We start from the raw sequence: 132,106 nt of genomic DNA on the forward strand, positions 1-132,106 counted from the left end.
CACTACAGTGCTAATTCAAACTAACTTAGTTTGAATTAGTTAATTCGAACTAAGCTAATTCGAACTAACGCATCTAGAACTAAAAACTAGTTCGAATTAGCGTCTTGCTAATTCGAACTAGCGCGTCCACACTGACTGGACGCAGGGGCGTATTTAAGGGTGGCTGAAAGCGGTTCTGGCAGGGCATCAGGTCAGTAGTTGCTTTGTGTGGCTGCTGTCTGAGGCTATCTGAGGCTCATGCTTAAAGGGACCCCCCCTGGACAGCCGGTTCTCAGCTTTTCCTGCTTGCTTGCCAACCTCGCCGAGGGACAGCAAAGCGTTGATCTCTGTGCCCGTCTGTGTCGGTGCTTCCCTTCAGGGCCGCCGCCGCAGGTGGCAACATGGAGCCAGAGCTTGCCCTGCACCTTCTGGTGCACTTTCTGGACTTGCTGCTGCACGCCTGCCAGCAATGGCTCGAGGCTGCCTGGCACCTCCTGGTGCACGTCAGCCCCCTGCCTCTCCACCTGGCAGCCCTGGGGGCCGTAGAAGAGCCGCGGCGGCGCCCCGGCACTGGCGTGTCCCGCCGCATCTGGCGTCTGGACACCAGCAGCGACTGGTGGGACTGCATCGTCCTGGAGCGCTGGGAAGACCGACAGTGGACCCAGAACTTCAGGATGAGGAGGGACACCTTCCTGGAGCTCTGCGAGTGGCTCGCCCCTGCTCTGCGCAGAAGGGACACTCGCATGAGGCCCGCCATCCCCCTCCAGAAGCGGGTGGCCATCGCCCTATGGAAGATCTCCACACCGGACAGCTACCGATCCGTCGGGAACCAGTTCGGCGTGGGGAGATCCACCGTCGGAGCGGTGCTCATGCTGGTATGGCACTCGTCGGCCACTGTGCCGGAGGGGAGGGGGGCTGCAAGGAGGGGATGGGCCACCCCAGGGACAAAGGGGGGGAGGGAGGAGGCGAAAGCGCCCCGCACCGGAGGGGTCGGTCTGTCCCGACCGTACTACACACCGCCAGGGGGGTTGCTTCCAGGAGTGGGGCGCGGGGCACTGCCAGGGCACGAATGCTCCCAGCCACCCGGGCACCCCACTGATTGGCGCTTTGCTGTGTCTCTCTCCGCAGGTGGTCAAGGCCATCAACCGGGTGCTGCTCCGCAGGGTGGTCCACCTCGCCGACCCAGGGATCCATCATCCAGGGATTCGGCGCCCTCGGCTTTCCCAACTGCAGGGGAACCATCGACGGGACGCACATCCCTATCCGTGCCCCGGAACACCAGGCCTCCCGGTACGTCAACCGCAAGGAGTACTTCTCCGTGATCCTGCAGGCCGTGTGTGACCACCGGGGACAGTTCACGGACATTAATGTGGGCTGGTCCAGCAAAGCACACGAAGCCCGGGTGTACCGCAACTCCTCCGTGTGCCAGCTGCTGCAGGACGGGACCTTCTTCCCCGACCGCCACATCAGGGTCGGGGACGTGGACATGCCCGTGTGCCTGGTGGGGGATGCCGCCTACCCACTGCAGCCGTGGCTGATGAAGCCCTACACGGGGCACCTCAATCCCTCCTGCCAGGCCTTCAATGCCAGGCTGACCAGGGCCCGCATCGTGGTGGAGGGGGCCTTTGGGCGACTGAAAGCCCGCTTTTGATGCCTCCGCACCCGTCTCGACCTGGCAGAACACAACATCCCTCCTGTGGTGGCAGCATGTTGTGTGCTCCACAATTTATGTGAGAGAAAGGGGGAGGCTTTCCTGCCAGCCTGGATGGCTGAGGCTGACTGCATGGCTGGCCACTACGGTCAGCCCCGCACCGCCGCCGTCCGGGAAGCCCAGCGGAGGGCCGTCCGGATCCAGGAAGCCTTGCGGGAGAGCTTCCTGGTGGAGGAGGAGGACTGACCTCTCCCTGCATGCCCCACTGGGGCCTTCTTCCACCCTACCCCCTTCCACTTTCCCTTCCCTACCTACTGTCAAATAAAGACACCTGTTTTTCAAACAAAAACATCTTTTTATTTAACATAACTGGGGTGGGGGGAGGGAGGAAGGAGGATGGGAGAGGGGAGGGGGCAACCTGGGACGAGGGAGCTGGAAGGGGAGGGAAGGGAGGAAGGGAAAGGAAAGCTCAGGGGTGGTGGTCCGGCTGCCTCTCCTGTCTCGCAACACTGCGGGTCTGGGGGCATTGGTGGGGAATGGTTGTGGAGGGACGGGGGGTGTGGGACGGGGCTTCTGTTAGTTCGAACTAACTTTGTAGTGTAGACATAGCCTAAGTGAAAAAATGCTGCTTCAAAAATAGATTCCAAAGTCTGGAAGCTGTGTCAGAACACAGAACTTGGTCTTTACTCAGGGACAACTCCCATTCATTCAAGGGAATGAAATTAGACATGGAATTGACTTAGACCTCAATCCTGCTCTCTGTTCAGTGTAGGCATAGGAGCCCAGCCATAAGGAACAGCGTCCAGAACCAAGGCCCTGTTCAGTAGTTTTGCTAACCACCTTACAAGGGCACTCCCATTCGTTCTCTATGCAGTGGCTCCCAACCATTTCTGTACTGCAGACTGGCAAACCCATTCACAAACTTCTGGCGGACTGGCAACATTTTATTTGCATATTCATTATTTGTATTATAAATGTGCAAATAGTCTGTGTTTGTATATTCATTGTTGCATATTGTTTTCATATTCATTTTGCAAATAATGAATACGCAAATAAAATGTTTCATGTACACAAAAAGCCCCTGCCCCAGTGCCGGCCGTCACCCCTAGAGTGCCCCAACCCTCCACTACCCACCAGTGCCAGCCACTGACCCCAGAATCCCATGCACCCAACTCTCCCAGTGCCAGCCTCCCGCCCTCAGTGTCCCCAGTGCCATCCCCTGTACCATAGATCCCACCACCACCAGAGATCGGAAGATCTCTTCCGAAAAAAGGTTCTTCTGAAAGAAGCCTGCAGTCTAGACATAGCCTTTAGTATCTGCCAGTTCATGCCTAGGTAATGAGCAAAATCCTAACAAGCACAAAGCTATCGACAACTAACATTGATTTCAGGGCAGGATTTTATAAATATACTAAAAGACTTACCATGTGCTACCAGAGTCATTCAGGGCAGAGGGCTGATGATGGGGAGGGGACAGGCATCAGTGAAGGGCTTTGGGGATGTGGAGAGCTTAGGGTAGGAGACCAGGGGCAGGGAAGGGTGCAAGATTGAGGGTGGGGTAATGAAGAGGGGCTCTGCACAAGGAGTTGGGGGTGCAGGAGTTCAGGGAAGGGGGTGGAGGTAGCCACTGGCTATTCCCTGCAGACAACCCAGGGCAGCGGGGACTGCACACCCCACTCACTGGCTTGTCCCCAGAAGCCAGCAGGGGCTATCGCCATCCTCAGCCTGGCCCAAGAGGGCCTCCTTCCCATTCAGCCCCTCCTGGGGTGGAGGGGCCTCTCTCCCTTCTCCATGTCCATTCCCTGACTCCTCCCAGGGCGGGGGGGTCTCTCTGTCTCCTCCATCTGTTGCCTCCTGGGGTGTGGTGGGGTGGGGCTCTTTCCTGCCCCTATGGCCATTCCCTGACTATGGGGGCAACAGGGACTGTCTCCGGGGCAGGGGGGCCCCACTTACCTTTTCTGGTAGCAGGCAAAATGGCGGCGCCCCAACCCTGCTGGTCACTCCCTTGGCAATATGGCTTCCCCCAGTGGATACGCTGCAGAATAGCTCTCCCTCCAGTCTCACTGTACCCACGGCCACTTTCATATTGCATCCCTTATAGCAGCATCCCCTCCCTCTTGCATGTTATAGAAAACTGTCCTTTTCCTGGGGCTTTCAGTTCTCCTGGCACAATCAAACCATGACCTTGCTTTAAGATAGAAGAATAGGAAAGTGCATATTAAATGTGGTGGTCCTAGCTCTAATGGCTTAGGAAGAGTTCTTGAATAAATGGACTTGCAGACAGATGCATTGTAAAATATATAGAGCGATTTATAGCATTGGGTTATGTTTCCTGTTTTGGAAAGTAGGCCTTTTATTTTGAGTCGATATCTTTGTTGCTAAATAAATCTCATTTCTCCTGTTGTTTGGAACATGAGACTTTGCCTCTGCACAACAATATGCATGGACCACTTCCAAGATGGACTTTCTTATAACCACAAGACAAATCAACATCTCTGACTCACTAGAATATACAAGTTTCCATTTCTTTACAAAACAAAAACCAAACAAAGAAAAAACAACCCTTTGTCACACATTTCTAAAATAGCATAAAGATTAGTAAGTGCATAGGCAGTTTGAATGACTGTCTGAAATGGAAAATGTTACCTTATGAGCAAAATCCTATTCCCAAACAGGAAACAGCAAGGAGAAAGTGAAGTACAGAGAAACAATGGAAGCAACATGGGAGGGACATAAAGCATCCTACTTGGATAGGTCAGGATGGCTCAAGTGAGGAGGACACTCTCTGATCCCTCTTGCTCAGTTAGTGCTGTCATCATGCAGCACAAAGCAGAATTAGCTTTTTCTACTATTAAAGTTCTGCTACACCTCCCCCTCCCCCTGTCCCATGCCAGGCTATGTTAAAAAATAAGGGGGAAAGTCAACCTCTATTGAAATCTGACAAAATACAGCAATGGAGAGATCCAGTGTTTACTGTCATCATCTCTCTGTTAATACTGGCTGTGTAAATGTAAGGGCCTATATTTACATCTTCTGAGAGATAACAAAATTCAGGGTATTGAAAAGCTGACAAGATAGTTGAGCTTGCAAATGGAAGCCCAAATCTCATCTGTGTCACATCAACGCTGCCAAACCTTTGTCCTAAACTTGATTCTCTGTAGAACTGAACTCCAAAGCCTACCTTGGGTCTAATAAAAGCTTGCCTACTGCAACCATTGCCTCCACAGTTCTTTATGTTAACATCAACTCAATAGATACTCAGGTGGTATTCAGTCCAGTAAATTTACTGATTAACAAAACACTGATGGGATACTAGGAATTCTGAACTGATACTATAGGGTGCCTCATGCTACCTAAGTAAATGCAGGCAGAAAACACTTCTGCACATTTATATATGCAGAATTTGTCAGATATATTCTGCCTAGATCAGAAGCCAAAAAAAATTTTTTTGAAAGCATATTGGCATATGAGAAGTGTTTAAACAATGCAGGTGACTATGCAGAGAATTCTAAGTAAGTAGAACATTCCTTTCTTCTTTTACTATAAAGTTACATGTGCGGCAATATAAGTTAAATGTACTAAAGAATTTTTAAAGGCTAATTAGTATCTGGATATCAGTAAGAAGCTGGTAGTTTGACAATTAATGGTATGGCAAAGCTGTTGATAGAATAATGACTAAAGCTTAATGTCAGTCACTGAGTCTGCCAGCGTGCATGCTCATCTTTCCTGAAATACACCCATTTACACTGACATTCAAAATAGACTGCACAATGGCTTTATGGCAAAGAAATTAAAGGAAATCCAAAAGTGGTTAAAAGAAGCTACCGTTCTCAGGAAATATGTTTTAGATGGCAGTTAAATATGTGGTGGGTAACAATGGCATTTGGAAGTAACAAGACAAAATTTCACAAAATGAAGACAAAGTATAAACAGCATCAGAAGCAGCCCATTATGGGGAGGCTCCTAATTAAATAATGTTTATTTATCATGATCATTTTCATAACAAATAAATGTAGGCCCTTACATTTACACAGCCAGTATTAACAGAGAATTGCATTCATGCCCCAAAGATTTTACAATCTAAATCAGACAAATTAAACAAAAGTGCCACACCACAGGGGAGGCAGAGAGATTTCCTAGAGAGGGGAATTCACGGATGAATTTTAAGGAAGGGAGAGAAAGCTGGAGACTGGCACAGACATAGAGGCAGCATGACAGAATGTATGAATCTGAGAGTAGGAATATGGGATAAAAGGGTGAAATTAGGAGGGAGGATTGGGAAGAGTGGAATGGGAGAGAATAAGCATACAGAGAAATGAGAGCAAGGATGTAAGAGAGGGCTGGATTGGTAGGACCTGGAAGAAGTGGAGAATTAGCTTGAATCTGACATATGAAGAGCCAGGATACCAGTGGAAAAAGGTGAAGTAGTGACATATCTTAGCAAGACCCTTATATGAGCAAAAAGGAAAAAGTCCAATATTACACAGAAAATATGGGCCTAGGATGGAAGGAAATTATTAAGAGTATAAGAGTTGTGAATGGAGAAAAAGAAAAGAGGCAAAGGAAATTGGTGTAATTGCCTCAGTAATTTGTGGACAGGTTATCAGTGACTCTCTACCAAATTTCTCTTTGACCAACTCCCATCTAGTTTTTGCTCCAGTGACACCATGGAAAGTGCCCTAACCAAAGTCACCACAACTTCCTAGTGAAGCCTCAAGCTCTCTCATTTATAGGTTACGTCTACACTAGCTCATTAGTTTGAGCTAGGTAGGGTAATTTGGGCAAGCAGAGTTGCAAAGGAAGCCTGGGATTTAAATATCCCAGGCTTCATTTGCATGTTCCCGGGCGCCGCCATTTTTAAACCCCCCTTAGTCTGAACTCCGTGCCCGTGGCTACACGCGGCATGGAGTAGGTAGTTCGAATTAAATATCCTGAGGAGTAACGGTAGTTTGAATTAGGATCTTTAATTCGAACTACCTACTCCGTGCCACGGGTAGTCACAGCCACGGAGTTCGGACTAAGGGGGATTTAAAAATGGCGGCGCCCGGGAACATGCAAATGAAGCCCGGGATATTTAAATCCCGGGCTTCATTTGCAACTCTGCTTGCCCTAATTACCCTACCTAGCTCGAGCTAATGAGCTAGTGTAGATGTACCCATATTCTTCTTGATTTATTTGTCACATCTTTGACACATCAGTCATTCCTGTCACCCAGACCTCTGAGACTCTGCCCAAGACTTCAAAAGCTTTGGGCTACAGTGGTTCTTTTCCTCCCTTTCTGGCCATTCCTTACCTGACGTCCCCGCCTACTCTCCATTGCAGGTGTTGTTCTCTCTTTGCAACTGTCCCGGGAGACCACAGCTTCAACTATGACCTGTATATTAACAACTCACAGATCTTCCACCACTTCTCCATTTTCCTTGTCATGTGTCTCTGATTGTCCATTCATTGGCACACTCCATTTTGAGCTGCAAAAGCTAGACTTTTCCAGTGATTAGGATGTTAGTGTGGGATGCAGAAGATCCAGGTTCAATCGCATGCTCTACCAGAGACTTCCTGTCTGATTTTGGACAAATTACTTGGTTTCCCATGTGTAAAATAGGGATGCTAGTACTCTCCTTCCTCACAGAGGTGCCATAAAGACAAAAGTAGGCAATGACTTCTGCTCTAGCTGGGATAGGAGTGCTTGATTCCACCCCAGTCCCCACCTTGTGCACCTCCCCCCAAGTGTGCTGTATCCTCACTCCTCCCCCTCCTTTCTGCAGCCTCTGATTGCCATGAAATAGCTGTTTTGCAGTGGCAGGAAGTTCTGGAATAGAGAGGGAGGAGTAGATCAGCGGGGCTGCCAGGAGGTGGGAAGCAAAATGCAGGACAATGTAGCACTTTAAAGACTAACAAGATGGTTTATTAGATGATGAGCTTTCGTGGACCAGTCCCACTTCCTCAGATCAAATAGTGGAAGAAAATAGTCACAACCATATATACCAAAGGATACAATTAAAAAAAATGAACACATATGAAAAGGACAAATCACATTTCAGAACAGGAGGGAGATGCGGGGGGGAGGAAGGAAGGTAAGTGTCTGTGAATTGATGATATTAGAGGTGGGGAGTGTGGGATGTCTGTGAGCTAATGGTATTAGAGGTGATAATTGGGGAAGCTATCTTGGTAATGGGTAAGATAGTTTGAGTGTTTGTTCATTCCTTCTCAGAGAGTGTCAAATTTTAACATGAATGACAGTTAGGAGGATTCCCTTACAAGTGCAGATGTAAAAGGTCTTTGAATCAGGATGCAGGTAATCAAGTCGTTGAGACATTTCTGGTTAAAATGGCAAGAAACTGTTTTTTCTTTGTGGTCTTGTCTGATATCTGTTTTGTGGGCATTAATCCTTTGGCGAAGTGTCTGAGATGTTTGTCCAATGTACATAGCAGACGGACACTTTCGGCACATGATAGCATAAATTATATTTCTGGATGCGCAGGAATATGTGTTCTTGATCTTATAACTCACTTGGTTAGGTCCAATAATGGTATCAACAGAATGAATACGTGGACAAAGCTGGCAACGGGGTTTGTTGCAAGGGAAGGTACCAGGGTTGGTATTAGTGTGGTATGTCCTGTGGTTGTTGGTAAGAATCATCTTGAGGTTAGGTGGTTGTCTATAGGAGACTATGGGTCTGTCTCTCAGAGCCTCTTGGAGTATGGTATCCTGTTCCAGTATAGGCTGTAGTTTATTGATAACGTGTTGGACAGGTTTAAGTTGGGGGTTGTAGGTGATGACAAGTGGTGTTCTATTGTTGGTTTTCTTGGGTCTGTCTTGAAGTAGATGGTTTCTAGGTATTCGTCTGGCTCTTTCAATTTGCTTTTTTATTTCTCCGGGTGGGTAGTTGAGGTTTATAAATGCTTGGTAGAGATCCTGAAGCTTCTGGTCTCTGTCAGTGGGATTAGAGCAGATGCGGTTGTATCGAAGGGCTTGGCTATAGACGATGGATCGTGTGGTGTGTTCTGGATGGGAGCTGGAAGCATGTAGGTAACTGTATGAGTCGGTGGGTTTTCTGTAGAGAGTGGTGTCTAATTTTCCATTGTTGATTTGTACTGTGGGGTCCAGGAAGTGGATCTCTCGTGTAGAATGGTCCAGGCTGAGGCTGATGGTGGGGTGTAGGTTGTTGAAATCTCTGTGGAATATCTCCAGTGTTTCTTGGCCATGCGTCCAGATCATAAAGATGTCATCGATGTACCGTAGGTAGAGAAGGAGTGAAAGGGGACGGGAGTTGAGGAACCGTTGTTCTAGGTCAGCCATAAAGATGTTAGCATACTGTGGGGCCATGCGTGTACCCATGGCTGTGCCGCTGATCTGGAGGTATAAGTTGTTCTCAAACTGGAAATAACTGTGGGTGAGAACAAAGTTACATAGGTCTGCTATCAGGTTGGCAGTAGTGTCCTCTGGGATAGTGTTTCTAATTGCTTGTAATCCGTCTTCATGTGGGATGTTGGTATATAGAGCTTCTACATCCATGGTGGCAAGGATGGTGTTATTGGGGAGGTTATCGATGTTTTGTAGTTTCCTTAGGAAGTCAGTAGTGTCTCAGAGATAGCTGGGGATGTTGGTTGCGAAGGGTTTGAGAAGAGAGTCTACATAACTGGATAGACCAGTAGTGAGCGTGCCAATACCAGAGATGATGGGACATCCGGGGTGCCCAGGTTTATGGATCTTGGGAAGCAGATAGAACAATCCTGGTCGGGGGTCAGAAGGTGTTTCTGTGTGGATTTGTTCCCGAGTAGCTGTGGGGAGGTGGGAAGTACTACTTGAGAGGGCAGAGGGGGAGCTTGGTTGCTTGTAGGTGCTGAGCACTGGTTAATTTTCCCCCATGGGTGCTCTAGCTCCGGAGCACCCATGGACTCAGCACCTATGAATACAAACACATTAAAGATTATGATACACTCACATACAAATAAGTACTTAAGATAGCAATTGTTGCACTGTAACTGGCCTTATTTACTCTTACCCAGAGATCGGCACTGTGGGGATTGATTTAGCAGGTCTAGTAAACACCTGCTAAATTGACCGCTGATCACATTTCCATCAATTCTGGTACTCCACTGGATTAAGAAGCTTAAGGAGTGGACAGGAGAAATTCTCCCATTGACCTCCTGCAGTGGAGACGTCGCAGTAACTGAATCTAAGGTATGTCGACTTCAGCAACTCTATTCAACTAGCTCGAGTTGCGTACCTTAGTTCGACATTGCCCCCTGGTGTAGACCTGGCCCAAGTGTGCTCACGCATGAGTGTAACTTGCATAGTGGCTGAACACTGATTATGTGATAATGAAATGTAGATCTCCAGAGCTCTCCCACAAACAGATCTCCAGCACTCAGGTACAATAAGTAGACAGTAAAGGATTCCAACTGAGAATCACATGAATAGGAGAGTCATATGAAGATGTGGAAATCTATCTGTGGATTTGGGCCTTTAAAAGTATTGTGCCAGTATCTGGTACAGCCATTATGCAACCTCAGAACCATGCATGTATTGTAATATAGGAAATGCATGTTATGGTACTGAGATCAAAACAGTGAACTATGTAGCTGAATAGAGAACAATGTATAGTACATGTAATAAATCAAAAGAAAATCAAACAGAAGCTGTTTTCGCTATGTTGAGTATTATTTAAGTTACATAGATATGGCACAGATTGTTATTAATTGGCTTTGGTTTGTCTATGCACACTGTTATAATGAGTGGAAACTATGAAGTTCTGAGCTCTAAGCATATGGAATTTTCCAGGTCACATGTTAAGACAAGTGCTGGACTCTGTTGGCTAACAAACATTTAAAGGAAAAAATGAATTTTAACCATATGTTTTGAAATGAAACAATATGCTCATTCTATTTCAGCTGAAAACTTAAGTGACTGCTGTATAGTTAGCAGCAATAAAGTAGGAAAATGATCCTGGAAGAGAATTTACTGTGGAATGGAAAATAATTACACTACAGCAATGAGACTACACAGTGTATATTTCTCACCTCTGACACAACAGAATATTGATTAAGTTATTTCATTTCCACTGAATTATCTATTGGTCTGGTCATTCAAGGATAAAAAGGCAGACAAGAATTAAAATGAGTCGGGTTCAGTTTTTAGTTTTACTATCCCAAGCCAAGTCTTCTTCCTCTTTAAAGGATCGTGAAAAAGAATGTTGTCTATTGGCAACTGAACATCTAATATAAAAGACTTCTGAATTTGTAGCATTTATGGGTACTGGCTGAACACTGACTATGTGATAATGGAATGTGGATCTCCAAAGCTCTCCCACAAGCAGATGTGAATATAGTATAGCTCCTTCCTAAAGAAAAACCCAACCTGAAAAAACAAAAGCATTTATTTTTTTTCTGGAAGGGGAATATGCTGCACCTAAGATGTTGGTGGTTGGAATATGATTGCAATGGGCTGAATATTAAACTTTTGGTACACCCTGCCTAGTACAGTGGTTGCCATTGAAAAGTCAAGATTTGTCTACAGTGTAATAACATTTGTATACTAGGGATTAAACCCTTTTCAAAAGTTGATACATGTGACGTAAAGACTGAGAATATAGATTAAACTCAAATCCACATCTAGTGGACAGCCACACTCCTTTGGCCTCTGGAATTAGATTGCTCTTTTAGTGGAACAATCATTTTTATACTCATTGGGATTGTACTGGTTAAAAAAGATAGGGAGTTGGGACCTTGGAGCTCTCAGATTTGTTTTGAATGTGATGTCTGCCATTACCTGCAGCAATTCTCTGATTCTATTCTGGGGACTTTTTATTGCCAGGAGGCTTTTTCCATAACACCGTGTGCACTGCCTCTCCCACCTGTGCTCTCTACTCTGTGTAATATGTCTGAATTGTCCCTTTACAATAGACTATCAATACTATAGTGAGAGACAGCAGATTCCTACTTTAAATTTAGGGGGTTTCTTAGATATAGATACATATTATTCAAATCTCAGAGTTTTCACAGTATTGTTTGTAGTAATCATTACAGACTTAAAAGCAAACAATTGCATGTTAAAGTCTGGCTTTGTTGTCATTATCATGGAATTGACAGGGCAATCTGTGAAATCTCACAAAGGTCTTCTTAAGGTAAGGCTGTAGGTCCAAACTTTATCCACTAAAGATCATTTGGACAACTTCTCAACTTAAATTGTTCCTGATACACAAAATATAAATGGCACCACTTACAGTCACCCTCATCTTTCATACAGAGGTGTGTCCTGTCCAGAAACTAGGCTCCCATCTGCTTGGGCCAGGCTCCCACAATTTGAAGTCTGTGTCAGGGTTGTACTCTGGCCACACCTGATATGAAGCAAGAGGGGCCAGTGGGCCTTTCTATGGATAATGGGGCAAATTCTAACTCCACTTTGAGCTGCTGTGGTTCTGCTGCACAGGGCAGATTGTCAGAAGCTGGGAATGGGTAACAGGAGAAGGATCACTTGATTACCTGTTCTATTCATTCCCTCTGGGGTATCTGGCATTGGCCACTGTCAGAAGACAGGATACTAGGCTAGATGGACCTTTGGTCTGGCCCACTATGGAAGTTCTTATGTTCATGCCACTTCGGACAACTTTGCATGCTGTGTTCTTCACAGCACTACTCTGGGGTCTCTCTCTGCAAACGCATGAAGGGGGATGGCACAAGGGGAGTGAATTCTCCTCTTCCCTTATTGCTCTCTTTCTCATGTCAGCTCAGATGCCCAATGATACATATGCCAGCATTAACTCTTTTAACTCTTTCATTGCGAAGTTTGTGAGTAGCTAGTACAGGCAGAGCTTGTGAACTGGCCACTGACACAGGGTAGGGAATTCAAAGGGGAGACACAAATACCCGTCAAGGGGGAGAAAGGGTGCTGGGAAAGGGAGAGAAACCAAAAGGCGAAAATCAGCGTCACATTTCCCCCATTGACAGGGTCCTGACCAGACGATACAGAATGGCCCGAGAGCAGCTCTAGGGGGCACCTGCAGTGGTTTGCTTTGTGTTTGTACAGCGCCGAGCACGACACTGTCCGGGGGGGTGAACGGGGCTCCAGGCACTAGGAAGAGCCATCGCTGAAGGGGCAGCTCGTGGAGCCAGGCTCTGAGCGCCCCTTGGGCAGAGCCCCCTGAGCCCTGCACCGCCGCCCAGCAAAAGGCACCGAGCCGGGGCGCCGCGGCGGGTGATTAGATCAACCCCTGTAACAAGTTTAGGGCGAGCGCGGAGCCTCCCCCGCCCGCCCCGCGCCTGCCTGGCAGCCAATGGCGCGGAGCGAGGCGGCTGCCTGTGGCGGCGCTGATCCAGCGCCCGGGCGGGGAGGAGACAGGAGCGGAGCCGCCCGCGCGCCTGGCTCACTGCGCTCTGCCCAGCTGCCGGCTGCACTTCTCCGCGCGGCGGCGGCGGCACCATGGACTCGGACTCGGGCGAGCTGAGCGAAGGGGAGCTGCTGGCGCCGGCAGGTAGGGCGGGCGGGACCCGCTGCGCTGCTGGGACCGGCCTCGGCCCCAGCCCCAGGCTCGGGCGGGCGGGGGCGGATCCTGTCACTTCACACGGTTGTTTTACAGCGACTTCCAGAGCGGCGGGGGCCGTGGAGCAGGGAGAGCTGGCGCGGGGGTTAGAGGGCTCTGTGTGCTCTGGGAGCTGGGGAGGGTCCTGGAGCAATCGCCTTCCCTGGGCAACAAGCCGGCCCCTGCCCCTTGCTGCAGGCGGGGACATTCCACATGCAGCAAGAAGTTGCTGGCTCCCCACATGGATTTGATGAGCCAGGGGATGATGGAATCCTAGACAGGTCCGGCTGGAGGAGCCCAAAGATCATCAAGCCCCTCACCCTACCCTCGCAGGAAAACTAAACTCAGACCCTCCCTGACAGGTGTTTGTCCAACCTGCTCTTAAAAACCACCCAGGCTGGGGATGCCTCTGCCTCCGCCTCCCCTGGAAACCTGTTCCAGGGTGTGTCTACCCTGAGCGTTAGAAAGTTTCCCCCAACATCTCACCTAAATCGTCTCTGCTGCAGATTAAGATTCTCCTGTCCTCAGCAGAGAACAACTGGTTACTTTTCTCTTCATAAGTCTTCAAACATGTTAAGGATCCTCATTGGGTTCCTCCTCAGACTTTTTCTCTCTCTCAAGACTAAACATGCCCAGGTTTTTGTTGTGTTTGTTTGTTTGTTTGTTTGTTTGTTTGTTTGTTTGTTTGTTTTCTAACCTTTCCTCTTAGTTTTCTAAAACTCCTGTCAGTGCTGAGGCTGGCTTCTGGACTCCATCCAGTTTACCCACTTCTTTCCTAAATGGAATTGGACACAGTATTCTAACAGAGGCTTGAGTGCTTCACGTGTACGACCGATAAAGTTCCTGTTAATACAGTCCTTTTTCACAGGTGCCTCCCATTGACAATTCATATTCACTTTGTGATCTGTCACCCACCAGGTCCTTTTCAACCATACTAGTCACCATCTTTTCAACCATCTGTCACCCACCAGGTCCTTTTCAACCATTCCTAGCCATTCTCCAGTTTGTAGTTGCACATTTCCCTAAGTGAAATACTTTGCATTTGTCTTTGTCCCTAAAGCCCCAACCAGGGCAGCAGCAGCGGGTTAGCAGGCTCCAACAGGTGATGTACTAGGTCAGACAGAGAAGTCACCAGAGATGCCCTTTACAGCTTTCTGTCCACTACCACTTCAGAGACAGCAAAAGCAAATACTCACCTTTAGTTGCCTGAAGAGCTAAGACACTAACTAGAACAGAAGGCAGTCAGCCAAATTCTGTTCCCTGTTACACTTATTCAGTTGAAGTCAAGCTGGTTTTGATATAATAGTGTAATTTGGCCTAGTGGGTAAAATTCAGCCATGGTGAGACACCATTGAATTTAGCAGAACTTGCCTGGGGACAAATCTGGTCCATTGTGCTTTTCATCCAGGGGCCACATTTTTTTTCTTTTCAAGTATTTGACCAAGTATTTGGTGGGGATGTTAGCGTGTCGTCATTTACATGATTAAACAGTAAGCCTGGACTCATGAGTTAATCCTAATGACTACATGTGCACATCCCCTTGCTGCCTCTGTATCAGAGGCAGCAAGATGGGGGAGCCAGCTCCCCACACATGTTTCTCCCCCCCTTCCCTTCCCCCCGCTGCCTCCCATAGAGAGAGAAACAGCCGCACAGGGCTGAGGGGGGCAGGCAGAAGCCAGTACATGTGGGAAGCCAGCTTTCAAGCCAGCTCCCAATGCATACCGGTTCTCACAGAGCCACCAACACTCCCTCCCCCCGTGTGGCTGCCTCTGTATGAAAGGTAGCAGGGTGGGCAGGCAGGAGCCAGTGCTCTGGGGGAGCTGACTTTGGACAGTGTGTGTGGCTGAGGGGTGCAGGCAGGGGACTGTACATACAGGAAGCCGGCTTTCAAGCCAGCTCCCTGCACATACCAGATCCCATAGAGCTGCCTGCCCCCTCTGCTGTGCTGCTGCTTCTGTATCAGAGGCAGCCGGGGCAGGAGATGGGGGAAGCCAGTGCTCCCGCCTGCCCTCCTGCATGTAAATCTATAACCGCTGAAAAATTCACATTTATAAAAATAAGCGTTTGCTAACATCCCAAGTATCTGGAAAGGAAGACTTCCCCCCTCAAGCCCAGACATGCAAAATCCTTAGACTTTTATTTTTAGAGTGTCTTTACTTGTAACTGTCACAAAAACATAAAACAGCTGCTTTCTGGTGGCTGATCTTACATAGTTGTTAGGTAAGACTGAAAACCACTGATGGAAAAACATTTTCTTCTGTCATCCCCAACCGACCCACATCCCTAAGCAGCGGGAAAAATAAATGAGTAATTGTTAACATGTCCAGTAACTGAAGGATGTCCAGCACAGGAAGTGAATAAAGACTGTAGTGCTGGATTTTACATTATTTTGCAGTGGAATCTACCTACTAACATATTGTCTTCCAATTTCACTCTAAAGGGAAGAATAGTAGAATAGAAAGGTCCCTCGCCCCCAGACATATATTCAGGTTTTAACTTCATACAGTTTCTAGTTGGCAATCCTAACATCAATAAAGCTATCTGCTGCAGCATCTCACAATGAAAGCCTCTCTCACATATAAAAGCAGATATATGCTTTCTGATTCTAGTCATTGGAAGGGCCCGATTCGTCTGACTTACACTGGTTTAAATCAGGAGTGGCTCCGTTCAGTCAGTGTAGTTACACTAGCAAAACTATGTAAGTGAGATCAAATTCATGCCTATAATGTTTGTTGCTGTCTGGCTTATTTTGTGATTAGAGTAATCAGAGATGAAAAAGATCTATTAGGAAACATTGCAAAGCCTTCTCCTTTGGGAATGTCTTTCTACAGTAATTGACACTTCACAGCCCTAACACCCTGTTTATTACCAAGCCCTTTCCAATAACCATCTCTCCTCCAAAAATAACCTAGCCCATGCTGAGTTACAATTCCTGTAACAGGAAAAGTGCCAGAGACTCCATGAAGTCCCTTAGCCCTGGTATACACTAGGGAGTTATTTTGAACAAAACTCCCCTTATTTCAAAATAACAAGTGGAGCGTCCACACTACCAAGCACGTTATTTTGAAATAAGGGGTTGGTTATTTCAAAATAATAAAACCCTGCTTTCCATGAGGAATAACGCTTATTTCAAAATAGCGGTTATGTGGATGCTCCACTACTGCTATTTCAAAATAACTATTTCCCAGAGTCAAAGTAATTACTTCCTGGGACTTTAAGTCGAGGTAGCACGTCCACATTAATGGAGCCTGACTCGGACTAATCTCAAGGCTTCCCTGTAGTGTGAACATGCTATTTCAAAATAGTTATTTCAGCAGTTATTATTTTGAAATAAGTTCTTTTTAAATAATTTCCTAGTGTAGGCATGTGCTTAGAGACTTTGCTATTGATTTTACATGGAAGGCATTCCAATACTATAGTGATGTGTGACAGTATGGAACTCTACTATAAAGAGGTCCCAGCTGATGAAGTTCCTAAGGGTATGTCTACACTACCCCGCTAATTCGAACTAGCGGGGTAATGTATGCATACCGAACGTGCAAATGAAGCCCGGGATTTGAATTTCCTGGGCTTTATTTGCATAAGCCGGCCGGCGCCATTTTTAAATGCCGGCTTGTTCGAACCCCGTGCCGCACGGCTACACGCGGCACGGGCTAGCTAGTTCGAATTAGCTAGCCCGTGCCGCGTGTAGCCGCGCGGCACGAGGTTCGAACAAGCCGGCATTTAAAAATGGCGCCGGCCGGCTTATGCAAATAAAGCCCGGGAAATTCAAATCCCGGGCTTCATTTGCACATTCGGTATGCATACATTACCCCGCTAGTTAGAACTAGCGGGGTAGTGTAGACATACCCTAACAGTATAGGCTTGTTTCTTATAGATTATTTTTTACTTTTGTCCAGTGTAGTTTTATGACAAGTTAGGTCTGCAAGTGATGTCTTGTTGCATATTTTATCATTTATTTAGTATCTTCACAAGTTAATAGACAAAAATCAGGCTTTACAGCTGCCCAAGCCTCATGCATTATGGTAGTGCCCTCCCATGTGTTTTAAGTGCAAGATCATGTGCTACTAAAATATATAATTTCTTCTAAATGATCATATCTTATTCATTGTTTTGCGTTACAAAGGCAAGTCAGCACTACAGACAAGCTGCTTTAAGAAAGCTCCTACCAACAATTTGTGGATATTAAGAGTTTACTTTTAAAAAAAAGAGGTTATAGATTGCCCTAAACCCTCTTCCTCTTACAGCCTCATTTTCAGCAGTTGATACTAAGTACTGTAGTCAACCTTCGTTTCACCAGTGCTGTCTTTCCTGCTTGTACAAAATTAAAAAAAAATCTAGTATCCCTGGTCATGCAGGGCTGCAGAATTAAACAGGTAGGCTACGTCTACACTGGCCCCTTCTTCGGAAGGGGCATGTTAATTTCAGAGATCGCAATAGGGAAATCCGCGGGGGATTTAAATATCCCCCGCGGCATTTAAATAAAAATGTCCGCCGCTTTTTTCCGGCTTTTAGAAAAGCCGGAAAAGAGCGTCTACACTGGCCCCGATCCTCCGGAAAAAGCGCCCTTTTCCGGAGGATCTTATTCGAAGTAGGAATAAGATCCTCCAGAAAAGGGCGCTTTTTCCGGAGGATCGGGACCAGTGTAGACGCTCTTTTCCGGCTTTTCTAAAAGCCGGAAAAAAGCGGCGGACATTTTTATTTAAATGCCGCGGGGGATATTTAAATCCCCCGCGGATTTCCCTATTGCGATCTCTGAAATTAACATGCCCCTTCCGGAAAAGGAGCCAGTGTAGACGTAGCCGTAGTGTGTAATTCTTCAAAAGAAAAGCACTATAATGCTCCCCCCAAACCTTCTGTCTAAAGGAATTCTTTTACTAGTTGTTCCTTATTTGTTTGGATCCACATATGCTTCTCTGAGAAAGCACTGTGTTGTTGGATTTTTTGGTCTTTTTCGCCTACTATTCCATATGTACACTTCAGTATATATGTGTATGTGGGTGTTTGATAGTTATATTGTCAGTCACTACGGCAGGCACAGAAATCTAGAGTTTGCTTATTTCACCACCCGAGAAAAGGGGGACGTGGGAGGAATTTGTCAGCACAGCACTCCATGGCACTGACCAATGGCATTCTGCGTGCCCTACAGAGTGTGGTGGCAGAATGCCTCCAGGATAGCCAGGAGATGCACATTCAGGATGACATCCTAGCTCTATTGAAGCCAATGGGAGTTTTGTCATTGACTTCAGTGGAACTAGAATTTTACTCTCAGAAGTTGCATGTACACTGCTTAGATGTTCAGCATGCACTCCCTTCAGCATCAGTCTTAGCTGGTGTATAGGGCAGCAGCACCCAGGCTTCTGTCAGACACTTAGATTGTAATCATTTTGGGCAAGGACTGTTTTTTTATTGGTAGAAATGTAGCCATGTTAGTCTGGTGCAGCTGAAACAAAAAACAGGACTGTGTAGCACTTTAAAGACTAACAAGATGGTTTAATAGGTGATGAGCTTTTGTGGGCCAGACCCACTTCCTCAGATCAAATATTGTATTTGATCTGAGGAAGTGGGTCTGGACCACGAAAGCTCATCACCTATTAAACCATCTTGTTAGTCTTTAAAGTGCTACACAGTCCTGTCTTTTTGTTGTATTTGTACAGTGCCTAGCACAGGAGGGTCCTGGTCTGTTACTAGAATTCCCAGCGCCTTCTGCAATGTAAATACAAACCAGCACCCATGTAAATTGAAATAACTCCAGCAGAGCTAGTTTGCCCCTCACCTTACATTCAGAGAGTGCAACCTCTGTATTATAACAGCCCCTTGCCCAGATGCTTAAGAGACAGAAAAGTCTCTTGGTGCACCTGGCCAACTGGAGTCTAATCTCTACATTCCAAGAGTCTCGTTTCCTTCAATAGCCAATTAAAGCTGAGTGTACAGGAGGAGCAGAAGTTCTTTTTCCATGTTTATAAACATACTGTGTCATGATGGTAACTTCCTATTTGGATGTCATCTGCCAAAAGCTCCTTGTGTGCTATAATGTAGGATAAATGACCGTTGTACTTGAAAAGTCATCATCTCCATGCTAGACTATCCAGCCATCCGAGACTTGGCGTCAACCACATTCTCTGTCTCATCCATCCCTGCTTTGTACTCAGCCTAACTATTTAAAGATAAATATATTTAACTTTAGTGTCTGGAGAGACTTGTCTCCACGTTAGAAGTACTAGGCATGTCTTTATTCTTTTCAACAGGCACACTGTATAACCCAGTTTATTAAGGGGGAGAAGTTATACATCTTGATTACATCCCAAATTTTAAAGCAATACAAACCCTGTCCAGCTTCATGATTTTGACTATAGCCTAATCATTTTTACTCCATAAAATATGATCATCCTATGGAACCTTCCTTCCCCCCCCCCCCCCAAAATTTTAGCAAATAATTCTTAGAATACAACACAGCCACAGTATGAAAGAGACAGTCATCATGGGTGCATCTATACAGCAGGGCTTAATTCGAAATAAGCTACGCAAATTGAGCTATATCAATTGCACAGCTTATTTCAAAATTGGGAGCATCTATCACAGCTTCGCGTCTCCCTGGTCTGCTGGGGGGAAGCAGCTAGTGCGGGGTTGCCTCACCCCGTTTGTAGGTAGGGATCCGATGCAAGTCGGAGCCATGTAACCCGGGGACTGCCTGTATATATGGAGAACAAAATGCTTGGACCAGTTGAAGTAAGTGCGAGTTCTGTAATTGACTTCAATTAATTAGGATTTTCCCCTATCACTTCGGGCACAAAGAGCTTAACATGTATTAAAAATTGATAAATGTATCTAAACTCTACTCTAGGAAAGAAATATGTACTTAGTAAACAGTATCAGCTTTTACAAGGATTCATTATTATAAATAGGACTCTAATGGCATGCATAATTTATTTGGAGCTGTCCAGTTGTATTATTTAATTTGGATTGCTTATCAAATCATTGTCTGCAAATAATTTATCACATTATATGATCTGCATATACATTTGTGTGTGAGCATTATATCTATTTTGTATTTTTATCTTCATGAAAATTTGAGTTAAAAGCCATTCTAGAACCAAGTTACTTTTGTAAACTGATTTATTTAGAAACAGAAAAGTAGCGCTACAAATAATAATGTTAAAATATCTAAGGGAAAAGTTCTTCAAGACAAGAATTATGGAGCTTATGCAGCATTGAAACTGTAGATGCAATGTTAACAACTGCTTTTTGAAATGACACAGTGATCATTTGTGGAATTGATGTGGACATAAAACCTGCACTTTATCTGGGTGAATACCTGGATGGTGGGCTGGTTTGTTTGTTTTGTTTTGTTTTTTTAATTATCAAGCTTTTTTGCCTCTCTGTAAGAAATCTAAATCAGCAAACTGGGACTGGTTATAGTGCCTGGTCAGGAAGAGTCTGGCAAGATATTTACAAAAAACAAACAAACAGTTTTCATAAACACTGAGAAAAGCAGTTGACCTATTGCATAAAGCTACTCCTCATTGCTTCAGTGCTGCACTCACTAAACAGTGTTTCCCACTACTTGGATTATGGTAAAAGGCTTTGTTCACCCCTCTGCTGGAAAGCACAGAAGGGTTTAGCAAAGTGTAACGAAAAGTTACAGAGATAGGGAGTAAAGTGTAGTCAATGCAACATAGTTCTGCTTTTCCCTGGAAGCCTGTGGAAGCTGCTCTGTGACCTAGAGTTGAAGGCACAGTGTAAGCAGGGGGAAAACCAGGGGGCAGGTGTTTCTCCTGAGGTGCATCTATTGGATCACAGGTGAAAAATGCCAGGAAACTACAATGTTGAATAGTAATAGAGAGAAAGCCATGTTAGTTTTTCCTTTTGTTTCAGCAAGATCAGACTATGTAGCACTTTAAAGACTAACAAGATAGTTTAATAAGTGATGAGCTTTCATGGGCCAGACCCACTTCCTCAGTCTGACCCACGAAAGTTCATCACCTGTTAAACCATCTTGTTAGTCTTTAAAGTGCTACATAATTTTTCCTTTTGTTTTAGGAAACTACAAAGGTTTCATTTTAAGGAAGTGAGCAATCTCCATGAAGTCAGTGGGCCTAGTTTAATCTTTATAGATTTTTAAAGTCACAGTGATTATCTAGTTCATTCTTCTGCATAACACAAGCCATAGAATTTCAGCTAGTGTAACCGCCAGGCAGATTTGAACCTGGGATGTAACCCACATACCTAGTGTGGCTCACTCTAGTACAGAGGTGACGGCCCTTCCTGGACATAAATTGGGATCTACAAGATGATGTTCTACTTACCCCTTTAATCTTTCCTGCTTGTACAAAATAAAAAAAAATTAAGTATCCCTGGTCATGCAGGGCTGCAGAATTAAACAGGTAGGCTACGTCTACACTGGCCCCTTCTTCGGAAGTGGCATGTTAATTTCAGCGATTGCAATAGGGAAATCCGCGGGGGATTTAAATATCCCCCGCGGCATTTAAATAAAAATGTCCGCCGCTTTTTTCCGGCTTTTTTTAATCCTGGGAATTTACAGTGTTTGCAGCCACAACTTTTTCCCCATCCAAGTGCTCACTGCTCTCTATCCAGTGGGAACTTCACATTCTAAGTTATGGAGTTTGGTTGGTTTCCCTGAGTTAGTTAGACCTCAAATATGCTTCTCACACAATCTAGCTTCAGCCTCATTCTGCCTTGGTCTCCCATGTTATTCATGCACAGTTACTATGCAACATAGATAATGTGTGATCAGCAATACTGCCTCTCATAACTGATAAAGTCCTTCCACACAGTACAGTCATTCTTCCTTCCTTTGCATCAAGAAGATATGGGGAGCTGATTTCAATCACTTGGTGTCTGCTGCACTTAGTTTCAATGATGTTTCATATAACAACATAAAATACGCTATAGTTCCGAGCTGATGCAGTTTTCTCCACCTCTTTCATGTGTTGCATTGCAGCAAGCTGTCAAGTACCCAGAGCTGGATTAAGACATGCTGAGGCCCTAAGCTATGCCAAGTTTAAGGGGTCCAAAGCATTACCAAAAATGTGTATTAGTCTAACAGAAAGGACAATGAAAATAGAAATAATAATATTTTATTGTTGTATTTCTACCAGTACATAGGCAGGATGCAACTAAAAATTCTAGTTTTTAGTGTATATAGAAGCACCTCAAATTCTGAGGCCCTAAACTGTAGCTTACATAGCTTGTGCACTGTACCTACCATTGTGTTACACTTCAGAGGTGAATGTTTATTCCACACAGGGTTGTGTGAAACTTAGTTATTGTGTGTAGAACACTGAGCTTCTCTGTTGGAAGTTCCAGTAGAAATGAAATTCAAAGGGCTTCTGTTTTCCAGGGTTTATTAACTTCATTTCTCAGGATTTAGTTTTAGCCATTTGAATTTTATGTAGATGTCCAAAAACTCATAGTTTTTTCTTTGTATATAGTATGATTTATATGTATTCATTACTCATTTCAGCAGTATATCCTGTAATGAGTAATTTCTTTGTAATGTTCCCTAGTGTGCTTTAATGTAATACTGTTTAACAGCACTATATTTAAATGCACAAGGCAACCTTTATTGCACACCAGCAGGTCTACACAGACCAATTAATGCACAATACTGTAGTGTGCTTTAGAAGTCACACCCCTGTTGTCCAAATTGCTACTCTGTGTAGACAAGCTGTTAGATACAAGTAACTATTTCTGGGGTTTTCCAGAGCTTGTTGGATAAACACAAATGTAATTTGGTTTGAATTGGGGGTATTTTATAGGTTAAATCTAAAGTAATTTCTCTCTCATTTCTCCTCCTCCCAATCCCAGAGAACAGCAGAAGGTACATTGATCTGAAGGATAATAAACACCAGCAGATCAACAACTGACTGCTGGAGCTACTCTCAACCCTCAGACACCTAACTTACTCCAAAATGTAATGGTAAAATCCTGGAACTTTGGTGGATATTGCTAACCACCAAGTCCTTCTTAAAAGGATGATACCTGAAATTAATGACTGACATATCAATATATTATTAAATAACAAGGGGAGAAAATCACATGTAGGTGAGTTGCAGCTGTTGCCTTGTCCTCATCCAAGCGTTCTTTCCCCCTCCTTCAGATGCCATCTCAAACCTACTTCTTCAGGAAATCCCTCTTCCTTCCTTCTTCTCCCCCCTTTACAATGCTGTCATGTCATTCGGCGTGACCTAAATGAGATAAATTTGGATTCACAGAACATATAGAATTCACGTTCCCTGAAGTTCCGTGTAAATTTATATCACTTTATATAGTAAATATTTCATGACTGTTGCTCTTACATGGAGTTCAGTTCATTTGCTCACCTAGGCACAAATTCCCTTAGCACAGTCTTAGAGGGCTACACGTGATTTGTAGCAGGTGGACTTCTGTTGATTCCATAATTTCATTTCCTTATTTTAACCAGAAATAAATGGAATTAGATTTTCTTGCAGTTACCAGAAATCAGCAGTGAGGAGGTAGAAAGGCGCAAACACACATACCTCAGCCATCTGCACATTGAAATACAGAAGCAACACTTGACCTGCAGAATAACCTCATGAGGCAGCCACAACCGGACAAGGTTTATTGACTATACCACAGCATATGCTGGGGTCTGAGACAGAATTTCTATAAATATGGTTTCATTTTTCTGTAGCCACATTTGAAGAAAACCCATATAAGGTATGTGCCATCATAGTAAATGTAATTGAGAAAGTTTATTTTTCATATTTGAGAGAGAGAGGGAAGAGGTGACTGTGCTTCTTACTGGTGAATATAATGTAGGACAACCTATTGCTAGGCTTATTTGTATCATCCTGGCAATAATGCAAGCAAATTCTCTGTTGTACTGACCATGTGGTTATGAAAAAAAGATTAAAAAGTTGTTTGAGAATTAAATTCTTAACCACAAAACTAGCTTTTCTAGCAATATTTTGTGAAGTTAATCAGGTGTTGAATGTTACAGGCTTGCAGGCTAAAGCATAGTGAATATTTTTAAAATGTTAAAGTTTATAAGCATAGACCTTCCCAGAACAGAGTTTATTTTAAAAGAGTACATTTAACCACATAACTGTTCACATAAAGTGACAACAGTTTACAGAATATGAGCAGTTACCTTTTCAGTGCAGGTATGCAATTCCATTAACAGCTGGTTCTCATTACCTTTAATGGTAGGCACATCTACACACCAACAGAACAAATCTTTAAAATCATTTTACACATTTCAAACATCTGGGACAAAGAGGAAAGGGGCCAAACCATCTTTGTGCCATTTGGATTCTGGGCTGCTGTCAGGGCCAGAACAGCTCCTGACATAAGTTTGAGCAATTCCCCATCCTGCCTCTCCCCAACTGCCTGTGGTCAGCATCACAGCCCAGAAACTCTGCAGTCCAAGGGCAGAATAGGTTACATATATCGGCTGTATGCTGATGCTATGGGAATTTCCCCTAATTCTTTGCAGCTCCTTTCCAGGATTTGAAGCAGCATATATTGACTGGGGTGGGAATCAAAATGGCCTGCCTTTATTAACATGTTTTCAATATTTATAAGTTAATGTGATAGTCACTTAGAGTACATCTACTCTGCACAGCTATTTAGAAATAAGCAATTCTGGAATAGTTCTTCCAAAATAGCTTATTTCAAAATAGTATGTCTACACTGCAGGGAAGCCTCAAAATTAGTCCAAGGCAGTCTTCCCTAATGTAGATGTGCTATCTCGATTTAGAGCCCCAGGAGGTACTGGGGAGGAATAACTTAGAATGGTCCTACAGAGAGGCTATTTCGAAATAGCAGCAGTGGAGTGTCTACACACACCTTATTTCGAAATAGCAATTTCGGAATAGGCATTATTCGTCATAGAATGCGGTTTACAGATTTCGGAATGAGCCATCTGTTATTTCGAAATAATTTCAAAATAATGGAATGTCTGTGTAGACGCTCACATTGTTATTTCGAAATAATGCTGGTTATCTCAAAATAATGGTTCAATGTAGACGTACCCTTAGACACATACAGGTGCACACACATCTGTTCCATGCGAAAAAACAGCCAGTATTGGTGCAGCTTTCACTTTGAAATCCAAATCTCAAAAGGTACAAAGCAAGATTTTTTTTGCAATGTTAAAACTGAGAAGTCATGCACCAAAAAATCAAGCATTCTACACCTGAGTCTGAAAGTTTCTTCCACATACCTCCTTCTGCTTATGTCGTAATGTATGGAACTAAAAGGAATCACATGATGGGAGGAGATTCTCCTACACACAAAAGTGAGTTAAACACCATGCGCTACATTGGCTATAAGACTCATCTAAGCGGTTCAGGGAGGACCACTCCAAGAAATGATGATCTGACTCTGTAGTGCTCCAGATCGTACACTACTGAACCCATCCTCCTGCCACTGTAGCAGGGGAAAAGATGAGCGCTACAGAAAAGGGGCATAGCTATATGTTTCTATGATATGCTGGGACAACATAAGAGAGAGCAGCCTCAGTCTCCTCTAGTGGAGCAGAAAGCCAACACCAACACCCATGCACAGTGCAGGACCAAGATCAAAGCAGAGAAAGGTCCATCTGAAAACTTCCCAGTTACTTCAGCACACTAAGAAACAGAGGGCAATGATAACTTTTTCGATCAATATTTGTATTGGAATTTTATTCCCATTCTGTATTTTTTTAACACACACAGTGAACCTCTGTCACCTTCTCTTGTAATAGACCCAAATCTCTGGCTGAGTTACTGAAATCTTCAATTTATAATTTAAAGACTTCAAGTTACAGAGAATTCACCATTTACACAAGTTTAAACTTGCAAGTGAATTGTGTCCCATGCAGCAGAGGAAGGTGAAAAACCCCAGAATCTCTGCCAATCTGACCCAAGGGAAAATTCCTTCCTAACCCAAATAGGATAATCAGTCAGAACCTGAGCATATGGGCAAGACCCACTAGCCAGACATCTGGGAAAATAGGAACTCAGAGTCTTCCCTGTCTAATGACCTATCATCAGCCATTGGAGATATTTGCTACTAGCAGTTGCAAATTGGTAACCTACCATTGTAGGCAGTCTCATCAGTCCACTGCTTTGTCCACTAGATAATGCCTTTCCTATGAGCCCTTATAAAAATAAATGAAAGCTCTGCACACTATGCTGTATTCCAGGTTAATGGTCAGGCTCAGAGTTTAAAGGTATAGGAGATAACAATCCATTTTAGCCTTATACGGGATGTCTCTACTGCAGCTGGGAGCAAGCTGCCTGGTCCACACAGTCAGGCTTACTTCAGTCATTTGCAGGTAGGACATGGTGGTCACTCTGCACCAGGAATATTAAATAGCAGCCTTCAGGTGAGGAGATTAAGAGTAACTCCTCTAATGAAACTAGAGGGAGTTTTTAGGAGTTAGCACATAGTCATCTGTGGGACATCATCCCTAAATTAACATCCCTGATTTGGTAAAAAAGCATCATGCAATCTTTTAATGACTAAGTGTTTAGTGCCTCCTTTTGAAATAGAAGACCTCTAGGAAACAGTGATTCTGTCTCCATGCTGGGTCACTGGCATTCACAGAGAAGAGGGCCACCGTTTCAATCCCCACCGACTTCTGAAGGCTGCCTTGGCAGTTTGCCATTCACAAAAGGAAATAAAGTCTTTGTTAATATACCTCAGATGCAAACATGAAAACCACTTTTTGCATCTAAAAGAGTTTTCATAAGCGCTATAGTCCTCCTGAAGGTTCAACGTGAGCATGTGGGAAGGTGGGGTTTAACCCCTTTAAAAATATACCACTAAACAGAAACTTCTGATTTCTCCAGTAATTTGCAGCTTCTAGGGAGAACAAAAAGAGGAATTAAAGGATCAGCATGCAGATTTACTGGGCAACAGATTTAGCAAACCTGAAAATGCCGTTTTCTACTTTGAACATGTTTCACTGATTTTCTTCAACAATGAAAATAATGCCATATGTGGTAGGAATAAAATCTTACAAAAAAGTAGGACTGTTCCTAACATGACTCGAACTAGACTAAACATTCTCTCTCAAGAATCTGGACTGGCTTTCACTGACTTGTAACACGAAAGCGAACATTGGAACCTATAAACTTCACAGAATATTACTGACCTTTCATAAGGTTATGGCTTTCCCCGGATTACTTTTCTAAGCAGATTGAAATTCCTTGGCGAATAGGAAAGGGAAGACTCCTGGGGGAAGAATGAGTAAGAGAAGTTCTTTGATGGTGCTTCAGTGACCTAAGGGAAGGGGAAATTGAGCTTGTAACCAGACAGGCCCACTACCGGGATTGAGGGTAAGCAAAGGGGGCAACTGCCTCAGCGCTCGGCTATTCAAAAGAGCCTGGGACTACTTCGGCAGTGGCAGCAGCCAGAGCCCTGGGTCCTTTAAATTGCCACTAGAGCCCTGTGCAGTGTGCTCTGAGTGGCTCTGAGGGCTGGCTAAGGAGAAGGGGGGGCACAATCCAGGTGGCACTGAAGGCTGGCTGTGCCCAGCCCCATTCCTTTTGCCCAAGACCCCACCGCTTCTAAGACCATAGAGCCGGGTCTCCCCACACATACACTTTGCCCAAGGACCCAGCAAGTTGGTCGGCCCCCTCTATAACCAGGCATACCAAAGGACTGTCCAAGGAGCTTCAGCAGGTCAAAGATCCAATTACTTATGTCAGATTTTAGCATTCAGAGATCATAGGTAATTAGAGGAGAGAGAATTTGCAGGCACGGAGAGGGAATGATTGCTATTGTACCTATCAGGCAACCTTGTATAGGTTCAAAAGAGAACAGGTTCATTTAACATGTGCATGGTTGGCTAGGCTGGGGAGCACACAATATTTATATTGAGTTCTTTGAGTTAGAGACATCAGAAGGGATGGGGGCTGCCTGTTGAGAAAGATTAGGCCAGAACCAAGGGTATGTACCTTTCATTTACCTGCAAATCAGCCACTGAAGGTGGTGAGTTGAGCAGTTCCAACACCAAGGTACAGTTTATCAGGTTAATGAGTGTGTTTCATAGCTGTCATGTGAACATCAATGAGAATTCATCCTGCTCGAGGAAGTAAGGACAAGGCCACAGGTTAGACCAAGATCACTAGGAAAAACAATGTGAGTTAAACCCTTGTATCATGAAGAAAAACTAGTGCACAAAATGATTGGCAGTGATGTTTACATATCCCATTGCTAGGTATGGGCCATCCAGGCCCTGATGAAATTCAGTTGTAGGTGTTAAAGGAGATAAAGTGTTCATAAAAGCTCTGCAAACAAACAAATGAAAAGGGGCTTGAACGTCTCAGCAGAAAGCAATATGAATTCATCATACATCTCCCAGAAGAATTCAAGCATCATTGCTAATGAAAACTCATTCCTATTAACTCCACTTCTCTATTCCATGTAAGTTTGCTTATCCTGGTCAGCTCTATTAGCTTCCTCTGTTGATTTCCTTCATGTTACTGAACTATGTTCTTTGCTAGAAACAAAAGAACCTCCCTGTGATTTCAGCAATAAGGTCAGTGGGAGTTTTGGGTGCTCAAAAACACCCGCTGGATGGTTCCAAGTTTCCAACCCAAGATTCCCAGAGCTCTGCATTCAGTTACAAGGAACAAGAGCTACATGTGTAGAAGTTGCTACATTCATACATTTTGCTTTGTGATTCCGCAGTCTATGCTTGTAAATGAAGAGCAGGCTGGAATTGTTGTCTTAACTAATTCCATTTATTTTTAACCTTTGCTATGCCAGTATGTAATGGAGAGGAGAGGAAAGGAAAGGAACAGTCCCTTGCCACGCCTGTCCTCCACCCACCACTTTTACGACCACTTTGACAGGATTCAGAAATTCAATAGCTAAGTAAAATTCTCTTGTTATTAAGTAGATTTGGGTTAGTTTTCTGAAACTGTTAGTGAATTTGTGACCATATAAAAGGTGAGATTTAAAGGAATATTTCAGATTGCTAATAGCAGTTTCTGCTCTGTAAGAAGCCTGGAGCAAAACAAAAATCTAATCACATTTAATATTCCATTCAGATGTTTTAATCAGTTTCACAGATTTTATATATTTATACTGACTCTCTTTCCTGTCTCACTGGATATTATAAAATTCTCTTGGGAGTTGTTGAACTATAGATGGGCAGGTCTTTGAATTGGTCAAAGAATGGAGGAATTTGCCCCGCCCCTCCCCCCCCCAATACTGATGGGCAAGGGCCTTTGACTTTGATATATCAGAGTTTGAGTTTTTCTTCAGATTTAAAAGTTCCCAGCATAGCTAAGAAGGCTCCCACCCTAGGCTTCCCCCTTTCAAAAAACAATTTAAAGAAAATGTGGTAGAGACCTTTCCCTCTTTGCTCCAAATAAAAACAAAATCCAGAATTCTAGGTACATGATATTACATGTGAATAGCAATTGCATAGTGAGGTGCAAAATGATTTTGTGAGCTTTGCAGGATTTTGTTGAAATTTTGGTTGTATGGGATTGTCAATTTCCTTGAAAATTGACTGTTTTGGGACTCCAGTGACAGAGACCTGGCCTATACTAGGGAGTTATTTCAAAATAACTGCCCTTAGTTTGAAAAAACAAGCAGAACATCAACACTACCAAACCTGGTATTTTGAAATAAGGGGCTGGTTATTTCGAAATAACTCCTGCTTTCCTTGGGGAATAAGTTTATTTCGAAATAGTTATTTCGGGAGTTATTATTTCAAAATAAGCTGTCACCTCTAATACCATATTAAAATATTGTAATTAACTATAAGCATCTTCAAATGACAAAGAACTTCAAGAGCTCAAAAAGCAATAAGAGAGAGTCCACTAAATTAGCCAAAGGAGTTTTTTAAAAATTATGCTTAAACTTTACACTTTAGATTTAAAGACGTGTCAGTAGCTCTTTGCAGCCTTCACACTGAAACAACTGCAGCTTTTATTCAGGCAAGCTTCTTGGTAAAAATCCTGGCCCTGGGAGATTGGGAGCTGGAGCCAGGACTGAGTCCTTCCAACATTTAGAGGGAGATTTTCAAATCAACAATTGGCACTTGGGTGCCTAATCAATTCTGCGGGAATTAAGTGCCTAACTGCCATTTGTGGCTTTGAAAAATTTCTTAAATCTTTCAGTTGTAAAGATGTACCCTTGAAATGGGCAAGTAGAAAAAACCTGAAAATAATGAACTAGCTAAACCTAAGGGTATGATTCCCTTCAGTATCTGGAAATACTGTTATTCGGGTTTCTCTTTCATAGTCTCCAATTTACCTCTCATGGTTGCTAGGAAACCACAGCATTATAGTTCTGTAATCATTTTCAGTCCATTCTGAGATGTAGTTAATTAGCTCATGTGTGAAGTTTGGTTCATAAGAGAACAAATAGAATAAAGTTCATGTTTAACTGTCTTGTGTGTCATGTTTTTAGAACCCGGGAATTTATGCAAGGTCAGTCTGGTGACTAGGGAGCTTTCTGAAAAAATCATTTGTGTTTGCATGTACTGTGTAATACCAGGGTAGGCACCACAGGAGAATCAGGGATTGCTGAGTAGTTCTGCCCCTAATTGTGACATTTCATCCTGCTGCAAAACACTAACCAAGTGCTCAGCTTGAGTCTGACTGCCACAATGAGAGAAATCAATGCAATCAAGGGAAAATAATTAGTACTATTTTAGGGGGAACAGTCCTGCTTTCCGACTCCATTTCCTCACAATCTCCTTTGGCACATTGGATTACCACTCTGCCAAAAAAAGGTTCTGTCTTTGAGTGGATGGACTACAAATCAGTGAATCGGTTTTGTGAAGAGGGGATGACAGCAGGGTTACAGATCGGAGACAGCAGAAGGAAAGAAGAGAAGATGAAAAAGAAAGTATGCTGCTGCTTTGTGTGTGTGTGTGTGTGAATTATCCCTTCCCCCGCAAAAAAAAGAAAAAAAACAAGAATCCACTAAAACAGATTTGTGAATAAAAAAGATATAGGGTATATAAATATGCAGTAGAACCTCAAAATTATGAACTGACTGGTCAACATCATGCCCCATTTGGAACCGGAAGTACACAATCAGGCAGGAGCAGAGACAAAAAAGTAAAGACAGCACAGTACTGTGTTAAATGCAAACTACTAAATAATAAAGAGAACGATTTAAAAAGAATTGACATGTTAAAGAAAGGGTGTTTGATTCATTTAAATTAAGATGCAGCATTTTTCTTTTACATAGTACACGTTCGAAGCTGAATTAATTGATTGTTCATAGTTATGAACAACCTCCATTCCCAAGATGTTTGTATTTCTGAGATTCTACTGTAATGATATATTAACAGTCACTTGCTCTCCCTCCTTGTATGCACCCCTTATTTACCTTTCCTTTCATGGAAATAAACCCTGGGCTTATTTTTTGGGATGATCTCTAATTAGGGCATCTTTGATGTGGCTTAGAGGAAAAAGTTCTGTATTGAATTCCAAATATGCTTGACAATCTAGTACAGGTTGCACCTCTATAATCCAGAACTTTCTGGTCTAGCAACATCTGTGTTCCAGGATCAGAGAGTCCTGGCATGTTGTTGGGGGTGGGGGAGCCTGGAAGCTCAACATGATCCGGGGTAGGGGAACGCTATGTGGCCCAGCTGGGCTGGGGGCAGTGAGAGTCAGGAAATCCAGCATGTGGCTTAGGTGGGCTGCAAGGAGGGCCAGGAAACCTGGGGGAGGGGGACCAGGTTGGGGAGGAGGGGCTGGCATCAGTGGGGTCAGAAATTACTTTCCCTGGTCCGGCAAAATCCCTCATCTGGACCAGTCAGATCCCAAGGGTGCCAGACCAGGAAGGTCCAACCTGGAAGGAAATTTTGAGTCAGCTCCAAATACAACTGTATGGTATATGAAACTCATAACAGGTCTGTCAATACCTTTCTAGTGTTGTAGGAGTATTGGTCTCTGGGTAGGAGAGAGAAAGGTGGATGAGGTAGTCTCTTGTGTTGGATCTATTTCTTTCAGTGAAAGAGACTAGCTTTTGGTTTTAAATACTATGTAGACATTCCCTCAGAGTGCACACAAGTTACAGTTTGAGTATTCTGTAAGCAAGATTTTTTATTCTGATTTTCAGTATAATATTCGTCAAAGTTTAGAAACTTCCTACACCACCTGGGTGAGATCCTGTGAGATAAGGAATAGCTGCAACTCCTGTTGAAATATTACAGTAGCAATGGGGGGGGAGGGGTAACTGAGATCAGGAACCACACTGTGCTAGGCATTATGCAAACAGCAAGGCACTCCTTGCTCCCACAGTGCTTACACAGCTAATTAGACAAGAAAAAGCAGAAAAGAAAGGAAATATTATCCTTATTTTACAGATGGAAAATTTAGGCACAAAGGAAGTAAGGGATTTATCCAGGATCATGCAGGAAGGTTATCGCATAGGCAGTAGCTGAATCCAGGGCCCCCTTTTTTAAACAAGGTACAAGCTGGAAATGTTTTATTTGCTGATAAACCAGACATCAGTTTATGTGGGACTGAGTCTATTCCAATAAAGATAAATGGTAAACTTAATGGGATCCATCATGAGGTTTTTGTCACCACCAATGTCTTTAAAACTTCTGTTTCACTTTAATTTTATCATAATTTTGGAACATCTGTAAGCAGCATTAGCATGCTTTCATTTGCACTGCGACGGAATTTGCATGTTTTGCTATAGTGGAAGGAGCGCCATATGTCATACTAAACAAGGTAAGTAGAAACTGGTATGTGAACAGAGGGGGAACTTGCAACAGAAATAAGTCAGAAAGCCTGCGTCAGTATGTTAGTTTAGCGTTATTAGTTGCACAGCAGCCAGTAGTTCTTATTTTGCTTCCAAATACTGGTCTGTATGTTTTTCTCCACACACACACACACACACACACACACACACACACACACACACACACACACACACACACACACACACACACACTTACTTATCTTACATAATTTCACACATTTACTCATGAACAAATCACATTTCATTTAGGGTACATCTACACAGCAGGACTAAAGTTGAATTAAGCTACACAACTTCAGCTATGTCAGTTGCATAGCTTAAGTCAAAAATAGCTTAATTTGGCTTTTGGAGCGGTCTACACAGCAGGAAGTCGAAGGAAGAACACTCTTCCTTTGACTTTCCTTACTCCTCATGAAATGAGGGTTATCATGAGTGGGAGTAAGAAGTCCTCCAGCTCGACATTATTTCAAAATAATGGCTTGTAGCATAGACGCGCACTATGTTATTTTGGAATAATGTCAGCTCATCCAAAATAACACTGCTGTGTAGATGTACCTTTAGTAATGCTCTTCCTCTCCCATCCCCGTAGTCTGTAAATTTGCATGAGGAGCTTTGTATCTTCCTATTCTTGTTTTTTTTGCCTCATAACAATCTACTACATTGAGGTTCTTTGTAATTCCTCCTTTCCCAAAAGATGTTGGTTTCTCTTATTTTCAGACTAAAGTCCTCATATCCATCCTGCTTGCCATTTGCTGTAACTCCATTTTGGTGATAAACTGCACAGTCTTGGCGACATCCTCGCAGTGTTTCCTTAGTGTATTAAAGTTGATTTCCTTGTAGCTTTGCATTCAAGACTTCTGAACACAGCAAGGGAGCTATTTAGACAGCAGGGGTAGTTAGACAAAGCTGGTGGTGTTGCAATGAGGGCTTTGGATGTATTTTGGTGGAAATCTGAAGAGAACTCTTGACTTTTCCCATGAGTGCTCTGCTCCAAGCAGCACCATTTAGACCCCCATGGGGATCAAAGTGAAGGGTAGGAGTTGCAGCATGCAGAAGGACATGACCACCACCTGCTGTTCACAAAAAAGTATCAGAAGGTGGGTTAGAGTGAAAAACAATAAGCACCCTTTGCACAAGAATCAGTATATGAATTAGGGATGTTAAATATCGGTTAATTGAATAGTTGAGTAACCTCATGAGTTCTTATCGGTTACTCGACTATTCTATAGTCTCCAGGGGTGGGGCCAGCAGCGAGTGTGCTCCAGCCCTACTCCTGAGGAGCCCCCTGCCACTCCATTCTGCTGTATCAGAGGCGGCTGCGCAGGGTGTCAGGTGGGAGCTGTTCTGCAAGGGGAGCCAATTTAAAATCCTGCTCCCCTCGTGGACCATCTGCCTGTCTCTCTGATACAGCAACAGCAGCAGCCGCCACTGTCCAGAGGTCGGGGGAGGGGGGAGGTGAGTGCTGGGACCCAGCCTACCCACCTGGCTCCTCATACACTGCAGCAGGAATAGGTACCGGACTCAGCGCAAGCCAGGATTGAGCCAGGCTGCTAACCAGTCTGCTGAAAAATTTACTGGCCAGTGGGGGAGGGGGGGTGAAGGGGGCAGGAAAGGAGAATGCATGTAGCCTATAGAATTATCCTGTAAGTTTTTGCTTATTGGTTAATCAACTACACTATTGCATCTCTAATATGAATGAACCTGTCACATTTTTAAAGGTTTCCATGGACAATTCTGGCCACACCAATTTCCAGAACTCCTATGGTGCTGAAGGTGAAATAGGAAAAGTAATGCAGTCCCAGGCCATAGTATGTTTTGTTGGACTTCTGGGTGTGGCTAGGTGGGGAAGAGAGAGGTAATGTATGTGTTCGCCTTCCCTCTCCCAACTCAGATTTAGGGACTTGAAAGTGTTAAGACTTGAAGGAATGGTTTTAATTAGGACATCAATTTCCAATTGTTTTAAAAAGAGAAATCTGTAAAAGGTCAAGTAGTTCTTATCCTAAGTAGTTCATGGGCTGAGAAACCCTACCTTGTTCAAGTTATTTGAAACCCAACTCTTTTCTAATAGTTCAGGGTGATTTTTGAGATCTGCTGTGGAAACCATTGCTATAGCTCCATTTTATTTTTATTTTCCAAATAAGGAATCACAACAGAAGGTTATGATCCACATATCACTGATCTACTAAGAAGCTTCCTTATGCACTACATGAGACAGTCAGCGGCATCTTCTGGAAATGACTGACACTCAATACTAATAGCGCTGTGTGGGTTAGATCTATACTTGGTTAGCTGGTCTTATTTCCCTGGCAGTGGTTATTAACTTATGCATTGCCATCATCTTGGGTTATGATGGTTTATAAAGATGGATATTTTCTACAATCAAAAACTTCCATATATTTGTGTACAACATAGTCTAAAAGCTTTTTAAGGTTTGCTAACATTTTCTAAGTATTTATAATGACCAATTCTTAGAAATCTGTGTGTGTGTGTATAGCTTTTTTCATTGACATAATATGAGATACTCAAACGTTATGACTCATTATCTTGCAGCTCTCTACTTTTCCTCCTCTTTGCAACGATGTAAAGACTGATCTATCTTCTGAGAAATCAATGACTATTTCATTTTACTCTTGATTGGTATGTCAAAAAGCTTTTAGATGTGGCGTAAACAAACAAATCGAGATAGGCCACCAGATTGGCTGCAACCCAGAAGGGAAAACGTTACTGCAACTTAGGAACAGATAAGGGCTCTTCTGGTAACAAGACTGAGAAGTCAGCAGTTATGAAGGGGATGGAGAAGGTTAAAGCATAAGATTGGATGCTGCTGTATGAAGAAGGTAAAATTCGGACCAATGCCAGGGCCTTGGATAAGATCCTCTTCTTAGTAAGAGCCTGAAAAAAGATCAAATTGATTTCATTGGGCTTTGGAGGGGCTTTATACTGAATTCACGTGAGGCATAACGCTGTGTTTGGAATCTCAGCATTAAAGTGAATTTCATACATAGGAAATGAAGATATGAATGTTAGATATTATGGGATGAAAAACCATCCCTATGCAAGGAGATCCAGAAAGGCCTGCTGCACAACTGAAGCGCCAAAAACTAGGCTTCCGAGGGACGTAAGCAGTATGAAGGGCTTCACATGACTCCTCTGCCCAGTGGTGAGCGTCACTCATAATGAATAATTTTGCCTAAATCATAAAGATCTTAAATTCTGTCTTTGAATGACTATTCCCCATTGTTCTCAGTTGGTACAGAGAGGTCTTTGAAAGCTTCCTGGCCCCTTGCATTGATGAGAGAGTTGTAGGAAGGGTGGTACTGAATCAGTTTTGCAATCAAGAAGGTTTGATTTTTTTTTTTAAATGATGAATGCTTCATGAATACAAAAAGATGGGTTTCAGCGTGCTGTTGCCCTCTGACCTGTCCCGTGAGTGCAGTGAGGAATTGTAGCATCCTGTGAGCCTCCTGGGCTCCTACTGCTAATCCTCAAATAGGATGCTGCATTTCAACATGAGGATTTAATTCCCTCTAGTACATTTTGAGTTTGTGGTTTTGAGGACTGATGTTGGAGGTAGTGAGCAACCTAAGTGAAGCCAGACTACGTGGCTCACCAATGTCTTTCATTAGATTAACTCTCAGCCTTATTCAGGGATCAGGATCATTAGACTATAGCACTGACACCCTCACCCCTTCTCCTCTTTATTAGAGGACATCTCTCACTGTACCATGGCTTCGCTCAGCTGCTGCAAGCATGTAATCTGTCCTCCCACACTCACTAGGAATAGCCACTGCTTCTATCTATACACATGGGCTACGTCTAGACTGGCATGATTTTCTGCAAATGCTTTTAACGGAAAAGTTTTCCGTTAAAAGCATTTTTGGAACAGAGCATCTAGATTGGCACGGATGCTTTTCCACAAAAGCACCTTTTACGGAAAAGTGTCCATGGCCCATCTAGACGCGCTTTTGCACAAAAAAGCCCCGATCGCCATTTTCGTGATCGGGGCTTTTTTGCACAAAACAAATCTCAGCTGTCTACACTGACCCTTTTGCGTAAAAGTTTTGCGCAAAAGGGACTTTTGCCCGAACGGGAGCAGCATAGTATTTCTGCAAAAAGCACTGGTTTCTTACAGTAGTGCTTTTGCGGAAATTCAAGCGGCCAGTGTAGACAGCTGGCAAGTTTTTCCGGAAAAGCGGCTGATTTTCCGGAAAAACTGGCCAGTCTAGACACAGCCAGACGGTATAGGGGAATTTTAGACGTGCTCTCTAATCTACTACTCTGAGCATTTCCCATCTTCATGATATCAAAGGTACATCATTCTCAGCCTTCAATTTCATCCATTCCCTGCAGTATCCACCATCCAGTATTTCCTACACAATCATAAAAGGGTCTGGACCTGCAAGCCCATTGACCCATATGCGATTTCTATGCCCGCAGTGCTTCCAGTACTAAACCTTACGTAAAGCAAGCTGCATAAAACCCAGCACAGGGTTTTGATCTCTAAATATCAAACCCTGAATATGTACTCTGTTGAAGAAGGTCCTAACCCAGTACAAGGATGCAGTTCCCCTCGGTAGCTAGTGAATGACAAATCTATGCAGGACAATTGCATGCTCCGGGCAGCGAGGAGCAGGGTTTCATGGATGCACCTAGTAGAGATTTGGGGGAGATGGGGAAACATGACTAATGGGTTTGACTACCAGATTTCCTACCAGTACCAAACTCCCCCATGGCGAGAGAGCAGTGACAGCAACTTCTACAGCTTACGGGCCATGACAGCAGGGGTGGAGGGGCTCTAGATAACAGAGGAGGATTTCAGTCCCAATGGAATTTCCCTACGGAGCTCTAGTCTCTTTTAAGAGACGTAATACAGGTTGAACCTCTCTAGTCTGGCACTCTGTGGTCTGGCAACATCCGTGGTCTGGCATGATGTTAGTTAACCGGATGTCCATTTATCATGGATGTGGCCAAGTTTCCTGCAGTTGCATAAAGTTTGTTTACAGCCACCAGTCCTGACTCTCATTGTTCTGTGCCGTTATTTAGCTCTAATTTACCCCTAAAGATCTTCTAGAGCCCAGTAAGCAGCAGAATGATTGGTAAAGCTGCTAGACAATATTAACCTCCCCTGGTTCGGCAAAGTCTGTGGTTCAGCACTAGTCAGGTCATGAGGGTTCTGGGCTAGAGGGGTTCAACCTATATTTAAGCTTTCCAGAAGAACTTGAGGGACAGCCCCAAAGGCTATGCACCCAAAGTGTACCCCTTCCAGCAGGAAAGGAAACTCTACAGCTCAACACTGAGTTGAACAAGATTTCTCTTTGGAACTCACAGAAAGCAACCCAAGAAAGGAGTCAGCAACATGCACAGTACAAAACAGGCTCCTATTTCAGCTGGCAGCTATGGAGGGTGCTTGTGCTGTTCTATTTCTGTACTCCTTGGACCAGAATAATTTCCATCTTTGTAAATCATTTTTCCAAGTAACACAATCTGGTTTCAGTTTGCTAGTCTTGACGCATGAGAAACCTCTACTTAAGCCTTGTAAGTGTTCCTCAGTAACCAGATGAACACTAGTAATGAAGCCAATAAATAATCCAGACATAGGTCAAATGAGCCTATTAAGTGTCTGCTCTGGAGTGCCAGAAAGCAGTGGTTCGTCCTGTGGCAACCCTTTTAAAATGACTGACTCCTGCAATAGAGGGAGCTTGTCTACCCTGGATAAGGGAAATTGCCTTTCCTTGTCACAAGAAGATTGTGTGTGCGTGGAAGAAGAGAACAAAGGGAACTCCGCAGTAACAGTGAGCAGTTTACTGTGCCAGATGAGAAGAGGGTGATACCTGGAGAGATACACAACTCCTCAGCCAACATTCTTCCTACTTTTCTTTTTTAAAGCCTCACTTTTCTCCCCCACAGCCAGCCAGACACTGGGCAAAATTCTCCTCTGTGATGTCAGGACATATCTAAAGTAAATCCATTTACTACTTTGGTGTTACTCCACAGAAATAACACATGCCCCTGTATACTCCAAGACTGGTACTTTTTAAACCTTATCCAATATTTCCCTAATGTTATACCTAGAAGAACAGCTGTTGTGAAGGAATGCAATTCATCTGCATGCACAGGGCCAGCTCAGGTCTTTGTATCATACAAGCAGGGTGCATAGGTGCTGTGTTGGGGGTCTGTATAGGTCTGAATTTCACCCAATGTACACAAAAAAAATATGGAATTTGGTGAAAATTTTGATTAAACTATTGCAGGTCAGACCTCCCTTGTCCAGCACCCTCGGCACCCAAACAATGGAGTTTGCCAGACGAGGGGAGGTCAGGGTTTCCTACCCAGCTGTAGGCTCTGCTCCCAGCTGGAGCTGCGCTCCCTGCCACCTGCCCCACACTGTGCCAGGTCTGGCTGGGGCTGCGTCACCCACCACACCAGCTGCCTCCAGCACATCCCACCCCCAGCGCTGGCCCAGGCAATTCACCCAGCTGACTCCAGCCCCAGCCGGGACTGCACGCCTGCACCACATCAGTCCTGACTGAGGCCGTGCTTCCCACTGCACTAGCCCCTGCCAGGGCTGTGCTGCCCATTGCACCAGCCCCAGCTGAGGCTGTACTCTGGGCCCCGGCCACGCTACATGCATCCCTGGCTGGGGCTGCGCTCTCCACCACTCTGGCCCTGCTGGGGCTGGCCTCTCCACCACCAGCCCAGCTTGGGCTGTGCTGCTGAACCTGTGAAGCAGGGGCTATTTGGTACAATAATATACATGATCCTGCCAGACCACAGGTGTTGCTGGACCAGAGAGTTCCAGATTTTAGAGGTTCAAACTGTATTACCACCATCAGCTATTTATATTTTTCCACCCATGTGCAGAATAAATTGTATGTGCACAATGCATGGGCAGATGTGCACCACCCTTAGCAAGACATGGTGCTGGCTGTGGGAACTCTGCTAATCAGCTGGGCAGCATTTCACTCAGTCCAGGGTGGCCACCCAAGCACACTGCTTCCAGGGAACACTGATCGCCAGGAGCTTATCTCCTTTCAGACTTTTCCAAGAAGATTGAGGTAGCATTTAAAGATAAGTTTCCATTACCTTTTCATTATCAAACAGACAAAAAGCGTAAGTGAGGTGAGCAACTTTGAATCCTAAATTGTACAGATCAATACAAAGTAAAAAGAAAGCGGGAACCACTTCACAAGCTGAATAGCTACATGGAGACTCTTATTAACTCCGGTAACATGAAATGAAACTGCCAGGCTTTTGTTGGAAAATTTTTTAATAAACTATCCACTTCAGTCACAGAGCCCTTATGAAAGACATACAGAATGCAGCAATACAGAAAAGTTACAAGTAATGCCAGCCTGTAATCTCAATGAAAATTATCACTTGGCTAGCTTCTTCAGCAATTGCCTGAAGTTATCCTAGATCTTTGTATATTTAGCATGGCTCTTGTTCAATACATAAATTTCCTCAAAAACAGACATTTCTTCCCATGTAAAATATTCCTGCTGAGTTCATGGCAAGTAGCGTTTCCTCCACAGAGCAGGCTAGACTTAGCCCACAGTATCCTGACAGTAATGTAATGTACTCCTTTAGTGACGTAGAAACATTCTGCATTCCACTAAAGTTGTATAACAAAAATAAGTTTTGGAGATTACAACCCGGAAGCAACAGTGATCATAAAGTCATATGATGCCATTAATTTTAGACAGAGCTCGCACTTGAAATCAGTGGGGAGATCTGCATAAAAATGGTGGCAAGCCATAGCCATAGATCATAAATTACCATCTCCCAAGACTGAATCTGAAGACATGACCATGATATATGCGCAATAGTACAAGCAAGTACTTTATATCTGCACGATCAATATCTGCTCGCCTTGAATGTTAAAAAGAAATTGCATGATTATATTTGGTTCCCAGCATGGAACAGATCCTCTTTTGGTGTAAAGTGGCATGCAGCTCCACAGATTTACACCATAGAAAGATCTGGTCCTGTATTTCCAAAGGATTTTTTAGAAAATCTATTAATGTGGATCAGAATTGTGGGGCAAAGAAGATGGAAAGATTGTAACTTTGGACTGGGGCTATGGTTTCATGAGGCTGGCACGGTGCCTAGTATAAAGGTGCTCTGACTAGGTGCTACTGCAATATAAATATGGTATGGTAGGTTTGCGTGGAAATAACAGTTGCCTTAATTCAGACAAAGACTTAGGACAAATATTGGAAGATGTATGGGGAAAAAAATGCCTGGAATTCTTTTTGTTTATGTTCTGACCAAATCCTGCTCATTTTACTCACATCACGTGAGGGTATCCACGTGAGTAATCTGAGCAAGATTTGGCTCTGATGCCCTTAGTTATTAAAGAAGTGAATTTTGATTAGGAGTCAGAGGCAGCTAAATGTAAATAGGAAACAAACAAACAAATGCTGCTGAAAATGAGCCAGAGACCAGAGCTGTCAACTCTAATTCTGCACAGCCACCAGCCATTCTAATCAGGGTACAACTGAAAACAGTGTTGAGAGCTTAATCTCTGGCAATGGAGAAGGAAATGGCTGTTCATTCATTCTCTCTCTAATTCAGTCGGTTTGGACAGGAGTAACTGAGAAGAATAGGTTCCCACTGACAACAAATGGAATTTTTTTTAAAATGCGAGTGTTGTCATCTTTGTTACTAACTCTAGCACTTTCAAAGCACATTCAAGACACTAATACTTAATTATAACCACAACTTGCACCGTGAGTTCACTTTTACCACATCTCTCAGTCAGACAACAGACTAGTTCATTTCACTTTCCGTATTAGCACAATGCTGCAATGTTGCAAATTCTGCAAAGATATATTTGAACTGGTTCCATAAATGTTCTTGTGATTCCACACAAATATTTCTAGACCCATAAAGTTTTGCTAAGCATTTCCCTTACCCTGATCAAAGTTAAACATTAAGCCTAAACTATTCAACAGGGACCAATTTACACGGTAGCTTAAAAAAAATACAGTAACAGTGATTCATGATTATAGATGCTTTGAGGAATGCCTGTGATTACAAAACAGCTTTCTTGATAGTCACCACACTGCATTGCTTGCATGTCACATGAGAATGATGTGATTGTGATGGGCAGTAGCAACAGTTCTGTATTCTCGTCTGACATCCTTGTCATCCCCAGGGTGAATGTTGCATCTCTAAATCTGCTATATACCACTGTATGAGTTATGTATTGAGAACTTATTAAAATAAATGGCATGTTATGCCGTGTTAACTCTTGAGGTACCAGAGTGAAAGAAGGGACCAGAGATCCCATTAATTGTATTTGTACAGTTGCTGTATTCTGTCTGAAGGAAGCAGAGGCATGGCAGTTAGCAGGAACCAGGTCTTTTCTCCTCTTTTTGGTGAATTCAGTGCTCATGAAAGATGCCTTATTGACAATTTGGCTTTGCCCCATGCTTTTCCACAAAACAGGTTCACAGTAGTAGAATTAACACTGCCCTTGATGTCTAGGTGTGAGAGAGTAGCCCACTCAATCCTGTGCCAAGAAGAGTTCCAGCTGTAGAGGTGCGGCTTGTCTATGAGCGATGGGACTAAGATTTTAACACTGTGCCACATAGACAGGCAGAACCAAACCTCAGAAGCTTAATGCACGACCCTCTGCCTCTTGAGCTAAAAGCCAGCTGGCTCCCAGCTAAGACTGTAGAGCAACCTCATTCTCTCTCTCTCTCTCTCTCTCTCTCTCTCTGGAAATGGTCTAAGTGCCACTACGTGGGAGAGAGTGAACCACTCCCAGTAGGTGTGTGAGTTACAACTGCATCATTGCTGTCGGTGCCCTGAGAGGGAAAAGAGAAGCAGCAGTTGCTGAACCACTGCAAGTAGAAGTACTTGTATGACCATGTGATGAGAGATAGGAAGAGAATTACAAGGGTTATTTTTGCAGGGGGACTACAGGGAGTGTTCTGCCTTGGTTTTTTTGCAGCTTTGTAGCTGGAGGAAATTATTAAATTTGTTCATTCCCTTTGCCGAGCACTCAAAACAGGAAATACCTCTGCTGTTGGAATGCCAACTGCCTGTAAAACAGCAAAGGAACAAGTCAATAGAGGCCATGTCAATCACTGCCTACTGGCTATCATTTCCTATTCCCATACAGTAGAGCCCTATTTCAGATGTGGGTTTTCCAGTGATAGGGAGGAATGACAATGTGGTCAGACTACTACAATCGCCCAGGAGAATAAATGTAGGTAAATTTCACCATTGGCTAGAAAATGAACAACAGGGAGTCTTTGTTTAAACATTCTTGCTTTTCCAAGAATAGGGATAATGCAATTTGTTTTACTGAAGCACTGTGCAGAGAAATACAATATACAATTCTATAGCCAACTGCTCTTACCATACAGAAACTGAACTGTAAGAAAAGAATGATAACCAAGGCTGTGTCTAGACTACATGCCTCTGTCAGAGGCATGTAGATTAGACACATAGGCAAAGTCAAATGAAGCCGCGATTTAAATGATCGCGGCTTCATTTAAATTTACATGGCTGCCGCGCTGTGCCGACAAACAGCTGATCAGCTGTTTGTCCACTCAGCGCGCTAGTCTGGACGCTCCCCTGCCGACATCAAAGCCCTTTGTCGGCAGCCCCGTTATTCCTTGTGGGATGAGGTTTACCAGGGCTGCCGACAAAGGGTTTTGATGTCGACAGGGGAGCATCAAACAGCTGATCAGCTGTTTGTCGGCTCAGTGCGGCAGCCATGTAAATGTAAATGAAGCCGCGATCATTTAAATCACGGCTTCATTTGCCTTTGCCAAAACAACAAATCTACATGCCTCTGACGACAGAGGCATGTAGTTTAGACGTACCCCAAGCAACTACACAGAATCTATAGTTTCTAAACTCTTCATAAATCATTAGAGAATACCTGAGGCCAGGTCTACACTAGACCTGGAAGATTAGGTTAAGGTACACAACTCCAGCTATGTAAAATATGTAGCTGAAGTCGCCTTTCCTTAAACGAAGCTTGGCACCACCTTCACAAAGGGAGGCTGATGGGAGCAAATGCTTCCATTGGCTTCCCTTACTCCTCACAACCGTGATGAGTACCAATGCCAACCAGAGCCACCCTCAGCATTCGATGTAGCAGGTCTTAACTAGACTTACTAAACTGAACTCCAGAATAGCGATTTCTGGTGTGGCAAGTGAAGAGGTGGCCTCAGTAGAATGAGCTAATGCTATTGAAGAATTATTTGACTCTTTTAGCACAACTGTTTGGAGACATCTAAATCTCTCGAGCCTCACTTTGTGTTACTTACAGACCTGGTCTTGTGTTTACTATTTTGGAGGTCTAGTGCTTCTGTCCATTCACTTTTAAAATTAAGCCACAGTATTGCTTTCTTTAAGAAGTCAGTCAGAATATGCACATTCTGACGTTAGTCATTAACATTCCATTACTCCAAACAATTCATATAATCTCATGATGGAAACGAGGAGGAGGAAGGAGGCAAGAGTAGACACAATAAGTCTTCACTATAACAACTTGTAAGCACATCTGAAGGGCAGTTAATAGAATCAGTCCCCATTTGCACTTGCTGATCCAGTGTCTAGCCTTGAAGATTAGAGTCTGAATACCACTGAGACATCTTTCCTGAATTCAAGCCATTACTTCAGGCAGTGTCCCCAGACTGTGCATGCTTATCCTCTAGTAGCTTGTGAGAAATTGAAAAAATAATGGCAAACATCATACTCAATGACCATTTTCTCTCAATGTCTGAGAGGAGAATGATACTCAGTGTAGTGTGTAAACATAAAGTAGATTACACTCAGGGTGACACTCCCCTTTAAATAACAATCCATCTAATAGAATTATGGGAGAGCAGCTGGTAGATGTTAATTCAGTCTCATTTCAGAAACTCTTGGGATCAAACCTAAAGGAAGGGTAGAAAGCAAGGGAAGCCTTTAAATCTGGAGAAGCACCCTCCTTGTCATCCTACATAACATCAAAATTGTATAAGACCAGATTCTGCTGCCTTTACTAACACTGAGAAATATGTCCCTCTGTCAAGAACTGAAGGAAAGAAAGAGTCTCCCATTAACTTCCGTTGAAGTTGGATCATGTCCTAAATCCCTTTGACCCTACTTAACATTAGACTGCTTTACTACTTTAGATGCCATTTCGCTGGCAGGAAAGGCGGTTCTACGAGATACAATGGACCTCGTAAAGAAAATAGAAGAGAAGACCTTTGTCCTTCAGAATTTGATCCTTTAGTTTTTCTAAGTAATTTTCTAAGAGCTTGTAAACTGACTTTATGAGAATGAGGGGGGTTTAGGAGGCAAAGATAAGAATGCTTTCAATGTTTATATTTAGTCATTCTTTTATTTTTGCACAGATTAAAAAAGCAAGTAATACAATTAAGATCATTCCTAGGTAAATATAAAAAAAGTACATGGTAAAATACCATTAGATAAAAGATACAAATGCATCAGTGTTTCCCAGGACACATTTGGAGGCATACATTTTTTTAATAGAAATAGATAGTGAATGATGAATAGACACTGAATGGTGAAGTGTGGCATATTGTCTTCCCAGGGTTAATTCTGACCTCAGGAACTAGCACTGAGCAACTTCAGAATTTCCTAGTCCAAATCCACTGTACAGGTAATCAGATTTCCCAGCTCATCTTTGACTAAAGTATAACCAAATTCACAATTATTGCAGCTGCCTGCATTAGGAAAGGGAAAAAGTTCAGCATTGCCCTGTATAAATTCCTGCATTCAGCTCTCTGAATTGCTGTTTACAAATTTGTGTTCCTAGCATTAATGTTGCCAGTTATAGAAAGAGCTAGCAGATGATCTTGAGAGATTAATTGAAAATTGATTTAGAGTCTGTATAACTTACTGGGGCCCTGAGTTTAGAAGTGAGGGGAAGCCACTGCAAAGCAATTTTAGCATAATCTTCCCCAGGCATGGATGTTGGAACAAAGCCTTGGGAAGGCAAACTCACTAATTATCTTTTTGACCTCAGTGGCCATTTGTTAAGCTTTGAGTTTTTTTAGAATGAAAATGACAAGCCCTAAAGTGCTGCTTCTATTACCAGGCATCTTCTTGACATAGCAACGGAAAAAAGGTTTTTGGCCTTCTCTGATCTCATGTCCTGCTGTGATGTGGCCTTGTAACAGTGTGTGCCATCGCTCCTGTCTTCCTCACAAAAACTGAGCCAACTCCACTAGCTGCGCATTAACAGCACCCTTTTATTTTTTAAGTTTCCTCTACCACTATCACAACAATCTATTTACATGATCTACAGTGCTTTTGGCCCACTCCTCAGGGCCGGAGGGAACAGAGGGCTCCCTTCTCTGAGACCTCCATGTGACCGTGCTCTGCCACCCCTGTTCCCCTCCCTATTTCCTCCCCCTAGCAATTTTTACTTTGCCTCTTTGTCAGACCTTCTCCCAGCCAGCCAGCTTTCTCTGGGGAACTAACTGGCACCTAAGCTCTACATTAGAAGTGCTACCTCAATGCCACTGTAGCGCATCTGGTGAAGACGTATTGTGCCAATAGGAGAGCAATCTTCCATCGGCAGAACGCCATGTGGACATCGCTTAGGTCACTGTAATTTGCGTTGCTCAGGGCATGTCTTTTCTACACCCGAGAGATGTAAATTAGGTCGACGTAAGCAATAGTGTATATCTGCCCTAAGTGACCTGAGGGCCGAGTCGCTTGTTAGCCAGATCTACACTAGAAACTTACAGTCGGTATAACTAAAAGTCACCCAGGAACGTGAAAGCATAAGCGATGCTGGGATAGTGACCTAACCCGGGTGCAGACAGTGTGATGTCGACAGGAGAACTCCTCCCTCAGCTACTGCCTGTTGCAGAGGTGAATCGACAGGTGTAACAACATCCACGGGCCAGGTCTATACTAAACGGGAAGGTCGAATCAAGATACACAACTCCAGCTACATTAATTACATAGCTGGAGTCGATGTATCTTGTTTCAAGTTTCTCTGCCATCCCCATAGCAGAAGTCCAACAAGAGCAAACCCTCCCATCAGCTTTCCTTACTTCTCACAGAAGGAGGAGTACTGGCCTCCACGGAAAGCACGCTCCGAGTTTGATATAGTGAGTCTAGTTAAGACAGCAGCAGCGGCGAACTTTTGTTTAGTGAAGACATGGCCTCACTGACATGCTACAGCTGCACCAGGAAAGCCTCAATGCCACTGCAGCCTCTTAGGGGTGGCGTGAAGCTTCTGTAGGAGACAAATCCATGTGCTGTGAGAAATGGGTTTATCATTAGTATCTCTCACAGAAGAAGTGTGTCTGTTAAGTATGCTGGAAGGGTCAAGCAGCTTGGAAAGCTCGGGCATTTGTTTTCACAGCAAACACAACAGTATTTAAAGCATGGGGAAAGGGCACTGAAAAGCAGCTAATAGTAAATTGTCTGGCTTTGTGCTCAAAAAGCATTCAGACAGGCGGTTGGGAAGATGCTGGCAGTGTTATTTCTAAAACAAACTTTAAAAGAGAGACAGACAAGCAACCACAGAGGACTCTGGGCGGCAAGATGCTGCAGATGTGCTGGGAACTCTGAGCTTACACCAATGAAAATGGCAGCTTGGAACAGCCAGCACCTCCAAGGAGGCCCTCAGCACTTTGCAGTTTTAGGCCCAGAGGAAGGGGAACAGATCACTTCAAAAGAAACTATCTGAATAGACGTGGGAGGGAAAATAAAGCTGGCTGGTATTTGAACTTGGCAACAAGTAAAACGCCATTAAGATCAGGCCAACATGGTTTTAAGTTCTTCCCATCACTTCATCAAGCGAAGCTTCAAATGCAGCATAGTATAGGACTCAATAGCGGAAAATTAGCAACTCAAATTAGCAATAAATAAAACCAGAAAGAAGAATAAACAGAGGCCTCTTTTTCCTGATGTGAATATGAGCCATTAACCTTTCTAGTTAAATATTTTAAGTTGCCCTGTGTCACTGTAAGCAGTCCACCAATTTTGTCATTGTCTAAATAGTATCAACAAGTTTCCTTCAATGAATAACAATCATTAGCGAAAATGAAATAATTTAGTGAGACATTTAAGAACATTCAGGTAGTTTATTAGCTAGTAGAGTTTATTTAAACATGACTGTAACGGCTTAGACCTTATATAGCCATGAAACACATGCACTGATCTTAATCTGTGGCCTAAACATTAGGCCATTATTTTCCAAGTCTCCTGCAAATCCTCAGGAAGTACTTAAGATCATTTCTGGTATGTGGATGAGCACTAACTCGTGACAGATGTAATTATTCCTTTCTAAGCTTACCGTAACAGAACCTACTTAGACTGTAAACTCTCTGAGAGCAGGGCCATATTTCTGTTCTGTGTTTAGACAGCATCTTGCATAGTGGTGTTCTTGTCCATGCAAGGAGTCTTAGTTACCATGATGAGAATACAAATATATTTAAGTTTCAACTTTTCAATTGACAAACCCCTTTCCACTGTTCATAACACATGGGACGATAATAGCTTCAGTTCTCTTGACAAAGGGATGGAGCTGCAAGTTGAGAGGAGACACCAACAGACTGCCAGAATTGAAACCAAATTGACCTGGCCTAGGGATGTGAACAGGTAATTGCTTAACTGGTACCTGGGAGCAGCCCCCTTTCCTGTGGCCCACCACAAGCTGAGGGCTGCTCCAGAACTGCCAAACACCCCGCAGGGCTGCTGGCTCCCAACCTGCGAGGGACTGGGAGCTGTTCTTCCAGCCTGTGTGGGTTAGGAGCCAGCAGCCATGCACAGGGCCAAAAGCAGCTGAGCTGGAACAGCCCATGCTTATGGAAGGGGGGCTGCTCTCGCCCAGCCCTCTTGTTCTCCCCCATTTAATCAGTTGACCCATTAAACTTGACGTTTAGCCAGTTAACTAATTAAATGGGATTTGACCCTTGATTTTCAAAGTCATCTGTGAAGGGGTGCGTGCGATGTCTGGCAAGGCAATGGTTAAAGCCCCCTCTGACACCCACCCTCTGCAGGGAACCCTAAAAGAGAGGCAGAGAGCTGGACTAAGCTGGCACTTTTTCTGTGCCCTATTAGGAAGGAGAATGCTGAATAAGAAGATCCTGCCACCCTCCCTTGGGTAGAACTTAACCACCTCCATGGGAGCTTTGTCCAAGTAAGGATGGCAGAACTAAGCTGCTGAGCAGGAAGGCTTTCTTCCTTAGATGCAATGAGAGGGGGGTACACTTTGTGCAAGTAGCTACTAGAATGTCAAAACAAGTTCCCATAACAATTCATTCTAACGAAAGCCCAAGCACCATGAAGAGGTCAAATGGACTTCAGCCTCCTTTGGCAACATTCCTGCTTCACCTTGAGCTTTCCACATCTATACTGCCCTGGAAGGAGAGTAGAACAGGCCCTAAATACTCTCTGGTCCACATGCAGCAGAGTCTCTCTCCAGAATCCATGCTGGAGATTCGGAAACAGCAAACTGGAGCAAGACAGAGAATGCCAAGTGAGCATCTGCACTAGTGTGGGTCTTGTCAGGTTGGAGAGTTACTGTTATAAAAGGTGAGGATTCTTAGCGCTTCTTTTGTCCTATTGTCTATGTACAATAATTTTGGTGGCATCTGAAACAGCAGACTTACTGCTACACTTCTCAGTTTAGAGCCTGATTCAACTCCCATTGAAGTCAATGAAAAGCTCCTCTCCCCATGACCTTTATTGACTAAAGGCCCTGATTCAAACCTGGTCTACACTAGGGAGTTATTTTGAAATCACTCTCATTATTTCAAAATAACAAGCAGAGCGTCCATACTACCAAGCCTGTTATTTCAAAATAAGGGGCAAGCTATTTTGAAATAATAACTCCTGTTTTTCTTGGGGAATAAGCATATTTTGAAATAATGTATTTTGAAATAATAAATCCCAAAATAACTATTTCAGAATAATTTCCTAGTGTAGACTTGCTTTCAGTGAGATACTTAAGCACATGCAATAACTTTAAACATAGGAGTAGTCCTAGTACACGTGTTCATGTACTTTGCTCAATTGAGCCTTGATGGGGAGAACTTCTTTAGACCTTGCTCAGCTATAGCTTGAGACTTGTTTCAGTCTATTAGGGTATATCTAGATTGCGGCACTATTTCAGGATACCGTCTTTTGAACCAGCCTGTTATTTCAAAATGACAGGCTCACTATTCTGACATCCCTGTAACCCTCATTCTGCAAGGATTAAGGGACATTTTGGAACAGTGGTTTATTTCAAGATTTGGCACTGTCTAGACGGTGCCAAATTTTAAAATAAGCTATTTCAAAATTTGATCAAAATAAGCAATGCAATTTGCATAGCGTATTTTGACCTATGAGTGCAGTATAGATGAACCCTTACAAAGTTCGACAGGAGGGGTTTTTCAGCCAAGACATAGCCAACCATTTGTAGATTTTTCCCCTTTGTAAAATACAATCCTGAGCCAATGAAAATATAATGGGGATGTATTGAAAGGTTCACTGGTGTAACTGAAATGCCGCAGGCCCATGAGAACATCCATTGTCTTGCAACAGTGATGAAATGTACGTGAGACAAATTATTTTAGCTGTTCTGTGGTTTTTCAAGATCATTTTCATATCATCTTCCTGTAATACACCCCCTTGCAATGAGAGTGAATTTCACACCACCAGCACTTCTAATTGTTAATAGGAGCTTGTCAATGACCAACATAATCTCCATTAAGATGTTCCTCTTTTCGTGACCTGTTTTGTAATATATTCAATGAGTAAGTATAAAAATGAGATTCTCCTCATTAACTGCCACTCTCTAAAGACTTTGACTATAATGTTATTTATGGAACTTCATTGTATTCTAAGTATTCATATTATGCTCAACACCTTTAATCTAACTTCTCCTAGCAAAAATATATCACTGCAAGTGCAATCTATTTTCCTCCCGTTCTTCCAATGCATCCAAAGATTTTTCTTTTATTACTATTAAACAAATAATGCTTATGTTACATGGTGAACACTGTTACTTTAAGGCAGACATTATTATTCATATAGGTCTTGTAACTACGATGAAGTAGAATCTACATGAGAATCTGCCTTAGTACCTTTCCAGTAGGAATAATCCTCTTGGATTTATTAGGATTCAGCTTGACATTTCATTAGTGTACATTAGTGTTTTTAATGTTTTAAACAAACTCCGCTTTATATTTAAAATATTTATTTAAAATTCCAGAGATCTTCTTGTAACATTACTTCATGGCTGGTGGTCTGTTGAATTAAGGCATATGTAAGACATACAGTTGTTCTCTTCCATAGACATTGAAGCCCTCAGATACCCTATTCTTAACTTTGAATCCTCTTTATAGGACATCCTGATAGAGAACAGACATGAAATAGTATAAGGTGAAGATTACAAGACTTCACTAGGCTCCAATCTGATAGACTGTGATAGTTTAGAGAAAGACTGGGATTGTACATCACGGTTTTGCTAGGGTGAAGAAAGTTCCCCTTCTATTAATGAATCCCCTGTCATATGAGCTACCTGTTCCAAGTATGGATAGTTTGATGAATCCAAGCTGCTTTCATCCAGAATCAGAAATGATTACTGCAAGTGGGAGTTTTCCCATTTTGAGGACTAAGAGACAGCATTTGACAGGGCTGGCTATCTCCATTGTAACTGATCTTTGTCAGAACACGATTTATGTACAGCTGCACACACTAATTGATTAAATTTTTTAAAATTCAGGGAAGCCGGTAGAACATCCTTTTAAACCACATGTACTCCATTTTAATACCTTTTAAAGTAATGTGTTTTGCTCTTTTGCTGGGAGGCCCACAAGCAGTATCAATCTATTTACTACTTCTCTTTGCGCACACTCTTGCCTGCTACATTTTCTGTTTCTAGTACTCCTAGTTTGAAAACAAGGGATTGATTGAGGTTTGGATTGCCATGGCATTGCACAATACTGACAGAGTTTAGCTTTCTTATTGAGCACAACAGAGGCATGCAAACACTTAAACGGAGTCTACAGAGATTTTGTACTAATGAGACCATTTTCGGACTGTGATTTTTTTTAAACTATACACCTCCTAGCGTAGCCACAGTTATACTGTTGTAAGTATAAGATACTGGTTATAGCTTGTTTTCTTTCCCACACAAAAATAAAGTATACTGCATAAGCACTTTTATAGCTGTATCCACACTAGAGGGGAGTACCACTTTCACTATACCAGCATAATTAAAGCTATATAATTCTTGTGTTTAGACAAGGTTGTTGTGAAGTTGTCCACAGTATGGGTACATCTAACCAGCAAGGCAAAAGTTGACTTAAGATTCGCAATTTCAGCTAAGTCAATTGCGTAGCTGAAGTCCAAATAGTTTAATTCGGCTTTTGGCGCTGTCTACACAGCAGGAATTCAAAGGAAGAACACTCTTCCTTCAACTTCCCTTACTCCTTGTAAAATGAGGGTTACAGGAACTGGAGTAAGAAGTCCTCCAGCTCAACATTATTTCAGAATAATGGTTTGCTGCATAGACATGCATTTTGTTTTTTCAAAATAACATCAGTTATTCCAAAATAACTCTGCTGTGTAGACGTGCCCTAAGATAGTTCAAAGTTTCTGTTGGAATAACGCCTTTTTCAGTTAGCACACAAAGCTAGCAATGGTCAATGCTGATATCATCAATAGTCTCATTGGATCAAAGAGGGACGAGATCTTCAAAACTGCTAGGTTCCTATCCAGAGATCTTTAGATCTGGTTCATAATCTCCATTATACATTAGGAACAGCAGCTAATCAGAGTCCAGAGAAATACAACTTTCTGCTTTAAATGACAATGAAAATCTCACCACTATGTATGTCCAGTCCCAAGACCAGAATCTGGACAAATATCCCCAAATCATGCTAGGTCCATTTACCATATGTTGTAAGTGAAACAAAACAGTTTGTATAGAATTTAAGGACTTGTCTACATGGGGACATACAGGAAAATTAATCTGGATTAATGGAAGTTACAAAAGTGGACATAATTTCATTCAGTCAGAAGGGCGGGCCAGTCGAAGGGCATGCTTTTGCTATGAGACAGCTGCTGCTCGTTTGGTGAGAGGTGCGTGGTTTGGGGAGACCCGTGGCTGGTGTCCCCTGAAAAAGTATATCAGCTGCTAATTCCTGCCGACTCTTCCCGTGCTTTAGCACTCTTGTAGCTACTCCATGAGGCATTGTGCTTGAGGAACTCCTTGCTATCTCTGACCTTAGAGCTATGGCTCTCCACATACACACTTTATGGTGCTCACTTCACATTTGGACTGGAAAGTCTGTCACTGAGAAATTAACAGTTTGCCTCAGATAAAATAACCTAAAGCTGTCACCTTGTCTCTAGTCCTCTGCCAGATCTACAATTGTGATGCAGCAGGACAGAGAGAGTGGCAAGTTCCTGCCCTGTGAACCTCTCAGATGAGAAGAGGCTTACAAACATCAGTCCCAGAACAAAACCAGCAGGGGCAGCAGAGGGAGAACGCAACATGTACATGTCCACACGATGCCAACATTGAGGTTAGCCCGCTTTAGGAGCAAAGATTTTAATACACTTAACTCTTATATTGGGAGAATTTTAAAATCCATCATTATGGGACATTCTTTACTTCACACTATACAATATTATTTTATGGTATGGGTTTGGGGTCAATAAACCTTGAGAGTGTGCCTTTAAGAAATGATTCATTGAAAGAAACATTTTCTCTCTCTTACATTCCTTGAACAAGGAGCAACAGTGTCCATTAATAGGAGGTAGGAGAAAAAAGTTTTGGTACTACAGGTCAGAGTAGATTTCACTCATGTTACTTCAGTCTGTTGGTTAGCTACAGGGTCTCTGCCTAGATTTTAAGGGCCAGATTTTTGAGAGCTCAGCACCCACTCTATGTAGCTCTTTGGAAAGTCTGGTCATGAATATCAATCAGTACTAGCAGTAAATACCAAGGCAACTTATTTACTGTTTATGCAAATAATTATTTAGAAAGAAGACGTACTATAATGAATAATACGTTTTATCTGAAAAAGCAGTGTTAGTCACAAGATTTTAAAAGATTTATCATTGCTTAACGTTCTCAGTGGAAAATTACACTTTGGCAGGAAGATCATTTCTACTCCTGATAATTATTACTTCTGGGGGAAGATTGTAGGGAAGATGATTAAATACTCTTCTTTTGGAAAGATGCATGAGAGATTTCCTTCATCATGACAGTTAGCCTGGTGTACGTTGCATCCCTAAGGTTTCCACAGAGCTCAAGACATGTCTTTATTGAGGAATAAATATTTCTGTCATGACTATCAGGAGTTTGTTAATGTCTAGTCATCTAATTTTCACAACAGGACACTATAACAAGTGTAATTTTTTCTTGAAAGTGGATAATTATCCTTATAATTAGGTGTCTGTTACGTGGCACAATCACGTCTTTCTAAGTCCACATTACATCAGAAGATAAATGTGTTTCTTGAAAGAAAGCAGGTGTCTAAAAATGTCCTGATGTGAGGACATAAAAACAAAATATTTTCAACAGATTCAATTGAAGCATTCATGGCTTAATGCCCAGAATTTGCTATGCTAAATAGTATTAGTAATATAGTAGAGCATAGCTTGAAAAGTTACTGTCAGTTATTTGGAGGCCTACTCAATTCAGGGTGTCCACTAGAAGCTCTATGCAGTGTTGTAATTGTGTTGGTATCCAGGGGGTTAACAGACAACATGAGACCTTATCTTGTTTAAAGATCTACACAGTGATCACGCATCTGCATCAGACAATGTGATATACTACTTAACACTTTTCACCACAGTGGTCACCTCAGTATTTACTACAAGTTACAGAAATATCATAAGCATTCCCTATCTCAAAGTATGGAGAAATGATATAATATCTCAAAAAGTCTCAGGAGGAGTAACTGTGTTAGTTTGTAACTTTAAAAACTAGACGTAGGCCTGTGACACTTTAGAGACAAACAAAAATATATTGGGACATGAGCTTTCATGGGTAAGACCCACTTCACTAGATGAGTACGGCTACATGAGTACTTCTACTACATCTGGTGAAGTGGGTCTTACCTATGAAAGCTCATGACCCTATATAGTTATTAATCTCCAAGGTGCCATAGGACTACTCGTCGTATAATATCTCAGACAACACTGTTATAATTGCCACTCCAGCAATTCTATCAGCAATGCGTGGGAACCATCTGGGTGCTGGGAGTACATTGTATAGCCATCTGTTCAACACCAGGAGCTAAATCTCATGCACACTGTCCTGTCTGTGTGCATAGAAGGGAAGATGTGTCCTGGGGCTCACCATTAGTGGCCCTTCCTCAGGAGATTAGCTGTTTCCAGGTGCTGCCCCTTCCTTTTGCAGTCTCTTCACCACCCTGGCTCATCCTGCAGCCTCTCTCACTTCAGGAGCTGCAGTTTCCTCTTCATTGGTTGTCCCTGCAGTCAGGTCACTGTAGTCCTTCTCTTCCAAGTATCAAAGTGTTCCCAGGAAAACTGTCTCAGCTAGGCCACTTCCCCAGTGGCTGGTAGAGAAACCCAAGACTGACCTCTCCTCTGGGTTTCAGCTCTGGGCCCTCAGCAGCAGCCATGGTCTGCCTTATTCTACCCTTTAGTACTTTTCCCATGAGCCTTTCCTACTTTCCAGTTCTCTCCATTCCTTGGGCTAGCCAGCTTAAACTTTCTCCTCCCAGGGAGTAACTCTAGATACGTAGCTCCAAGCTGAGACTTCTCTCCAACAGTTCCCTTCTCTTCAAGGGTGACTGCAGCCTACTTCCCTGAACCCCTTTCTGTTCAGTTCCTGGGCCTTGTACCGGCCTCTCCTCTTGCTGTTCTGTATCATTTCATCAATCGCTGTTCCCTGCCTCCTGCTCCAAGCACAGCCTGGGCAGTTAACTGGCCCATCTGGCCACCATAACTCCAAGTCTTATCGTGGGGGTGGACACCCCTTCACAGGGTGCCAGACCTGCCTACTGCCATGCTACTGGCCTCCTTCCTGGGTTAGAGAATTCCAAGCAAATGAATTGCACATAGGTGCGCTCGAATCTGGGGACCTCTATTTGAACAGCCACAATCTGTCCTGAGGGATACACTAATGTTTTGGTTGATCTTTATTGTGGCTCTGCTGCAGCAGTAGCCAAAATTTACTGCAAAGTGACTCCTTTCTTGCTTGGTGCTGTGACATATTGGGGGAAAACTAAGGTGGAGAGTTCAGGGAAGTTAGGCTTTGGCAAGCATGTGTTGTTTAGTCTATTACTGACTTATTGCAGAGTCCTCTCTGTTCTAATTCTTGCCTTTGATGTGCAAGTTCATACACTTAGTGTATTTACTCTTCTTAAAATGATTGTACTCTGATTATTAGGAGCATTTTTCTTTTTGACATTTGTTTGAATATAGTATCAAAATAACCCTTGCAGTAACACTGAAAGTATTTAAATATTTGTATACAGTGCAGGATTCAGTATATCAAGAAGCGTTTTTTTAAAAAGTTTATAGTAAACAATAGATGAACCATTGTAATTTATTTCCAGTTGCATACACTCCTTGTTACAATTACTGGACTTTTCCAATTAAGGGAAAAAAGCATGGCTTGGATTTTATGTCTGCTTATCTTGGTGCGCTGTTTATCCAAACTCTTCCTTGTTCTTAGTTATCAACTGCCAAACATTCACCATTAGGTGTTTGCTTCTTTAGCTGATACAGAGAACAGCCTGCCTTTCCTTATGTCATAACACCGAAGGCCACAAAATCAAAATAGGGATGAACTGAAAGTCAGGTTTCAAAGAGGCTATTTCCTACTTTCCTACTCTGTTTTAGTTTTTAATGCATGAAGGTTCTTACCATACAAGATTTTTCAGCTTTCATTAATAACGTCTTTGTTTTTGCTTGTACAGGCCACATTTACTTACCCATCATTATCCTTAACTCAAGTAAGTTTGTGCATGTCCCCTTCATCACTATTAGGGAGCAAGGGAAAACAGACAGCAACATCCCCATGCAAATCTGGATGGCGGAGCTTCAGCTTCCCCCATTCTGTGCTCTCTAAAGGGCACCTGGGGAGTGGGAAGCTCAAGGTTGGGGCAGTCCCAGACAGGGGGGGGGGCCCAACTCTAGCCAGGCCCTTTCACCTACTTGCTGCTTCTGGGTCTTTTCTTTAGGATTTTATAAGATGAGATCCCATTCCAGGCACATCCCATTTTCCTGGTGCAACCAAACCTTTACTTTGGTTTAAGTTATAAGAGGAAGCTGCATACTGAATTTGGTGGTTTTAGCTCTTACAGTTTAAGAGGAGTTCTTGTACAAACCGACACTCTCTCGAAAATATATAGTAGATTTGATATTTCATACTTCAATTTCTGGTACAAGGAAGTTGAGCTAATGGAGTATGATGACAGGCCTCTCGGTTAAACTTTCCTTTGAATTATTTCCTAGCTCAAGTCCTGCACATAAGATACTTGCCTGTAATGTCAAATAACAGTTGTACATAATTGCCACATTGTGTCAGTTTAAGTAGATACAATTCCGTAGATTCTTGTGAAGCTCTCAAACTGAAGGTCATTTTCATCTTTGTTAGACCTCCATTTACACCAATGGAGCTCTACTAGAGTTGAATTTGGCGCAATCATTTTAAAATGATCTATGGGGCTGAGCTTTTCAAAGCCATTTACCCTGGTCTAAACTACATGGAAAGGTCAAAGTAAGATACGCAACTCCAAATACATAGATTACGTAGCTGGAGTTAATGTATCTTACATTGCGTTACCGCTCCGTCCACACAGAGGGAGACCAATGGGAGCAAATACTCCCATTGGCTTCCCTTATTCCTCCTGAAGAGTAGGAGTACTGGGCCAATAGGGGCGCCCTTTGAGTTTGATCTAGTGGGTCTATACTAGACCTGTGAAATCAAACTCCGAAAGATTGACTGCGGCAGTGTCAATCTTCCAAGTAGTATAGACATGCCCTACGGGATTTGGACAGCCAATTCCCACTCAAACTAAATAGCATGTAGAGTCCTTGAATATCGTAACTGCTGAAGCGTGCACACACATCATGACAAGATAGGTAAGATAAAATCTTTTATTGGTCCGACTTGTGTTGGTGAGAGAGCCAAGCTTTTGAACTTACTCAAAGTTCTTCTTCCTCTGGAAAGAAGAGGTCTATGTGGCTCATATTACCTCACCTACCTTGTTTCTTTACTGTCCTCGGTTAGACACAGTATACGCACACAGAATGGACAAATCTGTTCCCCCACTGTGTTTCCTCTATTTATTCAAGAATTGATTATGGGCTTGTGAAGGAGAAGAACTGTCTAGAGCAAGGTGCAGTGCAAATTTTCTCATATGGCTTTATCAAATTGTCTCATTCCTGACTCTCTTCTCCCATCACCTTTAGTAATGGGTCTTGGGCCTCTCTTGAAGAGATGACACCACAGAATGAGCTGTTTTTGTGACATTGCAAAGTACTGGAAGAAACCACCTCATTCATTTCTACATGTAGGTTAAGTTTGAATTTCAACTCCTATCTTGAGACATAAGTTCTTCCCCTAATCCACTAAACTAGCTAAGCTCATTCACTAATTTGCCAGGAAGTGCTTGTTTAAAGTGATGGTTGCTATTAGAAAGAAATGAAGGGCAAGAAGCCAATTTTTAATTCTGCCATTTCCCCACTTAAGATAGTGCTGCTACTTTCCAAACACCCCAATTGGTTTATACATGAAATTAATGATGCTAGTGTTCCTATTTTTGGATACTGCTAAGCTCCCTCTGGTAAGTTATGTATCACAGTTGTTATGAAAGCCGACTTCCTTTTTACACATGGGCACGTATCCCTAATAGCAATTTCAAAGCTTTAGAAGTTTGAGCATGGGCCCCTACACTCTTGCACATTTTTAAACTGGCCTTCTTTAAAAATTGCTGATAAATTCCATCTGGTCTGCAGGATTTGTTGGTTTGAAGTTGTCAGACACACTGAATAGTTCTGCTGTGTAGATCCTGTAGTTACTCTGCAGTAACATGCACACTAAAAGCAAGTAGGCTGTTTGTCATGTTGTCCTACAATCACATTCTCAATTCAACTGCTCCTTTTTCTACCCTTCAACACTCAACCATCAGACCCTCCGTCCTACTGCTCATTTCTACAACTTTACTAAGATAAAGATCACACACAACTTTATTGGGGAGCATATGAATTAATTTGCAGCACTCTTAACACCACCCACCTTGCCTATAACTCCTAGAAATAAAGTCACAGAAGTTACCTGTTAGCCAGGATGGGTAGGAATGGTGTCCCTAGCTTCTGTTTCTCCAGAGTTGGGTGACAGGGGAGGGAATCACATAAGGATTATGTGATCGCTCCCTCTGGGGCATCTGGTATTGGCCACTGCTGGCAGACAGGATACTGGGCTAGATGGACCTTTGGTCTGACCTAGTATGGCTGTTCTTATGTTCTTATCTACATAGCTTCTTCTTTCTAAATCCATGCTAGCTATTTCTTATCATTCTACAGTCATGGTTCTAATTGGCAGCTCAATACAATTTCTAGCTCACACTTAATATTGATTCCATTCAATACAACAGTTTACAAATGTGATGACTAGATGCTATAGATAGGTATGAGCCATGGCTACAAATAGGCTTGGAAGAATTAGATTTTTATTGGTATCCCATAAATGATAAGTTCAGCATACACATACAAGCCACTAAAAATATTTCAATCAATAATAAAGATTTATAGATAGATGATGTAAGAAAAATGATGCTGGAGAATGTTAGTTTTAAAGATATTTAATTTTGTATATTTTGACATGGCATGTTGATAATTTGAGTTAATGGTTTAATGTACCCTTAAAGTGTGACCTGTTTCTTTTCCATTATATTTCAATCAGCAAATGTACCTAGCATTTATTATAATCAAATCCCCTTTGGGCAGGCCTTGAATTACTGCTGGAAACTGGAAGGAATGTCCACATTTTCACTTGCTCCACTAACTATTGTTAGTTCCAGTCTGTTTCTTACCTATTAAAATGTTTTTTAAATGGCGAAGAAGCCTTTACATATTCAGTAATACCTTTTTTAAAGAAACAGTTTAGGTGGCAAAGAGTTTTCAATGAGATACCATGGTTCAGATAGAGTATTTGCAGTTCCCACCCATTAAAATCACTGTCACCAAAATACCTTTACAAATCTGGGCCTTGGTAATTACCGCTAGCTAATTTCTCATTGACTCTCTTTGCCTTTAGCCTGAGGTCAACTGAGAATTGAAGACCTGTGTGTGTTACACTACAGGCACAAACACAGTGGCAGTCCAGGCTTCCCCTTTGTAACTAGCACCAGGCTGGGAGATGGGGGAGGTGGGGGAGTGGATCGGGTCACCACCAGATAGTCTCATGACATGCAAAACAGTGAATGGTCTTGCAGAGTGTATGAGATCAAACCACACTTTATCCGTGGTCAGACCCCAAGCTACAGCCTTGAATTTTTACTGGTCTATAATGTTTGGAAATGCAATGTATAATGTCCACGCTGGGAGACATCTTTGTTGCAAAAAGCGTGTCTTATGATGGTTAGATTGACTATATAGATGGGAACTAACACACCCACAACTCCTGTTGTGATCACCTAGAGCAGGGCTACTCAACTTTGGAAGCCCCGGGGGGCCACAGTGATACTCACAGCATGTGCCCAGGGCCGCAACTTAAGTGTGATTGCATATACATGCAAATATGTAAGCCAATAGATTCTTTCACACTGATGGGCATGAATACAAAGATTAAGGCAAGACTACACAACACGCAGGCCCCATTTAAGTCAGTTCTACTGATATTAATAAAATGCAATATTTACCCAATTTCCACACATATGACAGCCCTTTTAATGATCAATGACAGCCCAGAAATGTAACTGCAAAAAATCATATCAACAGAAGACCATTGTATTGACTACTTTTTTGTTTTGGCCCCCTACTCATGGGCCACAAACCCAAACCTCACCACGGGCCACAAACAAACAGGCCGTGGGCTGCATGTGGCCCATGGGCCGCATGTTGAATAGCCCTGACCTAGAGGGAAGAAGGGCGTTTGGAGCTAATGATTGTTGATTAAGTAACCTAAATTGCATATTTCAGTGCTCTCATGGTCAGACATGCAAAAGGCCTCAACCTAGGGGTACTGGATCAACTGTAAGACAAAGCAAGAAAATTCTTTTATATCCAGTCTCATAACAGGAGTCTGCATCACACTTTGGCTATGTTTAGAGTACATGGCTCAGTTGACGGAGCCATGTAAAATAGTTTATTCGGCATAGTCAAAGAAGCGGGGATTTAAATAATCCCCACTTCATTAAAATAAAAATGGCCTCCGCACTGTGCCGACAATCAGCTGATCTGGCACAGCGTGTCAGTCTAGATGTGGCAGGGTCAACAAGGGAAGCCTTTGTCGACCGCTCCGGTATGCCTTGTGAAACGAGGTTTACCAGAGCGATCAACAAAGGCTTCCCTTGTCTACCGTGCTGCGTCTAGATTGCCGTGCTGTGCTGGATCAGCTGATCGTCAGCACAGCGCAGTGGCCATTTTTATTTTAATGAAGCGGGGATTATTTAAATCCTTGCTTCTTTGACTATGGCGAATAACCTATTTTACATGGCTCCATCGACGGAGCCATGTAGTCTAGACATAGCCTTTCAACAAGCCCAGACAGGAGTGACTCCATGGCCACGTCCATGCTTGGGTAAATAGGAGACCTGCTAGCATAAGACTCCCTGTCAACATGGAGAGGGATTTGTGTTTGCACATTGTATTAGATTTACCCTTGCCCCTCATCAACATGGTCTTAATAGCTTCTCAAGGAAGAAAAAAATCCATCCAGACTTATCGGTTGTGCTTGAACACAATTGTTGGTAAAATGGTGTAATATTTCACATGGACTGGACTGGAGTCTATTTCCATTAATAGACATGCAGGATCTGCCTTGTGCATTATGTTTCTGGAAGTGCGCACTGTTTCTAGTATTCCATGCACTGTGTACATAATGACTAAATGCATATTTACATGCAAATAGTATAGCTGAACACTCCGTCCTAGACACCTTGTACTCTATCCAGCCATCTGGAATCAAAATATTTTGAGAATAATGCAGATGGTCTTTCTTTTACTTTCAAAATCTCTTAAAACAGATAAAGATTCTTTATAGCCTGTTTTGCCTCTGCAAGTGCCAAACCTTTCCAGTATTTCTCCTACATGCTTTTGGATCCATTGGGCTGGATTTGCCTTAGTAGATAGGAGGTGTTTACGTGCTGTTTTCATCACCAAGAGCCAACAGATGGGCAGTCTCTCCTAGAAGGAACAGGAGGCTTTTCTGGTGCTACTCTAGCCTGAGGATTTTTTTCAACTCTAAATTTCGGTTGGCGCTCTTGAGGAGGCTATTCCAGCTTCTGTGTGATTCAGTCAGTCATTCTCTTCCCTTTCCACTCCATTTCCTATTTATAAATGTAATCAATTCTTAATCACTATCTGTATCTTAACACTAACCTCACTATCTGTACCTTAACACCAACCTCCTTCTATGCAGAGCAGATTTCCTGTCAACAGCCTCTATAGATATAACAAACAGTGTGGTTTAGGTCCACAAAAAATGATAAATGGCCAAAATGGATGTTGGTAAATGATTTCTCCAATATCTGTATGGCCAACAAATGGCAACCAATTGTCCTCTCCTAGCTGTGTTATGATCACGAAAATGCCTGTAGCCAAACAAGTGAATGTCTGTTATATTTTTATATATTCCATTGTTCTTCATCAATGGGTGTTGAGACAAGGAGTGAAGGAAATTATCCATCTATTGGACCAGTTGCTCTGCTAATGTAAATGCACACACCACCACTGACTTCAGTTGAGTTTTGCCCATTTACACCAACAGAAAATGTAGCTGGTTATATCCGTCAGATGGAAAAACACATATGTAGGTAAATATAATTCATTAATTGACTGGTAGAGCAAAATCTGTCTGGGCAAGTTCAGATCCACTCAGCCCCCCACATTTTGTCTTTGGAGAGCTGATTTCTAGGGGAAATACAAGCTAGACAGCTTTTTATTGGCTGCTGATACAAGGATGCCAAAGGACGTTTATTGTTCCCCAGTTCCTGTGAAAGTCAGCTGTTATTTATACCTAATAAATTGAGTTCTACTAAATCGACCACTGATCACACCCCTACTGACCTCAATACTCCACTGGGTCACGAGAAGCAAGGGAAGTTGACGGGAGAGTGAGTTCACCGTAACCCTAAGGTACATCGACTCTAGCTACACTATTCAGGTAGCTGGAGTTGTGTATCTTAGGGTATGTCTACACTACAAAGTTAGTTCGAACTAACGGACGTTAGTTCGAACTAACTTTAACAGGCGCTACACTAGCGCTCCGCTAGTTCGAATTTGAATCGAACTAGCGGAGCGGTTAGTTCGAACTAGGTAAACCTCATTTTACGAGGATTAAGCCTAGTTCGAACTAGCTAGTTCGAATTAAGGGGTGTGTAGCCCCTTAATTCGAACTAGTGGGAGGCTAGCCCTCCCCAGGTTTCCCTGGTGGCCACTCTGGCCAACACCAGGGAAACTCTATGCCCCCTTCCCGGCCCCGGACCCCTTAAAGGGGCACGGGCTGGCTACGGTGCCCGTGCCAGGTGCAAGCCTGCCAGCACCCAGCCAGCAGACCCTGCACCTGGCACGGCTCGAGCCACCCACCCGATGTCCCCCAGCCCACCCCCTCTTCCCGGGACCAGGCTGGCGGCTCCCGGGAGCTTGCCCTGGACTGCAAGAGGCATGCACCTGCCTGGGCTAGTGCGGACATCGTGGACCTCGTCCACGATCTCCGCACTAGGCACAGGAAAGTGGCCGTCTAGGGCAGGAGAGCTGCCAGCCTGGCCACCCAGGAGCAGGTGTGCATGAAAATCAAGGGGGTCCACTGAGACCCCCGACCCTGAGCCCTGAGCTTACAATGGCCTTCCTGGGTCAGACCAAAGGTCCATCTAGCCCAGTAGCCTGTCTGCCGACAGCGGCCAACCCTAGGGACCCTGGAGGGGATGGACCGAAGACAGTGACCAAGCCATTTGTCTCGTGCCATCCCTCTCCAGCCTTCCACAAACTTTGGGCAGGGACACCACTCCTACCCCCTGGCTAAGACTACTCCATGGACCCAACCTCCATGACTTGATCTCACTTCCCTTTAAACTCTGTTCTAGTTCTAGCCTTCACAGCCTCCTGCAGCAAGGAGTTCCGCAGATTAACTATTTGCTTTGTGAAGAACAACTTTCTCTTACTAGTTTGAAGCCTGCTACCCATTCCTTTCCTTTGGTGTCCTCTAGTCCTTCTTTATGGGAACTCAGGAAGAACTTTTCTGAATGCACCCTCTCCACCCAACCCCTGCTTTTAGAGACCTCTATTCTGTCCCCGCTCCATCTCCTCTTTTCTAAGCTGAACAGTCCCAGTCTCTGTAGCCTCTCTTCATCTGGGACCTGTTCCCAACCCCTGATCATGTTAGTTGCCCTCCCCTCTCCCAGCCTCTCTCTTCCCCTCTCCCACCTCCTTTTCCCAGTCTCCCCCAGTTTTGTTCAATAAAGACAGAGTCAATGTTGGAAGAAACGTTATCTTTATTTTGTACATCAATAAGAAGAGGGACTAGGGAAGGGTAAGTGGAAGGAGGTGAGGGAGGAATGGGGTACGAGCCCCCGATGGGGAGGACTGGGCTGGCTCTGCGGGCTTCTGGGGGTGGAAGCTCTCCTGCAGCCCCCCAATTGCTCCCTCTCCCCAGATGGCAGCCTGCGGCAAGTGCAGCCGGGCTGATGGCCGAGTGGTGTGATGTGCCCAGTGTGGGTAGTCCGGGCACTCCAAGCCAGAACTTCTTTGCAAGCGGGGCACCCCTTAGAACTGTGTGTCCGGGGTGGGGGTCGGGACCCTTTAAGCGTAGCCCTCTGCTAGCCTGAGACTGCATCTCCCATGCTCTAAGTCCTCCTCTTATGCCCTGCCCACACTGCTTCCGGCCGTCCTTAAGCCCTGTTCAGAGTCCACTCAATGTGGACTTGCTAGTTCGAATTAGCAAAACGCTAATTCGAACTAGTTTTTAGTTCTAGACGCGTTAGTTCGAATTAGCTTAGTTCGAATTAACTAATTCGAACTAAGTTAGTTCGAACTAGCGCTGTAGTGTAGACATATCCTTAGTTTGTCTTTGTCTCCCTAATGTAGACCTGGCCTATGTGGCAAGCAAAGGAGTTATATTTTTGAAGAAGAGCTCAGAAAAGGCAGAAAGATACAACTTTCAAGAGTAAAACTTTGTACCATGGACCTCATTCATATCTTAAATCTGATCAGTGCAACTCTGGCTATGGTTACACTGCCTTTTTTTTGAGGAAGAGGATATGCAAATCATGCTCACATTTGCATATCTTCTTCCGATTCTTTTTGCAGAACAGGTTTTTCTGATAAAAAGCCCCGTGTAGATGGGGCCATTTGTTGGGGGGGGGGGGGGGGGGGACTTGTTTTGCAAGACCCTGTAAGCTTCTATTTTGCATATCCTCTTCTGCAATAAAAGGGCAGTGTAACCATAGCCTGTCATTGTCTGATCTTTGAAAGGCAATCAGCTTGGTATCTGAGCACTGATTAATACTTGGAAGCAGGAGTCCAAAACAAATAGCCCTTTCTCTCTCTCTGTTCTCCCAGAGTAGGTTTTAAAGGTTTGTATGTTCAAAGATTGTAAAGACCCGCGTGTGGCTCTTTGTCCCCAACTAGTGGCTAGATGGTATTGTGGGGTTTATGAGTCTGCTACTGCCTCTTACTTAACATACCCAGTCCTTTAGTTCTACCAGTAGAAGCTCAGGCTTTTACATCCAGCATTCTGGGGTTTGCACTCTGCCTATGACTGGTTCAGGAGTGATGTTACTTACAGCATCATTCCTGATTGTTTCCTCCCTTAAGAAATGGGCTTTACACACTGATCTGAACAAAGGGGCTCAGTCTGATTTGTTCACACAAGAGGTTCTACTGCTGGAAGCCTACCATTGCAAATATTGTGGCCCTAGCGCACATAGAGTGAATCTAGTTGGATCTAGCAGCACCAGCCCTATGTAGCTGAACTTATCTAGCTGATGTTTTTATATAGCACCTATGCCCAGAGGGTATGTCTAGACTACATACATACCAGTCGACGGAGCCATGTAGATGAGTTTACTAGACATAAGAAAATGAAGCGGCGATTTAAATAATTGCTGCTTCATTTACATCAAAATGGCCGCCGCACTGTGCCGATCAGCTGTTTGGCGGCACAGCGTGGTAGTCTGGATGCTCTGTGGTCAATAATGGAGCGGTCAGCAACACCATTTGGCCCAGCTGGCCCTCTCTATGGACAGATGGGTGGCTAGGCCAAATTTGAGCAGTAGCAACACTGTGCACTAGGTCACAATGCCACTCACTGAAGCTTGGCTGAGCTGTCATTCCAACCAAATGGAGAGGTGGCCAAGTCAGTGATGTTTGACCACGCAGCCAATGGGATGATCTGGACCACTCCAGCAGCAGCCATCGTACTGACTTAGGGTATGTCTACACTACCCTGCAAGTTCGAACTAGCGGGGTAATGTAGGCATACCGCACTTGCAAATGAAGCCCGGGATTTGAATTTCCCGGGCTTCATTTGCATAAGCCGGCTGGCGCCATTTTTAAATGCCGGCTTGTTCGAACCCCGTGCCACGCAGCTACACACGGCACAGGCTAGATAGTTCGGAATGGCTTGCTAGTTCGAACTATCTAGCCCGTGCCGCGTGTAGCCGCGCGGCACGGGGTTCGAACAAGCCGGCATTTAAAAATGGCACCGGCCGGCTTATGCAAATGAAGCCCGGGAAATTCAAATCCCGGGCTTCATTTGCAAGTGCGGTATGCCTACATTACCCCGCTAGTTCGAACTAGGGTGGTAGTGTAGACATACCCTCAGTGTGGGGCCACTGTTCAAAAGCCAAAGTCCCCCAGCTCCACAGCCTATGGGAGTTAGAGCAAGTTCAGCCCCAGTCAGCCAGCCCTCCTTAGTTGGCACCACTCACAGAAACTCCTTTACCAGCTTCTTTGGCTGGGGTTATGCTGGGAACTATTGTCTGCCTTCAGACCCATTATTACCGAAATTCTAAGGCTTGTGCCTCTCCTTTGGGCCTTTCTGCAATACTGGAATAGGCCTTCAGGGGCTAGCGTGGCCTCCCTAGAGGGCAGCAGCCTCTGCGAATCTGCTCCTGCTTCTGTGAAGAGAAAGGGAAGCAAACAGGAGCATTTGCCCCTGTCAGCCTCCTGCAGTTGGGAGGCCACAGAAATTCAAAACAAAATATGTCAACTCAAGCTAGATAAGTAGCGTAGCTGGAGTTGTGCATCTTGATTTGACCTTTTAGTGTAGGCCTGGCCTGCTTGTTAGTGCAATGCCTAGCTGAATGGGACTCTCCTCCACTGAGGCTTCTACAAGCTACTGTAATTCAAACAAATAACTAGGTAAAGAGACAGACCCATGCAGGAGGCAAGAGTCCATTATTAAAAGTGACCATTCTGTTGGCTACCTCTAGGTTCTCTGCTTCTGACTTGCATCTATTTATCACTGCTTTACTACCCAGACCATGTATTCTTATATTGCATGTACAAATACTCCAAGCACAGTACTATAGAAGCAGCATTCAGCTATCTGGTTATTTCATACAGTTGCTAAATTGTCTTTTATTTTTTCCCTGTAAACTAAATCCTGACTGGATTACCGTAATGCACTTTGTGGGGCTGCCTCTAAAGAGCCTTCGGAAACTTCAACTGGTCCAGAATGCGGCTGCTCAAATTTTAACTATCACTAGTTATACGGAGCACATTATGCCAATGCTTCGGCAGCTGCACTGGCTTCCAGTATGTTTCCGGGCACAATTTAAGGTTTTAGTTATGACCTATAAAGCCTTAAATGAGTTGGGTCCAGGGTATCTGAAGGACCGTCGTCTCCCATATGAACCTGCCCGGGGATTGAGGTCAGCTGGGGAGGCTTTGCTTTGTGTTCCCCATCTTGCGGAGTTAAGATTAACATCTACACAGAACAGGGCATTCTCAGCTTTTGATCCCAGTTTGAGGAATTCTTTTCCTCAGGATATTCGCATGGTGCCAACGCTAGTGTTGTTTCGGTGTCAGGCTAAAGCCACCCTTTTTACTCATGCTTTTATTAATGTTTGAGTCTGTATGTGTGTGTTTCTCTTCTCTATATGTTTTTAGCTGATTATGTCCCTCCGGGGTCTCATATTTTAAATTTTAATATATATTTGTATTTTTTTTGTTTGTTTTTGTAAGCCGCCTCAAATATTTTAAGTAGAAAGGCAGGGTAAAAATATTTAAATAAATACATACAATAAAAATAAAAATAAAAATAAAATAAACTACTCCTCTAGCTCCCCAACTCTCTACAAAAACCCAGCTCTAATTCAACAAGGTATTACATTGGGACTATGCATGCTTAAAGTTAAGCACAGGCTTAAGTAACTTGCTGAGTGAAAGTCTTAGCTTGTGTAAATGAACATAGCCATGTGGATGTAAAATGCCAGATACATAGGTATATGACGACTGTTATATATAAAAATTTGCTCAGATATTTTTGTTCTGCAGGAGAAGCTCTTACAAAAGCTCCAATACAAATTACTTCGTGAAAAATCAATTTCTCAAATTAGGCACATTGACAATGCAAGCCAAAAAGGCACCATTGTTATAGGTTAAAGACATATAAATGTATGTTTATGGATCTGTGCAGTCAGCTGTTTTAAAGGTGCTTCCTAATCATTTCAAGCATGGAGCAATAGTGACACCCAGTGATTGTACCTATAATTCTTCATGGATCTTGTATTTCTCAACCACATTTAATCTTATCGAGTCTGACAGGTAATTTACATTTCTGTGCACATTTTCTCAACAAAAGCTTTCAGCTGAGGAAGCTTTCGTTTTAAAGCTTTGTCTATTTTAAAACCAAGAGTCTGCATGGAGTTTTAATAGGTGCTTTCTTTTGCAAACATCTCTAATGTTCACTGAACGGATCAACCATAGACACATTATAAATTGTGGCTAGTGAACATATAAAACTGGCTATTGTTAATTTACCACTACAGGAAAATTATTTCCAAAGTGCAATTAACTTTCTTTTTTTCCTCTCCTGTGCAATAGGTACTGATTGCTTCAGTTCAAAGAACCTTGCACTGCAAGCACAGAAAAAGATCCTGAGTAAAATGGCTACCAAAACTATGGCTAACATGCTCATCGATGACACAAGCAGTGAAATTTTTGATGAGTTATATAAAGTAACTAAAGAACATACAAGGAACAAGAAGGAAGCTCACAAAATTATGAAGGACTTGATTAAAGTAGCAATAAAAATTGGGATCCTCTACCGAAACAATCAGTTCAACCAAGAAGAGCTGGAAATTGTAGACAAATTCAGAAAGAAGCTGAATCAGACAGCCATGACAATTGTCAGTTTTTATGAAGTAGAATACACCTTTGATAGAAATGTTCTCTCAGAACTTCTGAATGAATGTAAAGACCTGGTGCACGAACTTGTAGAGCGACACCTGACACCCAGGTCCCATGGGCGTATCAACCATGTCTTCGACCATTTTGCAGATGTGGAATTCCTCACTGCCCTGTATAGCCTTGATGGGGATTGCAGACCATACCTCAAAAAAATTTGTGGTGGGATCAACAAACTACTGGATGAAAAAATCCTTTGAAACTTTGCCTTTTATGAAACAAAAACTCACTCCTAGAGCTGCACCAAACTTGCCAAACTTGGTGAGTTGTGGCAAAGCTTGTGAGCTTCCTTCCTACCATCCTTCTACTACACAGACTTCATCAGAAATCAGCACGTGCTCACTTGGCTTATTATGAAGAAAAAAACCCCTTAAAATCAGAAAGCTACTAATGGCAATTCTAAGTCCACAGGGCTTTCAGCCTTTTCAAAGGAAGGGATCAATGGGGATGCTGATGCTTATTATGCGGAACAAAGATCACAGCACATCATGACCTCAGTATCCTGTTGTGTGAAAATAAACCTAACTTCAAGACACATGAATGTGTCAAAAATAGAAGGGGAAAGGCAGAAAGAGTGTTGCGGAATTGACCCCCAAACTGTCTGTCTGTTTTTATTATTCCCCAAAAAGAGCTCAGAGGCTTAGATGGAAGGTGGGTTCCTAGTGGGCACAAGGTTCTTTCAATAGCGGCAGGAAACTTAAGAGCATGCCTTCGCTTTTGTCAGTGACCATAGTGGAGAGCTGCGTTTTACAGGAGAAGTGAGAAGAGAGTAGAGAAGCTCCCATTGGAGATTTTTACTTTGCATCTGAGAATAGAAGTGAAAAACTTGTGATTTTGATTCTGAAAAACAGCTCAGTGACCCTAAAATCAAACGTATAATGAAGAAACTAATGACATACCACACTGACTTCAATAATAACATTGGTTCCCACAGGCTCATGCTCTGCCTACTGTGACATCAAACTGGTTTAGATTAGAGGGCCATGCTACTTCCTCAGCAGTTGCTGTTTTCATTTCCTGCTGATGAACACCATGATACCAGAGCTGAACACCTGAGAGGAACTGTGATATTACTGGATCAGTGAAGCCATCATCTGTCCCTCCTTTCTCCATTGAAACACCATTTCCACCTGTGAATAGCAAAAGCTCTCAAGACAATATTCAGTGTATGGTACAATTTTTCAGCCTTGGCCTAGAGTATGTCCATTGTAATTAGTTGTGTGTACAGTCAAATCATGAAATATGGTAAGCGGTGGGGGGGGGGAGCTCAAGCTGGTATTTTAACAAGTGCCATCTAAGTATAGAACATCCACAGCTCTGTAATTAGGGCTTGTTCACATGAGAAACTTAGGAGCAACACCAAGGACCTGCTGCATTTTATCCTGATGCACATTTTTTTTTAAAACCTGAACAGACCAATACCTGTTATAGAACAAGGATAAACTAAAGAACTTGCAGAAACGTTACGATGATTGGAACAGCACAGGTGACAGTCCAGATCAGTGTTTCTTAAACTTTTTAAGACTGAGGAACACCAAACAATATTTTTTTTAATGAGGAACACCAAGGATTTTTGTTGTTGAGCAAATTAAATAAATAAATAAAAAGGGTCGGAGGGGGAGTTATTGAGCCAAAAAAAGTTGCCTGCCTCTTTAAGGGCAACCATTTTGAACTCTGTTGTTCTCCAAAGCATACCTCCGATTGCCCCAGTGTGCCGCAGAACACAGTTTAAGAAACACTGGTCCAGTTTTTATAATCACAAAACAAAGCAGCATGGCCTAGGGCTTAAAATTAAGCTCTGTGTCTGACTTCTGTAATCCTTGACAAGTCACTTAGCTTCTTTGTCTCAATCTGTAAAATTTCCCCTTTGTAAATTACTCTGAAATTATTGGTTATCACACTTTAGGTAAGAGTTTAGCATTGCTCTTGAAAAAAGACTGAGGAAACATTGGTACCAAAGGGAATGCTGGCAGAGAATTATATTGCTCATTATTGAATGTAGGTAATTCCTCTCTTTTGAGCCAAAGGGAAATGTGTAACAGATTCATCTGAAAGCCAACTTCATTGTGATAAAATCCTCCAAAAGTCAAATTGTTGGTGAGTTTCAACTTCTACATTGCACCCATTAATTTATGTGCTCTCTCTGCAATAGAGCAGAGTACTGCAGAAAGTGTAGGATGTGATAGGACAGTTTCATACTTCAAGGCCTAGAAACAAGACTGCTTCTGAAATATGCAAAAAGTGGTCAGTCTAAGACCAGGTCTACTCAACATATATGGGAGAGAAACAGTCTTCTTGTCCTGCATATATTTGAGAGTTCAAAATATTTTCCTCTCTCAAACCAGGGCAAAAAGTCACATTTCAAAAACATCCAGTAACTGGGAGGAGGCAGAAGAACAGACTTTTGTTTTATTTTGAGTCAATCCAAATGTTTCGTTTCAATATTTTTCACTTTTTTAAAATAAAAGCTTTTTTCAGGCTCATTAACTTAAATTTCAATCCAAAAAGTCATTTTAAACTAGGGGGGGGGGGGGGGGGGAAATCAGAATTTTTCTCTTCAATATTTTTCTTGGAATTTTTTGAAGATGGGAAATTCATTGAAACCAGCCCTATTTTTGTGAAATCTTTGTTTTGGTAAATCAGCATTTTCAAGCACTTTAGCTCCTTATAGCTAATGGACATTAACCTCTATCACTAAATCTGTACTGACATATCCTCCAACAGCATAGATATACAGCTAGCTTAAATATCCATTAAGTAACACAGGGCTAGATGATGGAGGTGCCAGTTAAAGCTGGACTTACTTCTCCATCTGTGCTGCCTTGGTGGCATGACCTCGTATGTTGGAGTCAAGGGGTGGAGCCACAGGAGTTTTTGTCACATGCCTCGTAATATGAATAATTTGTGCAGAGGAGTAAAAGGGCCCCTTCTATTCCCTGAGACAGAACCTCCTTTTAGATGACGCACTAGTGACAGGTAACCTTGCAGACAAAGATGTCAAATACTGTAGTAAATGGTGCGACAATAATTAGATGCACATTTTTAAATTCATGAAACATTATGTATTTGAAAGAGTAAATCACTGATCTCATCAATAATACAGGGGAATTGTTTTCACATTCTTCAAACTCTGTAGTAACACAGACTTTAGAACATTTTCTCATACTTCTGTCCTCTCTCTCCCACCCCCAAACAAATCTGTTGTGTGCATTGCAGTAATGATCCCATGGTTCTTTTATATAGTGTAATTGGCCTTAGATAGCTGGATGCCCAAGTACCTAAAGTGTATGCTGAAGAGGCACAGTAGCACTGTACAATTGTTTGTCCTTTTGCTCAAATGTTATCCCTGTATTATGCCACAGAAGGGTACTCCACATAAGTTGCTCCATGGACTAAAAGGAAATGTATTGGAGTGATTTTGCACCCAAGTAGCCTATGGTCCTGCCATTTTAAATGCATTGTTTTCCCATGCTATTGGAATACTCTTAAAAGATCAGATAAAATAGCTTTCAAATACATAATGTTTCAAGATTTGCCTTATAAGGTAAAAATACAGGCATTCACCAGAACTATATTTAATAATCAACTTTTAAATGCACTATTGGCCAAATTCTGCCCCAGCATACAACTTATCAATCTGATGCTTTTTTCAGAGTATATAATACATCCAACACATGAATGCTAGTACACAGAGTATCAAATCTTATGGGGGAAGGGTATTTGGTTTTGAGCAAGCTACGTGAATGTAAGATTTTTTTTAAAGTCAGAATAAAGCCACCATTCAAAAAAGGGGACAGTTGAAAGAAAAATGATAATCTGTGTATGTGGTTTCTTTTGTGTGTGTTGCATATATCAGTATTCAGACTCTGGTATGTTAGAAAACAGCCAAACGTCTGTCATTTTATTTATAAATTTTAGTAGCCTTAAAGTAGAGGAAACAAATGGTTTCAAATATTTCTCATACATGTATATCCTGTATATTCATTGTTTACTTTTATACTGGTGGCTTGGTATGTAAGAACATTGGATATGTTCAAGTCACCCATAAAATCTATGATGCATTACCATATTTGTGGATTAAATGATTTGTGATTACTGTATTTGTGTTGACTTTTCGTTTTCATTTTACAACCTTATGACCAGGTGCGCTACTCACCACTAAGATGGCACCTCCTCCTGACCACTCTGGAGAGTAGCTTCACAAGGTCAATGTTTCTTCCCTCAGTTGCACACCATCTCTCTCCGTCCTTCTCTCTTGCTCCAGGAGTGTGACTCAGCCTTCTGGCCTGGTCACTATACACATTTTTCCCTTTTGGGAAATCAAAGTCTCTCTGCACGCTAGCAGTCTCAGACAATCTTCCCCTTCACTATGCCCTGGGGCCACTCCCTCAGGGCTGGCAGGGGAACACAGACCTGCCCTCTACTCCAGGTTGTGGCTCTAGGACCCTCTAATCAGCAGCCATCTGTTCCCTCCTGGACCTTTCTGCCTTTTCCTGAACCCTATAACACTCCCCCATCCTCCTTGTCAACCTCTCAACTCCCTCCTCCCACCGTGGGAGTAATTAACTGTGAGCTGCCTGTCTCTGCAGCTTCCAAACATTGCTGCCTTCATCCAGGGAGTGACTGCAGACTTTCTCTCTGCTTCCAATTTCCTGTCCTTACAAAATTAGCCAAGCTCATTCCTCAGCAGCTGGGCTTCTCATTCAGTCCAAGGATTACTTAGCCACCTGATTCCTCTCAGCAATGGTGTGTCACGTTAATTAGCCCCCTTCTCAATCTACAGTAACCATGTCAGGGCAGGGGTAGGCTGAATAAACCCACCACCTACATAATTGTGCAACTGAAAGTTGATAGGTGAACTCAGAACTTTTAATACCAATTGCTACTTGACCTCAAATAAGGATTATTACATCATATGAGGTTATATCATATTAAGTGTCTGTGAAATTGCAATGAATACATCTGTGCAGTCATATTTCAGCATACAAAGTAAGTACCAATATAAAATACTTTCAAAAATTACTTTAAAAGGATAATATTATTAGAGTTTCAAAGGCAAAAGTGAAGAAATGCCAGAATTAAAGCTGTCTGCACAACCTTAATTTGGCCCTACTCTACATATACATTAGAAAAGACTCTAATTATATGATGACACTGAGACCTCAAAAGGTCAAGTCCCCTGTCTTCCTGGCAGGACCAAGCACCTGCAGCTCCCATTGGCTGCAAACGGCAAAAGCTGCAGACCTGGTAAATAAACAGCAGCAGCAGACCACTTTGGCTATGTCTACACTTTATGCTTATTTTGAAATAACAGAGCGTGCGTCTACACGGCAATCCCATTATTTTGAAATTATTTTGAAACAACAGGCTTCTTATTCCAACTTCTATGACCCTCATTTCATGAGGAGTAAGGGAAGTTGAGGGAGGAGTGTTCTTCCTTTGACTTCCTGCTGTGTACAAAGCGCCAAAAGTCAGGTTAAAGTACCTTGACTGCAGCTATGCAATTAAAGTAGCTGAAGTTGCATATCTTAACTCAACTTTAGCCCATAGTGTAGATGTATCCTTTGAGACACACTGATCTAGATCATCCCTTATGTTTATCTAACCTGCTTTTAAATATTTTCAGTTAGATTCCACAACCTCCCTAAGCAATTTATTCTCCCACAGGACCCCCTGCCTCACTCAATGCACAGTGCTCACATAATGAGCAGCTATTCAGTATTTTGCTTTCTCCCCAGCATTCAGCGTGGTCACAAGCCTTAGTTACTGTACATTTATTCAAGCAAGCAGAATTGTTAGTTTCCTAATGGGATTTTCTGGGGCTCTCATTTCTGTAGTTCCTGAATGCTTCACAAATTTTCAGGTTCCTTCTCCCCAGCTAGCCCCAGTTCCCTCGGACTTCTTAGCCAATCTCTCTCATTCCCACCTTAGCCTCCAGTGCCCCTCATTCTCACATTTCCTGTCCTCACTGACTCTGAGTCCAACCTCCCTCCTCAGGCTCCTTGCCCAATCTCAATGCCCCAGGCCCAGCTTCTTGCTTAAGTTCTCCCCACACACTCCAGTCCTGTGTCAGACCTATCTCCCCTCCCTCACTGGTTCTCCTGCCCAGTCTCCCCTTTGACTCCTCTGATCATAGTCCTTCTACCGAGTGACTCCCAGTCCCCCCATCACACACACTTCCCTCCCAGGCTCCTTGAGACAGCCACTCCTGGTTTCCCTTTTACCTCAACATCTAGTTTTCCTCTCCCTCTCCCCACTCAAAGTCCTGATTTATCCCCTCCACATTCAAAGCAAGCAGCTCTCCTCCATACAGCGGAGGCCTATCTGGTAGTCAGTCACTTTAAAGAGACAGGCACTGAGCAAGAGGTCAATCCGCTGATGAGTGTCAATACAGCAGGTTTAAATGCAATGGGTGTCTAAAATGGTCTCTCAAACCATTTGCAAGGAAACCAGCAATGGATGCTATATATACAACCACCAAAATGACTGTTGCCCATGGAACAGAACATTTCTCTGCCCCTCTCCAAATTGTGGTATGAGTAGGGACAGGAAACTTATGGGAAGGAATATAATGAGATTGCAATGGGGCAATTTTAATCCATATTTAGAAAGAAAATTAATATGGTGCATATTTTTGTTCTGATTTCCCACTGAAAATATTTTGACTGAGAAAAAATGACAACTAAAAAAAGATAAAATGTGGATTGAGAGAGCAAAAAGCAGTACTGCCAATGCAGGCAAAAGGAACGGATTTTTCCTCTTCCTTCTCCCTCACCACCCATAGCCTTTTCTCTAACAAGGTAGCAACTATCAGCACCAAAAGATGGATGAATTACTGCATGGTGGCTAGTGCACAAAAATAGATATTTTATGGCAGACCTACACTTAAAACAGTACAGCTGTACCACTGTAGCGTGTTAGTGAAGACACCACTGTAGATTGAACCTCTCTAGTCTGACATGCTCTGGTCAGGCAACATCCACGGGCAGGCATGATTTTAGTTAGCCAATGTTCACTTAGCATGGATGTGGCCAAGTTTGCCGTGGTCCCATAAAGTTATTTTTATTGCCACCAGCCCTGGCTCTGTGTTCTGTGCTATTATTTAGCTCTAATTTACCCCTAAATGTCTTCTAAGAGCCCAGTAAGCGGTGGAAGTGTTAGAAATGCTGCTAGACAATATTGACCTCCTGTGGTCCAGAAAATTCTCTGGTTCCGCACCGGTAAGGTCCCAAGGGTGCCGGGTAAGAAATGTTCAACCTGTAGGCCAGGGATGGGCAAGAGGCTGCCAGTGGGCTGGATCTGGTCTGCAGCTGCTTTGCTGGAACCCTTAGGCAGAGATCAGTTCATATTTTAGAAAGCCAGCTGGTCTACACTCCAGACTGCTTGGGAGGGAGGAGGGAGAATTCTCATGCTGTTCCCATTCCCCAGCAAAATCTCTTAGCTCCCATTGGCCAATCTCTCAGTTTCCGGCCAATAGCAGCTGATAATTTTTGCTGGTAGCAGGGGCAGTGTAGGAATCCTCCCTTCCTCCTCCTCATCCCCTCTCCCTCATGCCTGGAGCAGAGCCACATGGAATAGTGAGCAGGCTGCAGCAGACAGTCTGCCTCAGGTTTCTGCTGGTAAGAACCTCCTAGTCCCTCCTTTCCCCAACCCTCTGCCCCCCTCCTGCACTCATACCCCCTCTAAGATCTGGCACCCCAATCTCCTGCCCCAGATCACAATCCCCTCCTAGCCTAGGTCGCATCCCAAAATCCTGCGTCCCAGTTACCTGCCCTAGGTCAAAACTGCCACCTCTACCCAAACACTCTCCCAGACTCCATTCGCCCTCCTGCACCCCAATCCCTTACCCCAACCTCCATTCCAAATCCCACACCTCCTCCACTAATATCCTGGAAGAGTGCAGCCCTCAACCACTTTCCAAAATCTTGGAGTGGCCCCCGTCAAAAATTATTGCCCAGCTCTGCTGTAGGCCAATGGGAGAGCCTCTCCCATAGGCATAATTAACCCCTCTCCATGAGAGGTGGTATCTATTTCAATGGGGAGGGTTTCTCCCATCAACATAGCACTACTTACATGGTGCTACATCAATATAACTGTGTTGCTCAAGGAGGTGGATTTTTACACCCTTGAATGATGTAGCTCTATTGATGCAAGTATAGTGTAGACCTGGCCTTAGCATGCTCTGGTATCACTATCTCCTTCTTTAAGTTCATTACAGCATGGGTACTAAGGCAAGAACTGGCTAATTATGAAAGTTAGATGGAATATAAGCATTGCCTTTGCTAAACATTGCAAAATATCTGTCCTTTTTAGAAGACCATTCATCTCCCCTCTCTATAACCTATTTACATAGGCCAATTAAAGTATATTGAATGCCCTCTGATGTATACTGTATATAAAATCCAATTTGCAAAGATCTCGTTGTCATTGTTTCTGTAGCAACCTGCAAAAAATGTCAGAGCCCTTTTGTTCACAATAAAACACTAAAAGGAAGTTGTCATCCTGGTTCAGTCAGACTATATGTCAAAATCCTACATTTCAATAATTATATTTTCTATATCTACACTTTAGCTTTAAAAGCCAGCCTGAGACAATTCTACAAGCATAAGTACTAAAACGCAGACACATCGTTTAGGTTTTGCACAAGTTACAAGACACAGCAAAATATCTCAATTTTAAGTTGTCATTGTGGCTATTCCTGACCTCCATGTAAAATCTCCATCAGATCTAATCATCCCTATGAGTCTGTGTTCCACTAGATTCTTAGGAAGAATAAACCCTGCACATAGCTTGAGGGATTTTTAGAAACAAATCAATACATTAAAAGGCAAAGTTCAAATGTAGACATGCACGAGTGCAGAATCGCACGAGTACATTGTACAAGGAACCACATTAGAATATGGCTAGTCTTGAAAATGATGGTTAAACACATAATTGGTACTCTGTTTGACACACACACCTCCTGGTTTCAACTCACAGAAGCTGACAACACAAGTCCACGTGGCGGGGAGTTATGGAACAGGTCCAGGAAGAGTGTTTATGTGAAGCGATTTCCATATCCTGTACATTCTAATTCTATCTTTCTTTCACTTTGCCTTCAGATGAGGCTACACAACTCGGAACGGTGACTCTAGCTCTCTAGCTGCATCAAGGGTCTCTTCATGGACATTAGAGAGAAGATTGATGGGTCCTACAAGTTATTTTTAAAAAAATCAATTCCCTCTCATCCCGCTAGCTGCATATCTTAGTTTTGGGGAGAGCAACAGGTGGGAAGGAAGGAAGGAAAATTATTAGAAGAGATGTGAAATCCTGTGCCCAGTTAAATAATTGTAAGGGGAAATTCATTTATTCTCTACGGATCCTTACTGTGGTTTCCTTCCTTCCAAAGGCACAAGGATTGTCTATCAGCTTGTTAAGCACATGCCAAATTGTTTTGTCACAGAATTGCCCATAAATTCTAAACTTGCAACAACTGTATTGTTAAAACACAGAAGACGTTTTTTAAACTAGGGATTTCTTAGGAGTAACTGCTGTTCCTCAGCACAACACCTCTAGCGTTGAGCTGCAGAAAAATGCTGTATCTGCTGGGGGTGCAGGACTAAGATGAAATCATCTGTTTAATCTAAATATGGGAACAAATTCTTCTGACATATTAGTTCCTTCTCCCTAGCCTGCAGAATCCCTGGAACACAAAGCACTGAGGCACACAAGAAGGTGGGGGAGTAGTTTGAATGCCCAGAATCAACTTTTGGAGAACAGTTACTAGTAAGCCTCCAGGCATTCTCATTTGTGGTAGAATAGCCAGCAGTGCCCTGCAGAGGACAGCAGGGGAAGTGATCCAAGCAAAAACAGTTTGAAACACAATCATATCAAACCAAATATTTCTATGCATAGCTAATTGCAAACATGAGCCAGTTCTGTTAGAGGTGTGCTCCCTATAGAGAAAGGTGTGTTTGCATCACCTTTACAGAGAGCAGTCTTGGCACCCCTGCCTAGTGGATACTGTTTTTTGTACAGTTCTGCATCTCAACTCTAGAGGCGCTGGCTCTCACACATCAGAATACAGAGAAGCCGTTGAAGAAATAGACATTTAATACAGAAACTGAGCGGTCTGTGGTTTGGACTATTTAATTTAAAAAAATCAGAGGGTGGAAGGAATTAGTGTCTATATTTTTAAGTAGAGAACTTAACGGATAAGGCAAAATTTCCTTTCGTCTTATAAAAGCTCAGGTCTCCATCTCTCACACCCAGGACCATACCTCATGGTCCCAGGTATCAGATACAAAAAATGAGTAACAAAGGCAGGGTTTTAAAAACTGAAATCATATAATCATAATTATATTGTTGTAGAGCATCTATCAAGTGCTCTACAGACAACAAAATAAGTTTTTCCCCTACAGCACTGCTGTGGTTGCCAGGGGAGAACTGTGAAGCCTAACATATCTTTCAAAAGATTTTCATTATAAAAATTAAAGTATAATATAAATTGTTGTAGAATTTCCTGAATGATGGGTCTGAGTGAGGGTGGGGATGTGTCCTGTCCATTAGTGGCCTACAAGTCCCACACTTTCCCACCATCACCCTATAGATAGTGGGGGGAGGGGCAACTGTTGGATGGGGTGCCACGAAGGGGGCACTATGAAGACAGGAAGGGGCAGGGTTTTGGGAATGGTAACAGACACCCTCTCCCCCTCAGCCCGCCAGGAGTCCCAGCCAGGATCGCACAATTGTTGAGTTTGAGACCCCTGGCTTAAATAAACCCCACTAAGTCCATCGCACCCTTCCGTTTACAAATTAGGAAATCAGAGAGGTACAACTGACTTGCTCCAGATGCATTCAGGGCTAGATTTGGAATCCCAGAATTCCCAATTCCCACCCCAAACTCTAGAGGCAAAGTACCATATGAACAGTAAAATGCCCTGAAGAGAGGTAAATAGGGGAGTATAAGAATATGAAACAATATTCACAAGTCAAGCTTTTTTGTAGGCAATAGTGCTATTGCACTAATCTAATCTAGTAGTGATGAAAGAATGAACTGCTCAACCACAGTTTTCCTGTGGTGCCTAGATCATAATCTGACTTAAATCCAAAAAGGATATGAAGAAACCATGGGATACAAAATGCTGCTGAAATAACAGACCCAAAGATAGTGTGACATCTGCCCTTTGTGTAATTGTCAAAGTCGTGGTTCGTCAGGAATGCAGTGTAGTTAGCAATACGGAGTAACAGTGTTGTAGAAGAGTACACTTTTCTCCCAAACAGATCCATTCATTACTGTCCCTTTCAGCTGTAGCGTTCTTATACTGAGGAGCCTTGGACCTGTGCTGCTGCACATCTATGATTAAGGAATTAGGCTGGGGGTGAGTAAATAAAAATTCCATTCCTTTGGCTGGAACAAAGTACTTTTTGGCTGCCCTTTTATTGGTCGGTGGGGCAGAAGCTGGAGTCTGCCAAATCTCGCCTGCAGCCTCCATAATTGCCTCATCTATCAGCAACGCAATCTTAGCCTGGTGGGAGGGTTGAAGATTTTTGAGGAGGCAGTAGTGTTTGTCCTGAATCTCTGTAAATTGGACCTTCTGGCTTGTGGAAACTCCTGGAATTGTTTAAGGTTGTCCAGAGGTGACGTGTCACCTAGAATTACAGCTTTGTCAGGAGAGGATGACAACTGATCTGTAGGGGAAATGTCAGGCTGCTATTCTTCAGCATCTGATAATTGCCCCTCCTCAAGCTCCAAGTGCTGTGTCTGAGGTGAGGAGCTTTGGAGTGGGGAGGGGGTATTTCTGCAGCAGTACCGAAGCACGTGGCTATCAGGGAGATGGGGAATACTTGTCATTACTAATTGTCCTGGTGAGCAAATATGAAATACAGGTGTAACGTTCTTTTTCACTATTTTGTTGCAATAAGGAAAATAATCCAGATAGGTGCTAGCACTCTGTCATTCAATGTGTACATTTTTGTAATTCCATAAAAAGAAGCACTTTTGTCCCTGCTTGCTAACACAACTCCTTTAAGTTTTATGTAGCAATGCTTGTTATAGTATCAACAGAGCATTTTTCTGTCTTTTGTTTAATCACTTGGCAATGGTAGTCTAGACCTGCAGCCATTAAATTACAAATCATCTATTTTAAGGAAAAATTCTTCAATTATATTAAATACCATTAGTGCTACTGTTAAGGTACACAGTAACAAAAGACATATGCCCAGTAAAATCAGCCGTAAAACTGGGCTGGAGATTTGCACATTATTAAATTATAGGTAGTGTAAACACACTGAGAGATTAACACAATAGTTTTGATGGACTATTTAAAATAAAGGCAGTACCTTTATTTAGTACAAGGGAGCAAACCCTTTATGTCACAACAACATAAGGCTCTTGATGGAGCTGTAAATAAGCAGAGTCTGAGAAAAAGTAAATTAACCATGTGATTAAACAAACTGAGGTGGAAAAAATAAAAAATAAAGGGGAGCATCACACCTGCAATTAAACAGAAGTCATTACTAGTTAGTTTCATATCAGAAGAGACTCAACATCCCATTAAAGAAACGATGAAAAATGCATAGGCCAGGACAGCTATTACTGTAACTTTTACAATAGAGTGAAGTCCAATTAAAGCACCCAACTTTATTTACATTGTGTACGATCGGGGAAATTGAAATAAGGTTTCATTCATACAGATTGTCCGAAAGCATTAAATATACACTGTTTAATGTATGTATAATGTTTAATATATTTACAGATTCAGTGTATTTTACTATATCCCTCAATTAGAGGGTTTTTAAATAGCAGTGACCAAAAGAGCTTTTCTTATGTCATAGTTCCTGTAATAATATAAGACAATTGGCTTAAAGTCAAAAAGAAGTTATTAAAATGATCTTTTTAATCATTGGTGTATCAAAATTACATTCTTTATTGGATATTATGAACATTTAACAAAACAATGCAAAATAAAAACAATTAATACTTTTCTTTCCTCCAACACTGATGCTTGCCAGATAAAAAGTGAGAATATTAGGGTATCTCCTAAGGTTTTCCTTTTCAGTATAAAAGACAGCATAAGGATAAAGCAAATTTTTGTAGAATTCCATTTCCTATGTATGCTGCTTTTGCTAGCATTGTTTGTGCAAATGTCAATTCTTCTAAATTTAAAGAAAAAACAGCTACTTATGTAAAGTTGTGAGAGAAAGTGATGTGTTTCATTTCCTGTCTACATAAATGCAGATCATAGGATTCCAAGGCCTTGCTAATGGATTTTGGGAATGGCAGTGACAAAGAAGGGTAGAAAGAATCCAGACACACACAGCATGCAAGCCAGGCTGACTAGATATATTAAGCCTTAGGGCCTGTCTACACAAAGTAGCAATGTACATTATGTGGGTGCATATTAGTTGGTCAATGAAGACCCTGCCGGTGCACCATGACAATCCCCTAATGCACTTCCGTGAAGTACTTATTTCAAACAGCACTAGAGTAAAACGCACTTGGGATGATTTTAATGATTACTAGCAGCGCCTAGACCAGATAGTGCACTTCAGATACCAAACCCTCCTAACCCTCACACAGGCTGCTCTGTGTGAACAACCTTTTAGAAAGATTCATAACCACATAATGAAGGTCAAACCATGTATAAGCAATAATTCCCAAAGATCGATAACCAATCACTAGACAATTAGCTTTGTAAAAGAAAACTCCAAGTAAATTCAAATGTTTCTGCCCAAACTGAATACACACGCCTGGAATTGTAGTGCTAAGAGCTCCTTCAATACTGTTACATTGAAATGATAAATCCAGTTGTAATGTTTTCCTCTATTATCCTTTTGAAAAATATCCTTGGGATGTGCACTGTGATTCTAATAATCGTTACAGACTTTTATCAAAGGCAAACAATGAAGAACACTAAAATGAAAATGGCCAGGAACTTCAGATACTATACAAATGACTTGATAGCAATGGATCTCCATCCGACGAAGCCATCACCACACAACTCCCAGTTTTAGACACCTCTCTCTTCCTCCAAAGACTGGATGCCATTCATCAAGTCCTTTTCTGGCAAAAGGACTAAAAGATCATGTGCAGTACTTCTAACCAAGTAAGGCCGGTGAAACAATTATGAAGCATGCATTTGTACCCTCTGTGGTAAGATAACATACCACCTACAACAGCCGCCATGGATCTTGTTTCCAATAGTGCTTAAAATACAGCTTTAGAAAAAGTTAATAAATGAAGTAAATGATGTTACAGAAAGAATTTGAGTCATTTTTACAGTATAAAGCTGACTTCATAATGATGTTTTCCTTAAATATTAAAGTACTAAGTAGTTGCTCCTAAGAGTAAAGGAGTGCTACATATAAAAATTACATAATAGAAAATAAATACTTTCAATCATCCACAATAAACATTTCTTTTAAACAGTCAGCAATACTTTATCAGATGATTTGTCAGCAACTGTACAATCCTGAGCACATTTCTGCAGGCACATTGTAGATCATCATACTTTCCTGTTAGTCCGTATGGTATATGCCAGTTGCAGGAGGGCAGGCCATCGGACCATTTTTGAGTATTATCTCAACTTATTTGCTTTGGTAAACATTTGTACATTTGTGTAAGCCTGTAAGTCCTTTGTATACAATTAATTTTACATTGATAAGTTAGAAAAGCAGGCACTGTTGCAATTAAGATTCCTCCATCACCTTTTGACACTGATATAGTAAACTGTCTGGAAGAGCGGAACAAGAGGATCTAAGCCACAGAGACAGTGTCCTTGCATGAGTACGACAATGCAGCAGACAGGGGACTGATGGAAGGAGCCGGCATGCCGCTAATCCCTCATTACCTTAAAACAACAAAGACAGCAACTAATACATTTAAAATTAAAAGAAATAATTGCAATTCATATTAAATACAGTTCAAATTGAAGCAGCCTTTCAAATTAATATTTTCTGCCCTCTTCTTCTCTCACTCATCCCATGCTTCACCAGACATCATGCCTAATTAACCCCCTTGTCAATCCCAATTTCATGCCTTATTTCACACAAACTTTCAAAGCTTGCCTGTCTGTTCCCAGACCCCTTTCAAAATACTTATGAAAACATATCTATTTTGGGAAGCACTTAAGACAAAATGAGAACATGACACTCTATTTGCCATTGTAATGCACCCACTTGCACCTTTACACAACAGTCCTCAGTATCCAAGCAGACTCACTAAAGTCAATGTAGCAATGACTGTGTAGAGTTACTCATATGCAAAGTGCTACTGGATGGGAGACTCAGACTACAAACTCTTTTGGACTGAGACTTCATTTACTTGGCACAACATATGTGTGATACTGTGGACATTCAAACTGCACTATGATATATAAATATAAATGTTAATTCACTCACCAATAATTTCAACAATATGGAGCTTTAGCTTTTGCTTCAGGGTGTTCAGAGCTATTAAGAGAGACTCCTGAGGTGACATTTTAAAATTTTGTTTCACATCATTAGAAAAGGACAGCCACAGTTTCCCAAAGTCTTCAGTGGTAATTTCCATTGGTCTGAAAAAAAAACATGTCACACAAATCTGAGTAAAACCAACAAAGCAACCCTTATATTATTCTGAATGCATCTGATCTCCAAAATAATCTGCATCTGAAAACCATTAAATTAGCAAACAGTTTTAAAAATGCTTGTCAAAATGCAACACTTTTGTCCCACGGGTTACGTACAAGATAGGGACTGTAGGTTTGTTCTTAAGTAGAATCTGTATGTAAGTCGGAACTGGCGTCAGCCGCTGCTGAAACTGATCAGTTTCAACCACGGCTGAATCTGGACGCCAGTTCTGACTTACATACAGATTCAACTTAAGAAACCCAGGCGTCCCCAAGTCAGCTGCTGCTGAAACTGATCAGCGGCTGATTCCAGGAAGCCTGGGGCAAAGCAACTCTGCCTTGGGCTTCCTGTAGTCAGCCGCTGGTCAGTTTCAGCAGCGGCTGACTTGAGGACGCCTGGGACAGAGCAGCTGGGGTGCTGCTGGGTTGCTCCAGTAGCGCAGCTCCTTGGCACTACTGGAGCAACCCGGCAGCCCCCAGCTACTCTACCCCAGGGGTAGGCAAGAAAAGCCTGGTCTGCTGGGGGAGGGGGGGGCACTAGCTGCACCCCCCCCCCAGCAGACCAGGGAGACGGGGGTGGCGGGACCGCCCAAGTCCTCCATGGCTTTGCTCCGTCTCCCTGGTCTGCTGACCTGGGAGACGCGGAGCAAAGCCGCAGAGTACGCGGGCAGCGGGACAGTCCAGGCGCGCCACGGCTGTCCCACTGCTGGCGTGCTCCGAGGCTTTGCTCCCCATCTCCCTGGTCTGCTGGTCAGACCAGGGAGATGGGGAGCAAAGCCGTGGAGCACGCCTGCAGCGTGACAGCCCGGGCGCGCTTGAGCTGTCCCCCTGCAGGCGTGCTCTGCGGCTTTGCTCCCCGTCTCGCTGGTCTGCAGGGAGACGGGGAGCAAAGCCTTGGAGCACGCCCGCAGCGGGACAGCCCAGGCGCGCCGCGGCTGTCCCACTGCGGGCATGCTCCGAGGCTTTGCTCCCCATCTCCCTGGTCTGCTGCTCCGGAGACGGGGAGCAAAGCCGCGGAGCACGCCCGCAGGGGGACAGCTCAAGCGCGCCCGGGCTGTCCCGCTGCGGGCGTGCTCCAAGGCTTTGCGCCCCGTCTCCCTGGTCCTCCGGGGCGAGAAAAGCCCCGTTCGTAACTGCGGATCCGACATAAGTCGGATCCGCGTAACTCGGGGACTGCCTGTATAAAGAATTGCTTTTTTACAGCCCTCTAAATTTTTAAAAAATATCACAAATACATGAAACATTCATGCTGACCAAACTTCAGATTAATGACACTTAAACTATCAAGTTATAAACCCCTGAAATAAAAAGTCTACCATGAAAACCTTTTGTCAGTCTGAAGTACAAAGCCTAATTAAAAACCTTAAATTGGCTGCCTGAACACACAAACTCACTTCTGCTCCTTCAGGAATAAAAACACCAAGGGATGAAAAATAAAGAGCATGAGCTGTTTTTACTGTAAACAATGTCAGTCTTTTCACACAATTTGTGTCCCTGTATTTAAAATAAACTCACTCCGTTTCAAAGATTTACAATTTACTTTCTGCTGAAGCAACATGTCTCCTTTCTGTCCATTCAGTTACAATCCCCATATCAAAAAGAGTATTTAGCATTTCAAGTGAAGTTATCCATGTAAAAAAGCATTCAGTAGTTTTATGGGAATTTTTTCTTAGCTTTCAAATTCATAATTCAGTGAAAATCAATATTTTGGATAATCTAAAAATAATTACTTGGACAGACACCAAACCAAAGCCAAGTGATCTTCTGCAGTCAGAGGTATAAACATTCTTCACTATCCAAAACCTTTGGGACATTCCTAAATGCCTTGTCTCACCACAAAATACTATATTTTCCACGGCAGCAAATAAATAGTAACTAATACATATGATTTTTGTTTAGGTATTAGTACAGAACACAATCAGTAGTAATATTTTACAGTGTGATTTAGAGAGAAGTATATTTTAGATAATTTGGAATAAAAGCTGAACTCCAAGGAGAGAAGTCAAAAAGAGGTAGGAGAGAAGAAAGAGATTCATGTCTGAAATACTAATCTGTCTTTCTTGTAGTAAATGCAAGGAATTTAGATCATGCCATCTTAATTTACAAAAGAAAACTTCTATCTCAAATATAAATTTAAAAAGCAAAAGGGAAGATACCAAAAATGCCTGTGAAAGTCACTATATATATAATTTTTTAAACCATGGAAAAAAAATAGGAACTTTAGTGCTCATTTCTGAAAGACTCCATTTATAAGAATAGGCACAGAAAGAAAATTGCTGTATGAGCTTCCTTATGCTGCCCCAGCTATGAATGCTTAACATGGCCAGATGACTATTAAAGATGAGCAGGTTGCTCAGTTCCATGCCTCTTCATTCCATGATCTTTCTGCTGAAACTGCAGACAAAGGAGCCAACCGTGACAATGGGGGGGAATTGTAATGGCATTACTTGCTTCTACGAACCAGATTAATGCCAACACACTTATATCACATATTAATAGGCCTGTGATAGGTGGTGACATATTGTATTAACATTACCAGTCCGAATTAGATTAAAAACCAACAGCCCATAGATGGAAACTTTTATTTCCCATCATCAGTTTCCTCAGCCATCCTGTGCTGTTTACTACTTTGACGGCAATTTCATAATTTTTTTAACAAAGTGTTATTTGATCAGTGATTTACCTGATGAAATCTGACAGTGAGAAAATCAGTGAAAACTCAAGATGAGTATCCATATCTAGATGATAACTAACGAAGCCAGAGAGAATGCCCGTTGTACAGATCTTTTCCAACTGCACAGACTTCCGACAGCTTTCTATGCTTTGAGCTTCTATTACAGGAAAATGACAGCTAAGATTCTCAAAGATCTACAAATAAAAAAAAAAGTTGAGGTATAGAAAATATTCATCTATTTAATCCTTGAATGCCCCAAGACTGATTTTGAGCTTACACTCTCATAAACTAATTGATTGCAATGACATCAATCCCAATTTCCATTAAGTGTAAGATCAGGATCGCAAGGGACAATCCCACTCCATTTTACATTTAACTTTTGGGGAAATACACATGGTACTTTCACTAGCCAAACAATGACATTCCAAACAATCCACTCAACACAATGCTAACTACTGCTCTAGCAGGATTTTATTATAAAATAGCAATTTGTCTAAGCAGCATAAGCAGGAAATCCTGTAAACAGAGAATGCACTCTAAATTGCTCTCTTACTGTAATCCATTAGTGCTGAAAAGAACCATAACTGTTGAATGTTTCATCCACCACATTGTGAACTTACTCATGACTACGGTACTGCTGTTTCGGGTTTATTTGTAGAATTATATAGATGTACAACTTGGCTGACTGCTCAAAGTCTATTTAGTCCTCAGGAAAGTTGCTGAACTAACAACCCTGGAAACTGAAAGCCTTGGATTTAGCCTCAAAGAAGATTCAAGACACAGATGGTGAAACTGCAAGATTTCCTGCACTGTGTCAACAGTTTGCTGAAACAATGAAGTAGGAACCATGTCTAGGAATGAGGATAATTCCATTTCTATCACCACAGCCTCTGCTGAGATTGCTTGCACAGGTGCCAACCATGGTAGCAGTCAGTGGTGCAGACACTTGCCAGCTAAGGTCACAACCAACTAGACATGTGACGGCAGCATCAACATGATGTGACGGCAGCTTAGCATCATTCAAACAAGAAATCCTACAGAAAAAAAGGTCTCAAAACCCATTACCAGTCCCTTGTTAAAGCTACTTCTAAGCCTTTTGCTTATTTCCAGTGATCCAGGTAGCAATGGACCTCTGCAGAAACTGAGGTTTTGTGACTCTGAACCTGAACTACTTTTCAGTGGATTCCCTCTCCCTTCTTACCCCCAAGTCTACTGCTTTTGAACAGGACATAATCTCTATAGATCAGTCAGCACTCTTACAAACATTGAATATCCATAGTATATGCCAATGAACATCTACTGACATATACTCTCATTCTGAAGAGCTCTAACCGTATTTCAGGTGTGTACAAGAGGCCACATACTAGAATATAACAAGATCCACAGACATATATAGCAATCTGCAAATAATTTTAGGGTACATCTCCATTTAAATGAAGAAGTGTGATTCCCAGCTTGCGTACACTACCCATGCTAGTGCTGCTTACCTTAATGCCTAAAAGTAGCAATATGCCTACAGAAGCAGACAGCGATTTCGGCTTGCCAGCCGAGTACATACCCTTAATGGACACTGGGAGGCTAACCCAAAGAGCAGCCACATCACTGTGGACACGTTTATTGTTATGCACTCACTCAAGCAGAACCAGAGTGGGTATGTGTATTAATTCCAGCTCAAATGCAGACATGCCCTTAGATTAATTAACACATGTAAAGGCTTGGAGTTCAATAAATAAGATTTTTCTATTGCATCCTTAATTTTTTACTATGAACTTCCTTTACCAACCTATATACAAATCCCAGATGTAGCTGAAATCCTGATTCTCCTCATGACATGAGAACATGAACAGTAACATGTCTGACTCTTTTAAAAGTCATCAAAAGTTTATCAACTGTCTGAAAAACCTGAAAAAAGCCTCACTGTATGTCATAAGTAAATACAAGGAAACCAACTGGTGGTCTTCTATTGTACAAATAATTCATTTTCTTACCTTAAAATGTTCTGTACTTTCAAAAACGAGGTTCACAGTTTTAAGTGGTGAGGGGCTTTTGTTGGCAACAAACAAGACAAGCAGTGAACAGTCATCTGTCCAAACTTTACATGAGTACACAGTCAGGACGTCACTGCTACAAAGCTCAACTATTTCTGAATGAGGGTGATCAGCTAGTTCTTCTGGCAAGCAAAGACTCAAAGAAACTTTATTAGCAACTGTTTTTGGAGCAGATTGGGAAGGCTGCAAAACTTCAATATTACTATCGGCAAACAAAGAGGATGTTGATAGTCTATAGTCTGAAAGCTTCTCATCTAGTCCAGCTTCTGTTAGGGACTGAGATCTATCCAATGATACACTAGCTTCCAAAACTTCTGAAGAATTCAGTGAGACTTTCCTTAATTCGAGGTGTTCATTGCCCTGAAAGTTTTCCTTATCATTGGGTGTAATATCAGGAAAAGGACTGAAAGGCAAGGTAGCAAAATTTTGGATACTAGATGCTTCTTCTCTAGTATGGGTTTCATTTATTTTTGATTTTCTTTTGAACTTCTGAGTCATGGTGTCTGCTTTCCCCATCTGAAATAAAACAGAAGAGATTTTTACTATATTTATTTTCTTTAACTTGGCGATTGGCTCAGAGTGAAGCCCGCCTAGAAGGACAAATAAAAATCAATGGTCACTTTAAAAAAATACATGTTTTAAAATATGCATAGGACTCTTAAGAAGTTACTTGGAGAGTATTAGTGGGGTTCTGTAGGGACAGCATCTTTGTGATTCCTGTACTCTTGAAAAGATTTTGCAGAAGAGCAGAGATAAGATAATAAGGTTTGAACAAGCGGTGCTGATAAAGAAGGGTCAGCAGCAGAAGTGATTTTACTTCTCAAATTCTACCATAGCCAGGCACAAGATAGGAAAATGTGTTAGTCTTAACCCATACTGCCAAGTACACAAACTCTCCAACCTACAGTGGCTCTTAGCAGCTGGGTTAAAGGTAGCTAATATTTAGGAAGCTTAGCATTGTTTGACTTTTGTGAAGAGACAGATCAAGCAAACATAGGGGAGCAAGTGCAAACAGAGAAGTTCTGGCTACTCAGGACAGTTCACTACAAGGTTTACGCCTTTAATAACCAAATAAGTTTCTTGATTTGAAAATCTGTCATTTTAAGGATTTTTACTCTTTTCTTTTTAGGAGTCCCAACAAACATGCTCTTCATGTAAGTTCAGCTATTTCCAATATTGTTTTTTACATTAACGACACATTCTAATGTTAACTGATGAGAGCAGTTGTATATAATCTTAAATGTAATTAAATATGGCTACTTTGTAAATTTTGTAAAATTTATAAAAAACACCTACCAGACTGACAGTGCTGCTTGTCCCTAACCCAACAAACAATGTTGATGCTAGCTGCTGCTTCTCCTTTTCTTCCTCTGAAAGGCTGACTACCTGTTGCTCAGGCTGTATCAGAGGAGGATCATCTACATGTCCCACTAATATGCTGTCCTCAGGAGCAGGTTGTGTTTTATCTTCTTTCCCTGTTTTGTTCTCTTTTTTTGGAAGATAGCCTTCTTTTCCCCATAATTTCCTCACACCATCAAGTTTCAGACAGCTGATCATAAAAAGAGAAGTGATAAATCAGGGTCAGCTTGTGAAAGTGCTATTCTGAAAAGCAAAGCCATTTTAGAGATTTCTGTAAACTTGCATATACTGTGCACGCTAACATCTCTATGGAAAGGAGAATGGAACTAGTCTATCTGCATGGTCATTCCATGCTAGACACTTTCTCTGCTGCTGGTGAAGCACCCCAAAAATGCACATTCAGTGCCTGCTGTGAAATCGGCACGGACATGAATAGTATGTCCAATTTTCTCCCAGCTATTTAGGTTTTCATATACATCAGTTATTACAAAAAGCTTTTTCTTTCACTTGTAATATACATGTTTTTGCTGTTGAGAGTGTGTAATGTAGATGGAGTCATGAAAAAGTGAAGATGATCCAGAAAGTGGAATTTAACCAACATGCACCAGAAGCTGAGAAAACTGGCTCCTGCATACACCCGTCTCATTCCTGATGTTGATATTTCTGTTGTTCCAGTGCCACTGAATTGTTTTAACAAATTTTAATCAGAGTGAGACACGTCCTTGGATAAAATGGACTAATTCCATGAAAGGCTTTGAAAATTAGGAATGGGATCTACAATTTGACAAGGTGTTCTGTTCAATGAGAAACCAAGGTTAAGAAGCAAAATGTGATTGGAATAAATTTCACAGGAGTATTGTACTAAGGGTATGTCTACACTATGCAGCTTTTAGTAGCAAGGCTGTGTCAACACAGCCTTTTTGCTAAAAGTCACTGTGCGCGAATGCTGCTTGCTAGCACTTTTGCCAACAAATACTTCCACCCCCAACAAACGGGATTTCATTTTGTCAGCAGGAGAGCGCTCCTGCTGACAAAGTAGTGTTCCCAATTGCACTTGCCTCAGCAAAACTTCGTCGTTCATGGTGGGGGGAGTGTGTGGAGGGGTTGATTTAAGCACCCATGAATAACAAAAGTTTTTTCAAGCAAATGCAAATGTAGGCACAGCTTTAGTAAGCAGCGAAAACCTGTAATATATTTGATGAGGTAAAGCACTATAGAAATGCTGCATGTCATGTTTAGACTTTATTTTAAAAATCTGAGAAGAATTAATTTTCTATTCAACTAAAATTAACCTCAACACCAGCAGAGCCTAATAGCAACACTAGAATTTGCTCAAACACCACGAACAGACTCAGTGAAAGCACAAGACTTGCTGGACTTGTAAATGTCTATAGCTATAAATGGAAAGAACGAGTAGGGTTTTATGTTTTCTCCTGTGTCAATAAAAAGAGAATTTCTGACAATTCACATTTCAGAAATTCTTTGACAGTATTTGTGAGGAATATCCTGCTGTTCCAGGATATTTTAAAGATGCTAAATCCCATGTAAATAATTAAACTGTGTGGAATTATAGTTATTCTCAGCTCTCTGTAATTTTAGAGAATTTTCGTTATTACAGAATTTTGTACTTCATGAACCATGAGATTTGTAAAAGTATGCATTTTCTCTGCATTAGTTTCTTCTAGTTAATCTGGCAAAAAGTATCCTTGATTGTTTCTTTCTTGTATTCTCGATTAGCATAGTTTTTGTTTGTTTTTGTTTTTTGCGTAATAGCTCTTTCCAAGAGCCACTGTTTTAAATTAAGTCTCATGTGATTAAACAAGTAGCAAAAAGTCATCCCCTAGGAAAAATATAGGTTTAACCACACACGAAATTCTTTGAGTTCAAAGATAGAATAACTCACTCTTTCTGTCCTATCTCAGCACTATTACCAGACATGTCTGAACCAAGAGAAAGACCAGCAGGAGACTGCCGGCCAGTGAAGCCAGATGAAGACATGCTTGAAGTAAACGACAATCCATAAGGTTCAAAATTCAGTGCTGCAATACAGAAAGAACAGCATTTATCAAGATGGATCATAAAAGTGTATTTCTTTTTATTTAGCTCTTTCAGAAAAAGGTAAGTCGTTCCAGCTAAGCTTTGCCATTTCTCAGTCTTTCCATTCAGGATTTTATCCTTATTACACGGAGTTGGTCCTGTTGCTGTTTTTTTATAAAGCTTTTTTTTTTCCCCCTCAAAGAAACATACATATGCAACTGCTTAGTTCATACAAAAATTCACATACAACTTTAAAAAAAAAATATTGACACATCAAAGTGATATTTTCTCCCCTAAAGGTATTGTCGTTACTGTTTTATTATTATTTTTAGGAGACATTGCACAGGACCAAAATAAACCAGCTTTTGCATGTGTCTTCAGACTGCATGTCCTCTAATGTTATTTGAATCCACAGTAAGTTTGACCCCCTCCATCCTCTCCTATTATCCTTTTCCTCCATGATTTTTTTAAAAGATTTGCAAACCAGGTTTTTGATCAAATCACCTTAACTGTGTCTTGTTGAACAACATACAGTTTTAAGGACTTCTGAAAGCGATGTGGTATGGATCATTTTTATATCTATACAGAAATAGTTATACTAGCCCACATATATATGAGAAGCTCTTCACTGTTTCATGCTTGCAATACTATTTTCTTGGCAATGGGGCATGTGGGCAGTCATCAAAGCTGCTATGGTTTTCTGTCACCTTTAAAAGGAGAAAATGGCCTTTTGTGTTTATAATAGTTTTCTTTGAGATAAATTACCAGACACTCAGATCATCTACAAACCATAAGGTTTTCATGTCCCTGAATACACGTCACAACAACACTGTTTAATAATTCTAACAAATTTTATCTTTTTTAAAAAGTCTGAACCAGTAGATGATATTAATGACTTTATATATTTTATTTCTGTAATTTTTTTATAAATCCATAATAAATTGCACACCAGCCTATCAACCTGGGGATGTCTGACAACATAAATGCCAGTAATTCAACCATCAATTCTTTTCCAGGAAACAAAGAGGAGCTAAATATATGTATATCCATAATCAGGGCTCGACAATTAATGTAATCTACTTGCCAGTGGCGAGTAGATTTTAGCCCAGCGCGGCCGCACAAGCGCAGTCTGCGCATGTGCAGTGTGTGGTTCCATGCAGCTGGCGAGCAGGGCTCGCTGCCGTTTGGCGATTCCAGTCCATAACCAATATTAAGTACTTTATAGTGTGATTTTTTTAATATTACCCATTTTCACAGTTAAGATTTCATTTCCCAGAAGAACAGGACATAAAACTTACAAGAAAGCCACAAGTACCTACCTTGCTTAAGAAAACCAAAATGCTAGAACTATCCATACTACACACAAGACCAGTGTTCCCTCTAAACTGCAGGGCAGAACAGTGATTTGTTAAGATTTGGCTAATCATACATTTAATAAATACAATTCAAAAGTCACCTTTTTCCTGAGAAAGCTTCTCCTCCTGTCTCTGGTGATGAGGTTTATATGGTGCTGCACCACAGCTAAGTCCTTCAGCCACATACCCATCTAGGAAAGATAAGGAAGCATCTACCTACATTGAATTCAGAGAGACAGTACTAATCAGACTCAGCCCACTAAATAAAACTAATGCTTCTTAATAAAGGAACATTCCATTTTATAAAATTTCACAGCTCTCAAACCTCTATCACTAAAGATAATGTAGTCCGTACTTATACTGTTGTCCAAGGGTACCATACATAAAAGGCACTGAGACAACATATTAAAACAGAACATCAGTTTGGATGGTAGGTCTTAGATGCAATTAGCTTCCCTACAATTTTCCAGTCTCACTGGTATGTTTGAATAAGATATCTTGAACAAAAGAACTTTCATCTTGATACAATCTAACTGAACACCATGTAAATATACTAATTTTATAGTAAAAATAGTCAGGAAGGTAAACATTTCCCTTCCTAAATGCAGTACCTCAATTCAACTATTAATAGGATGTTCTAATAAAATCCAGAGCCACAAGCTAATACTGCATAACACTGGACACACAAAAAGGCTGAATATTCCTTCCTAAAAAACATCTTATAAAATAACAAATATGAATGCAGCATAGCAAATGACAGCTTCATTGCTCATTATCTCCTCCTGTCACTAGTAGGGATGTAAGAGTGTAGCCGTTTAAATGGTTAACTGATACGCATGAGCTTATCGGTTACTCAAATGGTTATACACGGCTCACAGTACAGCTTCTGCTACAGAGGCAGCAGCATGGGGCAGCAGCCAGCTGCCCAGGAGCAGGGTGGGAGCCAGTATTTGCTGGAAACCGGCTTTGCATGCATCAGCTCCTGGGGAGCCACCTGCTGCCACCTTTGTATCAGAAACAGCAGCGCAGGGTGGCAAGTGAAAGCCAGTACGCTCAGAAAACCGGCTTACGGCATTCTTTAGCTCCCGAGGAACTGGCTGCTGCCCCACATGTAACTGTATAACCACTGAAATTTTCAACAGTTACACGGTTACCAAATCGCATGCATTTTAACATCCCTTATCACCAATACATTAGGACTTATCGAGAATCCTGTTAAGAGTACTTATTGCTATTCATTTTAAATAATTTGACAGATTTGCATCTTTCCATTCAGACAGATCTAAATATATTAATCATTTTAAATACATCTTTTAGAAAAATACAAGAACGTGTAAGCACGAAATACATGTTACAGTTATCTCACCACTGTCTCACAACTGGCATCAAGTGGAAGCAAATTTTTCATCAGCTCCTTGTTTTCACACAGATGTTTTAATTCAAAGGCATATTGCCTCATGCAGGTGTCTAGAGAAGTGCTGAATTCCTGGATTAGTTTATCAACTGTTTTTGAACAGGGGATGCGGGATGCCATTTTAGTGATTGCTGACATAATCCAGGCTTTAGTTTCAGAAGTAACAAAGGTCTGCTTCAATAACCTGTACAGTTTTGTTATAATGATTTCTGGATCACCATCATTTATAAGGTAGAAATATTCCCCCAAAACCTGTGAGCAATACACAAATGTAACAGACATTCAGTTACAAAGGCATCAGTGCTTTCTTCTTTGAAATTAATATGTAATGGTAATACTCCAATATAAAAACCAACTCACATTGAACAAACTATTACAAGATAAGGAAATCCTTTAAGTTCAGGACTTTAGAAGGAATTTTTAGATTATATATCCACCTAAAACAAAAGCAAGCAATATACTATGGAAAGAGATATAGGGTCTACCGGTTTTTTTAAATATTGCTGGCTAGTCTTCAGATTAAGATCATCTGTTTGTATGTACACTACAAATCTGTCCACCACTTAGCATAGTAGTCAACAACCAATCCTCTTTAATGCTGAAAACAGTATAATTATTAGTGCAGAGTAGAGCAAACTATTTTCATTTAAAAAAAAAAATCAATCTCAATTTAAGGTTTCTGGTAGGAAATCGATGATGTTTTCCATAACACTTGTCATGCCTACCCCAGCAATTAAAAAGTTTTCAGCATTAGATGAATGTCAAAAATGGGTCACTATCATAGTCAGCAAGGGGGTGTCGATTTTATAGAGCAGACGGGTTTTTCCAAGCTATATTTCAATTTTAAACAGAAAATACTTGAGATTACATTTTACTGTGTTTGTAAAAATGTAAATGAAATCCATCAATGGGATGCCAATTTTTCATTCATTAAATCAAGTATCTGCCTAGTAATTATTTAGCTCAGTAGCTATATAAGCACAATCTGCTCAGTTTCCACCTTCCAATTCAAGTAGAATCTATTTACTTTCACAGATGTCACAGAATACAAGTTCAGCAGCTAGGCAGATCATCATAAGGCTAAGACTGAATTTCATAAACACATACAGCCTTTCTGTCTTCTCCAGATTAAATCTCAGGCCACTGAAATAGGTGCTCATTTTTTTAAAGAGAATATAAAGTTCAAAACTTAAGACAGGTAGTTTTCACATCCATCATATTTTCATACTGCATCAACCTTACCCAACTCATAACTTGAATAAATTTCTGTGGATAAAAAGTATCTTCCCCCTCTAGCAAAGAAAGGTAAGACTGGACAGCATAAAGCCGTAGCTGCCCATCTTCCTTTTCATCATCAAATCCTAAAAAGAAAATGACACATTAAATATTTGTTTGGAAACTTATGCTGCAAGTGTTAGAGAATTCAAGACAGATTTACAAACTTAAAAGCAAATGAAGCATGTCTTCTCTTTACAAAATGCCGTAAAATACCCACCTTCAGCCAGCAGCCTCAAGAAGTTGTTTGGGATGTCAGGATGCATTACATCTCCTCCTACCAAAAACACTGCATTCATAGTCTGAATGAACCACTCATTGTCAGGGGCATATGTGTCCAAAATGTTAAGGGAAGATTATATAAATACTGAATATTAATATATATATTACAATCTTACAAAAAATCTAAAAAGTTTTAAGGGTACATACAGAATATCTGAACAGACAAGCATGTGGTAGCTAAATGATTTCCAAGCTAAAGAAGGAGAAAAGTACGAAAGGGGAAGTTTCTGCAGAGCCTGTGGCTCCAAAAATGTTACTATATGGAACTGTGAATCTTTTGTATTGTGTTTTGCCATCTTAAAACATGCATCCTGGTTGTCCTGCGGTGTTCTAATTTCCTAAGTACACTTTTTGGACTAAAATAGATTTTTTTCTCCAAACACAACCATAACATGTTCCACAATTACCTATTTTACTGGGAGAACTGAACTCTACTTGGAAAACAATTCTCACAATTAGGAAATGCTGAAGTCTGGTTCAATAAAGCACTAAAGTCCCTTTCTCCTTCATACTACAAAGTACGTTTTTAAAAGTTTTCTTTTAAGATAAGGTTTATAATATTAACTTAAAATGTGAATTCTAAAGCAAAAGCCAAAACCTTCAATGTCCTTTACTTCATGATGATATAAACTATGCTGAGGTTATTATTTCTTCTGTTTATTTTATTTTTACATTTGAAATAAAGAATTATAGTATCGCTTCTCTCTTTTTTTTCCTGGTAGACCACAAAATAATCTTTGGAGGATGTGAACAATGAGGTCACATAAAGCTATAACAGAAACTCTGGCTCTAAATTTTCAATTAAAAGAAAAGGATATTTCTCAGCTAGTTCTGCTATTTTACCAGTTAAGTTAATGATGGTATATTCTTCTTTGCTTTGCCTTACGTAGTCCAGCATCTTTTGAACTATGATAGTTATATTCTGTCCGTTGGTAATTCTATAGAGAAGCTCTAATGTCTGAAGAGGAAAACAAAAACCAAAAAATTTATCTCTAATCACACAACACAGGAGCAACACACAAACAAGAACTTGATACACAGGGCCAAGTTGGACAAAATCTTCAATGCATTATATTTTATTCTATCATATTGGCATTTATCTTATTAAGAAAGGTATACATTTTAGAAATGAAATATACATTTTGTAGAAAAGGACAGGAGAAAACAAAGAGAATAAAAAGGACCAGGCTATCTATGTAACTCCCTTTACGCATTTACCAAGGCCAAACAATATAAACACGTCTGTGTTTAATGATGCTCCTCTTGCAATATTAATAGCATTTACTCTAAAATGATGCTAATAGAGCATGAACTTTAAACATTAAGCTCTGCTTGAAGGTGTTCAAAAATCAATTTACCTCCCTTTTAATGATAGGATCAGGATGGTCTAAACACTCAATTATTGTCATTTGGTGTTGAAGTGCCAGATTAGGATCCTGCTGAACAACATAAGTCAGAGCCTTTAGTCCTAGAAAATAAATTATTGCAGAGATATGATAAAGAATCCCATACAAAAGATCAGATTAAAAGCTTCTTGCTGAGATAATCAGGTATCCTTACCTAAATACTTCAAATTAATTTTAGGTGACAGAACAAATTTCCCAATGCATTTGGCAGCCTTCTCCAGCAGATCAGACTTTGGGCAAATGGTATAAATTGTTTGGACACATTCAAATAATATAGCTGGGGGAGAAAATAAAAACCAACAAATGGTAAATAGCAGTAATTTAAGAATATACATTTCTACAATAATATGTTTGCATAAAAAAGCTGGTACACAAAAGTTAAAAATTGTTAGGTCAAATGACAACTGTTTCTCTGAAAACAGGCTGGGTTTAATATTTTAAAGCAAACTAATAAACGTGCTACATATAGATTTCTGGGACCTTGAATATAATCTCATTACATATTTTAAAGAAGAATTATTGTTTGGATGTGAATAAATTTCCTTCCTTCAGCCAAGGAATAGCCCTACTGCATCTCCCACAAATGTGATTCACCTAAAGAGATGATATAGCAAGACTGTAGTATTTAAAAGATGCCAAATAATGTAACTGGACAATGGCTAAGTTGGAGTACATAGACACTACTGCAGAGTGGGGTTTCAATTACTTTGCACAAGTGACTGAAAGTATTTTCTCTGCTTCATCATCCACGTACAAGGAAGATGACAGCACAGAAAGATACATCTTAATATAGAAAATTTAGCAAGCCATTATTGCTAGTAACATGTTATAGGACTGCCCAATGATTCCAACAAAAATACCAGACATACCTGACATTACGTCTTATTTAGAAAATACCAGACATTTATATTTTCTCAATTTGTTTCCCGAACAGAAAGCTCAAATACTGGACTGTCCGGTTCAAAACCGGACACCTGGCAACCCTAAATACATAGGTGAACACAGGGTGTCTGATAGAGTTTAGTATTGTTTATGTAATAAGGTGGATAGATGAAGTGTGGAAAGACGCTCAGTAGTTTGACTTTTAAAAAAAAACCACAAACACATAAGAACAGACTTCTGTCAACAACAGACAGGACTTCGAGGCCAAGCAATGGATTATTAAGTCTTTACGGACAGAAATTTATCTAAGTTTATCTAAAACCCATTTGTCATTTATGTTTAGTATATGGAAAAGTTTAAATTGATCTTGTTGAACAGAAGTCTCCACTACTCTGTTCTGACTGGCTTTCAGGTAAGACACATTCACTCACATGGACTTGGAGCCTAATCCTATTCTGACATAATGATACCTCTCTCACTGATTTCAATGACAGCAGGACTGGATTCTTGGCTATTTTCTCTTTCAAAAAATATTTATTAAAAACTTTTCAGACAATTCCAAATCCTGAAACCTGTTTTAAAAAAATAACTTCAGAAGAGATTACATAGTGCAGAGGTCTAAAAAGACATATTAAGCAGACTTTAATGGTTTATCACTGCTGACTATCACAGCAGCTGCTAGGAAGTCATGAATAACCAAGATCAACAAACCTATGACAAAGACAAAAAGGACAAGAACTCAGAGGCATAACTCCTGGTGGCTGTGTCTACACTGGGCCACTTATTCCGGAAATGCAGCCGCTTTTCCGGAATAACTTGCCAGCTGTCTACACTGGCTGCTTGCTTTTCCGGAAAAGCAATGACGATCTAATGTAAAATTGTCAGTGTTTTTCCGGAAAAACTATGCTGCTCCCCTTCAGGCAAAAGTCCTTTTCTGGAAAAACTGTTCCGAAAAAGGGCCAGTATAGACAGCACAGTAGTCTTTTCCGCAAAAAAGCCCCGATCGCGAAAATGACCATCGGGGCTTTTTTGCAAAAAAGTGCGTCTACATTGGCCATGGACGCTTTTCTGGAAAAGCATCCTGCCAATGTAGACGCGCTTTTTCCGGAAATACTTATAATGGAAAACTGTTCCGTTTTAAGCATTTCCGGAAAAGGGTGCCAAGTGTAGACGTAGCCCTTGAGAAAAAAAATATTTCCACTGAGAAAATGTACCAGGGAAACTAAATGGAGTGAAAGAAAGGAGATACATATTAATCTTTTAGGTTACCAGTTTAGGTTAGTCAACAGCAAAATTCAACATACATTTTCATATTGACTTGGATCATAGATTCTTTAGCACTTTATAAACAGTTAACATGTGTGAGCAAAGGAAGCACATGTAAATTCTGTTTCCCTGTGTACATTTCATTTAAGAAGTCCCAAAATAAGCCTTTTCACATATGATTGTCTACTCTAATCCTTAGGGAATTTAACATTAAGTCAAGTATATTTAAACTCTTCTCACTGTGCATATAATTAATGTACATTAACTCTCTTGAAAGTTGCATGTATAATTCCATCATAAACGAAGAAAGCAAACCCCTCAATATCTATGTTGCTGTTCTTGCATAAAAAGCACACCTCTGACATAAACAGTAAAACACAGTAAATGAATGGTTTTAGGGTTTTACAGCTGTTTCATCAGAGTAGCATTTGCAAAAATAATATAAAGGGGGAAGGGAAAATATTCTGCTTTGTATATGCACCTCACTTTCATTTATGCTTAGAAATTACACCTAGTAAAGAAAATAACAGACTCCTAGACGTTTGGGGTGTATGTTCTACTGTTATTCAGCCACCTTAAAAGCCAACTCTTAATTGTTTATTAATCACTAGCAACATTTATGGTTTCATTTTAAAACCATGAAATACAGTAGACTGCCGATAATCTGGAATCCTTGGGACCTAGGTGGTGCTGGATTATCGGATATGCAGATCTATCACAAGGTACTATAAACTGGTTTTATAGATAAAGGGGGGGGAAGGGGGGGAAGAGAGAGAGAGAGAGAGAGAGAGCGTGCATATACTGTATATAGAGTGTTTTTAACCCTTTTTATTGTAGTACAATCACTGTCCAGAGTCACACAATACCAGTGGCAGACTGACTCGGTCCCGTCCGGTTTCTCTCAGTTCAGCTGCTACCGCTGCTGCCTTGTGACTCGTTTTTTGCTGAAGCTCACTCACTAGGCTCTTGCCATTTTGATGCCGGACTATCGGGAGTGCCATACAACTGGATGCTGGACTACTGGAGTTTTACTGTACTTCATTTTTAAAGTGGAACAGTTTTTAATTTAGCATCCTAGAACCATATATATTTGTGCTTCAAAGGGACAGCAAAAACAAAGGCAAGCAACCCACATATTTTTAAATCACTCCCTAGTTTGCAACTATTACAAGTTTGAATGGATTATTTCTTCTTGTTTCTGCTCTATTGTCAAATATGGTTCCCCACCACAAAGAGAGAATAATTTAACATGGTTGTTTGCAACAACTATAAAAGGTACAGTAGAGTCTTATGCCAAAACATGTTTGCAAGTGCATTAGTGCAAATGCGCTCCAGAAATATTTTAAAACAGGTATTAGAGATCAAAATGACATCACAAATAGAGGTGTGAAAGGTTAACCTGGTGATGCTTAACAGTTCTGGTTAATCAATGGGGTCTGAAGCAGCTCCCTGCTTACCAAAGCAGGGGGTTGCTCCAGCCCCATGGGCAGCAGCATGTAGGCCCTCCAACTTGCTCTCCCCTTTAATCAGTTAAACGTCACATTTAACCAATTAAACAGGATTTTATATCCCTAATCACAAATGTGTTTGTAAAAGGAAAGGATGTTACACAGACAGACACACACTTTTTGTTAAGTTTCTCAACAACTAATCATGTGAAGTATTTAAAAAAAAACAACAACTGAGGTCAGTGCTTTCTTTTGACATGCAGGTCAGTATCACCCTGTACTTTTTTTAAAGTTAGGTACTATAACAAATACATCTGTGCAGCTGATGATTTTGCAAGTACATGACGCTGCATACCTGAGGAAAAGATCAAGCCCAACACAGTACACAGCAGTGTGAAGGCAAAAAAAATTTGGATATTAAAATATTTAGTTTTCCATTAAATAAATTTTCACTTCAATAACATTTCAAAAAAAATCAGAGGAATATGTAATTTCTGTTCATATGTTAACATTACATTTCCTTGCTTTATAATTCACCAGTCACAATACTCCATTTTATTTTCTTACCATGTTACTCAGCAAAAGAATAGTTACTCATGTCAAAAGAATAATTAGAACACATTTTCATTTTCTGCACATATTTGTATTTTTACAATATATTCTCACCCACCATATGTAATATTATGATTTATCTCTGCTCTTCTTAAAGACTCATCCAGAACCTCATACATTAGTTCACTTGTCCTGTTACAAAATAAGAATTATAAGAAACTTGTTTCGGAAGCACAGCAAGTTAATCACAAAAAAAAAAAAATGAACAACTCCCTCACCCACCCACAGACACCTGAATGTACCTTAGTGAAAAAATAACACACACTAAAAAAAAAGTTGTGTGTTACCAAAAAAATAACTGAATCACTGTGTATTCTTTCTATTTTCAAAGAATGTATTACATACAAGAAACTGGTTACCTTGGATCATCTTTTCCTAACAGCCCCAGTATTCTTAAGAGCTGAATTTGTAACCATGGCGCTGGCACACTGTGGTAATTGAAGTCTATAGGAAGCTTTCCTCCCACTACCTGCTTTAGAATGGTTACAAAGCTCTCTGTCAAATCCTTGTATCCAGATGCATTTTCCTAGACATGGAAAAGAAAAAAACAATTCAAATATTTTAAATACAGTGCTTCAGACATACAACATAAAGCTACAAAATGAATATATCTTTTTAGCTAGTTGTTCAATTAACTGTTCCCTTCCTTAACCCAGGGGTGGGCAATAAGCAGTCCATAAGCCAGATGCAGTTTGCCAAAGTTGGCCCCCCGGTGGGCTCGCAGAAGTGTTATTTATTTGCATGTGCTTAGGTACAGCTGCTCGCAGTTCCTGCTGGCTGCGGATTGCTGTTCCTGGCAAATGAACACCAATTCCAGCAGCTCCCATAGGCTGAGAATGGTGATCCGCAGTCAACGGCAGCTGAAAACAGCAGTACCTGTGGACACGCAGGTAAAAAATGCATTTGACAGCCTGTCAGGGGCTAACCCTGGTGAATTGCATCCGGCCCTCTTATTGCCCACCGCTGCCCTAATCCATAATTTCTTCCTTTCAAACTCCAACATTAACTCTTTTTTGCTTTAAGCTTAAAGTGTTATCTCTGTATTTTCAACAAGACTGTGAATATGACAAAGCATTTCCCGTGCACTGCTCCACTGAATATACAGACAATCCTCAGCATAACCTAGAAAATAATAGAAAAAAAGCCAATTTGGACATAAAAACAGATCCATTATGCCAAAGGTGCTGATTGCCAGGGTCAGGCTCCAAACAAGTCAGCTAGAGTTTGTCACAGCTTGAAATGCTAATTAATATAATACAGACTACTATGATCACCTTCATAACTAACTGACACGTTGACAGACTGTCCTTTCAGAAGATTTTAAGAGAGATGTTCCTACTAGGGATGTAAGCGACTAGTTGACTACCCAATAATCCTAGGCACTAGACAGTTGAGTCACTACTGAACTAGTTGCTTCCCCCACCCCTTGCTGCCTCTGTATCACAGCCGGTTACTGTCTCTGCAGAGGGCAGAGGAAGTAGACGTACAGTGGGAGAAATGGTGTGAGCCGGGACTGAGCAGTCCCAGCTCGTGCCGGGTCCCAGACACTGTTATTCTACTTTTTAAATGTAGTAAGAGCCGTTACTATGTTTAAAAAACAGAGCTGCAGCGTCTGGGACCCGGTGTGATCCAGGACTCAGCTGTACCAGCTTACTCCCAGTTCCAGACTGCTGTGGATCTGCTTTTTAAATTTAAAAGCAGAGCGGCAGCAAACCCCCTTATCGACTAACCGATTTTCGATGAAATTACATCGACTACGCGATTAGCTTCCTAACCGCTATTCAACACCCCTAGTTCCTACAGAACAATTTACAGTGTGTATAATAATTTTAAAAAAAACCAGTTTATAATGTTCAGCTCTCTCTTCTAATTCTCAGCCTACCTTAACCATTTGAAGGTAAATGTGTAAAGAGGCAGCCATGACTCCAACATCCCTGTCACACAAGGCCTTCCGGAACTTGTCATGGATGTGCTGAACTTGGTTGGGAGCAATGAGATAGAATTTATACAAGGCCTGAACTGCTTTTCTTCGGATAATTTCCCTAAAGAGAAACATTCTTTTTTAAAAGATCAAACAACTTGACCCTAAACAGAAACTTCACTTCACCTAAATTGGTGACAAGTATCAGAGGAGTAACCACATTAGTCTGTATCTACAAAAACAACAAGGAGTCCTGTGGCACCTTGGAGACAAACAGATTTATTTGGGCATAAGCTTTTCTGGGCAAAAACCCACTTTGTCACATGCATAGAGTGGAAATTACAAAGTGTTTTTTTCTACAAAAGCTTATACACAAATAAATCTGTTAGTCTTCAAGATGCCACAGGACTCCTCATATGAACCTAAATTATTTCTCTGTATTATGAAATAAACTTTATTTTTATGAAAACGAATGACTTTGTAACACCTCACTTTTACAACTCATCACATTGTGATGCCTCAGAATTAAGTATTAAGAATTAAATATTAAACAGAAGTATTATCTTCCAAATTTAACACTGGGACAAGAGAGAGGATAAGTCATTTGGTAAAGGCCATATGGTGAGTCAGTGGCACAGCAAACTTAGAATGTAGTTGTTCCTAGAGTTAGATCATGTTTCTTCTATCTTTTAGTTTTGCATGCACACTGTACCACCTCTGTACTTTCATATATACGTAATGTTATCAACTAGTAAGCCAGATAATCAAAGGGGCTGAGCATTTACATCTTACAGTCTTCAATGGGGTTTGTGCATGTTCAGCTTCTCTAAAAATCAGGCATAGATCTTTCTATGATGTAATGAATTGCACAGGTACAAACACTTAACTCACATACATTGTGTACCCGCATCTCCACAGGTGTAAGTTACATGACATTTATCCATCAACAATGTTTAAGCAAAACAAAACTTATCCATTATACGGTCAAGAGTGCATGAAGTAAAAGACAGATAACACAAAAGGAAACTTTGTATATGAACACAAAGTTGAGAATGATGACTAAGGAAGGTTTCAGACCAAAAATTGTATGTAGGAGAAATATTTAAGTACTAAAATAAAATCTATAAATTTTAGGTCATTCCAAATTTATAGCACAGCTTGAAAGCCAAGTGAATACGTACTTAGAATGCTGAAGTTTGTCTTCTATGAGAGGAAGTACAGCTGGAATCATTTCTCGTGGAAAGATCTGGCTGACAACAGTAAGTGCCATACATACTTCAACCAAGTTAGTGCTCTGCAAGTCCTGTCACAATCATCAAAATAACAAAATGGTCATTTCTAATTTAAACTATGGGAAACTTGATCTTTTCATTTCTAAGGCCAAATGTGTGGAAGCTTCCACATTTTATGTTATACTGGAAAGCACTGCCCTCTAGTGCTCTTCTAATTAAGGTACTGTTTGATTGTTCTGTTAAATTTTCATTGCATTTGTTTAATATTGCAACCAAATTTGAAATTACAGCTACAGGAAAAGTATGAATTAGATTCCCATAAGAAACTACAACAAAGTTATTTTTCATGGATAACACTAGGCTGGAGAGATTGGTAGATATACTGGAGGGTAGGGGCCTAGACAAACCAAATGACTGGGCCAAAGAAAACTGACGAGGTTTAACAAAGACAAGTGCAGAGTCCTGCACAGAGGACAGAATTCCATGCACTGTTACAGGCTGGGGATTGAATGGCAAAGAGCAGTTCTACTGAAAAGGACCTGGGAATTACAGTAAATGAGAAGCTGGATATAAGACAATGGTGTGCTCTTGTTGCCAAAAACACTAATGGCACATTGGGCTGCATTAGATGGGGCATTGCCAGCAGATCGAGAGAAGTGATTATTCCCCTATATTCGGCACTAGTGAGGCACATCTCTATTACTGGGTCCAGTTTTGGACCCTCCACTACAGAAAGCATGTGGACAAATTGGATAGAGTGCAGCGGAGGAAAATGAAAATGATTTGGGAGATAGAGCACATGACTTACAAGAAGAGGCTGAAAAAACTGGGCTTGTTTAGTCTGCAGAAGAAAAGAATGAGGGGGGATTTGATAGGAGCCTTCAACTAGCTGAAAGGGCATTCTGAAGAGGATGGAGAAAGGCTGTTCTCAGTGGTGGCAGATAACACAAAAAAAGAAAGATAGGCCTCATGTCGCAGTGAGGGTGGCCTAGATTGGATATTAGGAAAAAAATATTCTAGTATTAGAGTGCTTCCCTAGGGAAGTAGTGAAATCTCCAAACTTAGAGGTTATTAAACAGCGACTGGCAACCTAGGCTGGTGAGTGGGTTGCATGAGTGGCCCTCCATCTCAATGGGCCACAAGACTGTTATAACCAAGACAGTCCCCCAGGATAAGGTAGTTTTGCTAACTGTGCTTGCATACCTAGAATTTGTGGGATGTGCTGACTGAAACATAGCAATGCTCTGATTGGATGCAAAGGGAGCACACAGGTTTTACAGTCAATGTTGTGTGCAATCAGTACACACCTAATTTTGCATGCTCTTCTTTTATGTTCGTGTGACTTTAGTAATATTGGTAGGGAAAAAACAACAGATAGAAACCAGTAGAATCTGGCAACCCGGAGCATGAACAATAAACAAAATGTCTTGTGGGCCACACATAGAACCCTGATGGGCCACATGTCACCCTCGGGCTGCAGGGTGCTCACCACAGTTTTTAAGGCCAGGTTTGACAAAGTCCTGGCTGTGATGATTTAGATGGGGTTGCTTCTGCTTTAAGCAGAGGGTTAGACTCCTGAGCTCTCATCCAACCCTAATTGTCCATGATTTTTATGTCAGTGTTAACTGACAAACAAGTAGATTTTATTAATGAATACATAGTGTAGAATTAAATTGGTGTTATACTTAGACAAAGCACTGGCCTAAAGTTAGCACAATGTTTTTCTCCAAACCTCAGATAAAGCTGTACCTTCACAACTGTGTTGACAAGCAGAAGCAACAGTTCATGATTTTCATGGAGGAATAAAGAAACAGCCAAGTAACCTACAAAAGAAAAAAAAAACCTCCATCACCACTATTCCAGTAATAAACTATTTCAAAACTTTAAACAGAAGAATGTAAGACATCTAGAACACAAGAGCAGATGACTCCAGTTGTGGGTAAAAATACTAGTAGATTATATGATTTTTGTGGGTAAATCTAGACAGGAGAAGAAAGAAAAGGACTCTGCAGCAGTGATTTTCAGAGCTGCAGTTAACTGACTTCCAAGACTTGCCGCCACGTGAGGTTTGCTGCATAGATGTGCCCTATTATCTTTTCATGTCAGGATTTTAGTTAACTGTTTTTCATAATAGAGTTACTTGGTGATAGCTTGTCATAGTGTTCACTAAGGATGGACCTGAAACCTACAAACTGTCCAAAATTAAGACAAAATAAACCCATCAGATCTAAAGCGCTGAGGATAACATATAAGAGGCAATGAATTAGAAAATGAATGCTTTTTTCACATTGACAAAATTATATTTTTCCTAGACCAGACAACTACCTCTAAGCAGCCTGCACATCATATTTAAGAAAAGAGACACCTAGAGCAAGTTTTAGTTGTAAGAAAATTGTGTCCCAATTCCTAAAGTAAGTAATTCAATACTACATACGTTCTAATGTTACTCAATTATTCTTTTATTTATTTTGAGTCCCCAGCTGACCCCGGGTTCTGGGGAAATGCTGTGTGGCACTCGGGATCAGCTGGGGAGTCCTGAACTGACCCCAGGGTCCAGGGCTGCCCCTTTGAAACGTGTGTGGAGGCTGCCGCAGAAAGCCTAGGATAAGTTGCGAGCCTCCAGCTGACCTCGGATTCTGCTGCCATGCAGAGCCCAGGATCAGCTGGGCAGTCCCTATCTGACCCCGGTCTCCACGGCAGCTGCCCCTTCGAAATGCCAGAGGCGGCGTTTTAAAGGAGCAGCCTTGGAGCCCAGTGTCAACTGGGCACTCCAGCTGATCCTGGGCTCCTAATGTACTGCCCCTTTGAGGCACCGGAGCAGCATTTCCAAGAGGCAGTGCAATGTGGAGCTTGGGATCAGCTGGGGACTCCAGCCAACCCTGGGCTTCGCTGTACGCTGCCCCTTGGAAATGCTGCCCCGGAGCTTCAAAGGGACAGTGCTGCATGGAGCCTGGGGTCAGCTGGGGACTCTAGCTGATCCCAGGCTCCATGCAGTGCTGCCCCATTGAAACGCGCCACGGTGTTTCAAAGGGGAGGCGCACGCGATTAATTACACGGTTAAATTTTTTAATCTCTTGACAGCGCTATATTTATAACAACTATATGTAAAGTTCCCAGCTGGAAACTCATCTTCAAGTAGATGTGTTTCTTTGAAAGACACACATTTTCTTTTAAAGTGTATGTCACTTGTATTTACTGGTATTTATATCCAAAATTAATAAATAAGAGAGAAGTCTGTTTTTATGGTTTCCACTCTGTACCCATTTTTAGCCAAGTAAAGCGCTCTTTAAAATTCAAATAATTTTGTATTTTCAAATTTTGAAATATTAAGTTTTCCTGTGGGATGAAAGAGTGATGTCATGTGTCACTCTGCATCCTGCAGCCTTTCCCTACACCCTATGCTCGGGGGAGCCGGGAACCATGAGGCCTCTCTCCTTTCCCATGTTCGGAGGGAGAGGGCCAAGCCTGGCCACACGTAGTTTGGTCTGGCCCAACCCCCTGGAGCCTGGGAGGGAGAAGGCCAACCCTGGCACGGCCTTGGCCAGGAAAGGTAGGGTTAGGGTTATGGTTATGCTGCAGCAGAATGGTGGATAGGGGGGAGGAGGGAGAAGGGGACAGAGCAAGGGCCCGGATGGCGAGGAGAGAAGGGGCCCAGGCTCATCGGATTCTTGTGGCAATTCTGAGCACAATTTTAAGATGTACCAGTCTTATATACATACCAACTCTTTTTTCTAAAAGGTTTCCCTGTTGTGCTAGTTTAATAGCATGGATATATCCGAAAGATGACTCATATCCCAGCATTTCACAATAGATAAGTCTCACCATACATTCTTTCATCAGCCTCTGAAATATCAATAATGAAATATTAATTGTATAAGTGCTCTATTTATTTTTGCAGCTCTAATGTATTAAGGTTTGACGCTGAATCATATATATATTATAAATAAAAAACACTACTTTTCTAAAATCAGCATTTAACATTTCTAAAATGAAAATGTATCAATATATGATGTGATACTAATGCTTCAAAACAAATTTAAATAAAACTACAATTGAACATCAAATTCCATGCACAAAGATCAGTTATCTGGCATCCTTGCAATCAAAATGATGACCATAATGGGTATTAAAATGAATCTTCAAAAGGCACTGCACTATCATATCTACAATATTACAAACATACTTGTAGCAACAATGGAAATAAAATGATCAGTACAGCCACAAATGGGGGAGGAAAGGTTCCATTACATAATCTCTCTATAGAAAACATTTTTATAATGTGGACCACAACTTTATGAAGTCAATAGCAAATGACAGATTAAATAGGATCTTCCAATGTGACTATGTAGCAACAAGACAGATTCCTTAAGTGTCTGTACACATATAGAGTTATTCAGGAATTCCTGAATATCATGCCCATTCCAAAATAAGGGCATCCACACATGGAGATATTCCAGAACTATTGTTCTTTAAATTCACACTCTACCTTAATCCAAATCATCTTTCAAGTAAAGATAATTCCAAAATTGCATATACTGTGGGGTAGTGAATGCTAGATTAGAGAGGTAATTATGAACACAGAAGCATCTCATGATTGACTGAAATCTGTAATGATTAATCTGCATTAGATAATTCCCTTGACTAATCTCGTGCAACCAGTGGGTGGTAATTTGACAGACGGCAAAACCAATGTTCAAAGATGGCACAAACAGATGGGTGAGCGCGCTGTAGAACTGCACTTGGGAGGATTAATTGGACTTGTTCAGCTGCACAACCTGATTTCCCTACCTACATTAGTACTGCCAGACTGCAGAATGACCACTATAACAAAAGTGGCAATATTCGCTCCAAGTACAGTTACAGTGGTGCTCACACTGCTTGCCCACCACTGCAAAACCCTGGGCATAGACATCATCTGTATTACAAGTACAGCATGTTCTTGTAATGGTACTAACAGATACAAGATTTCCCTAATGTAGACCAACTTCAGAAGTATTCACTCACCCTGCCAAGCAGAAGTCTGCACATTGTTATTCTTAAATTCAGTCTACGGTAATGATAAATTTACCACTAAGATAAAACTTACAAGTGTTGTAGTGGGAGCAGAAATTGTTGCTTTCAAATTAGTTTGTTCCTGATGTATTAATTTTTCTTCCTCCTATAAAAGAATAATTTAAACATTTTTAAGAACTTGCATAATTTGGGGGGAAACAAAAATGAATGATGGCAAGGAAAGCATAATCTAGTAGAAATCTATCAAAAATCATATATAATCTTATTTATTTCTTGTATAAATATTAAAGAACTATTACACTTGCAGAAAATATCATTATATTTACAACATCAAAGGGTTTCACTAGATTTCCATTTTTTTTTAAAGCACAGAAAATGGTGTATGTTTCATATCTGCATTTTCAACTGCTCACTCTTTCACTAGAGTATACAGAAGTTGATTGATTTTAAATGGTCTTATGGTACTTTGTTTATATTCTTGGACTTGGAAAATATTTTAAAGTAGAAATGCTTTTCTGCAGACATTTTGCAAGCACAGCAAGTTAGGACTTAGATGAGACCTCTAGCGCCTCATCAGGAAAACTGGTAATTCAGCCTGTAACACTCCTTCTTATCAGTGTTTATCTACACTTGTGCTTGTTAGAAAAAACTTCTTGTTCACAGGGTCATAACCCCCACACTCCCATCCACACATCCATGAACAAAGTTTTGCTGCAGCAAGTGAAAATGTGGATGCTGCTTTGTGGGCAGGCGCACTTCACTGTGGATAAAGCACAAACCCCCCTTGTTGGGTGTGAAAGTATTTTGTTGACAAAAGTGACAACAAAGAGTGTTCACGCAAGCTGACTTATAGCGACAAGGCTGCGTCAACTAGACACAACCTTATACTGAAAACATACCCAAAATTGGTACTAAAATAATACACAGTGTGATGTCAGGGGACATTCGTGATGGATTATTTTGGATGATTGATAAGACTAAGGTTCTGCCCACTTGTACAGCTTGTCGTCTTAGAAACAATAAGGAATGTACCTAAGTAGTGGCCACATTACATCATGTTATTTACTTCTATGACTACAAAAAACTAAATTTCTGTATATTGCATTCATATTTATTTCCTGAATTAAACTGGAAGAAAGGCCTGTACAATGGTTAGGGCTGTAGATTGTGGTTTTGGGACCCTACTCTGTCACTGCCTTGTGTGTGACTATGGACAAACCATTTAACGTCTCTGTGCCATAAAACAAATTCACAGCACTTCTCTACCTGGGGCAAAGAGGTAAAGATATTAATTATAAATATTCAGAGGATTAGAGCATTATTCTGTAACTTTACAAACAACTATTAAAAAAAGTACTCCCATGGCACCTTAGTGACTAACAAAAATATATGTACACTGTTATGAGTTTTTGTGGGCAAAACATATTTTTGTCAGTCTCTAAGGCTCTCTTTGATTAAAGAAATGCGGCTCCTGCTGGTTCTGAGCCGTGCACCCGGACTGATCATGGCCGGACGCTCTACACACGGCGTCCCAGCGCCTGGAGGAAGAAGTGTGAGACAGTGGCAGCTCCAGGACCCAGGCATTAGGTTAGAGAAGGGGAGGAATGGGGGTGCCTGGCTCTGGAGGAGAGAGGGATTGGGTTAGGGTGGGGGGGAGTGGGAAGGCTGAAGTACCTTAAACTCAAAGTCTTCATGGATGCAGAATAAGGCAACCAACACAGATGTCATATTTAAATTCCATGGCAAAAAAAAGAATCAGCATGTACCTGGCTTACACTGTGTTTCTTTAAAGCAAATTCAAAGGCTATTGTTTGCCAGGCTGAAGCAATTCTTCGGAGACATGAGTCTCTCCCTTATTGTTTTTGAACCTCTCATATTTGTAGTCTGGGACAGACCTGAATTTTTAGAACTATAAAAAAAGCCATAATCTTCATAAGTTTAAAAAAAAAAAATGAGGAAACCATACCAGAGATCAACAAGCTGGAGTGAAACAGACACTTCAAATTGTGCTAATTTATTTCTCAGTTCAGTTTAATTTTTAAAAATTCACAGGTCATAATAGGTCAGTAGTGTTAAATTTAAAATACATGGTGTAGATGCTTTTGTGTGAGAGAGAATATTAGTGTATTTTAAACTTTTTTTTTAAATTTGATATTTGTTCCCTGTCAAGTTCTCTGAAGATCTATGGACTGGCCTTGAATTTTTTAAGTGACTAGAGACTTTTTTTATTGGTTTTTGTCTGAAACATCCTGTAATGTTATTTTTATCACTACATTGTGTGCTATATCTATCCAGAGGTATATAAAAATAAATATATAATAGATGGCACTTCGCACTCTATCCACAGCTATTGTGGCTCTTAGTCTCTAATTGGTTGGCCACCCCTGCTTCAAGGTGACACAAGACTACTTTTAATATTTTTAAATATCAATACATTAAAAGTAGGGTTGCCAATTTTGGTTGGATGTATTCCTGAGGGTTTTATCACGTGACACAAACTTTAATTCAAACTAATCTTTAATTCCTGGAGACTACAGTACAAATTGAGGGGGGGGGGGATTGCCACTCTTCACTAAAGCCTAGGAGGCACCCAGATACTACTATAAGTGAGGTCATATCAACAAGCTGGGTGGGGAGAAAGAAAAGCACGTTGCAGTCTGGTGGGAACAGGCGTGTTTCACCCCAGGGACAGCCCCTTTTCAGCAGCGGCCACCCCCTGCTGAGCTGACCTTCCAGACCCCACAGCACAGGGGGCGGGCAGAGCAGCCTGGCCGAAACCCAAACTCCCGGCGACAGGGGTCCGGCATGGTCCGCGCTTGTCTAACATACGCGGCGGGGGACCCACGGGGCAGGGCTGGGAGAGGAGCCCCTCTGCCTGTAGGCGAGGGCGGCAGCGGGGTCCGAGGCCACGGACCCCGCCTCCCGCTCGCTTTCAGCCTGAGGGGAAGGGCTGCTATTCACGGGGAGAAGGTGGCCCCGCCGGCCACGGGCCCAGCCCCCGCGCCGCCGCCGCCGCCCCGCGCCAGCCCGTACGTGCTTGGAGGTGAGCGCGGTGATGCTCCGGATCAAGCCGCCCAGCCGCGAGGTGGCCGAGACCCGACCCGGACCCCCGCCGGGTCCGCCCGCCGGGTCGTGCTGTCCCAGCAGGCCGGGCAGCGCGCTCAGCGTCCGCTCCACCACGTCGCTCATGCCCGGCCCGCCAGCGGCGGCCTCCTGCCGCCTCACCGGAAGGGCAGGGCTTGGTCCCGCCGCCGCGCCGCACTTCCGGCTCCCCTGACTGGAAAACTTTATTGAGGCTCCCGGCGCGGACAGCGGACACGGCGGGCGGGCGGGCGGGGAGAGCAGCCTAGAGCCGCGGGCAGCCCGAGGCCCCGCCCCCAGAGATGGGCTGATGCGGGACCCTCTGAGGAAAGCACCGAGCCCGGCAAGGCCTGGCCGCAGCCTCTCCCCCGCCCTCCTGGCGCCGCGCAGAGCTACGGGGCTCGGGTGGTGCCTGGCAGCCCCCGCAGGTGACAGCCTGGACCCGCTTCTCCCTCACAAGCCTCTATGGGTCCAGCCCTGCGTGCGGGCACCGGGTAGGAGTCCGCCCCTGGCGCCGCGGCCGGGGGGTGACAACTCTGGCTTCTCCCTAGGGCCCATGTCTGAGCCGGAGGGGCGGCCTGGAGACTTGGATTCCCCCCCGCCCAGCGGGCTTACGGGGCCCAGCAAGTGGACATGGGCCAAATGGCCAAGCTGAGTGGTGTGGGGGAGCAGAGCTGCCCATCTGCTAGTCACCTCCCAGCGGGTGCCACTCAGCACCCTTGGGGAGTGACAACGCCCAGTTCCTTGACAGGCTTCATCGCCTCCCTTAACTCTCAAGTCCCTGCCACGCATAGCCTGCTGAACCGGAAGATGGAGCCGAAACACAGTTTTCTGAGCGGGAGAGCACAGCTGGGGGATTCAGTCTTCACTGAAGGGTCCTGGAGGCAGACAGGACTGCTCACAGGGCTTTGAGAATTAGCAAGATTTGTTTGAGGTTAAGCCATTTCACAAAATCTCAAACCCATGATGGTCCCCCATCCTGCCAACTGGAGGGAAGGAAGCAGTGTTGGGTTACGTTAATAAAATGATTGTTTCCATGTCTAAAAGCTGTGAAATTCAGTTACATACTTATATAGCCGGAACCCGACTTACGAACGAAATCCGCATTCACGAACAGTGTGGCTGTACATAAGTGAATGTAATCCAACTTACAAACAGATCGAGTTACAACCTAGTGTTTGGTACGTAACTCGTTCGTAAGTGGGGGACCGGCTGTAGGTCTTTATTCATCCCTAAAAGTCTGAAAAGAAAAAGTTATGCAGCAGAATTGAATGAATTTTCAAGTCCTATGGAAATATTTAATTGATTTGTACTATAGCTTTTTCCCCTATTAGCAGCAACAACAAAATATATCCCCCAAAATAAGATACCCCAGTGGGGCTAATTTGTTCGCATTTTTCACAATAGCACTGAATACACTTTTCATTTGGAGATAAAAAATTGGTTTTGTGGTATCTATACTTGAAAGTAGGGATGTTAAATAGCAATTAGGAAGATAATCGAGTAGTCGATGGAATTTCCATTAACTATCTGATTAGTCTTTAAGGGGGGTTTGATGCAGCTTTGCTTTTTAAATATGGTAAGCTCACACCAGACTCTTGCTACACTTAAAAAGCAGAGCCATTGCATCTGGGACCCGGTAAGAGCTGCACCTCTGCTTTTTAAATGTAGTAAAAGCCTGGTGTGAGACAGGACTTTTGTGCCGTTTCCCCTGCTGCACCTCTGCCTCTCCAGCCCCTTGTGGAGACAGTGTTGGGTGAACCAGCTTTTAAGTGCCCCAGCACTGGCTCCTGCTCCCCCCACCCCTTGCTCCCTCTGATACAGCCTAGGCTTATTGGCTAATTGACTAGTTGCTTACATCCCTACTTGAAAATGAACTTTATATTATAATGTTTCCAGAGATATCCCAAAATTTGACTATAAAAATAATGTTTATGGAATCAATATTCTAAGTGTCTGCATGTGAAATGTATATATAGCATAAAACATGAGCTTGATCTTTCAACAGTGAAGTCAATGGAAGTTTTGTCACTGTCTTCAATGGGTACAGTATGGATAAGGCTGAAAACCAGGAAGGTGGTCCCCCATCCTGCCAACTGGAGAGAAGGAAATGGTTTAGTAATTATACACTGATTCTGATTTCATAATTAAATTGAGAGATAGTAGCAATGTGTAATGAAAGAATTATTTTCTCAGTTGTGATTGCTTTCATTTGTACCATGAAATTATTCCCTCCTGACGTGTTACCCAAGATATGCAGTAAGCATCTCCTTTATAAATAAGAATTAAGGAGAGTTTCTTTTTTTGTTGTATATTAAGGTTTGTTCTTATCCTCCATCTTGTTTTTAAATTCTGATTGATGTTTTTCTGTCAGGCTATGTCTACACTATAGGGCTGTGTCTACACTGGGCCACTTATTCTGGAAAATCAGCTGCTTTTCCGGAATAAGCTGCGAGCTGTCTACACTGGCCCTTGAATTTCCGGAAAAGCAACGATGCTCTACTGTACAAAATCAGCCGCTATTCTGGAATAACTATTCTGCTCCCGCTCGAGCATAAGTCCTTATTCCGGAACACTGTTCCGGAAAAGGGCCATGTAGACAGCCCAGTAGTCTTTTCCGGAAAAAAGCCCCGATCGCGAAAATGGCAATCGGGGCTCTTTTCCGGAAAAGCACGTCTACATTGGCCACAGACGCTTTTCCGGAAAAAGGGCTTTTCCGGAAAAGCAGCCTGCCAATGTAGACGCTCCTTTTCTGGAAAAACTGAAAACGGAATAGTATTCCGTTTTAAGCATTTCCGGAAATTCATGCCAGTGTAGACACAGCCCTAGGGTTTTCTGGGATATCTCCGGGATTCAGGAAAAACTCTGTTGAGTCCAGGGAATGCGTCTGTTCTTCTGCTTTTTTTAAGCGGAAGAGCAGATGCACTCTTTCGGGGAGCCCTGTATACCTCGTTCTATATGGGTCTATATGGGGCCAAATGTCGGAAAAGTCTCTTCCAGAAAAACAGTCGGAAGAAGCTATAGTGTAGACATAGCCTCAGTTTAAATGCAGACAGAGTAAGTAAAGACTGAAATATCCTACCCAAAATCTGATCTTTTTTTCTGAGAATCCCCTTTTATTAAAGCTGAAACTGTTTCTGTTACATTTCAATTTCTCTTTTGTAACACACAGGCTAAAGCTTGCCTCTTTGCTTTATTTTTTTTAACTTGGTCCAGCAATAAATATTGTGCTGAATCCTATAGCACAGTGTCATAGAATCATAGATAAGTAGGACTATAAGGGACCTCAGTAGGTCAACTAGTTAGTCTCCTACATTAAGAGAGGATGTGTATTATCTAGACCATCCCTGGCACATATTTCTGTAACCTATTCTTAAAATCTTCTGTTCTGGAGATTCCACAACCTCCTTAGCTAATTTGTTCTAGTGGAGTGATGCAACTGCTGTACCAAATAGTTGATGGAATGTGGTTGGATAGCATGTGATACAATCACTAGGGATGTGGACGACTAGTCGACTATCCAATAAGTAAATGCTTATCAGACAGTCAGCACACTAGTCAACCAGTCTCTTCCCTCCCCCCCCCCCCCCCCCCCACACACACCCTGCTGCCTCTATCAGAAAGAGGCAGCAAGGGGTGGGAAAAAGAGGAGGGGTTGCTTCAAAGCAGCAGTGCCACGTGGAGCCTGCAGCCAGACCTTATGGTCCACATAGGGCTGCCTCTTTAAAATGCCACCTGCAACCTGGGGTCAGCTGGGAGTCCCACGCTGATCCTGGGCTACATGTGGCACTGCCACTTTGAAACACCGCAGGGAGAACAAGGCCAGTGGAGTACTGCTTGGCAGTGCTCCCTGCAGCACTTTCACCTTTGAAGTAAAAGGTGGAGGTACAATTTGCATTAGCTATTTGATCAGCCAATTAATCTAAATTTAACATCCCTAACAATCACATCAATGTAAAAGAGATTACCAGTGACATGAAGCTACCCTAAAGCCTCTTAGCCACCTTCTCCTGCTTGCAAAGCGGGTGTAGCTCGAAGAAAGCATGTGCCCATTTCTGTTGTGGTTTTAGCACCTTAGAAGAATTTGGCATGAGTGAAAGCAGTCCTCATGCCAAGCTCTTCTTAGGAGCTAAAACCACAACAGAAATTGACACACAGGATATCACCTAAAGTCCCCAGGTAAAACCCCTCCTACACATCATTGACAGTCTACAACCTATCCTGGAAAACGATGCCTCATTCTCCCAGATCTTGGTAGACAGGCCAGTCTTTATCTGCAGACAGCCCTCCAACCTGAAGCAAATACTCCCCATCAGCCACATACCAAGCCACAGAAACACTTACCCAGGAACCTATCTCTACAACCCAATTGCCAACTCTGTCCACCTATCTATACAAGTGACACCATCAAAGGACCAAACCACATAAGCCAGACCATCAGGGGCTCATCCACCTGCATATCCACAATCGTGATATATGCTATCACGTGTCAGCAATGCCCTTCTGCCATGGCCAAACCAGACAGTCTCTGTACCAAAAGATAAATGAACACAAATCAGACATCAAGAAAGGTAACATACATAAACTGTAAGGCTGTCTCTACATTGGCACCATTTTCCGGAAATGCTTAAAACGGAATAGTTTTCCGTTGTAAGTATTTCCAGAAAAAGCGCGTCTACATTGGCAGGATGCTTTTCCGGAAAAGCACTTTTTCCGGAAAAGCGTCTGTGGCCAATGTAGATGTGCTTTTCTGGAAAAAAGCCCCGATCGTCATTTTCGCGATCGGGGCTTTTTTGCGGAAAACACTACTGTGCTGTCTACACTGGCCCTTTTCTGGAATAGTTTTTCCGGAAAAGGACTTTTGCCCGAACGGTAGCAGCATAGTTTTTCCGGAAAAGCACTGACAATTTTACAGTAGATCGTCATTGCTTTTCCGGAAAAGCAAGCGGCCAGTGTAGACAGCTTTCATGTTATTCCGGAAAAGCGGCCCAGTGTAGACACAGCCTAGGAGAACACTTTAACTTCCCTGGACATTCAGTAATGGATTTAAAAGTAGTCATCCTCCTACAAAAAAACCCTTCAAAATGAGATTACAAAGGGGAACAACAGAACTGCAATTCATTTGCAAATTCAATACAATCAAATTAGGATTGACTAAGGATTTAGATTGATTATCTCACTACAAAGACAATTTCCCCTTTCTTGGTATTCACACCTCTTCAGCTGCTGTGAGTGATCCACATCCACTCGGACTAACTTGGCCTCATTAACACTGGTCCTACACTTGATAAGCAACTTCCTTCTTTTCTAAAATATATATCCATATGTTTCTGTAATTTCCTCTGTAATTTCCACTCCAATTCATCTGATGAAGTGGGTTTTATCAACAATAGCTTATGTCCTAAAAAATCTGTTAGGCTACATCTACACTGCAGAATTTTGTGCAAGGACTGTCTTGCACAAGAGCTCATCCACACTGTCGTGTGCTTTTGCGCAAGAGTGTCTATGGCAGTGTGGACACTCTTTTGCGCAAGAAAGCTCTGATGGCCATTTTAGCCATCTTAGCTTTTTCTTGCACAAGAAACCCCTGTTGCCTGTCCACGCTGCCTTCTTGTGCAAGAGCGTTTGTGCAAGAGGGTTTATTCCTTGTGGGGAGACAAATAACTTGCACAAGAAGCCCTCTTTTCTGACGCTTTACTGTAAATTTACTTGCGCAAGGACGCATGTGCAGTGTAGATGCGCAATTGTTCTTGCGCAAAAAGCCTGCAGTGTAGATGTAGCCTTAGGCTGCATCTAGACTGGCATGATTTTGTGCAAATACTTTTAACGGAAAAGTTTTTCCGTTAAAAGTATTTGCACAAGAGAGTGTTTATACTGGCATGTGCCTTTGCGCAAAAGATTTGCTTTTGCGCAAAAGCATCCGTGCCAGTGTAGACACTCTCTTGTGCAAGAAAGCTCGGATGGCTATTTTAGCCATCGGGCTTTCTCACGCAAGAAATTAACTTGGCTGTCTACACTGGCCCTCTTACGCAAGAGGGCTTATCCCTGGAGCGGGAGCGTCGGAATATTTGCACAAGAACCATTGATTTTGTACAGTACAAAGTCAGTGTTCTTGCGTAAATACTCATGGCCAGTGTAGACAGGAAGCAAGATTTTGCACAAAAGCAGATGCTTTTGTGCAAAAACTTGCCAGTCTAGACACGCCCTTAGTGTTTAAGGTGCCACAGAATTCCTCATTATTGTTACAGTATTTATATATTTATATTACCATCGGAGTCCTGTTCATGCATCAGGACGCCATTTTGCTAGTTGCAGTACCAATGCAGAACAAAAAGACAGTCCTTACTGCGAAGTGCTTACAATCTTAAGTATGGGAGAAGAACATCAGCTGGATGGAGGCATCTGGGGGAGTAAAAGGAAACAAAGAGGCAGTCTTGATAAGCATGACAGGCTGTGGTTTCAATACACAGACAACTTAGCTGTTTTCAATTATTTGGAGGCATCATGGCAAAGAAAAGCCTTAAGTATAAAAAGGTAGTTTTATAAAGGTTTGTTTCAGGCATGAAGGCCAGCATGAAAGAAAAAATAAAGGTCCTTGTCTGAGAATTTAGAAAGTAGGTTGTGGATGCTGTCATCATGAGCTGGTCAGAGGCAGGAGTTGACATCTCAACAGTAAGGCTACGTCTAGACTGCAAGCCTCTTTCGAAAGAGGCTTTTTCGAAAGATACTTTCGAAAAAGCCTCTTTCGAGAAAGAGTGTCTCGACTGCAAGCAGTATTTTCAAAAAAGCAAGCCGCTTTTTTGAAAGAGAGCACCCAGGCAGTCTGGATGTTCTCTTTCGAAAAAGCCCTGTTTGCATTCAAGAACACCTTTTTTCGAAAGAGCACTTTCGAAAAAAGGCGTTCTTCCTCGTGAAATGAGGAGTACCACCGTTGAAAGAAAAGCTGCGTTCTTTCAATTTAATTTCAAAAGAACGTGGCTGTAGTCTAGACGCAGGTGACGTTTTTTCGAAAAAAGGCTACTTTTTTCGAAAAAACCCTGCAGTCTAGACACAGCCTAACTGAGAATAAGTATGATGGAGATAGGTTGTAAAAGGCCTTGAACATGGAAGACAAGTTGCTTATGTTTGTTGTAATAGAGGAGGAGGACCTGATGGAGGGATACAAAGAGGGGGTGACATAGTCAAAGTGCCTTGTTGTGAAAATGATCTTCACAGCAGCATTCTGAATAGATATGAGCAGAGCAAGATTGTTTTGTCAAGGCAAGAGTGAAGGATGGTACAGTAACAGAGATGCAAGATATGAGAACCTTGAGTTTTAGTGGGTGGATAGGAAAGGCCATATTTTTGAAAAGTTATGCAGGAAGAATTAGCAAGATTTAGGAATATACTGGATGTGAGAAACTAGAGAGAGGTCCAAGTACAAGATGATGCCCAGAAGTGCATCTAATTCCTATCACTATTTCCATTGTTCTCAATAGTATTCATACAATAAGAGTTTGCAGAAAGCAGTGCTTGGGTGTTACTTCTGGGTTTTATTCCACTTTTAAACTAAACCTAGGATTTCTTATCTATGAAAAATAATATTTGTGATAAAGTGAAAACTCTGAAATTTGTGTGTCTAGGCCGTGCAATATTACGACTTTTCAAAATAGTATTCCTTTTATATGGTCACATTTTGACAACAAGTGCTAAAGGCAAAAGCTTTATTGTCCTCAGCAGCTTGACACCTAGAAAGATTCATCCTGATTTCACTGTCAGTCACTTTGTCAGTCACTTCAGAATTTGGCTACACCTCAGAACTGCCCTGAAACACAGTGACTTTCAATGCCTCTACACAGAAGGAGACTTTAACAGATGATACTAAGGGTGGATCATAACATGCATCATCAAGACAGCAATGGTAGATATATGAGGAAGAGGGGACCACAGTGGCTACCTGACAACTTTATTCGAGATTTCATCCCTTAAAGGCAAATGCATTGTTTGTCTTTTCATCTCTATCAGATCTCTGAGATCAGGCATTTCTAGGCCAGGTGTGACAGGGTGTTTGCCCTGCACTGGCCCTTTAAGAGCAAACCCCGGCCCGAAGCAGGGTCTGGGAATTTGGCCCCAGCTGAGGCCATGTTAGATGATTGGGGCCCAGCTGGGAACCATATAAAATGATGGGCTGCTACTCCTGTGAAGGGGGGCAGTGAGAGCCTGGCTGCTAGGGGAGGAGGAGATTTCCTCGAGCCGAGCCGAGCCGAGCCGAGCCCTGCCCTGCCCTGCCCTGCCCTGCCCTGCCCTGCCCAAGCAAACCCCCAGACTGCAGGGCCTGGAGTAAGGCCCGCTGAGGAAACAACAACAACTTCCCCCGGAAGGGGGGGCTCAGAGACTGATGTGGGCACTGCCGGAGGGCAGTGTCCTGAAGAGGACGCCACGGCCTGAAAGAAAAGGGGGAAACACTGCCAGAGGGAAGGTCCCCTGACACCGGAAGGAGCTAATTCCATGGACAGACTGCCGGGGGTGCTACGGTTGGTGAGTGAACCCCCTCACAACAGGTATAATGGGATTTTCCACCAATTGCTACATGCTATGTTCACATAATCCTTGATTTATTTTTGAACATAGATGTGAAAGATTTTTCCTGTTGTTGAACAGTAAATAAGGGAGAATCCTAGTCCCACTGAAATCAGTGAGAATCAGTCAACTTACCCATATTAGCAGGCTCTCCATTTTGCTATGATTGAATGCCTACTTCAATTTAAATATAGACATAAAACTAAAAGTGTATATATGATTTTCTCAAGTTCTTTTTTGGATTGAAATATCCCCATATTTAATTTCAACACAAGGACTAATCGTTTTCATAGAGTTAGCAAACTGTGTCAACCACTTTTGAATTATATACTGTAATTGCAAAGACAAATAATTTTCCTTATATGTCTGATAAAAACATTTTAGTTGAAGATAAAAACTTTAAATTGCTTGCTTTGTTGATTGTCCAAGAGATGTAAGAAGCAAGCCAACTAGGAAGAAACTCAAGTCTACAGTCTGAAAATTAAAACATTTAAAGTTGGCAATTTCGTGAATATGTATTAAAAGATTTCTAATTGTGTTTGATGTTTTTAAGGTCTACATTTGTTAGGAACAACACAGTTGAGAATAGCCCTGTTAAAGACATCCTATTGTATGGCTAAAGTAGGCAAATCATCTAAGCTTTCTATACCAGATATCTTCAGTTCCACAATGATAAATATTCTCTTAGGGTGCGGCTAGACCGTTGGGGGGGGGGAAAAAACTCCACCACATCCAGGAAACGCGTTTGCTCTTCCACTTTTTTTGTGTGTGTGTATGTGGAAGAGCCAACGTGCTTTTTCAGAAGCCCCTGTGTTCCTTGTTCTACGAGGAAGAAGGGGGCTTTTGAAAGAGTGGGGTTTTTTTTCCGACATTTGGCCCGGTCTAGACAGGCCAAATGTCAGAAAAGCTTCTTCTGACAAAAGAACTGGAAAAAGGTATTCAAAATGTGGAGGGCATTTTGTGTACCTGTTTTTGACAAAAACTAGCTGTACCCTTAGGGAGCATCTACAAAGCAGGGCTTAGCTCGAAATAAGCTGTGCAAATTGAGATACATCAATTGCATAGCTTATTTTGAAATAGGGAGCATCTACGTAGCACTTATTTTGAAACAGAGCACTCTTCCTCCGACTTCCCTTACTCCTTATACAATGAGGGTTACAGGAATCAGAGTAAGAAGTCCTCCAGCTTGACAGTATTTTGACATTATTTTGAAATAACTGCCTGCTGCGTAGATGCGGACTAAGTTATTTTGAAATAACGCTAGTTATTTCAAAATAATGTTGCTGCGTAGACATACCCTTAGTGAAGATGATGGAATTTGCATAGGCTCTGAGCGATGATTAGCAATTTTATTTATTATTTTATTGTGATAGCACCTATAGGCCCTAGCCCCACTGTAAAATATAACAAAGACAATCACTATCATGAAGAATATACAATCAAGGCCTCAATTCTGCAAAGATTTACATAATGATTAACTTGGTATGCAGTGAATAGTCTCATTGAAGTCAACAGAACTACTTGCCATGCACATATATAAGTATTTGTAGTGTCAGGGACCAAGATACATATTATGTGGCTTACAATTGCTGTTAAGGATAACCAGTTTGGTACAGGCAGTCCCCGGGTTACGTACAAAATAGGGACTGTAGGTTTGTTCTTAAGTTGAATCTGTATGTAAGTCGGAACTGGCGTCCAGATTCAGCCGCTGCTGAAACTGATCAGTTTCAACAGCGGCTGAATCTGGAGGCCAGTTCTGACTTACGTACAGATTCAACTTAAGAACCCCAGGGTTCTTAAGAATCCCCAAGTCAGCTGCTGCTGAAACTGATCAGCGGCTGATTCCAGGAAGCCCGGGGTAGGGGCTTCCTGTAGTCAGCCACTGGTCAGTTTCAGCAGCTGCTGACTTGGAGACACCTGGGGCACAGCAGCTGGGGTGCTGCTGGGTTGGTCCAGTGGCGCCCAGAGCGGCGCTACGGGACCAACCGGCAGCGCCCCAGCTGCTGTACCACAGGCGTCCGGAGCAAAGCCGCGGAGCACGGGGGCAGCGGGACAGCCCAGACGCGCCGTGGCTATCCTGCTGCCCTCGGGCTCCGTGGCTTTGCTCTGCTCTGCTCCCCGTCCCCCTGGTCTGCAGACCAGGGGGACGGGGAGCAAAGCAGAGCAAAGCGGCGGAACACGCAGGCAGCGGACAGCCCAGATGCTGCCTGCGTGTTCCGCCGCTTTGCTTCCTCTCCCTGGTCTGCTGGAGACCAGGGAGAGGGAGGGCCCCGTTCGTAACTGCGGATCTGACATAAGTCGGATCCGCGTAACTCGGGGACTGCCTGTACTTCTATTATGATTATTCACATTGGCTAACAACTCTTTTTTTCTAGCAATGTTTTTCCTTTAAATAACAAAGATGCTTACTGCAGAAATTTAACATTAATACAACATTAAGGTAGAAAAAACAAAACACAAAATAAAGTTGCTTTCCCATAGCATAAAGATGCAATGTTGCATTCATGTAATATATTCCGTTCCTGCTTTTCTTGTAAATTGTAAACTTGAAGTGTTTCCAAAACATTATATTCCAAAACATAACTGTAAAAATAACATTGATGGTATCAGTGCTCTCAATGGCTGCATGTCAAATGTATTCACTTTACCATTAAAGAATTGGAAATTTTTAATTGGTGTTCCTGTAAATTCATCCCAGCATTGACAGAAATTGTGTGCTTTCTGGCTCATTTGTAATTACCAGTAATACACAATTTTACAACAGACGTTTATTTGATAATGCATGAGCCAAAATAGAATACCACACATGCATTTTTCCTGTCTGTGTATGCAATATAAAGAGGAATAGGAAGTAGTAAAAACAATTTTTGTCTATAAAACAAATAGATTATTCCAAATAACGCCACAGATATACTGGAAAAAATAGAATTTCTTTTACCAGGTTACTATTCGCACAATGATAATCCTTGTAAATTTGATGTTTATTAGTGTATATTGTGTTTTTAACTGTTGTAGTGCATGCTTGTTGTTAGTGTATCAGTAATATATATTTGGACAAATGTTCAGAAATAGTCCTGTAGTATTGTGGGTGTACTTTGTACCTCCAAGTGAAAATGGAAAATTTTTCATTGTAAGGGAAATCTGATTGCTGCTGTAAATTAAATGGATAATGCTGCATATTTTCTTTTGGAAACTACCAGTTATATCCAGTTGCTTATTCTGTGTGACCTTAAATTGGAGGCAGCTTTTGTTTAACCTATTTTTCCTGCATCATTGCCAATGGTAAAGCAGCCTCACCAGTGGTAGTAATAGTGCGAGACATAATGTCGCTAAGACTCCACTGATGTCCAGTGTGTTTAACTGAATATCATTTGACTTCCTTTGAGCAGGATGCAGGGAATCCTATGTACATAAGAGCTTTCATCATTGCTAGCACTATTCTATAAAAATTGTATGGAGGAGAGATGGTTATTAATCCAGTGTGACTTCTATATAAATATAGATCAATACACAGATATAAGGATAGGTACAAAACTGAGACATTATTTGCATTTCTATGAATATTAACTACTATTAACTATGGTTTGTAACCTATCCTTTAAATCAGCTTCTGTACCCAATTACTGGAAGATAGCTAATGTAACGCCAATATTTAAAAAGGCCTCTAACGCCAATATTTAAAAAGGCCTCTAGAGGTGATTCTGGCAATTACAGATTGGTAAGTCTAACATCAGTACCGGGCAAATTAGTTGAAACAATAGTAAAGAATAAAATTGTCAGACACATAGAAGAACATAATTTGTTGGGCAAAAGTCAGCATGGTTTCTGTAAAGGGAAATCATGTCTTACTTATCTATTAGAGTTCTTTGAAGGGGTCAACAAACATGTGGACAAGGGGGATCCAGTAGATATAATGTACTTAGATTTCTAAAAAGTCTTTCCCAAGGTCCCTCACCAAAGGCTCTTATGTAAGTTAAGTTTTCATGGGATAAGAGGGAAGATCCTTTCATGGACTGAGAACTGGTTAAAATACAGGAAACAAAGGTTCTTCTTCGAGTGGCCCCGTGGGTGCTCCACTCCAGGTGTCGGGTCCCATCCCGGCACCGCGAATCGGAGAGCTATCAGAGCCGTGGTCCGCCAGACCGCGCATGCGTGGCTGCCCGAGGCGGCGTTTGCGCCTTTGATGTCTTGTGCGCGGTCCGGCTTGCTCAGTTCCCCTCAGCCGCCCTCGGTCGCGGACGAGAGCTCCTTCTTGTCAGTTTCATTTCCAACGGTTTTCTCCCAGAGTCTTCACATTTGGTAATTAGTTCAGAACTCTTCCTTCCTTACTTTTGCGTTAAATTGACCAGTTCTAAACCAAAAAAAAGAACAGTTTTTCTACAGACTTTGGACAGTTTCTGCGGCGGCCTGAGGGGGACGGGCGTAGGAGAGATTGTACGTGTCAATTTCTCTCTCCCCACTACTTCAGTATGCCGGCGTCCCCTGGTTTTAAAAAATGCTCAGTTTGCCGAGAATCCATGCTGGCATCCGACGGGCATGATTCCTGCGTCAGGTGCTTGGGTGAGACGCATGTCCCCCAAAAATGCATCCACTGCAGCAAACTGACGGCGAGGGCTCGAAAGGATCGGGACTTGCGCCTGAAGCTGATCCTTTATGGAAAGGCGCTAGAGTCTGATGCCATTCCTGCCTCGGGCACAGCAGCCCAGCAACAGCGGGCAACGTCTCCTGGGACAGCCGTTACAAAAAAGACTAAGGCGTCCCCAGCTCGATCGTTGCCAGACACCACCAAAATGAGATGCCCTGACGAGGCATCTGGGTCAGCAGCCCCAGGGCAGAAACGGGCTCCTGGACAGACGAGACCGGCACCGGCTCCAAAAACCGCGCAGAAGCCGGCATCGGCAGGAGCGCGAAAGCCGGCACCGCCAACTGCCGACCAAGCGGCACCGGCGGCGGCGATTTTAAACCCCTCGGTGCCGACCCGCCAAGTCTCTCAGGCGGCACCGCGGGCTGATCCTCAGCACTGTCAACGCTGCCCCCATGTGGCGATACAGAGGCACTACAGCCGCGTGTGGCACCGAGCTCTCCACCAGCAGGAGAAATTGACAAGGCTTCACTGCCTTGCAAAGCTGCAGAGAAAGAAACTTACAGGGCGCTTTCCCCATCGCTTACTTTCTCTCCAGGACCGTCTCCTTCTCCACCCAGGTACCGAAGGCACCGGGACTATAGCCTTTCTCCATCTTATCAAGTGCTTAGAGGACCTTCCCATGGGGACACGGTCTATATAGAAACAAGACGCCCCCATCACGTTCTCGCTCCCAAGGGGGTCATCAAGGCATAGATCACCTAGGCAGTCGCCACGGCGGATCTACTACATCCGCAGTTCAGGATCCTCCAGATACTCCTCACCAGCACGGTCTGACCGTTACTATGGGCGCTACCATAGGGCTGAATATGATCGCCCCCACCCTGGTCACGCTACTCTATCTTATAGGGGTTCTTCATGTACTCGTCTATCACCCAGTGCGCAGCACTTACCAGAGCGTCCACAAAGATTGTTTTCATCGCCTCCATCAGAAAACTTACCCATCCATCAGGATCACTCAGAACCAGAAGAGGGCTAACTGTCCGAGACAGAAGATCCTCAGCCACACATTTCTCCAGCTGACTGTTCCTCGTCATCACCGGATGAAGCAATGATTCCAGATGACGCCTCTCCCTTGGATGACCTGAAGCAGTTCCAGGACCTATTCAAAAGGGTTGCAAGCACACAGGAAATACAGTTAACAGACGTTCCCAGGAAGAAACATTGTCTCTTGAAGAATTTGCAGCAGCAACAACGGGCAAGAATCGCCCTCCCTATAGATGAGGCCATCATGGAAGTGGCAGACGAAATATGGCAAACCCCTACATTGGCTGCCCCAACTAGTAAGAGGGTTGATAAAGTATTTCGTACCTGCTAAAGGACTGGATTTCCTTTTCAACCACCCTCAACCCAACTCTCTTGTAGTTGATGCGGTACAGCGGAGGGCTAAGGCTCCTCAATATAAGAATACAATCCAAGACAAGGATAATAAAAAATTGGATGTGTTTGGAAGAAAGGTTTATTCTTCAGCTACGTTATTGCTATGAATCGCAACTTATACAGCCCACCTTTCTAACCACAATTTTGATAACTATTCAAAGCTTACAGAGCTACTACAATATCTACCTGATGCCAAGAAACCCTTACTGAAAGCCATAGTCCAAGAAGGATATATAGCCTGCAATACTACTTTGCAGATGTGGCCGACACAGCTGCACGGGCCACGGCTACGGGGGTAGCAATGAGGCGGTCTTCCTGGTTATCATCCGCTGGAACTCCACGGGAGCTTCAGAATAAAGTAGAAGATCTACCCTTTGATAAACAGAAGCTCTTCGCTAGTAACACCGAAGTTTTTCATTCTGGCAAAGACTCCCATACTACTTTATGTACCTTGGGAATGTACACACCTCCCTATAAACGTAAACGTTACTATCCTTACCAACGGAGGTACGATTATGCATTCAATAAGAATCAATCACGTCCCCAAGACAATCAGCGCTTCCGGCAGCATCCTCAATGTAAGATCTCAAATGATCCAATCAACCTGCACCTAAGCAGCAAATTTGACTTTCCCGTCGAGGACGCAAGCACGACCCCCACGTTCAACGTACCACAGGACTCTTTACACATGTTTCACCATCGATTAAAACAGTACATCCTTCACTGGTCCAGTATCACCACGGACAAGTGGGTTCTGGAGGTGGTACAATTTGGTTTCTCCATCCCCTTTCTATCCATTCCCCCCACCACTCCTCCTACCCCGTCCCTTTTTAGGGACCCCTCTCATGAACATTTGCTGAAACAGGAAGTTCAGCGCCTACTGAATATCGGTGCTATAGAGAGGGTACCAAGTCAGTTTCGGGGGAAAGGATTTTATTCCCGGTACTTCCTTACCCCAAAGAAGACAGGAGGGTGGAGACCCATTTTGGACCTACGCAAGCTAAACCGCTACCTCAGGAAACATCGCTTCAAGATGGTGACCCTAAATGCCATCATTCCGTCGTTGAACAAGGGAGACTGGTTTGCAGTCCTCGACCTGCAAGACACCTACTTCCACATAGCGATCCATGTGGCACACAGGCGTTTTCTCCGCTTCCAGCTAAGTCAAGAACATTTCCAGTACCGAGTACTACCTTTCGGCTTGGCATGTGCACCCAGAGTTTTCACCAAAACCTTAGCGGTAGTGGCTGCCCACTTATGCAGACTGGGAGTGACAATTTTCCCATACTTGGACGATTGCCTCCTAAGAGGCCAAACATATTCAGAGGCCAATCACATGGTGACAACAGCCTCTCAGGTTTTTCACTTTCTGGGTCTACTCATAAACATGCAGAAATCCTCGCCAGAACCTACACAAGATCTGATCTTCATAGGGGTGAGGCTCGATTCGAGAACAGCGTGCGCTTATTTACCTGCCGAACGTTTCACCGCCATTCAAGATCTTGTTCACATGCTGACGTATGCTCCAACGATTCCCGTCAGAGTGCCGTTACAACTACTGGGACACATGGCTGCCTCACCTATCGTTCAAAACGCAAGGTTACATTTTCGCTGCCTTCAACACTGGCTGAGTACAGTATACACTCCGATGAAGGACAGCATTCACAAGGTGGTGGCGATACCATCACATATACAACAATCCCTACAGTGGTGGACCAAGTTGACCAATGTTATGGCGGGCATTCCTTTTCACCGTCCGCAACCGTCGAAGCAAATAACAACAGATGCGTCCCTTACTGGCTGAGGAGCGCATATGGACAACATGACGGTTCAAGGTCGCTGGTCTCCGCAGGAGATGCTCTTACATATCAACATTCTCAAGTTAAGAGCAGTACGTCATGCATGTCAGCATTTTCAGTCCCATATAAGGAACACAACCGTCAGAATCCTTACGGACAATATTGCCACCATGTATTATGTAAACAGACAGGGAGGGGCTCGATCCCGATCCCTCTGTATGGAAGCGATGCACTTGTGGAACTGGTGTACCCGCATCAATACCATCCTGACAGCCACCTATTTGCCAGGTGTCCAGAATACTATTGCGGACTCACTCAGCAGGCTGTTTCCCCACGACCACAAGTGGGAACTTCGCACGGACATTCTACACGGTATTTTCACCCAATGGAGGTTTCCCTCAATAGATCTGTTCGCTACTGCTGCCAATGCCAAGTGCCCCTATTATTGCTCCTGGGCAGGGATCGGACATCGCTCCTTGGGAGACGCTTTTCTCCACAATTGGGGAACGTCACTGCTATACGCCTTCCCCCGATCGTCCTAGTTCCCAGGATCCTGGAAAAAATCACTGTAGAAAGGGCTCGAGTAATTCTCATAGCCCCAGCTTGGCCACGGCAGCCTTGGTATTCAATACTCCACCAGATGTCCATCAGGACACCGTACACCCTTCCTCTGCTTCCGGATCTCTTGACTCAGGACAACGGCTCCCTTTCCCATCCGAAACCTGAAACATTACACCTCACGGCGTGGATGCTCGCTGAACAATCCAGTCGAACGCTCATGCTCACAGAGTCAAGCAAGTATTAGTACACAGCAGAAAAGATTCCACTCGAAAGACCTACCTCGCCAAGTGGGCCAGATTTGAAACGTGGTTGTAGCAGTGATGGTAGGGATGCTTACGTCGCAGGGATATCCCAGATACTTGATTACATTTTACACCTCCACGACACGGGCCTTGCAATAGCCTCGCTGCGAGTGCACCTAGCAGCAATTAGTGCTTTTCATCAGGGTCAGGATGGGTTTTCTGTATTTGCTCATCCCATCACAAGGAGGTTCCTAAAAGGACTTACAAACCTCAACCCACCACGGCGACCACCACCACCTTCCTGGAATTTAGACTTTGTTCTGGATTCCCTGACACGCTCCCCCCTTTGAACCCTTGGCTACAATACCGTTGCAACTTCTAACCACAAAATTGCTTTTTCTGCTTGCCATTACATCAGCTCGCAGAGTGAGTGAAATAGCTGCATTCATGTCATCACCTCCTTACACGGTGTTTACTAAAGAGTCGGTAATGTTGAGACCTCATCCAGCTTTCGTTCCAAAAGTTTGTTGGGATTTTCACATCAACGAGCCAGTTGTTCTCCCCTGTTTCTATCCCAAGCCTCATGCTTCAAGGGAAGATGCACTGTTACACATGCTC

The 132,106-nt window shown here is 42.4% G+C and overlaps 2 protein-coding genes and 1 long non-coding RNA gene across 7 annotated transcripts; 2 read left to right on the plus strand and 1 right to left on the minus strand.

Moving 5' to 3' along the window:
- The first annotated feature begins 12,920 nt into the window (after positions 1-12,920).
- TNFAIP8L3 (TNF alpha induced protein 8 like 3) lies at positions 12,921-71,938 on the plus strand. Of its 2 annotated transcripts, XM_075897242.1 has the most exons (3): positions 12,975-13,103; positions 53,208-53,380; positions 69,048-71,938. In XM_075897242.1, the coding sequence occupies exon 3, from the start codon at positions 69,110-69,112 to the stop codon at positions 69,608-69,610; it is 501 nt and encodes a 166-aa protein (XP_075753357.1). In that variant the 5' UTR covers positions 12,975-13,103; positions 53,208-53,380; positions 69,048-69,109; the 3' UTR covers positions 69,611-71,938. The 2 variants fall into 2 exon arrangements, with proteins under 2 accessions (XP_075753356.1, XP_075753357.1); XM_075897241.1 differs by lacking the exon at positions 53,208-53,380 and having other exon boundaries at positions 12,921-13,103.
- Positions 71,939-82,266: 10,328 nt separating this feature from the next.
- Positions 82,267-114,478, minus strand: AP4E1 (adaptor related protein complex 4 subunit epsilon 1). 4 transcript variants are annotated; one of them, XM_075897237.1, is made up of 21 exons: positions 114,258-114,478; positions 111,298-111,369; positions 109,931-110,054; positions 107,961-108,034; positions 106,161-106,282; positions 104,941-105,100; positions 103,418-103,584; positions 103,117-103,190; positions 99,005-99,127; positions 98,803-98,912; positions 98,259-98,402; positions 97,383-97,491; positions 97,130-97,248; positions 95,840-96,139; positions 94,575-94,689; positions 92,985-93,120; positions 91,019-91,271; positions 89,663-90,238; positions 87,684-87,868; positions 84,792-84,946; positions 82,267-84,241 (listed from the first exon to the last, which is right to left on the minus strand). In XM_075897237.1, the coding sequence occupies exons 1-21, from the start codon at positions 114,411-114,413 to the stop codon at positions 84,081-84,083; spliced, it is 3,435 nt and encodes a 1,144-aa protein (XP_075753352.1). In that variant the 5' UTR covers positions 114,414-114,478; the 3' UTR covers positions 82,267-84,080. The 4 variants fall into 4 exon arrangements, with proteins under 4 accessions (XP_075753352.1, XP_075753353.1, XP_075753354.1 ...); XM_075897238.1 differs by having other exon boundaries at positions 114,262-114,392; XM_075897239.1 differs by lacking the exons at positions 109,931-110,054; positions 111,298-111,369; positions 114,258-114,478 and having other exon boundaries at positions 107,944-108,034.
- Positions 114,478-116,470, plus strand: LOC142818316 (uncharacterized). The gene is made up of 2 exons (XR_012895757.1): positions 114,478-114,799; positions 116,314-116,470. It is a non-coding gene; the product is annotated as an uncharacterized LOC142818316 (long non-coding RNA).
- Positions 116,471-132,106: the final 15,636 nt, after the last annotated feature.

This window comes from Pelodiscus sinensis, chromosome 14 (assembly GCF_049634645.1).
Source record: "Pelodiscus sinensis isolate JC-2024 chromosome 14, ASM4963464v1, whole genome shotgun sequence".
Lineage (NCBI taxonomy): Eukaryota > Metazoa > Chordata > Testudines > Trionychidae > Pelodiscus > Pelodiscus sinensis.

Coding starts and splice junctions, on each gene's coding strand:
- AP4E1 (XM_075897237.1), bottom strand. CDS start 114,413: ATGAGCGACGTGGTGGAGCGGACGCTGAGCGCGCTGCCCGGCCTGCTG. Junction 108,035..109,930: donor CCTTTTAGAAAAAAGAGTTG/GTATGTATATAA, acceptor TTTCTTTTGTAG/GTTACTTGGCTGTTTCTTTA. Junction 84,242..84,791: donor CCATATTGTTGAAATTATTG/GTGAGTGAATTA, acceptor TGTTGTTTTAAG/GTAATGAGGGATTAGCGGCA.
- TNFAIP8L3 (XM_075897241.1), top strand. CDS start 13,052: ATGGACTCGGACTCGGGCGAGCTGAGCGAAGGGGAGCTGCTGGCGCCG. Junction 13,104..69,047: donor GGAGCTGCTGGCGCCGGCAG/GTAGGGCGGGCG, acceptor CCTGTGCAATAG/GTACTGATTGCTTCAGTTCA.